General features: G+C 42.6%; 1 protein-coding gene across 1 annotated transcript; it reads left to right on the top strand.

The window, feature by feature from the left end:
• The first annotated feature begins 33,517 nt into the window (after positions 1-33,517).
• Positions 33,518-141,527, top strand: HS3ST2 (heparan sulfate-glucosamine 3-sulfotransferase 2). The gene is made up of 2 exons (XM_003261440.3): positions 33,518-34,494; positions 140,134-141,527. Exons 1-2 carry the CDS (start codon positions 33,995-33,997, stop codon positions 140,750-140,752), a joined length of 1,119 nt encoding a protein of 372 aa, XP_003261488.1. The 5' UTR covers positions 33,518-33,994; the 3' UTR covers positions 140,753-141,527.
• The last annotated feature ends 2,652 nt before the right edge of the window (positions 141,528-144,179 follow it).

Genomic DNA, 144,179 nt, shown 5'->3' with positions numbered 1-144,179 from the left:
AAGTGTTCTTCCTCAGTGTGGAAACACCATCACCAGAGGAAGTGAAATGTAAAAGATGGCAGGGAAATGACAGGCAAGTAAATATAAAATTATAAAAGACACAAGCAGCAAAAACTCTCCTGTTCATTAATAAAATGCTTCATTATTTTCTTAGAAAAAAAGTAATGAAATGGGACCTACCATTAGGCACAATCTAAAAGTGTTTTTTTACATTTTGAAGATAAAAAATTATGCCACAGGCATTCAAGCAAGTAAACAGTTACCTTTGAAAACAAACACAAACACAAAAGGAAAACAACTGGCACAAGACAGGGATGCCCTCTCTCACCACTCCTGTTCAACAAAGTGCTGGAAGTTCTGGCCAGGGCAATCAGGCAGGAGAAGGAAATAAAGGGCATTCTATTAGGAAAAGAGGAAGTCAAATTGTCCCTGTTTGCAGATGATATGATTGTATATCTAGAAAACCCCATTGTCTCAGCCCAAAATCTCCTTAAGCTGATAAGCAACTTCAGCAAAGTCTCAGGATACAAAATCAATGTACAAAAATCACAAGCATTCTTGTACACCAATCACAGACAAACAGAGAGCCAAATCATGAGTGAACTCCCATTCACAATTGTTTCAAAGAGAATCAAATACCTAGGAATCCAACTTACAAGAGAACTGAAAGACCTCTTCAAGGAGAACTACAAACCACTGCTTAATGAAATAAAAGAGGATACAAACAAATGGAAGAACATTCCATGCTCATGGGTTGGAAGAATCAATATCGTGCAAATGGCCATACTGCCCAAGGTAATTTATAGATTCAATGCCATCCCCATCAATCTACCAATGACTTTCTTCACAGAATTGGAAAAAACTCCTTTAAAGTTCATATGGAACCAAAAAAGAGCCTGCATCGCCAAGTCAATCCTAAGCCAAAAGAACAAAGCTAGAGGCATCACACTACCTGACTTCAAACTATACTACAAGGCTACAGTAACCAAAACAGCATGGTACTGGTACCAAAACAGAGACATAGATCAATGGATCAGAACAGAGCCCTCAGAAATAATGCCACATATCTACAACTATCTGATCTTTGACAAACCTGACAAAAACAAGCAATGGGGAAAGGATTCCCTATTTAATAAATGGTGCTGGGAAAACTGGCTAGCCATATGTAGAAAGCTGAAACTGGATCCCTTCCTTACACCTTATACAAAAATTAATTCAAGATGGATTAAAGACTTACATGTTAGACCTAAAACCATAAAAACCCTAGAAGAAAGCCTAGGCAATACCATTCAGGACATAGGCATGGGCAAGGACTTCATGTCTAAAACACCAAAAGCAATGGCAACAAAAGCCAAAATTGACAAATGGGATCTAATTAAACTAAAGAGCTTCTGTACAGCAAAACAAACTACCATCAGAGTGAACAGGCAACCTACAAAATGAGAGAAAATTTTCACAACCTACTCATCTGACAAAGGGCTAATATCCAGAATCTACAATGAACTCAAACAAATTTACAAGAAAAAAACAAACAACCCCATCAAAAAGTGGGTGAAGGACATGAACAGACACTTCTCAAAAGAAGACATTTATGCAGCCAAAAAACACATGAAAAAATGCTCATCATCACTGGCCATCAGAGAAACGCAAATCAAAACCACAATGAGATACCATCTCACACCAGTTAGAATGGCCATCATTAAAAAGCCAGGAAACAACAGGTGCTGGAGAGGATGTGGAGAAATAGGAACATTTTTACACTGTTGGTGGGACTGTAAACTAGTTCAACCATTGTGGAAGTCAGTGTGGCGATTCCTCAGGGATCTAGAACTATAAATACCATTTGACCCAGCCATCCCATTACTGGGTATATACCCAAAGGACTATAAATCATGCTGCTATAAAGGCACATGCACATGTATGTTTATTGCAGCACTATTCACAAGAGCAAAGACTTGGAACCAACCCAAATGTCCAACAACGCTAGACTGGATTAAGAAAATGTGGCACATATACACCATGGAATACTATGCAGCCATAAAAATGATGAGTTCATGTCCTTTGTAGGGACATGGATGAAACTGGAAAACATCATTCTCAGTAAACTATCGCAAGGACAGAAAACCAAACACGCATGTTCTCATTCATAGGTGGGAATTGAACAATGAGAACACATGGATACAGGAAGGGGAACATCACACTCCGGGGACTGTTGTGGGGTGGGGGGAGGGGGGAGGGACAGCATTAGGAGATATACCTAATGCTGAATGACGAGTTAATGGGTGCAGCGCACTAACATGGCACATGGATACATATGTAACAAACCTGCACATTGTGCACATGTACCCTAAAACTTAAAGTATAATAATAATAATAATAATTAAAAAAAAGAATCTGGCAGGCTCAGACCTTTCTGCTTCAGAGACAAACACCATCACAGACTGAAGTGATGAAGTGATGCCTCTACAACTTTGAGAAAAGAAGATTATAACTTGATATGCATCCAAGTTGGTATTCAGGTATGAAGAAAACAGAAAAGCATTTCAGAGATCCTCTTGTCAGGAGAAACAGGATTGCAAAGATATCCAAGTGAAAAGACCTCAGCATGTAGGACTTTGAAGCCCGCAGTAAGCATCTGGAATTTTTTCTATGGATTTTAAGCAAAGGAGTGATGTGATTCAATGGATGTTTTAAAAATATTAATCTAGCTTGCTGGGTAAAGAACAGACTAGAAGGCTAAGTGTAGGAGTGGGCATAAGAATGAGGGGGTTTTGCACCCACCAGGTAAGAAATGATGAAGGCCTGGACTGGTGCAGTGATTGTCAAGAAAAAGAAGTAGTTGGATTTGAGATCTCTTTTCTAGGAAGGCCACATAATAGGAATTGTGGATAAGTTGCCTTGGAGGTGGTTTGGGGTAGTGAAGGACTCAGAGAAGGCTTCAGGTTTTAATTGTGAGTACTGGGAAGCTGGTGTTGCAACTTATGGAAGTGAGAAGGACTAGTGAAGGCATAAATTTAGGGTTGAAGATCAATGGACTGGTTCTGAACCAGTTTGAGAGACTAAAACTTCCAAACAGTGAGGCCAAAGAAGTAATTGGATATGCAAGTGTGGAATCATGAAAGATGTTCCCAGCTCCATACCTCTCTGTGCATCTGCTACTGACCCCTACTGATCCCTCACATTCTCCCAAACCTTCCCATTGACCCTCTAGGGCTCCTATACTGTGATCAATAAATGCACCATCCTTCAAATATTACCTCATCAGTGAAGCATGTCCTAATCCAATATAAAGCAACATATTTCCCCTCCTTGGCCATCACCGTCTGGCTTACTTTCTATGTTTATTTGTTTGTTTGGCCACACTAGAAGGCAAGTCCATGAGATCATTGACTTTGTTTTGTTCACCAGTGCATCCCTACAGTCTAGAACAGTGCCTTGCATGATTGGGTAGGTGCCTAATCAATATTGTTGCTGGTGACTAGAAGCCCAATAATCTGGATTTTAGCCTCCATTATAACGTCATGAAACCTCCCTGAGATTATTCTTAGTTGTAAGGTGGGGATCTTAGTATCTGCCCTGCTAGCTCATGGGGCTGCTGTGACCATCAGGTGAATTATTGGACCCCATGGCTTAACTGTTAGACAGAAAGATTTTGACATTTTCACAGGCCATCGCCTCATGCCAAAAATGCAAAGCAGACTGTGTGAAACTCAATAAGGGGATGTTTGACAATTTTCTATATGATTTCCATGGGGGAAAAATGGGGTGGGGGATGAGGGCCCTAAAGAAACGAGTGTGTTCTCATAGGGAGTTCTCTAGTGAGTTCTGATCTTAAAATGATCAGTACATAAAAGATGGAAAGGGGGCTTAAAACTAAAGGTGAATACAAAAGAGTGGTGAGCATGGACAAGAATGGTCTCAGGGAGGTTGTGGCAAACAAAAAGAGCTAAGACTTGCAAAAATGTTAAGGACGAGAAGAATTGATTTGGGGGCACATTTGAAGCAAGAAGATAAATTACAGGATCGTGCCAACACATGACAGATTAAAAGCAGAACTTGGGTTTTAGTTTGTTTCCAGCAAAGAAAATGGTCTTCAGATTTGAAATAAGAAATCCTTAAAAATGCAACTTAGAGAGCAAGGGAGGTATGAAAAGAGACAACATTTTGCTTCGTTAAATAATATTGAGCCCCCCCGAACCTGGCATAACTGTCAACTCGATCTCCTTCTCCATTTCTTGGGCCTTTTATTTTCTCCCCCAAGCTTGGCACTCAGGTTACCTATTGAGTTCTGGGTGTATTTCCAGCCAGTTCTTAGCTCAGTCTGATGAAAGAGAGATTAGGGAACCACATCAGGTGAAGACTTGTTAGACAGGATAACTCTGCTCTAGAGGGGCCTCTCCTAATCCTTATGATCAGGCTAGAAGAGGCATGACCAGCTGAGCATGTGCATGCTTGGTTGTGTGTGTGCACATGCACGAGGGGTATTTCTTTACAAGGGAGGTCAAGGAGGTGTCTTCTGATGATAGGAAACTAGACTTTATTGTCACCATCTCCTTTGCCAGAGATAGGAGAGTTTGGGGAACACAAGGGCTGTGGTTCCCCTGCTGCTAAGAAGTACAATATAGACATACTTTTGGACTTTCCAGCCTCTTACTAAATACTCCAACAAAAGTGGATAAGGCCTTGCCTTCTCTTCTGGGAGCCCCACAAAACATTTTTGAGATAGAGAAAACCCTGGGAAGGTTGTTGGAGTTAAACCCCGAATAACAATTGCTAATCTTATTCAACAAAGTAATGTTTCTGCATCATTGTTCTTGGATAGCAATATTGACCATCTCAGATCATAGTTCTGACCTAATACAATATAGCAAATTTAGCCTTTATCTTGGTTCTTAAAATGCTAATTCTGCATCAAGATCTCTCAATACCCTTTTTCCCCTGTGTTAGGTCGTTTTTGTGTTGCTATAAAGGAATACCTGAGACTTGGTAATTTATAAAGAAAAGAGGCTCAATTGGCTCACGGTTCCGCAGGCTGTACAGGAAGCATGGTGCTGGCATCTGTTTCTGGTGAGGCCTCAGGAAACTTACAATCATCGTGAAAGGTGATGGGGTGCCAAAGTGTCACATGGTGAAAGTGAGAGAGCAGGAGAAAGACAGGGAAGGTGCCAAACTCGTTTAAACAACCGGCTGTCACGTGATCTGAGCAAGAACTCACTCATCACCAATGGGAAGGCACTAAGCCATTCATGAGGGATCCACCCCCATAACCCAACAACTCCCACCAGGCCCCACCTCCAATACTGGGGATTATATTTCAACACAAGATTTGGAGAGGACACACATCGAAACTATATCACCCCCATTCTTTATAAGGCCATTGGTGGAAAACATCTTTCAAAATTTAACTATCGCTTGAAACTTGGGAATGACTCATACCCATGTTGATATGCTCTAATCCACTTATAAATGCTTTGTTCTAGAGCCCACTCCCCTTTCCCCTGCTGACCTGACCTTAGTATGTTCTTCTTGACCTCTCTTTTTCATAGTCCAAACTCATGATTTACCCATTATCTCCCTGGTGGAATGACCTTGGCTGTTGCACTCTGGACTGGACACTGGGTTTCCATGTGGTCATCTGACTATTGGGATCCAACTCTGCCCCCAAGGGGTTCCCATTTTCCCAGTTCATAAGAATGGGATTCCATTTTGATTTCCATTCTTTGCTCTTATTCTTACAAATTGTTTATGCTTTCCATGTCCCATCCCCATGGGGACCACTGTCCTCACTCTTGCTGGGGGCTGGGTCCTGCCACCCACAAGGAGGCTTCTCAGACACTGCCTTTCTGTCTTCCTGGGCTTCTGAGCACTGTTCCTCTGGGGGCTGTCCCCTGACACCCATATGCCATTACTCTTCACAGCAGCCAGGGCACCAGGCAACCACTTAGTTACACCATGACCACGGAAGATTGTACAGGCATACAAGCAGGAGACTACACCTTGCTAATTGAACCTGGGAAGTCAGCCCGTGCTACTTTCCATGTCTTTTCCTTACTAGAAAGAGAATCTAGTCTAGATTATGGTCTGTCTGCCCTACCTACTTGATCTTGCTGTGAATTCTCTATTCTTCCTGACTCCCTTTGAACGATAATAGTTCTAAAACTTATAAATATGGGATTCCCAAACAACTGCCAGTAACCATTTGACTTTTTGACAGGCAGATGCTGAGTCTCATTCATATCTCTAGCCTGGGGCAGCGAGCAGCTACGATGTTTATAGGAAGAAAAATCAGGAGACTAGAACAAGATGCTAATCTTTGTTTCCAAAAAATGGCAAATTCCAACAAGCGAAATAGAGTTAAGTGGTGAAACCCTAAATAAATCCTTGCAATTCTGGTTTGTGGTACTTGGGAAAGAATGACAGTCACCAAGTGAGTCATATGAAATTGACCTAATTCCCTGATTCTGAGGGGATAAGTCTCGGGGATATAATATAGAGGTTGTGTATCTCAATCTTTTTAAAACTATATATGTTTATATATACATATATATGTTATGTATGTATGTGGTAAATACAATTCTCCATTTTAACCATTTTTAGGTGTACATTTCAGTGGCATTAAGTATATTCACATTGTTGAATGACCATCACCATCATCCAGCTGCAGAACTTTTTCATCTTCCCAAATTGAAAAGCTACCCAGTAACTTCCCATTCTCTCTTCCCCCAGCTGCCGGCAGCCACTGTTCTACTTTGTCTCTATGCATTTAGTGAACCTAGGAACCTCGTATAAGAGGAATCTTACAATATTTATTCTTTTGCTACTGACTTATTTCACTTAGCATAAGGTCCTCAAGATTCATCCATGTGTAACATGTGTCAGAATTTCCCTTCTTTTTAAGGCTGAATAATAGTGTATCTCAGTTTTAAAAAGACAGAGTTTCTCTCACTATCCTATTGGAATTCAGGCAGAGGGATGAGATACAGAGACATCACAGAATCCATGCATCTGGAGGAAGCTGTCTTGGGAAGTTCCACAATACTCTTGTCCAGGCTCTGCCCTGACTTAAGTAAGGCCGCAGGAGGGCTGCCAAGCTAATAACTTGTGAATGACACAAAATTGGGCCAAATAGCTCTTCCGTTGAATGACGAATACAGATTCAAAATATGTAGTATACTAAAATGGTATACTGAAGTAAAGGAGATGAAATTTAACAGCAATACATGTAATTTACTAAAATTAGGCTAAGGTGCACATGCGCCTATGTGTGCACGCACGGAAGTGCGTGAACAAACACACACACACAACTGCAGAAGCACGGGATGCACTACAACTGCCTAAGAGCAGCACAACCAAGAGTTGTGGGTTTTAATTGACCACAGACTCAGTCTGAGTCAACAGTGGGATGTGGTTGCCAAAAAAACAACTAATGTGATCCAGAGGGGCATTAATAGAAGCACAACATTCGGAGCAAGGCAGGAAATAGCTCGTCTGCATGCCCTGATGGTTAGGCCGCCCCTGGAATGTTGTGCTCAACTGGGTACCGCAGTTTATGAGGGATATAAAAAAAAACTGGAGGGCATTTGGCAGAGGGTGAATGGTCTGGAAAACGTGCTGCATAAGAAGCAGGAAGCAAATCAGGAAATTTAGCAGATAGAAAAGAGAACTTTGCAGGGGCCACACAGAGGGTGGCTTTGCAATTTGGAAGTCCTGCTTCTGTGTAGCATTAGGAAATGGAACTGTTACTCATGGATGGAAGTTCTGGGCAGGGTAATTTCTACATAGAAAATAAACAACTTCCTTATAGTTGGACCTATCGAACAATAGAATGGGCTTTTTCAGGAGTGAGTTGCTCATCATTGGAGGCAGTTACTCAGTTGTTTTAGAACAGTGGTTCTCTTAACCACATGTGGTAGCTCCTGCCTATAATCCCAGCTACTTGGGAGGCTGAGGCAAGAGAATTGCTTGAGCCCAGGAGTTCGAGGCTGCAGTGAGCTATGATCACGCCACTGTACTCCAGCCTGAGTGACAGAGTGAGACCCTGTCTCTAAATTTAAAAAAAAATTATTTTAAAAAGAACAGTGGTTCTCAGGGGGCAATTTTGCCCCCCAGGGAATATTTGCCAATGTCTACAGACATCATTGATCTTCACAAATGGGGAATGGGAGGTGCTGCTGGCTTCTAGTGGGATGCTGCTACAATGCACAGGACAGTCCCCAGAGGTTGAATGATCCAGATCAAGATATTAATAGTGCTGACCTCTGGCTGTAATCCTAGCACTTAGGGAGGATGAGGCGAGTGGATCACCTACAGGAGTTTGAGACCAACCTGACCAACATGGTGAAACCTCGTCTCTCAAAAAATACAAAACAAAACAAAACAAAAAATAGCCAGGCATGGTGGCAGGAACCTGTAGTCCCAGCTATTTGGGAGGCTGAGGTTGGAGAATTGCTTGAACCCAGGAGGTGGAGGTTGCAGTGAGCTGAGATCACACCACTGCACTCCGGCCTGGGTGACAGATCGAGACCCCCATCTCAAAAAAAAAAAAAAAAAAAAAAGTGCTGAGCTCAAGAAACTTGCTTTTGCTTTAGAGGGAATCCTATACTAAAATATTTTAGACCAGAGGACCAAGGCTGCTGGATCTGGCCTGCAGATTATTTTTTATTTTTATGTCATTTGCCAGCATTTAAGAATCCTGAGATTTAACATAAATATTTGGACTTCCAGCCTTTTTTTTTTTAATTCCCATATTTGGCAATATCTGGCCCACCTGCCTGGAGGTGAGTAATTGCCTGGAGCTGAGTAGTTGGTGTCTCTTTTGAATGAATCAAGAGCTCTCTAGTTCATCACAGTCCTCATCTGATTACCTGTCTGACATTGCAGGCATTTGAGTTTGTGACCTCATGTGCCTTTCAGCCAGTGGATCTCAACTCTGCTGTGCATTTGATCATCTGGGGAGTTTTGAAAACCCCAGTGCTGAGGCTGCATCCTCAACCAATTATATCAGACTCTCTAGGGGTGAGACCCAGCCTTCGGTGTGTTTTATAGGTCTCCAAGATGGTTCCAAGGTGAAGGCAAGGGTAAGAACCACAACTGTATATAATGTAACACTATAACCTGCTAAGGCAAGCTGACTCATACCCAGCAGATAGAACTTTCTAATAGTTAAAGAATTTAAGGCCGGGCACGATGGCTCATGCCTGTAATCCCAGCACTTTGGGAGGCCAAGGCGGGCGGATCACAAGCTCAGGAGATTGAGACCATCCTGGCCAACATGGTGAAACCCCGTCTCTACTAAAATAGAAAAAATTAACCCGGGCGTGGTGGGGCGTGCCTGTAGTCTCAGCTACCTAGGCGGCTGAGGCAGAGGAATTGCTTGAACCCGGGAGGTGGAGGTTGGAGTGAGCCAAGGTCGCGCCACTGCACTCCAGCCTGGCGACAGAGCAAGACTCCGACAAGATAGATAAATAAATAAATAAATAAATAAATAAATAAATAAAATAAACAACTGATTGGGCTGCTTTGGAAGTGACCTCCAAAAGAAATCCTGACTTTGGGATGTCTGAAAGGGAGAGAGATGGAATGAAAGCAGTTTGTTACCCTGAATGTGGATGCTCTCGGCAGTATCCCCAAGTACCCAGGTCCAGGTACCATCCTGGAAGATTATAATCTAGTAAAGTCAGGTGGGCTGAGCAGGTATAAGTTGAAAAACCTCCCCAGATGATGAGCTTGCAAGAGCTCTTAAAAGAGAACACTAAGTCAGATGGATGACCTCTACAAACCCCCAACCTCAACCTTGGCAATGACTCAGGTCCTTAAGAAAAAGATCTACGTAAACCTTCAAATACACACTGAAATAGAAGCATAAGTAACATAACCATTATGGGTTGGGGAGTATTTTTACTGAGATTAAACTTGAAGCTGCAAGATTCTCTGATTTGATCTAACATTAAGGCCTAAAGGATGCCAGGAAATAACTGTTTTTTAGGTTCTAGCTCTTTTTCTGACACACTTGACATGTGATGCTTGCTTAAATAACCTCTCAGAAAGCAGCTTATGTACTTGTGTGAGAGTTCTTAGCTTCAAGCAACAGATATGATGCTTGATGCCGCCTGCTTTAAGCTAAAAGGAATTCTATTAAATGGATGACAGTGTAAGAAGGTTTTTGAATATGTTTGCTTTAATAAAGTATGATACATCTATGCAATGGCTCATTTTAAAGCCATTAGAAACTATTAAACAGATTTAAACTTTTTGGTATGTAAAGATGTTCACAATAGTGGTCTTTGTGAGAATATTAGGTTACACAACAGAATGTAAGCTATGATATGATTTATCTTTATAGTAGCATATTATATATATTGATAGTTATATACAAAACCTGGAAAAAAACTGAACCTCAACCTAAACCTCATAACTTATTTAAAAAATATCGCAAGGACAGAAAACGAAACACTGCGTGTTCTCACTCATAGGTGGGAATTGAACAATGAGAACACTTGGACACAGGAAGGGGAACATCACACACCGGGGCCTGTTGTGGGGTGGGGGGAGCGGGGAGGGATAGCATTAGGAGATATACCTAATGTAAATGACGAGTTAATGGGTGCAGCACACCAACATGGCACATGTATACATATGTAACAAACCTGCATGTTGTGCACATGTACCCTAGAACTTAAAGCATAATAAAAATATACATATAAAAATAAAAAATAAAAACAAAAATTAACTTAAAGTAGATCATAGTCTTAAATATTAAATATAAATCTATAAAATTTTAGAAAAAAAATCTTAAAGATCTTGGTTTTTAGACTTAACACCAAAGGCATAACCTGTAAGAGGAAAGATTGACAAATCTAACCTCATCAAAATTAAAAACTTTTGCTTTGCAAAAGACCTCATGAAAAGAATGAAAACAAAAGGTGCAAACTGAGAGAAAATACTTGTAAACCACATATCCAACAAAGGACTAGTAGCTAGAATATATAAATGATTCTCAATACTCAACAGTAACAAAAAATAAGATTAGAAAATTGGCAAGCACATGAAGAGACATTTCAGCAAAAAGGACATACATTTGAAAAATAAGCATAAAAAAAGATGTTCAGCATCATTAGCCATCAGGGAAACATGTTAAAACCACAATAAGGTATCACCACACATCTATTAGAATGGCTGAAATAAAAAACAGTGACAACATCAAATGCTGTCCAGGGTGTGGAGAAACTGGACCACTCACACACTGTACGATTGTATGGCTCCTCTGGAAAACAGTTTGGCTGGTTTTTTATAAGCTATTGGGTTGGTGCAAAAGCAATTGCACCATTGACTTTGCATTTTGGAAGGCCTGCTTCAGTGTAGCATTAGGAAATGGAACTGTCACTCATGGATGGAAGTTCTGGGCAGGGTAATTTCTACTTAGAAATTAGGTTGCTTTTGCACCAACCTAATAAACATGGAATTACTATTTTATCCAGCAGTTGAGCTCTTGGGCGTTCGTTTATCCATGGAAATGAAAACTTATGTCCACACAAAAACTTATACACAAATATACATATCAGCTTTATTTGTAGTAGGGAAAAACTGGGAACAACCCGAATGTCTTTCAGTGGGTGGATGATAAGAACCTGTGATACACCCATACCATGGAATACTACTCAGCAATAAATAAGAATGAACTACTGATATGTGTCACAATTTCGATGGATCTCCAGGGAATTATGCTAACTGAGAAAAAGGCCAGTTCCAAAAGATTACGTGCAATATGGTTTCATTTATGTAACACTGGTGAAAAGATGTAATTTTAGAAGTGGAGAACAGATTAGAAGTTAGGGATGGGGAGTGGGGCAGGAGAGAGGTGGGTGAGGTTATTAAAGGAAACATGAAAGATCCTTGTGATGATGGAACTGTTCTGTATCTTGACTGTGGTGGTGGATAAATGAACACAGTAATACCGTATTCAATTAAATACACACACAAATGAGCACAAGTAAAACAGGGGAAATCTGAATAATATCAGTGGATTAATGTCAGTATCTAAATTTAAAAATTAGCTGGGTGCATTTGCCTGCATCTGTAATCCCAGCTACTCAGGAGGCTAACGCAGGAGGATCGTTTGATCCCAGGAGTTTGAGGCTACAGGGAGCTATGATAGCACCACTGCACTCCAGACTGGGCAACAGAGCAAGACCCTGTCTCAAAAAAAAAAAAAAACGGTCAATATCCTGGTTGTGATACAATAGTTTTCCAAGATGTCACCACTGGGAGAAATTGGGTAAAGGATACATGGGCTCTCCTTGTATTATGTCGTACAATTGTATGTGAATCTACAAATTACTCAAAATAGCAAATTGAATTAACAAAAAGAAAAATGGGTCCAGTACAGTGGCTGACACCTGTAATCTCAGCACTTTGGGAGGCCGAGGTAGGCGGATCACTTGAGGTCAAGAGTTCGAGACCAGCTTGGCCAACATGGCAAAATCCCGTTGCCATCAAAAATACAAAAATTAGCTGGATGTGGTGGTGGGGACTGTAATCCCAGCTACTTGGGAGGTTGAGGCATGAGAATCGCTTGAACCCTGGGGGTAGAGGTTGCAATGAACCGGGATCACACCACTGCACTCCAGCCCAGATGACAGAGTGAGACTCTGTCTCAAAAAAATTCATAATAAAAATAAAAAAAGAAAAATGCATTGGCATGTAAAGATGTCCACAATATAGGGTTTTGTGAAAAAATCAGGTTGCAAGTCAGAACATACTCTATGAATTATTTTTGTAATTTTGTGTGTCTATATTAATGGTTAATATAAAATCTGGAAGGTTATGCTGAAATGATAACAGTCAATTCTTCAGGGTGGCAAGATTGTGGGTAACTTTAATTGTAACTTTCTTTTATTTCCTTGAGTGTTCTATTGTTTTTTCTACTGGACACATGGACTCAAGGGGTGGAAATAAGTAAACATTTTAAAAGAGAGAATAAAATGCTGTTGGGTAGTTCATAGAATTGCTGAGATGTCTGGAGAAAGGGAAAAGTGGAGACAAGCAAAAAAAGAGGCTGACCGGTAGAAATCTCTGGCCATATCCCCTTGAAAACAGTCTAGTTAGGGTACTGCTGCTGCTACACCAGCAGTAGATGCAGCTTGCCGTCAGCACCACCAGCAATGGACTCTGGAAGACCCCATTCTTCCTGCTACCACTTGCCTTTGGAATGTTAATCTTGCTGCAGCTGCCACTGCCACACAGACAAACACACACAGCCACAAAGACACACACACACTGCCACACAGACACACACAGGCACACACACACACTGCCCCCCCCCACACACACACACACAAACAGTGGTGGGTGGAGACTCTCTGTAGTCCTTGCTTCCTTGTGTCTTTTGCTCCTGATTCAAAGACCAGAGCAGGTGCACAGACAATTCCTAACATTTTCAGGGCTTAGAGCAAGAGCACAATTGAAGGCCAACCTACTGTATGCTTAAGCATTTAAAAGTTATAAACCAAACCTAGGAAACTATTACATAAAATATGTTCTATAATATGCCTTCAGAACATCCTGAAAGGCCCAGTTCAAATGAAGGTGATGGCAGAGGGAAAGCCAGCCTGGTAGGTGGCTCAACCCCTTTCTCTTTCCACCACTGACTCATTCTCCACTTTAGGTTGCCTTATACACAGGCATGTAAGCATCCAAGCACCATCCACACACTACCCCATCCTGTCCCTGCAAACAGTCACTTCATAGCCACCCTTTGAGTCTCAGGATATGCATGCAGTCCACCCTCTAAATAATGGATCTGGGGAGGAGACTGTACAGGCTTGGAAATGAATTGAAGCTGTTTGACCAGATATTCCAGGATCCAGGATACCTGGAATGTGGTCTATAAGGTGGGCAGGGGGGGTCATAGATGAACACATCTCCTTGGCTCTGTGGACTCCTCACCCCATGGGAAGGGACACAGCCAGAGTCTGGATTTCCCTAGCTGCAAGGGAGTCCAGGAAAGTGAAATCTGACACTTTTCAGCTTAAGGTTTTGCCTGCCACCAAGACTTAGTGTAGGGAATTCCATAAACATAGGAGAGGTGCTCAAAGCTGAGCAGCTTAAAAGAACAAATGTCCACTATGATATTATCCAATTGTTGGCTCAGAGATTCATAGATTGATGATGATGAAAATGCTATTGATCACAATAAAGGCTAACCTTTTTTGAACATTCACTTCTATCAGGCAGCATGCAAATCTCTTTACACTTTTTACTCTCATGACAACTCTAGATATAGTATAGTCCCTTTTGTTATTGCCACCCCCAACAGAGATAAGAAAACCAAGATGGTAAGAGGTTAGATCACTTAGTCAAGGTCACTTGGGTAGCAAGTAGCACAGACAGGCTTGAACACAAGTATGCCTGGTTCCAGGAACTCCAAGGTTTACCTCTACACTGGACATCCTCTAAAGAGTAGGCTGGTAGAGATCACCTCCAAATCAAGATATATGTTAGCAGCTATCTGCCTTAACTACAGAAAACCTGACCAATGCTCCCTACAAATGTTTGATTCTGAACCAGAAAACCCATTAGGATGAGTTCACTGGATGGTGAAAACATCCTAGGGTGCTCTGTAAGCTGAGTTCAATGATATTTTAACACTGTTGGCCTGCTACCCTCTCCTCTCACCAGCCTTCTTTAGGACCAGGATTCACAGAGGTTGAAGTTGTGGAGATAGGACTGAGGAATCCCAGTAGAAACTGAAAAAACATGGTGAGTGACTGGGAGGTGAACATATGTTACCCTCGTGGTGGAGAGAAGGCAGGCATTCTCTGGTCTCTTTCTTTTCTTCTCCCCCTCTCCACATCCCAAGTGTAGGATTAGGGTGGGATGATTTTAGGGATTATTAATAAAGAACAGATTTTTCAGTTTTGCAGGAAGATGATAAGAGACGAGAGAACCTTTCATAGCTGAGGCATTTTAGAGGAATTTAGTTTGGGAGCACTTGAGCTGAGTGGTTGAGGGGAGGGTGAAGTAATCCAGGTTCTACTGGGGATACTGGCGTTACCTTGCTGCTTAAGGATAGATCCTAGGCAAAAGTTTCCCAAAGCTGTCTTCCCATTGGAATCACCTGGTACACTTTTTAGAAATACAGCTTTTGAGCTGCGATTCAGACCTACCAAGTTGGAATCTCTCAGGGAGATTTATTGGTCAATAGATGGTTAGCCTGGTTTAAAGGAAAAAGGATCCAAAATCATATTCAAGCTTCCTTTTGGGTCCAGCTAAGATAGGAAAAGAGGCATATAAAGGCTCTCACTAGAAATAAAAGCAAACATTGGGCTAGAGCAATGTTTCTCCAAGTGTGGGGTGTTTATGAGTACCAAGATAATATTAGGTGTCACACAGCCATCAATTCACAAAGAAAGTTATTCTTTTACAAACCTCTTTCAGTCCTTCTGATTACATCAAGAACTATCAGTCTGGTGCTAAAATGTCTTTAACGCTTCTCTTGCTTATTCCTCTTCTAAACAAAGAGAAAGCAAATCTCAAATTCAGCTTCTAGCAGATAACAGGATCTAAAGAATGTTATAACATTGTGTTGTCCGTATTGAATGTGTGTGGTTTTTTTAAAATTATATTTTAAGTTCTGAGATACATGTGTGAAAGTGTTCTTAAAGATTTTATTTCGTGATTACTTTTTAATTGTCACATAATAATTGTACATATTTATGGGATACAATGTGATGTTTTGATACATGTGCACCTTGTGTAATAATCAAATCAGGGTGTTTAGCATGTCCATCACTTCATACATTCATCATTTCTTTGTGGTGAGAACATTCAAGTCTTCTCTTCTGGCTATTTTGAAATATGCAATACAATATTGTTAACCATGCTCATCCTACTGTGGAACAGAACATTAGAACTTATTTTTTCTATCTAATGTAACTTTGCATGCATTGAGCAATCCCTCTTTATCCCACTTCTTCCCTTCCCTTCCCTGGTGACCATTATTCTACTCCCTACATCTATGCGATCGATTTCTGTAGATTCTACCTGTGAGTGAGATCATGCTGCATTCGTCTTTCTGTGCTTGGATTATTTCACCTAACATGATGTCCTCCAGGTTTATCCATGTTGCTGCAAATGACAGGATTTCATTCCTTTTATGGATGAGTAGTATTCCATTATGCATATCTACCACATTTTCTTTATGCATGAATTCGTTGATGGACACTTAGGTTGATTCCACATCTTGACTATTATGAATAGTACCATGCTCCTAGTTACTGGGAGAATTGATATTGTAAGAATGTCTATACTACTGTAGTGATCTACAGATTTAGTGCAGTCCCTATCAAAATACCAATGACATTCTTCACAAAAATAAAAAAAACCTTAAAATTCATATGGAACAACAGAAGACCTCAAATAATCAAAGCATTATCGAGCAAAAAGATCAAAGCTGGCAGCCTCACACTACCTACCTTCAAATTATATTTCAAAGCTATGATAGCCAAAATAGCATGGTACTGACATAAAGATAGACACATCGACCAGTGGAGCAGAATAGAGAACACAGAAAAAAATCCGCCAACTTACAGCCAGCTGACTTTTGAGAAAGATACCAAAAATACAAAATGGAGAAAAGGCAGCCTCTTTAATAAATGGTTCTGGGAAAACTGTGTATTCACATTCAGAAGAATGAGGCTAGACCACTATCTCTCAACATATACAAAAATCAACTCAACATGAATTAAAGACTTAAATGTAAGACCTGAAACAATAAAACTCCTGGAAGAAAATAGAAGAGAAATGCTTCATGGCTGGTCTGGGCAAAGATTTTTTAGTAAGACCTCAAAAGCACAGTTATGAAAGCAAAAATAGAAAAATGAGGTAACCCCAGCCAAAAAGCTTCTTCACAGCAAAGGAAATAATCAACAGAGTGAAGAGGCAACTTAGATAATGGTAGAAAATATTTGCAAACTATGGATCTGACAAGGGATTAATATCCAGAATATATAAGAAATTCAAATGACTCAATAGCAAAAGAAAATCTGATTAAAAATGGACAAAAGATCTGAATAGACATTTCCCAAAAGAATGCGTACAAATGGTCAACAGGTATTTGAAAAAAATGCTTAACATCTCTAATCATCAGGGGAATGCAAAGCAAAACCACAATGAGATATCATCTCACACCTGTTAGAATGACTATCATCAAAAAGATAATTAAAATGCTGGTATGGATGCGGAGAAAGAGGAGCTCTTATATACTCTGGGTGAGAGTGTAAATTGGTACAGCCATTATAGAAAACAGTATAGAGGTTTCTCACAAAATTACAAAATAGCTGGATATGATGGCTCATGCCTGTAATCCCAGCACTTTGGGAGGCTGAGGTGAGCAGATCACATAAGGCCAGAAGTTTGAGACCAGCCTGGCCAACATGGTGAAATCCCATTTCTACTAAAAATACAAAAATTAGCCAGGCGTGGTGGCTTATGTTGTAATCCCAACTACTTGGGTGGCTGAGGCACAAGAATTGCTTGAACCAGGGAGGTGAAGGTTGCAGTGAGCTGAGGTTGCACCACTGCACTCCAGCCTGGTGGCAGAGTGAGACCCTGTCTCAAAAAAATAAAAATAAAAAATAGAACTACCATATGATCCAGCAATCCCACTATGGAACATATAGCCAAAGGAAATGTATCTGATATGTTTTAAAGGTTACCTTCAATTTTGGTAAATGAGACTGCTGTTTTATTTTGAGTAATGATAAGGTTCACTTTTGAAAAATCATACACATATGTATTTTAGAGTCATATAACATTAAAAAGTTACATAAATAATAATACTATTTGTACATTGGTGGGGGAGAAATCATGAAGGTGCAATGTGAATGACTGAAGTTTGGGAAACATTGGAATATTCCCTAGTCCCCGTTTTCTCTCTCTCGGGAATCAGAGTGTGGTGGAAAGAGTACAGAAAATTAGACTCCCAATAAACAGTAGCCACGTATTTTCTTCTTTTTTAAGTCTTTTATCTTATACTCAGAAAGAGGGACTCCAGATATTAACGCATCGCTTCCTTTAATACGTTAATACATTATCTGAGATGAACTATAGTCCTTGCAGCTCACAATGTCATTAGATAGGTTGAGGAGGTTGGGAGTCAGAGACAGAGCCATGGGGGGGATTAGGGAAGAGGCAGTTGCTGATGAAAATAAAAAAGCCTTTTCATGGTCTGCAGCTAAGCCTCAAGCCATCACTGTGTGAGCAAGGAAGTGCTAGAAAGTTGTTTGTGTGAAATGGAGTGTAAACTGCAAACGTGTTATTGAGGTGGAGGAGAGGGGAACAGAGACTGAAGGAGTAGAAATGGAAAGCATGGACAGAAGGAGGGACCCACTTAGGAAGCATTAGCACCCCCTGCAAGTGGGAGACTTTGTAGCAGTTTGGCTGTCCTTATTTATACAATACCAGATAAGGCTGCAGTTCACACTGTGTGTTTGCTGCCGCATCTCCATCAACAGATGGAGGTAATAAAGAGGCTAAAAATGGAAACGTGAACTGGTGTGTAGCTTTGTTGTGGCAGTTTGTCACAGAACAGTCAAGAATCCCTTGCTGGTAAGTGTGCTTGTCAAGGTCACCCATGCCCTCTTTGGTATTAAATCTAATAGACAGACACTTGTCTGGCTGGGCTGTAGCACAGCCAGGGAGGCCAGTCTCTTGGGGCATGAGGTTGGCCGCTGCCCATTTGTGATCAGTTGGACTCAAGCAATGGCGTGGCTTCCCTGGGGTTTCTTGAGGGCTGTTAGTTCCAGCTTTGGTCAATAGCCTATATAATTAATCAACTTAAAGGGAGTGCTGGTTAGCAATGGTTCTTGACCCTGGCTTCACATTAGAATCACCCAGGGAGCTTTAAAAATAATACCAATGCCTAGGCCTCACCCAGGACCAATTGAATCAAAATCTTGGGAGGAGGAGGGAGCCTCAGATATTAGCATTTTTTTAAAGCTCTCCAGGTGATTCTAATGTGCAGCCAGGGCTGAGAATCACTAGGTTAGATCATTAAGGGGCCAAGTTCAGACACACATGCCTAATACCAGTCATGTATTGGTTCTCTTCCCAGTCAACTCTGAATTGGGATAGGGGGTTGACATTGAGAGAGCAAGAGACCATAATTTATTTAAGCAATAACCAGTTAATGCAGCATTAAGATTGCTTCCAATTTTATTTGTATAATGTGGCAAACACTAACCTTATGCATAAACCTTACTTTGGGAGGCCAAGGCGGGTGGATCACGAGGTCAAGAGATTGAGACCATCATGGCCAACATGGTGAAACCGTGTCTCTACAAAAAATACAAAAATTAGCTAGGCATGGTGGTATGTGCCTGTAGCCCCACCTACTCAGGAGGCTGAGGCAGGATAATCACTTGAACCCGGGAGGTGGAGTTTGCAGTGAACTGAGATGGCGCCACTGCACTCCAGCCTGGTGACAGAGCAAGACTCCGTTTCAAACAACAACAACAACAACAACCACAACAACAAAACCTTTGTACGTATCTATAATCTATTTTCTTGGAGTACACTTCTACCCTGAGTGAAAAGGTATGAATACTTTCTAATGTGTGTTATACACACTGCTAAATTGTCTTCCAGAACGACTGCTCCAATGTAAACACTCAAGTATGTATGAGTGTGCCCTTTTTATATAGGTTTGATAGCCTGGAGCTTATCATTTAAAAAATATTGGCCAATTTGACACGTAAATTCTATTGAACATTAGTTTATCTTGTACTTCTTTAATGTTCAAGTTTCTCATTTGTATATTAGTCATTTCTTCTTTACTGAAATGGCTACTCATATGCTTTGACCATTTTCCCATTGTGGTGTTCATTTTTTCTTACTGATTAAGACTTTACATATTAAGGGTATTAAACTTTGTCATATGTTGCTGATATTTTTCTTGGTGTCATGAGTTTTTAATTTAATTTTATTATTATTATTTTTTTAATATACAGATGTAAAGTGTTTACATAGTCAAAATTTACCATCTTATCCTTTATGGTATCTTCCACTGCTTTTATGTTTAAAAAGTTCTTTATCTCAGAATGTTCTTATAATATTTTATGGGTTAATTTCTTTTTTGATTATTATACTTTAAGTTCTAGGGTACATGTGCACAACGTGCAGGTTTGTTATATATGTATACATGTACCATGTTGGTGTGCTGCACCCATTGACTCGTCATTTACAATAATATTAAATGTTTCAATTCATTTGGAATTTCTTTTGTTTTGGCAAACTAATTGCCTCAACTCCAACAACCAAATGCCTACCCCATCACATATTTAACAAATATCGAAGGTTTATTACTTGACTTTCTTTTTCGTCCTTTTGATCAATTTGTGTATTCTGTCTTAGGCTAATATGACACTGTTTAATTATCATGACTTTATAACTTATTTTAAGATCTGGGAAGTACAACATTCTTCTTTTTATTTTCAAAAGCATTTTTTCTATTCTTTATTATTCTTCTTACATAAATATTATTTCTAAAAAATCTTACAAAAACGTTATAAAATTAAAGCATGTTAAGACCATATTGTTTGTAAATATTGACAAATGGATCTATGGAATCAAAGAGAAGTCCAGAGATTAGAAACATAGCATTTTATATCAGTGAGAAAAGAGAAGATCATTCAGTAATTGATTTTGGACAATTACTTATCCAATTGGAAAAAAATTAGCACACTACTTCGGATTATAAACAAAAGTAACCTCCAGGAAAATTGGTAAAAATCTGTGAAGAGTCAGTTGACAAACCAGAAATCAAGTATGGTCATGAAACATATAAAAAGATTCTCACCCTTGGTGATAGGGAAATGCAAATAAAAACAACAATTTGATATCATTTTTTCTTCCATACTATTGGCAAAATTATTTTTAAGATATGATTTCTTAATATGTAGAATTGTTGAGGTTGGGGTGGTATTGCTGGGGTGGTGTGGATTAGCATAGCTATCTTAGAAGAAAATTTGGGAGAATCCATTAAAATTAAAAATAGGTATACCCTGTGACCCAGTGAATTTTCTTCAGAGACACACTGCCACGTGTGCACTGTAAGGAAAATATAAGCAGGCCTCTACCAGTTTCTAAAATATCGAAATGTTTCTCCTTTGGTTGGTAGATAGCCCCAACCTCAGGTCGTTTAAGTGCCCTTGATCCTCACTCCCTGGACCGCTTCAATCCCTTACCCTTAGCCCTGCACTTTTCTGTAATCCAGCAACTAGAGTTAATGACTGGCACAGAGGGACCCTCCTCTGACCATAGGGCCAGGGTCTGTTCTAATTGGCTGGGGATATTTTGACTGATCCTTGTTGTTAAAAGATGCTTATTGAAGCATTGTTGTTAGAATAACAGAGTATAAACAACTTGAAGCAGAAACTGCAGCTGTCTACTTCCTATCCACTTCTCTTTCAAAACAACAGGACCAATGAACACTACTGCCCATCAAAAGAGTACACACCCTAGCTTTCCTTGTGGCCAGATGTGGCCATGTGGTTAAATTCTAGCCAATGAAAGGGGATCAGACATTTGTGTAGACTTCTGGGAAATCCTCTTAAGTGGGAGGAAGAGTACCCTTCTCTGCTTCCTCCACACAGCCAACAGGATTGGGGATGTGATTGTGGGCATGTCAGGTGCCCATCCTCAACCATAAGGAAGTGGGATACATCCAAGGTTGCAGAGAGATGGAAGAAGCATGGGTGCCTGATAACTTCATACAGCTGCCATACAGACCCAGATTGCTTCCTTTTGTACTTCCATTAAATGACATAGAAATATTTACATCCTAGTCAAATTGCTATTGTTTTGGGGTTTTCCATTATACGCAACCAAATCTAATCCTAAAGGAAAAGGATAGAAAGTTAAATGCCCATGAACGCTGAAATGGATATATAAACCACAACACATAAATAAATATAAACTGGAAATAACTTGAGGTATCGTATATGTGATGGAAATACCCTGAAGAGCCTAAGTTAAATCTATAGGCATTAACATGTTCAGTGAAAAAAGCAAGTTGCAGAATACCCTCATCATGTCTGTACACTCCTAGCAAAACCCCCAACAAAATATGCTGAGTTTAAAATTTTTCTATTTTCTGTACATGAAGGCATAGGAAAGAGATTAAAAGTGTACTACCTAAACTGTAATAGTGTTAATAACTTTTGGGGAGAAGAAGAGAGCACAAAAATTGCTGGGGATGGTTGGTCAAAGGGCACCTTATCTTTGGCTGCACTATTCTACATTTTTACAAAAGGACTGAGTCATGTACTACTTGTATAGTACAAATTAATTAGGTTTCCCTCCTACCTACTGGCTGACCTTCTTAAACTGTTTACTTGCTCGCTGCTTGCCACCTGCAGGGTCCACATTTGAAAACGGCCAGAGCTGAAGACTCAAAATTGGAGGAGTTGCCTCTTTGGTACAGAGAGATTAACTCAAGAGCCACCACCTGAGTGCTTTTTGTTGGTGAAGTTCAAGGTTCTTTCAGAACACTTCTGTCACATAAATTGTATTTCTCACCATACCACCATGTCTAAAGGAATGAAATAAAGGTATTAATTTACAAGGACAAAGAAAGCGAGAGGATGCAATGAAAAATGTTAAGATTACCATAAAATGTTGGAAACATTACCCAGCATAGCAGACGAGTAGGTTCCAGCTGACTGCCTACAGTAGGAAATATTGCCTCAGAAACCCTCAAAAGTCTCAGCACTTGGAGACATCAGGTACTGTGGGAAGCAGGAAAGAGGCACAAGGTTGAGCAGTTGGACCCCACATGTATCCCTTGCCATACACACAACCAGAAAACAGTGCCACTCACTCTGAAGTCACTTATTCTACAGGAAAATTGATTAAGAGGAGCTTCAGACTGGGAGACTTCAAACGTAGTGGTGGGAAAAGTCACAGTGTTAGCATGAACCAAGAAGAATTAGGTTAAAATCATCCTCTTATGTAGTATTTATTCATGGATCCCATGCTGGATTCTTCTGATTATTTTTCATTTTCAAATGGGGTCAGTTCTTAGTCTGCATGTTGCTTAAGAATACTGTAGGGTCAGGGTGGAGGTGAGTGATCTGGGCAGTTGGCAGTATTATTTTGGCTTATTGTACTAAAAAACTTCTTACCAGGTTGACAAGTCTTTAGCTCCAGGAATAGAACTTCTATTTGAGTGATGTTAGAAGCCATAGAGGGCTTTAAATAGAAGGATTCCTCTTTTTGGTACTGGACTTTAGGAAGATCTGTTAGAGGACTATATCAGTCAGCATCTGCTCAGGAAAACAGAACAGCTCTAGGTATTTCAAACGGAAAGGATGTAATAGAGGGAATTGGTCCCAAAAGTGATGGAAGGTTTGGAAGAGCCAAAAGGGGAGAACGAAGTTACTTAAAAATTAATAACTGCAAAAACCACACCTAGACTGAAGGATCAAAGGGAAAGTGGTGTTAACAGAGCCCATGACTGCTACATCACTGTGATAGCTGGAGCATCTGCTGCTGTTAACCGCTGCCTTAGGAACCATGACCACATCCGCCTTGCAGGAAGCCAGAAGGTCACATTTCCACTAACATTGCAGGATCCTGGGGCACCCAAAATTGACTGAGAGGTAGAGGGTCCATTATACCTGTGGGAGCCAGGACCTATGAATTCTGTGCTGTTGAGGCTATAGGAATGCCCACTTCAACCACCATGCCACATGAGAAGGAAATTATAAGTCTGCACATAGCCCCCCCTGCTGTTGCTGCTAATGCTATATGAGATATCTCTAGAAGTAAAACATGATTTCTTCCTTCCGTCTATTTTTCAGTCTTCTGCCAGGACCTCCTGTGGGTGAATCTAACTGGAAAACCAGCTGGCCAAAGATTCTGGGAAATGTAGTTTTCAGACTGCCAGCATCTTGCAATTCAAAGGAAAATATGAAAGAGTGAGAATAGAACCCAGAGGAAAGAAACGACTGATAGTAGCTGTTGCAGGAATTTATAGAAAGGATAGTAACTTGGACCAGGCTATTGGCAATGGAGGCTGTGAGTCAGTCAAATTCAGAACAATAGTCCCACTTTATCCAAGAGGGATATGTTCCAAGACCCCCAGTGGATGCCTGAAACTGTGGATAGTGTTGAACTCTATATACTATGATTTTCCTATATATACATACCTATGATAAACTTTATAAATTAGACACAGTAAGAGATTAACTTATCTAAAAACACAAAAAATAACTAATAATAAAATAGAACGGTTACAACAATATGTCAACATCACTACTCTTGTGCTTTGGGGTCATTATTCGGTAAAATAAAGGTTACTTGAACACAAGCACTGTGATGCTGCAATAGTTGGTCTGTTAACCAAGAAGGCTATTAATGATGAATGGGTGGGGTAGCATCTACAGTGTGGCTATGCTGAACAAAGGCATGAATCACGTCCCAGGCAAGACAGAGCTGGATAGGTAGAGATTTCATTATGCTACTCAGAATGCTGTGCAATTTAAAACTTACAAATTGTTTATTTCTGGAATTGTTCACTTAATATTTTCGAACCATGGTTGACTGTGGGTAACTGAAAATGCAGAGAGCAAGATTGCAGATGGGGAGGGATGACTGTACAGACTTTGAGGGGAGAATCAACAGGATTTGCTCACAGATCAAGTGTGGAGTATGAGAAAGAAAGGAATCAGGACTAACTCTAGACTTTTCTTGGCCTGAGCAAATGAAGATTAGGATTATCATTTATTTACATGACTGAGATTGTGAACAAAGCAGGCTTTAGGTAACTCGTAAGAGTTCGGTTTGGGACATGTTTATTTGAGATGTCTATTAGGCATCCAAGTAGAGATGCTGAATAGACAGTTTAGGGAAAAGAAGATATGCATTTGAGACTCAGTAGCATGTAAGTGGTATATCAAGCCATGAGACTTGTAATATCACTATGAGAATGAATGTAAGTAGCAAAGAGATGACGTCTCAAGACTAATCCCTAGGATACTACAAGTTAGGGGTCGGGGAGGCAAAAAGAAATCATCAAAGGAGACTTGGAAGGAGAAGTAGAGAAGTGATAGAAACACTGGAGGAATGAGGCATCTTGAAATCCTGGTGAACAAAGCATTTCAAGAAGAAAAAAGTGTCACCTGTGTCAAATGCTGCTTTTAGGTAGGACCAACGAGGATTAAAAATTGACTTGAGTTCAACAACATGGTGTTCATTGGTGACCTTGAGCATCTCCAGTTGTAGAGGAGAGGGGAGAGGTGGGAGCAAAAGTTGATTGGAATGGGTTCAGGGCAATCGGGAGCACTAAAGATCATTCTTTTGAGGAGTGGAGCTGTAAAGGGAAGCATATTAATAGAGCACTAGAAAGGCAGAGGTGAGGTCAAGATAAGGTAGTTTCTTTTCTTTTTAAGATGTCACAAATAACAACATGTATGCTGATGAGAAGGACCCAGTGGAGAGGGGAAATTGATGATAAAGGAGGGAAAGTGAAGGATTTCTGGAGTCATGTCCTAGAGAAGACAAGAGTGAATTGGATGTGTGTACAAGTGGAAAGTTTGGCTTTATCTAAAAACACAGACAATAAAATCATATTAATAGGCACTTGCAACAACATGGGTGGAACTGGGGATGATTATGTTAAGTGATCTTCAGCCACAGAAAGAAAACGTCTCATGTTCTCACTGATTTGTGGGATCTAAAAATCAAAACAATTGAACTCATGCACACAGAGAGTAGAAGGATGGTTACCAGAGGCTGGGAAGTGTAGTGGGGTGTGCATGGAGCGGGGAAGGTAGGGATGGTTAATGGGTTCAAAAAAGTAGCTGGAAAGAATACATAAGACCTACTATTTGATAGCCCAAAGGGTGACTATACTCAATAATAACTTAATTGTACATTTAAAAATAACTAAAAGAGTGTAACTGGATTGTTTGCAATATGGAGGATAAATGCTTGAGGGGATGAATACCCCATTCTCCATGATGTGATTATTACATATTGCACACCTGTATCAAAACATCTCCTGCACCCCATAAATATATACACCTACTATGTACTCATAAAAATAAAAAATAAAAAAACAAACAGACCATAACAAAATCATACTAACAAGAGAGAAAATAAAGGATATGAACACAGATGCAGGTAGGTGAGTAGAGGTGGTTGTAAAAATTCTCTTCTGATTTCTTCTATTTTACCACTAAAGTAAAGGCAAGGCCATTGGCTGATGGGGATAGTGGAAAAAGCGTTAGAGATTTGCAAAGAGGAGGGAGGGTGCTAAGTAGCGATATAGAGCCTGAGAATGAATGGACTAGGAAACGTAGTATGATTGCTAGGAAGTGTTAAGGGCCCTCTTGAGAATAGAAATGATGAATTTTAAGTGAGACTAGTCGTCATGCTTGTACATTCGCTGTGTTCAGTTGTGCGGGTGCCGACATTGAGTGGGAAGAAAGTTGATCTTAACCCAAGAAATACAGCACAGTGAGAGAGGGTCAAGGAGTTGGTGGTTGTAAGTGAAAAGTTGATTATTGTGTTTATCCATGGAATCTTGACTGAATAAAGAGAGAAGAGAGGACATGAAGGAGGTGATCAATAAACAAAGAATTTGGTCCTTTAAGATAAGTTTACCATGTCCTCATGGCTAAAATTGTTGTCTTTCAGGCAAAGGGGTGTTTGAAGGTATTATCTGTCTATTTATCCAATAAGCACTTATTGAACACCTGCCATGAGCTATGTCCAGAGAGGATATTTGGTTTCTTCCCTAGAAACATTTAAAATACCAAGGAGATACATTGCACTCAAAGCAAGAGGGGTCTTAAGTGATTACTGAGAACAGAAAATGATTTTATTTTGTTTTTTATAAAATTTTCAAGTTGGTTGAAAGATGTATGTCTAGTTGAAAAGTACATACCTATATCAGTCGAAATGGCTTAAGCCAAAAAAAATTTACTGTTGGATGTAATTGAAAAATTTTCAGCATGATAATGGCTAATGTTTATTGAGGGCCTGTTGTTAGCCAGGCTGTGTTCTAAGTGAATGACATTTACTACCCTGTTAAATCCTAGCAGCAGAGCCAAGATTTGAACCCAGGCAGTCTGCTTCCAGAGACTGCACTCCTAACCACTATGCTTTACTGACTCTTAAAGAGAGAGCTTTAGGCAAAACTGGATCCAGGGATTCAAGCATTGTTTCAAGACAGCCTTTCACTGTCACTCTGCTTACTTCTGTACTGAGTTAATGCACATGCAGGTTAGATTTTCTCCATTCGTGGTAGCTGCAGACTCACACCATCCTTACATCTAGCATTTTCATTATAAAATTATTTTCTCTTTCTAAAAGTACTAGGCTCATTATGATATAAGTCTGTATTTAATGGCATAGAATAGAGTCACACTATTACAAAGCTGAAAAAATCAAAACTTTACAAAACAGTAGGTATGGGCTGAGCCATAAGCAAACAAATATACAAATACATTTATAATTGGAAGGATGTAAATAAAATATTAGCAATAGTTATTTCTGGGTGTTATGATTTAGAGGACCTTTTTTCTTTTTTCTTCTCAGTATTTTCATTGTTTCTACACTGAAGATATATTACCTATATAATAAAAATGTTAAAGGGAAACCAAAAAGTACAAAACAATAAAGATATCTCCCTATATCGTTCTCTGTAGCCAGATATTCTTCCGTTCATTCCATCCTATACCATTAAGGTCTGTATTTTAGGAAATTGATGACAATTGTGCTCACCCCTGTTTCAGTAGTGTCATTTTTATCTGCTTCCAGATAAAAGGAAAATTAGAGGAGAGGGTGCATTACTAGGTCAGCTCTACTATAATATTGTGCAAGTGAACAGGCTTAGTATCATCTTTCCCATTACAAATAACCCACGCTGGATATATTTGGAAATGAAATATTAGTTCTTCCTTGGCAGCCCCAACGTGGGTAATAGTGGTCCATCGAAGAAGGAGAAGGGGATAAAGAAGCCAAGGGAGGAGTCCCAACATGAATATGAAGCCCAAATTCCAAGAGCTAGACTGCGTTGGAACTTGTCATTTTGTCCCTGTCCCCAAGGAGTTCACAGTTGCATTAAGAAGACAAGATGGTAAGATTGGGTGAGATAAGATAGTGTGGTTTAAATAATGCAGGATAGGAGATGGAGGTGCTAAACAGTACTGACCCACGAGAAGATTATAAGATGAGTAAACCTGATCCTGGATCTCCCCATTAATGCTTTTTTTGAACTAATTTCCCCCTCCCTCAGCCTGTAACATCTGTAGAACATGGAAAATTCAACCCACTTGAGACTTTCCTTATTTATAAAATAGGAATAATAATAATAATGCCTATTTTATTGGTTTATTGAGAGTATTAAATTAGGTAATGCATCTAGCACCAGTCCATGCTGCAGAGTAAATGCTCAATAAATGGTACCTATTATTTTTGGCAAAAACAGAAGTCACCCACATGGAGAATAACAAAGGGTTTGGAATCTTACAGAGTTCTTAAAAATCAACCAGGTCTCTGGTCTTCTAGATTTGGATCATTTCTACAGGCAGTACCTGGAAGCCCCTTGAGCTTTTACCCTCTGATTTTATCCAAAGAATGAAGCACAACTGAAATTTTCTCTCATTCTCGCTCTCAACCTCTTTCCTAAATGTAGCAGATATATGCACATCCTCTGATTCAGATGCAACCTTTGTACCTCACAGACTCTGCAGACCATGTGGCTCCACTTCACTGTCCTTTGCCTCATAGGAGTCACCCTCTTTGGGACATTTTCTCACATTTTTGCAAAACTCTGCTTTAGGGAACAGATTTGAAGCTTACACACTGAAATAAAACTGAATAACAAGGCTTGATTAGTCCCGAAGACTGAAGGGGAAGAAAATTTCCTGTTTTATAATTTTAAATTCAAAGTCTTGAATGCAGGGCATTAGAGTGGGAAGGAAGATTCAAGAGAACGCTAATGCGAAAGATAAATGGACTCAGAAAAAGAAAAGAGAGTGTAATGTGCTCTGTGGTTGCTATTCTATTTGAGCCCAGTTCTCCAGCCTTCTTCTTAATTCTGTGAGCTACCCCAAAGTTCCTTTCCTGTGTAAGCTATCCCAAATCTCTTTTTTTCACTTCTAGTAACCCTTACTATTTCATAAATAAAGAGCAATGGCAGTTAAGAATGAGAAGCAAAATAAATAAGATACAAGAAAAGTAGAGAAGTTGAAGAAAGTAACTGGATCCTATGACTGTCTCGAATTTGGAAGGGTTGCAGTCCTGATACGTGCATATCCTTCAAAATAAGCCCCCCTCACCTCCACCACTTTTTATTAAAATGGTACCTATTCCTTGCAATTGAGGGAGCAACTTTTTTTGTTTGTTTTTTGTATTGGTCAGCACTCTTTCAGTTGCAAGTGCTAACAGAAAGATAGCTAATCACTGGAGCAATAAAGTCCAGGGTCCATGCATTCAGCATGGCTAGATTCAGAGGTTCAAGGGATATTATCGGGAATCTAATTCTCCCTCCATCAGTTCTGCTCTCCTCTTCATTGGCTTTATTGTCAGTTTCTCCTCTTGATGGCAGAGATGACCATTGAAAGCGTCAGGCTTATTTTAGATTAATTCATCATCTTAGAAAAAGAAGTTTCTCTTTTCCAATAGTTTTAACAAAAGTTGTGTGGTTAATTCTCACTAGAAATATTTGAGTTACTTTCAGTCCTTGAAACATAATTAGAAAGTGATGATGTCAGGCTTGGTCATAAACCTGTCTTTGAACTATGTTCAACCCATACAAACCACATGGGAATAAAAGAGGGAAAACTGTTTGTCCAAGGATAGTAAGGATTACTAGTTGTCCTCCATAACCATTCTTTAGTTCTTTCTTGATAACAAAATCTCAAAGTGTTAGCCAGGCATACAGCCATCCAGAATCAAGACTACATTTTGAAGCATCTCTTGAAGCTAGAGATGCTTCTAGTCAAGCATCTCTTGACTAGAAAGTCAAATGATAAAATGCTGTCAAATTGAATATGAGTTGAAATAATACAGGCAACTTCCAAGAAATGTCCTTAAAGAGATATGGCATGTCTTTACATATTTACTAATGACCAGAATGTGAACATTCTGGCTGTAGATGAATAAGTCTTTGTAGACTATGTGGTGACTTTAGAATGGAGGAAATCCATGGTAAAGTAACAAGACAGAGGCAGCCTGGGTTCCGAACACTTTGGAGCTTCCATACAAGCCCTGAAGTACCTTCATCTGGACTTTCATGTGATACAAAAATAAACATATACCTTGCTTAAGTGGGTGTTAATTGACAAACTACACCACCAACATAATCCTACCTGATACCCCCAAAGCAGAATCACGTTTGCTACTGTAAACAGATAAAGGTATAGGAGACGGGCAGGTATGTCCACTGTCTCACTTCCTAAAAAATTCTATCCAAGTCAGTCATTACTCTGATTGGAAATTTGAAGAGGAAAATCTTCCTGGCTTTGGTATATGTGAGTACCCAGGGATATCACAGTTTTCGAATTCAAAGATTAAAAATTATTTAAAAATTAAGCCAAGCACAGAATTATGAGAAATCATTATATTCATGTTTTGTTTTCTAAGGGAAATAGTACTCATCACAGCAGATGACTCCACATTTAACCTTGTAATTGTAACAATGGAATACAAAAATAGCAGGTTCATGATGTGAATAATTGTTCAAAGTATATATAAGAGCTCCTTTCAGGCCAGGCATTGTGGCTCATGTCTGTAATTCTACCACTTTGGGAAGCTGAGGCAGGAGGATCATTTGAGCTCAGGAGTTCAAGATCAGCTTGGGCAACACAGTAAGACTTCATCTCTACAAAAAATTAAAAAAATACCTAGGTGTGGTGGCACATGCCTGTAGTCCTAGCTACCCAAGAGGCTGAGGCAGAAGGATCCCTTGAGCCCAGGAAGTGGAGGCTGCAGCATGAGCTATAATTGCACTACTGCATGCCAGCATGGTCAACAGAGTGAGATAGTTCCCATCACCCAAAAGAAGAAGAAGAACTCCTTTAAGTATATTTGTTTTGACATTTTTATTAACAATTAGAATGAGGAATTAATTAAATTGTGATCAACTGTGGAAATTACATGATGCCAAGCGAGTGGTTCATGCTTTGGATAATGGAATCATAGAATTACACAACATCTAAACTTTGAGAGGCATTTAAGGTGAATCATAACTTCCCATTTTACAGCTGAGGAAGCTGAGGCTCAAAGGGGGTCCACTTGCCCAAAGTACACCTGGAATAAAGGGCAAAGCTGGGATACAATATTTCTACTTTTTATTTTTGAATAAATGAAAGCTACCTCGTGGTTTGACTTCAAATAGACATTTGAAAAAAACTGGAGCAGTGAACTGATGAGACAAAATGAAATGTAATCAAGTCAAATCTATAAGGACCTACATATTGGGTCCAAAAAGGCCCACTGTACAAGCACAGTATGGGGTAGCTGTGCCTTAATCAGCAGCACTTGTAAGAAACATTTAGAGATGTTACTTGGCTGCAAGTTTGAGATGTCAGCAGTATGATATAGCTACAAGAAAAAGATAATGGAGTCTTAGGTGGCATTACTAGAAATAGAACTTACAAAAGAGAGGTGAGAGTCCTGTTGAACTTTTCAATCCATATCTGAAATTCCTCATGCAGTCCCAGTTGTGAGATTTTAGAAGAGACATAGACAAATTAGCTTACATCCAGGAGAGGAGCCTAGGATGGAATTATATGAATAATGGTCAAAGGAAGTTAGGAAGCGGCAAAGTGCTGTAACTAAGAGCTTGAATCTTGGAGTCATGACTGCCTGGGTTTAATCCCAGCTCTGCCAGTTACTGTGTATATGTTTGTTAAATCTTCTTTTCACTGCCTGTAGATTAGGAATTACAATAATACCCATCTCCAAAGACAAATGAGGTAGTGCATGTCAAGTGATTAGCGCATAACTCGCACAAAACAAGCACTCAATAAATGCTAGCTACTATTAGAATTAAGACAGCAAAGTGATGCCAGGGTAATGGTAACAACTTCATAGGTTGTGGTGAATATTTAATCAGTTAACCCATGCCAGGTTCTTGATACGAAGTTGGCAGCTATTATTATTATCTGCTGTAGAATTGGTTTAAGGTTTCTAGGGATGGAACTAGTTTGGGGACAAAATATTTTCTGGTTTGGGCTAAGATCCACAGAACCTAATGATCAGTTTACAGCCTGAGGAAGGAAGTCAGTCATACCCTGATTAGGGTGGGGGTGATGGTGGTCATCTGGACATTCTATGGCGGGGTGGTGGTGGAGGGCACTCACTTTGTGGACACCCGGACATGGTGAATTGGCACTGGCATTGTTGTTGAAGGACAACTCAGCTGTGTTCTTAGCCATGGCCATTTAGGCCTGTTCTGATGCAGGGTTCTGATCCAAGGTACCAGTGTGGTCCCTCAGGGAAGTACTGGAGATCGTCACTTGTGCCTGTTCTGGACATGGTCACCGAGAACTGTCCTGTAGGCATTCACTTAGGAATCATTCGAAGTGGAATTGCTCCTGGATACGTTCTCCTTGTACTCTATTTCCTCCTCCTAGTGTCTCTGTGTGAAGAAGCCCTCTGCACTCAGCCCTCGGCGACCCTCTAGTACCCTGGACAGCTCCCCGGGAGCAGTCTACCGCTAGGCGGCGGCTGCTAAGAGAGGAACCCTCCTGACGCGGAGTCTGCCGCTCCGGGGCTCGCTCTCCGGCAGGCCCGGAGAGAGGTGGGGTGACAGTGGGTTGGGGTGCGCGCGTGCCTCATAGGTGCGAGACAGAGCGAGCCGCCGGGGTGTGAGTCAGCGCGCGGGGGGCTAAGAAGCTGGGTGAATAGTCACGGAATCTCACTCACGCTCGTCTCCTCCACCCATCCCGTCTACAGCGCGTGTCCCAGTCCTGGGCGTGCGTGCGCTCGGTGTCCGATTCCGGGCTGTGTGTCTCTATTTGGCGAGATGTCGAGAGCGGGGGGAGTGTCCCTGTCCGTGTATCTGGGCCCAGGTTAGGGGACTTCTCCTCCCCGCCCCCGCGTGGGTGTGGGGGTGTGTCCGGGCTAGGGCGCGTGTGCTTCTGTTCCTGTGCGTGCGTGTGCGGGTCAGGGTGGTGGGACCGCGCATCAGGGCAGGGTGCCCGCGTCTGCGTCTGGGTCTGTCTGGTCTGGATGTCGGCGCGATCTCGACCTAGGTTCTTGTCCCTGGGTGTCGAGAGGCCAGAGTGGTGGGGGTGTCCAGCCTCCCGGAGGAGTACTATGCCTTGACACCTTCGCTTCACCGCCCCAAAGCTGGCCTGGGGCTCCGTAGGGAGTGGCCTGCGTGGGGAGGGCCCGCGTGCTGTGTTTCTGGGAGGGTAAGACAGTGGGGGCGCAGGGGGCGGGCCAGGTCCCCGGGCGCGGCGCGGGCTCGGGGGACCCGCGCGGCTGACGTCAGGCGACTCCTTAAATAGAGCCGGCAGCGCGCTCCGCTCGGCATTTCCCGAAGAGCCAGATCGCGGCCGACGCCAGCGCCACCGTCCGGTCCACCCGCCAGCCCGCACAGCCGCTCCGCCGCCGAGCGTTTCGTGAGCCGCGCTCCGAGGATCAGGAATGGGGCTTCGGGCGCTGGGCGCGCTCCGAACCCGGCGCACGTAAGAGCCTGGGACGGCCCGAGCCGCCCGGCTGCCCGGAGCCCCATCGCCTAGGACCGGGAGATGCTGGAAATGCAACCGCCTGTTCCTCGAGGAGCCGCTGCCCCCGGGACCCCGGGGCACGGTGCGCACCCTGGTCAGCAGCGCCCGGAGAAGACGGCGCCCCCAACGCCCGACCCGCGCGGCCGTGGCAGCGCCACGCGAGCCCTCTAGGAGACCGCAGGGCCACAGCAGCTCAGCCGCCGGTGCCCCCTCGGAAACCATGACCCCCGGCGCGGGCCCATGGAGCCATGGCCTATAGGGTCCTGGGCCGCGCGGGGCCACCTCAGCCGCGGAGGGCGCGCAGGCTGCTCTTCGCCTTCACGCTCTCGCTCTCCTGCACTTACCTGTGTTACAGCTTCCTGTGCTGCTGCGACGACCTGGGTCGGAGCCGCCTCCTGGGCGCTCCTCGCTGCCTCCGCGGCCCCAGCGCGGGCGGCCAGAAACTTCTCCAGAAGTCCCGCCCCTGTGATCCCTCCGGGCCGACGCCCAGCGAGCCCAGCGCTCCCAGCGCGCCCGCGGCCGCCGTGCCCGCCCCTCGCCTCTCCGGTTCCAGCCTCTCCGGTTCCAACCACTCCGGCTCACCCAAGCTGGGTACCAAGCGGCTGCCCCAAGCCCTCATCGTGGGCGTGAAGAAGGGGGGTACCCGGGCCGTGCTAGAGTTTATCCGAGTGCACCCGGACGTGCGGGCCTTGGGCACGGAACCCCACTTCTTTGACAGGAACTACGGCCGCGGGCTGGATTGGTACAGGTAAGGACCAGGAGCTCCGCTCCGTGCGCCGGGTCTCTGATCGCTTCCATCGGGAGAGCCATCCGTCTCTTGTGTTTTCTCTTTCTTTTAACCCAACTCATTGTATGGGTTCAGGCTGACACGTGGGGCCATGGGGGGCTATAGCAGAATTTTACAGAACTTCCCACTGATAATCTAGACGGGCAGTTTCTGGAACTGAAAAGGGCGTTCCCTGTTGTCACTGGAGTCGTTGGAAAAGGATTATCTCCAGTCAAACCTAAGTGTCAGCTAAAGGGCTAACTCCCTCTGTGACCAGCCCTTAGGGTGCCCAAGGAAGGGACAGGCGAGGACCTGTGCTGCCTGAACACTGCCCCATCCTGACCCTCTGTAGGTCTTTGCTGGTACCCAGCACCTGAAGGACCCTGAGAAAGGGAAGGCAGTTCAGAGACCCCTTGCAGCAAGGCTCTGTTTGGGAAAGGTCCCCAGAGTTCAGGCCAAATGACAGTGCATCCCCAGAGGTCTCCAGTAAGAAAGATGCCTTAGGGAGTCTCAATCTCAAACCCAGGTATTTGCTACTGTACCGGGGCTGAGACCCCCAGTAGCTCTGGCCCTGGTAGGTGGTCTTTGAGTAGTGGAAAGAGCCTTGGATTCGAGTCTTGGGTCTGTCACTTAAGCTTGAGCAAGTTTCTTAAACTCTATCAGCCTCTATTTTCTCATCCATCCCAATGGGCAGGAAAGCAGTCCTTGCCTTGTATACCTTCCAAGGCTTTTCTAAAGTGCCTTAAAGGTGTAAAAAAGGCACTTCACCTTAAGTGATGCCTCTAAACCAGCAGCCAAAATGTGGAATTTGAAGGTGGCCACTGCGGGTGAAGGCTAGCAAGGGTCCTAGGGGCGGCTGGTCATGCATAGACTGTCTATGCTTCCCATGCATTCCAGGGAGGAGAATTATCCCCACTGGGGGTGTCAAGGCACAGACCAAAGCTTCTGTAAGGTGGCAGCGTCCACTCCTCAATGCCCATCTGCCTCCCCAGCCCTGCGTGGTGCTGAAGTATAGGATTGGCCCACATGTGGGTGGTGTAATGTCCGGGCTCCCTGTTAACACATAGGTCACAGAATTCTCACCATTCACCTGACCCTTTGAAGACTTTCTAGAAACATCTGCACGGTAATGACGTTGGGGAGGGGTAACATGGTAGCTGACACAGTAGCTGACGCTAAATCTGTTGTTTTTATCTACAGCTTTAGGCAGTAGAGGTCATATGCATATTGGACAAGGGACAACTTCATTAGAAAGAGGACCCCACTGGTCTTATAATAGAGGGCCCTGGATTTACCAAAAGTAGGGGGACCACAGGCCTGATTTAGCACCTTTGCAAGTTACTCCTGGCTCACAATGGTTGTAGTTGTGAGGACGAGTGGGTCATGCATCATCCTTAGCAGGCAGACACATAGTCTGTCCCCATTGCAGCCAACCAGGGGCTAGCTAGCCTGTGGGTGGCCCCAGCACCATGATGTCTGGTTAATAGGGTAGGGTGGCACAGAGTGGAAGATATGGCTTCATGCCAATGCCAATAGCCCACTGTGCTTTCCAAGCTGTGACTCATGGGCATCCCGTCTAGATGCACGTGGACACTGTCTGAGCCAGACCCCGGGATGTAGGAGGCAAACACATTGAACAGCAGAGCCTGGAGTGGGTCAGCCATGACCACATTCGAATGCAGGCCAGCATTTCCTCGATGGAAAATCTGAAGATCATTATGAAACCTTTTGCCAATGCGAAGTGCCTTTTCAGTGCAAAACAGCAAATTCTGAGCATCTGGCTTTCAGATAGTGTGCCCTCCAATAAATACCTGTGCCCTGCACCCAGACTCTCCTCCCTCCCCTCTCTTCCTTCCACCACTAAACAGCATACCTCAGGCTTCCATCCTGGAGCCCATGTCATTCAGGGATGGCTGCTTTTTATTTTTAACCTTGGCATGTGTGATTCTAAGCAAGCTTAGCTGTGAACCTTAGAGATGGGAGCCATGCCTTTTTTTTGCCTTTTTTTTTTTTTTTTTTTTTTTTTAGCACATTTGGATTCTGCTAAAATTCTCAGCTGAGTCTTGGTAGGTTTTATTTAACATCAAGCATGCTGACAGCTCTGCTTCTCTCTTCTCTCCCCCTCTACCACCTTTCCTCACTTTATATTTCTAAAAGACTATCCTAGAGGTCTGGTCGTAATTGCCCTCTCCCCATTGCTTGACCAGGAAGGCTGGGAGGCTCCAGTGCCAGGAAAGTGCTGTGTGGTTTGTGCTTTTTTCAGTTACAAATCCACACCCCTAGAGTCAAGTGTTTAGCTTGTGGATTGCCATTTCTGTGCAGGGTAATACTACCCCACTTAGATGCTGTTTCCATAACCTCCAGAACATCTTTCTGTATGTAAAGAACATTTATGTACGTTTCTCTTTATTATGGCCAAGTCATACGCACTAACTGCAGAAATCATGGGGATTTCTGGAATCTTTTAAAACCCATGTTCTCACTTTCTTCCTGAATTCCATGAGCTATGTACAGTGGGTGACAGGATGTTCCGCTCTCTGTCCACTGCCTTGTCAGTTCACAGCTTGCCATCATAAAGCCAGGGTCCACTGGGCAGACATGGCCGAAGAACCCTTGCACCCATTGGAGTGGACTGTGCTTTCCAAACGGGGAGGTGCAGAGTTGCAGGCAGTGTGGATCTTAGTATGTTCTGCCCACATCAAAGCCCCTGGTGATAACTTCCTGGTCAGGAGGCTGAAATCCAGATAGTGGAAAAATCAAAAGCTTTACCCTTAACCCAAAGGAGGGGCTTCTTTCTGTGGTAAATGGAGATAAAGCTAAAGGCCGAGTGATATAGCCAGAAAGACACCATCATTTGGAGAGACCAGGAGACAGAGTCTGCACCTTCTTGTCCTTAGCCTGATCCCCCTCTTGGGAACCAGTCCAGTTCAGGCCACCACCAGAGAGCCCAGCCTTCTGCAGTGGGTTCTCTCCAATTTGTTGTCTTTCTGCAATGCCATCTCTGATGCTTACCTCAACTATGTATCTGGCCTGGGTTGTCCCCCACCCACATTTCCTCCCCAGGGTAAGAGCTGCAGGATGGGATCTCCTAGCTGCTTGGACAGGTGGGCAAAGCAACACCAGGCTAATGAGGGAACCAGGACAGGACCCACAGTCAGAAGACCAGAGGTGGTCACCTAGGTGCTGTATGATTTGAAGAAAGGTGATTCTCCCAAGTCTCAGCTTCCTCATCATGGAATGGGACCTGTAGTAACTATCCTAGAAATTGTTGTGAAAAATAAATGCAAAACTGTACATGAAATTGCCCTGGAAAATTCTATGATATGTAAATATAAGGCAGTAATGTTACTACTGTTATTGCTACGAATTACTACAACACTCCTGTTATCACTATTAGTTCTGTTAGTATTAAAAATATTAGTTTCTGATGCTGCTGCTGTTACTAAATCAGGCTGAGGAATTAATCAATTGCTATAAAGATAGTTCCATACTTTCCTCTTTATTCCTTCCTTTCCCTTCCTCCTTCCCTCCCTCCCCTTTCCCTTCTCATTTTCCTTCCTTCCTTCCTTCCTTCCTTCCTTCCTTCCTTCCTTCCTTCCTTCCTCCCTCCCTCCCTCCCTCCTGCTTGCCTGCCTGCCTGCCTGCCTGCCTGCCTGCCTGCCTTCCTTCCTTCCTTCCTTCCTTCCTTCCTTCCTTCCTTCCTCCCTCCCTCCCTCCCTTCCTTCCTCCCTCCTCCTTGCCTGCCTGCCTCTTCCTTCCTTCCTTCCTTCCTTCCCTCCTTCCTCCTTCCTTCCTCCTTCCTTCCTTTCTTCCTTCCTCCCTTCCTTCCTTTCTCCCTTCCTCTCTTCCTTTTCTCTTTCCTTCCCTCCTTCCATGTTAACAGAAAGTCAGTTCACGTATCTGGGTGTCAGTCTGCTCACCTGTGAGATGGCAATGATGCCTGAACTGCTTTGCAACCTTATAAAAATCAAGTAAGACTATCTACATGAAAATGCTTTTCCAAATCTAAGGTTATCTTTAGGATGCCCTCCATTCTAAGAAAGTTTGGATGTGAAATAGACTCCTCAGGGTCATCTTTTATAAACAGATATAAGCTTTGCTGTGTGTAGTAGTTTTTAGAGTCACAGGGAAAGCTGAGATATGTCTGAAGTGTTTTCAATTTTGCCAGTGTTTCAGTATGACAGGGGAATGTGTGTGTGGAGGAAGTGTATCTTTTCTAAATGCATTGAAATGCCAACAAGAGCAAGTTAATACGTGATAATTGACTCTGTGTTCTGGTGTCCAAATTTTGATAGATGAGCCTGTTCTGTAAATTTCAGACTTCACTTCACAACTCTGGTTATTTATTTGTTCAGCATCGATGATGTTCTTGGAATGGTGCAAAGCAAAGAAGACAGAATATTTGCCCCAGAGGCAACAGTCTAAGTAAGAAAGAGAATAAAAAGCACAGAATAAGATCTATCGTATTATCAAGTTAATTTTCTTCAAGAAATCATATTCTAATTGCAAAGCCCAATTCTGGAAATGCAAACCTTAGAAAAAAATAAAATCAAAGGCAGAAGGTAAGGGGCCTCCTGCCATGAAGTAGTTAATGCAGACAGATTTATCATCTTTCAACAAATTGATCAACACATGAAACAGACTGATCTGTGCTCATTGGGTGTGCACATAGATGAATGTATGTGCACACCCACATATGTGCATCTGTATGCACAATTGCAGCACCTATGCAGACTTAGGCCTTTATATGGAAATTTCCTGTCTTGGTCCAGGCGAACATCACACACTATGATTAAATGAAACCACTGAGTCCATAAACCACCCCCATTTGTCTTGCAGCACTCTGTCAGCCTTGCAGCATGCTGTAGATATAATACTTAGTGCCAGCAAATGTACAGTTCTTGTCAGGCACAGTGGAACATTCAGAATGGGCAACGAGAACTGTCATTGCTCAAGGAAGTTTTTTGAAGAGCTGGTTTCCCTTCCCGTTGGAGCTGAGAAGGACTGGCAAGAGTTTGCAATGAAGAACAGGCTTACCCCAAAGCCTTGGTCTATTAATCCATTTTCACACTGCTGATAAAGACTTACCCAACACTGGGTAATTTAAAAAGAAAAAGAGTTTTAATGGACTCACAGTTCCATGTGGCTGAGGAGGCCTCACAATCGTGACAGAAGGAGAAAGGCATGTTTTACATGGCAGCGGCAAAAGAGAAATGAGAGCCAAGCAAAAGGGGAAACTCCATAAAAAACCATCAGATTTTGTGAGACTTATTCACCATCACGAGAACAGTATGCGGGAAACTGCCATGATTCAATTATCTCCCACCTAGTCCCTCCGACAACATATGGGAATTATGGGAGCTACAGTTCAAGATGAGATTTGGGTGGGGACACAGCCAAACCCTATCACTTGTTACAGGAGCATTTTAGGTGGAGAAGATGCCGACAGCCCCAGTACTTTCCAGCTACACACATTGTTAAGCCTGTTTTGGATGTTAACATGTGAAAATACCACTGAGAGATTCTAAGAAGCGTCTTTAACATCTCCAAAAGTAGCATGTATCTTATGATTGATGGTGTCTTAGATTGAAGATACAGGATGTTTCCATACTGATTCCCAAAATGCCCTCTGCCTGGGAGACCTGGCTTCCCCAGCCTAACCTGGACTCTCTGGACCTTCCAAAGAGCCAGTGACTAGACCCTGCTTCATCTCTGTAGCCAGCAGGGCTCTCTTCAGATTGGTCCAGGAGCTGAATTCATTTTATATTTTTGAATGTTACCCATGCCATCTCCCTGAAAGCAACTATCCTGAAATTAGGGAAGGTGTGGGACTGGTACTCATAGGAGATAAGATGCGAGGGTGGGCATGTCCTTCATGGCCTGCTGTACAGAGGCACTTGCCGTACCTTGCACATATCTGGAGACACATCCAAAGGGCCCTAACGGATTTGAAGCAGCGTCAATGCCCAACAGGTGCTATTACCTGCATGCTTTGGTAATGCTTTGGTAACATTCTGTGTATCTGGTGTGCAGGGCTGTAGAATAACTTTGGTTAGACCTCTATGAATCATTCCTGTATGATTGAGTGACAGGGTGGGTGTGGAGGGGGTGGGAGCACACAGCTCCCTATTGATCAGATCCCCTGGAGGACTTGAGGAGAGGTCATCTCTACCTGTGAGGGCTCAGGGCAGGTGATAGGGAGATGGGGCTTTGGGGGATAGTGACTCAGAAATAATAAGTCACACAGATTACCTAAACCTGTGGGACTCACTGTCTCTGCTGGAGCTAACTCCAGTGCAGGTTTATCCATTCATTTGTCAAATGCTTTCCATTGGCCAGGCTTGGTGCCAGGCTGCTGTAGGCCAGTTCAGCTGCCACTTTGTTCTCCTAATGGGCTGCATGGCTGGGCTGAAGCACTGTGAGGTTCACAAGCAGCTTGACGAGGTGGGTAAAAGCCACCCGGGAGGGGAAATGACCTTGTGCTTCTGAGGTAATTGCTGCCTGTCAAGCTACACTGCTGGGCTGTTAGTTCAATGCTATGCTCCCAACGGCTTTCTCAGTGGGATAAGGGGACCGGGTGAAGACAGGGGACAGGGGAGTTATTATTAAGTATGTTTTTCCAGGGCACATGAGACACAGGTTTGGGCTCGGGTGATCTGGAGCCTGAGCATCACATGGATTTCCTGGGCATGGGTCCACTGGGTGTCTTCCTAAGCTTTTCAAATCAGAGGAGCTGACAATGGCTCCACCTCAGTGCCCATGGCCACCAGCCACCATGAACACTCCCCAAGTGAGAAAGCCAGAAGTGTCTGCTCTAGGTGGAAGCTAAAGGACCTCTCACACTGCCTTCCAAATGGTGGCATGGTTATTTGGGAGGGAGAATTTTTTCAGATTTCAGACATTCTTGTGCCACCTTCATGGCATTTGCCAAGGCCCAGCATGACCTCTACTATTATTTTCTTAATTTTTTTTTGAGAATCATGCAGTGGCACAATCAAGGCTCACTGCAGCCTCAACCTCCCAGGCTCAAGTGATCCTCCTACCTCAGCCTCCCAAGTAGCTAGGACTACAGGTGTGCACCAACACATCTGGTTAATTTTTAAAATCCTTTGTTAGAGACAAGGTCTTGTTTTGTTGCCCAGGCTGGTCTTCAATTCCTGGGCTCAAGCAATCCTTCTGCCTCCACCTCCTAGAGTGCTGGGATTACAGGTGTGAGCCATCTCGTCTGACCTTCTTAATTTTTTTGCTTAAGTTAGCCCATTTAAAAATTATAATTTATCACAAAGAACAAGTTTTCCCCTTCAGTTTATATATTTTAGAATAGACAAGATATTCATCTGGGTGCAGCGGCTCACACCTGTAATCCCAGCACTTTGGGAGGCCAAAGTGGGTGGATCACCTGAGGTCAGGAGTTTGAGACCAGCCTGGCCAGCATGGTGAAACCCCATCTCTACTAAAAATACAAAAATTAGCTGGGCGTGGTGGCCTGTGCCTGTAGTTCCAGCTACTTGGGAGGCTGAGGAAGGAAAATTGCTTGAACCTGGGAGGCAGGGGTTGCAGTGAGTCAAGATAGCGCCACTGCATTCCAGCCTGGGCAACAGAGCAAGACTCCATCTCAGGAAAAAAAAAAAAAAAAAAGAAAAGAAAGATATTTGTATTGTGCAATTCAAAAGTGACAAAGGGTATTCAGAGAAAATTAATCCCTTCCTTTCTACCTAGTCTTTCAGCCAAGAAGTTCCTCTTCCCAGAAGCAACCATAGGTACCTGTTTTTGTGTATCTTTCTAAATATATGCTATGGATTTGCAAATCTATCACATACTGTGCAAGTATAGTTAAAATAAATATTGTTTAAAAGCAACTTTATTTTAAAGCCACCCTAAATGGAAAACTGGCAACACTTGCCATAATTAGAAAGCGATCATAAAAATAAGTTAGATTGAAGACAAACACTGCAATTGAATTTTTGCTCTCTAGTGTGGCTGGAATGTTCCAAGCCTGCAGTGTTTTCCCAAGACACATAATTGTCAGATTCACCAAAGTTGAAATGGAGGAAAAAATGTTAAGAGCAGCCAGAGAGAAAGGTCGGGTTACCCACAAAGGGAAGCCCATCAGACTAACAGCGGATCTCTCGGCAGAAACTCTACAAGCCAGAAGAGAGTGGGTGCCAATATTCAACATTCTTAAAGAAAAGAATTTTCAACCTAGAATTTCATATCCAGTCAAACTAAGCTTCATAAGTGAAGGAGAAATAAAATACTTTACAGACAAGCAAATGCTGAGAGATTTTATCACCACCAGGCCTGCCCTAAAAGAACTCCTGAAGGAAGCACTAAACATGGAAAGAAACAACTGGTACCAGCCACTGCAAAATCATGCCAAATTGTAAAGACCATCGAGGCTAGGAAGAAACTGCATCAACTAATGAGCAAAATAACCAGCTAACATCATAATGACAGGATCAAATTCACACATAACAATATTAACTTTAAATGTAAATGGACTAAATGCTCCAATTAAAAGACACAGACTAGCAAATTGGATAAGGAGTCAAGACCCATCAGTGTGCTGTATTCAGGAAACCCATCTCACGTGCAGAGACACACATAGGCTCAAAATAAAAGGATGGAGGAAGATCTACCAAGCAAATGGAAAACAAAAAAAGGCAGGGGTTGCAATCCTAGTCTCTGATAAAACAGACTTTAAACCAACAAAGATCAAAAGAGACAAAGAACGCCATTACATAATGGTAAAGGGATCAATTCAACAAGAAGAGCTAACTATCCTAAATATATATGCACCCAATACAGGAGCACCCAGATTCATAAAGCAAGTCCTGAGTGACCTATAAAGAGACTTAGACTCCCACACAATAATAATGGGAGACTTTAACACCCCACTGTCAACATTAGACAGATCAACGAGACAGAAAGTTAACAAGGATATCCAGGAATTGAACTCAGCTCTGCACCAAGCGGACCTAATAGACATCTACAGAACTCTCCACCCCAAATCAACAGAATATACATTTTTTTCAGCACCACACCACACCTATTCCAAAATTGACCACATAGTTGGAAGTAAAGCTCTCCTCAGCAAATGTAAAAGAACAGAAATTATAACAAACTGTCTCTCAGACCACAGTGCAATCAAACTAGAACTCAGGATTAAGAAACTCACTCAAAACTGCTCAACTACGTGGAAACTGAACAATGTGCTCCTGAATGACTACTGGATACATAACGAAATGAAGGCGGAAATAAAGATGTTCTTTGAAACCAACGAGAACAAAGACACAACATACCAGAATCTCTGGGACACATTCAAAGCAGTGTGTACAGGGAAATTTATAGCACTAAATGCCCACAAGAGAAAGCAGGAAAGATCCAAAATTGACACCCTAACATCACAATTAAAAGAACTAGAAAAGCAAGCGCAAACACATTCAAAATCTAGCAGAAGGCAAGAAATAACTAAAATCAGAGCAAAACTGAAGGAAATAGAGACACAAAAAAACCTTCAAAAAATTAATGAATCCAGGAGCTGGTTTTTTGAAAAGATCAACAAAATTGATAGACCGCTAGCAAGACTAATAAAGAAGAAAAGAGAGAAGAATCAAATAGATGCAATAAAAAATGATAAAGGGGATATCACCACCAATCCCACAGAAATACAAACTACCATCAGAGAATACTGCAAACACCCCTATGCAAATAAACTAGAAAATCTAGAAGAAATGGATAAATTCCTCGACACATACACCCTCCCAAGACTAAACCAGGAAGAAGTTGAATCTCTGAATAGACCAATAACAGGTTCTGAAATTGTGGCAATAATCAATAGCTTACCAACCAAAAAGAGTCCAGGACCAGATGGATTCACAGCCGAATTCTACCAGAGGTACAAGGAGGAACTGGTACCATTCCTTCTGAAACTATTTCAATCAATAGAAAAAGAGGGAATCCTCCCTAACTCATTTTATGAAGCCAGCATCATCCTGATACCAAAGCAGGGCAGAGACACAACCACAAAAGAGAATTTTAGACCAATATCCTTGATGAGCACTGATGCAAAAATCCTCAATAAAATACTGGCAAACCGAATGCAGCAGCGCATCAAAAAGCTTATCCACCATGATCAAGTGGGCTTCATCCCTGGGATGCAAGGCTGGTTCAACATACGCAAATCAATAAATGTAATCCACCATATAAACAGAACCAAAGACAAAAACCACATGATTATCTCAATAGATGCAGAAAAGGCCTTTGACAAAATTCAACAACCCTTAATGCTAAAAACTCTCAATAAATTAGGTATTGATGGGACATATCTCAAAATAATAAGAGCTATCTATGACAAACCCACAGCCAATATCATACTGAATGGGCAAAAACTGGAAGCATTCCCTTTGAAAACTGGCACAAGACAGGGATGCCCTCTCTCACCACTCCTATTCAACATAGTGTTGGAAGTTCTGGCCAGGGCAATTAGGCAGGAGAAGGAAATAAAGGGCATTCTATTAGGAAAAGAGGAAGTCAAATTGTCCCTGTTTGCAGATGACATGATTGTATATCTAGAAAACCCCATCGTCTCAGCCCAAAATCTCCTTAAGCTGATAAGCAACTTCAGCAAAGTCTCAGGATACAGAATCAATGTACAAAAATCACAAGCATTCTTATCCACCAATAACAGACAAACAGAGAGCCAAATCATGAGTGAACTACCATTCACAATTTCTTCAAAGAGAATAAAATACCTAGGAATCCAACTTACAAGGGATGTGAAGGACCTCTTCAAGGAGAACTACAAACCACTGCTCAATGAAATAAAAGAGGATACAAACAAATGGAAGAACGTTCCATGCTCATGGGTTGGAAGAATCAATATTGTGAAAATGGCCATACTGCCCAAGGTAATTTATAGATTCCATGCCATCCCCATCAAGCTACCAATGACTTTCTTCACAGAATTGGAAAAACTACTTTAAAGTTCATATGGAACCAAAAAAGAGCCCGCATCGCCAAGTCAATCCTAACTCAAAAGAACAAAGCTGGAGGCATCACGCTGCCTGACTTCAAACTCTACTACAAGGCTACAGTAACCAAAACAGCATGGTACTGGTACCAAAACAGAGATATAGATCAATGGAACAGAACAGAGCCCTCAGAAATAACGCCACATATCTACAACTATCTGATCTTTGACAAACCTGACAAAAAACAAGAAATGGGGAAAGGATTCCCTATTTAATAAATGGTGCTGGGAAAACTGGCTAGCCATATGTAGAAAGCTGAAACTGGATCCCTTCCTTACACCTTATACAAAAATTAATTCAAGATGGATTAAAGACTTACATGTTAGACCTAAAACCATAAAAACCCTAGAAGAAAACCTAGGCATTACCATTCAGGACATAGGCATGGGCAAGGACTTCATGTCTAAGACACCAAAAGCAATGGCAACAAAAGCCAAAATTGACAAATGGGATCTAATTAAACTAAAGAGCTTCTGCACAGCAAAAGAAACTACCATCAGAGTGAACAGGCAACCTACAAAATGAGAGAAAATTTTCACAACCTACTCATCTGCCAAAGGGCTAATATCCAGAATCTACAATGAACTCAAACAAATTTACAAGAAAAAAACAAACAACCCCATCAAAAAGTGGGCAAAGGACATGAACAGACACTTCTCAAAAGAAGACATTTATGCAGCCAAAAAACACATGAAAAAATGCCCATCATCACTGGCCATCAGAGAAATGCAATTCAAAACCACAATGAGATACCATCTCACACCAGTTAGAATGGCCATCATTCAAAAGTCAGGAAACAACAGGTGCTGGAGAGGATGTGGAGAAATAGGAATACTTTTACACTGTTGGTGGGACTGTAAACTAGTTCAACCATTGTGGAAGTCAGTGTGGCGATTCCTCAGGGATCTAGAACTATAAATACCATTTGACCCAGCCATCCCATTACTGGATATATACCCAAAGGATTATAAATCATCCTGCTATAAAGACACATGCACACGTATGTTTATTGTGGCACTATTCACAATAGCAAAGACTTGGAACCAACCCAAATGTCCAACAATGCTAGACTGGATTAAGAAAATGTGGCACATATACACCATGGAATACTATGCAGCCATAAAAAATGATGAGTTCATGTCCTTTGTAGGGACATGGATGAAACTGGAAACCGTCATTCTCAGCAAACTATCACAAGGGCAAAAAAGCAAACACCGCATGTTCTCACTCATAGGTGGGAATTGAACAATGAGAACACCTGGACACAGGAAGGGGAACATCACACTCTGGGGACTGTTGTGGGTTGGGGGGAGGGCGGGAGGGATAGCATTAGGAGATACACCTAATGCTAAATGACGAGTTAATGAGTGCAGCACACCAACATGGCACATGGATACATATGTAACAAACCTGCACATTATGCAGATATACCCTAAAACTTAAAGTACAATAATAAAAAAATAAAAAAAAAAAAAAAAAAAAAAAAACCATGTTTATAAATAAAATGAGAATAACAAGAAGGGAAATAACTGGGGGGGGGGGGGGGGGGGGGGACACATTAAGATACATAAAAAAAAGTAGGAAATCAAAAATAAAAAAAAAGCAATTAAAAAAAAAAAAAAAAAAAAAAAAAAAAAAAAAAAAAAAAAAAAAAAAGAGGATACTAGGGGACACTACTAAGAGCAGTTAAAGAAATATCAATATCAATGTGAGATGTTTCTCCTTGATGTAATCAGAAGGAATGAAGGTGAAGAAGGAGAGATAATACATCTCACTGTGTGATTTGGTGGTATTTAGTAAGTCTGTGTAGTACCTAAAATTACCAAGATGAGGCACACAACTGACGTTATGGGAAATATTGTTGGAGTTTGTTGAAAACTCAGCTTAAGTAAATCCAATGATGGGGCTGGCTGCAGTGGTAATGCCAGCACTTTTGGAGGCCGAGGCTGGGTAATCTCTTCAGCCCAGGAGTTGGAGACCAGCCTGGGCAACATAGGGAGACCTCTTCTCAAAAACAAACAAACAAACAAACAAACAAAAATTAGCCAGGCATGGTGGCATGCACCTGTAGTCCCAACTACTTGGGAGGCTGACATGGGAGGATCACTTGAGCCCAGGAGTTCGAGGCTGCAATGAGCTATAATTGCACCACTGAACTCCAGCCTGGGTGACAGAGTGAGACTGTTTCTAGCTTTTCAGGTTTCTTTTTTTTTTTTTCTTTTTTTTTTATTATTATACTTTAGGTTTTAGGGTACATGTGCACAATGTGCAGGTTTGTTACATATGTATCCATGTGCCATGTTGTTTTGCTGCACCCATTAACTCGTCATTTAGCATTAGGTATATCTCCTAATGCTGTCCCTCCCCCCACAACCCACAACAGTCCCCGGAGTGTGATGTTCCCCTTCCTGTGTCCATGTGTTCTCATTGTTCAATTCCCACCTATGAGTGAGAACATGTGGTGTTTGGTTTTTTGTCCCTGCAATAGTTTACTGAGAATGATGTTTTCCAGCTTCGTCCATGTCCCTAGAAAGGACATGAACTCATCATTTTTTATGGCTGCATAGTATTCCATGGTGTATATGTGCCACATTTTCTTAATCCAGTCTAGCGTTGTTGGACATTTGGGTTGGTTCCAAGTCTTTGCTATTGTGAATAGTGCCGCAATAAACATACGTGTCATGCTGCTTTTCAGGTTTCTTTAATGTGTTAGTGATTGGGAGAGATGAGCCAAAAGAAAACTCAAAACAAATATGAGCACTAAGAGGAGAGTTTGACCTGCAATATTTGCAAGGGAGTGTAGCCTTCCCAAGAACCAGGTTCCCTGAATAAAGGGTGTGGTGGGCATTTAAAAGACAATGTCAACTCACAGGGTTACAATGGATTTCTTCATTATTCTTACTGGTGGAAAGTCAGCAGTATTCTCCACAATTATCACATCTACATAGATTGTTACGTATCTGTAGGCGTCAGTGTCACAAAAGTCAGAGATAAAGTTGTTTTCACTAGGGAATCAGCAATTTATGAGACAGTGGCACAAGGCTCTTCTTTATTTTAATTTCGAGGCTCACGTGAGACAGGATGTCCCTTTTGTAAAATCTCAGGATGCAAAACACCTTTTCTTCCATTCTGGAAAACATGACGTGAGGCTTAAAAACATGACATGGGCCGGGCGCGGTGGCTCACGCCTGTAATCCCAGCACTTTGGGAGGCCGAGGCAGGTGGATCACGAGGTCAGGAGATTGAGACCATCCTGGCTAACATGGTGAAACCCTGTCTCTACTAAGAATACAAAAAATTAGCCGGGCGTGGTGGCAGGCACCTGTAGTCCCAGCTACTCAGGAGGCTGAGGCAAGAGAATGGCGTGAACCCGGGAGGCAGAGCTTGCAGTGAGCCGAGATAGTGCCACTGCACTCCAGCCTGGGCGACAGAGCGAGACTCCACCAAAAAACAAACAAACAAACAAACCATGAAACTTACACACAAGGCAGGGTAGAATGTCAATTTTGCTTTCTCAGGCCGTTTAATTTCACCGGATCAAGAGCGGAAGACAATGCAACTTCTTTGTGTGCTTTTAACTGTGTAAAAGAAAACCCTGGAAAAATGGTCCCTGGAAATTCCCTTATATTGTTAACAGAGGCAATGCAGAGGGTGTCTATGATGACAGGGCTTCCCAAGCTTGCCTTTAATAGGGCTGATGGCCAATTAAAGGGAGATGGCTTTCTTCCAGCTCAGGGTGCTCCCTAGCCTCAGTGCTTGCTGCTGGGTGAAGGAACCCCAGATCAACCCTGAGGCTGATGGAGAGATGAGTGGGCATTGAAGCAAGGCCTCACAGTGGCACAAGGGCTTTTTAGGAAGCAATACAAAGACAGATCTTATTGGAGAGAGAGAGAGAAGCCCAGATTCCAAGCATGAACTCAAAATGGAGATAAAGTTGCAGAAACAACTACGGAAGGCAGTTTCAGCATAGCTATGAAAAATTCGAACTCTGAGATCAGAAGGAATATGTTGGAATCTCAGCTCCACCACATGCAAGGTGTGTGTGTGCCAACCAGTGGCTTCTCTGTCTCGGTTTCTCCATCTGCACACTGGGACTAATCATATTGACTACCACATAGGGTTGCTGTGAGGATTCAATAAACAATTACACATAAAAGTGCTCGAAACATCTGTGGCACAGGAGAGGTATTAAAAGCCTGTTAGTTGTCATTATTGGCCATTGATTTCTTCATCATACCTTTATTGAGCAGCATGCTGAGGACACAGAGATGAATATAACATAGAGCCTCTGGGCTCTTCACTGTTTGGTGAGGCTATTAGATGTTCATGGAAAGTTTGCACACAAGTCAGATGAGAATAGTTACCATATTAGAGATACAAGGGGAGCTACAGTAAGTAGCATGGAAAGGAGAGAAAATTCATTTAGGGGAAGTTGGGAAAGCTTCCTGGAGGAGGTGGTATGTTATTTGGACCTCAATGGCCAGAGAGGATTTCCTTGGATAGAGATGTTTTTGGTCGGGGGCTAATGAGGAGGGGGACCCTATAGGGATGCTGTTTCTAAATACATTCACTTCATGATTTTACCTCTGTTTACAGTCGAATCACAAAATAAAGTGGTTGCTGGGAGTGGGGGCTCACACCTGTAATCCCAGCACTTTGGGAGGCCAAGGTGGCAGATCACCTCAGGTCAGGAGTTCGAGACCAGCCTGGCCAACATGGTGAAACCCCGTCTCTACTAAAAATACAAAATTAGCCAGGTGTGGTGGCAGGCGTCTCTAATCCCAGCTACTCGGGAGGCTGAGGCAGGAGAATCACTTGAACCTTGGAGGCAGAGGTTGCAGTGAGCTGAAATCATGCTGCTGCACTTCAGCCTGGATAAAAAGAGCAAAACTTCATCTCAGGAAAAAAAAAAAAGTTGTTTCAGATCACTTTAGTTCCGCATGAATTTATTGGCCACCTGCTATGTGCCAGGCAATGTGCTAAGCCCTGGAGAAATGAAGATGAGAAAGAGAATTAATCTCTCTTTCAAAGAGAAGAAGGTACAGAGAAATTCAGTAGTCAGACTTACTGAGAGAGAGAGAAAGCTCCCAGCATTTGTGGGGTCGTAGAGGAGGGGCCCCCACCCAGGGTGGGCCAAAGAGGCTTTCAAGAGAGCTGGTGCCTATGTTTTGGGGTGTTTGCATCTGCTGTTCCTCTACAGGGATCATTCTTCCCCCAGAGCATCTCAGGTCTGGCTACTTCTCATCATGCTGGTCCCAGGTCCAATGTTACCTCCTCAAAGAGACCATTCTCAGCCACCTAGTGTAGGCTGGCTCACCTCCTCACCACTCTCTATCTTTCCTCACCACCTTGCTTTGTTTACTTCTTACTTCTCACTGACATCTGAAATTATTGTGTTCATTTTCTCTTTTATTTACTCTTTCGCCCCTAGCCTGAAAACTCCCCTAGAGACCAGGAACCTTGTCTGTCTTATTCATGGCTGTATCCCTGAGGCTCAGAAAGGTGCCTGGCACACAGTGGGTGCTCAATAAATATGCGTTGAGCGAATACTCTTAGCTATGAGGGATGATTAGGAATTGATGAGTCTGTTCGGGGCTACAAACTTGTCCACCCCTTTACTAAGCTTGCCACACCTGGTTCTGAAAGAATATGGAATGTAGATGCTGGTGACTCAGTCATCAGTAGGTACTTATTGAGCACCTACTGTGTGTCAGCCACATAGTCACTGGGGAGAGAGGAACGAAAAAAACAGACAATAATTTGTGCCTTCATGCTGCTTACTTTTCTACACGGTAGGAAGGAGATAGTCAATAAATAAGTAAGTCAAACATATCTATGTCAGATGGTGGTAAGTGCCATGGAGAAAATACAGGGAGGAGGAGAAAGAATACTTGGTCTGGGGAGGGTGTTGCAGTTTTAAACAGGGTGGTTAGGGAAGGCCTAGCAGAGAAGGCAATATTTGAGTGATGATCTGAAGGAAGTGAGGAGGCAAAACATGCTGTGATCTGGGAGAAGAATGTTCTAGCAGAGGCAGCACACGTGCAAAGGCCCTGAGGACAGAGGGTGGCTGGCATGTTTGAGGAAAACCCAGGGGCCAGTGTGTCCCGGGTGGAGTGCCCAAGAAGTGCACAAGGGATAGGAAATAAACTTGGAGAGGTAACAGGGGCCACATGGTGCAGGACCTCGTAGGCCTTTGCAAGGATTTTGTCTTCTACTCTGAGCAAATGTGGGACTATTGGCTAGTGTTCAGTTAAGGCATTATATGATCTGACTTACACTCTACAAGGATTTCTTGGGCTGTTATGTAAGGCAGTAAGGATGGAAGGAGGAAAACTGGTTAGGCGGCTGTTGCAAAAGTGGTTGCAGCAGTAGTGGTGGAGAGAGATGGGAGAGGGGACAGATGCTGGATACACTTTGAAGGGACAGTGGCAGGATTTGCTGATGATTGCATGGGCAAGTTGTGAGAGAGAGGACTCAAGAAAGACAGCATTGGTGATGATGATGATGATGGTAGCAGTGTTGCTGCTGAGGTTGATGATGTGATAGTATTTCTTTCTTCTTCTTTTTTTTTTTTTTTGAGACAAGGTCTTGCTCTGTTGCCCATGCTGGAGTGCAGTGGCACAATCATGACTCACAGCAGTCTTGACCCTCCAGGCTCAAGCGATCCTCCCACTTCAGCCTCCCTAATATGAAACTACAGGCACGAGGCACCATGCCCAGCTAATTTTTGTATTTTTTTAGGGACAGGGTGTCACCATGTTGCCCAGTCTGGTCTCCAATTCCTGGGCTCAAGCAATCCTCCTGCCTTGGCTTCCCTAAGTGCTAGGATTACAGGCCTGAGCCACTGTGCCCAGCCCAAGTTCCTATTAAGGACTTGCTGTCTTTCAGGCTCTTCCTTACAAGTGACAGGCTGGAGTCTGAACCAAATATACTTCCCAATACCTGCCCCTGGCTTGACTGGTCCTGTCTATCTATAGATGTCCCTAAACTAACCAAAGAAAAGAACATTATGTTCTACTGTAGCTTGGAGTCTTCACTCCCAAATAGGTGGGAGATGGCAGATTCCTCATTTCTAGAGATCTTTGAGGCCCTTTTTATAAATACAGAGTTCTTAGATAACCTCTTGAGATCTGTTAAAGGTGAAATTAGCCCTCTTCCAACCCAGAAAAGGGATGTGTCACTCAATGGGAGCCACCCTGCTTCTCATTCTTGTTCCAGCCTCATCAACATGTGTGGGGAGGTGGCTGCCTTGATGACACTGCCAAAATTAAGGGCCTTGTGAGTGTGGCTTCCCTTAAGCAGAATTGAACATGATAACACCTTCCTGCGAGATAGTCAGAATCTGAATCTCTCTGACTTTCCCAAAGCTGCTGAAGCATGGGGAAATGTTCTCTGCCTTGGCAGCCTCTTTGCAGTGTGTTTCTGCTTTGATGGTTTTAATGAAGATATGAAATCATCTAACAGCTTTCATTTTGCTGAGGCGAGATGGCTTAAAGTGGAGGTAGCATTTCCTAGGATCAATCCCCATTTTCAGAAGTGGTTGGTTAAACTCTCTGAAGTTTATGGCCACTTCTAGCTGAAACACTGTAGGATCTGAATTATTAATTCTGTGAAAAATGAGTTAAGTCATTGCAAAGCTCTGTGGTGGTGCAATCCCTACTTTAGGCCCCCTTTCCTGTATTTTCTCTAGCATAAACATCTCCATTAACAAGAAATCCTTGGATAACTTGGCCACATCTTTGTCTGTCACTCATTTCATGGAGCGGGAAAGAACTTGACTTAATTCAATTGTTCTTTCCTACCTAGGATAAAGAAGAGAAATAACCAGAAGTGACTCTGGAAAGTACTCAGGTCAGAGCCACTTACATGTTCTCAAATTTGGGCACCATTCAAATGGCAATTGTGCAAGCAAGGTAGTCTCTAAAACAAGAACCTCTGAGCACCTCCTTGTATCCAGGTGGCTGGTGCCAAGGGAGGTGTGTAGAAGGATGGGGAAGTTCTGAGCTGTTCTGAATATGTCATTTTCACCTGGGGACAGTGGCCAAGCTGCAGAGAGCTCCTATCCCATGGAGAAGCAGTTGGAAGTAGTGATGGCATCACAATCCTTAGGGATTCTCTGGGCACATAAATGAATGAATGAAATTGGCTGTGGGTTATGCAGAATAGGTGGGGACTTGTCCCATTTATACAAGTCTTATTTAAATAGGGTATTTTGTCCCACTTAGATAGGGTATTGATTGTCCCATTTAGAAAGGACAATCAGTAGTCAGTCCTAAACAATATTTTTGACATCTCTGCATGGCCAGATCTCCCAGTTATAGCTTTTTTTTAAAAAAGAAAAAGTTGAATATGGCATTTTAAAGAAAGTGAACTCTCAATTTATAATCACATCTTACTGATTCATAACTGTTATAGAACACTTGTGGGTCAAACAGGACAAGTGTGTGGGCTGGATGTGACCTACAATGTTCCCTCTTATGACTCTGGGAAGGTGGGTCTTAGAAATAGGTACTAGTGGCTTCTAATCCTGCTTCTGCCATGGCTGTGGGGTAAGTTGCTTCATCTTTCCAAGCTTTGGCTTCTCCTATATAAGATAAGGATATGATGAAGGGTTCCTGCCTTATAGGTTGTTGTAGTGATTCAATGTGATAAGAAAGTGTTTGATTTTATTATTCCTGTCTTGGGTCTTGCTTCCCTGATTGTGTTTGAAGGAGGTGTAATAATCACTAAGCTGATGGCTGTGCTTGGAAGACAAGAGGCACTCACTGTCATCACACGGACCTTGGTCAATATGAGGGAAGCTGGGGTCTTAATAATTGGGCCAATAAGGAGGAGAAGAATCTCAAGCCAAGATGACCCATGCTTGGAGAAACCTGTTTGGTTATAGAACTGGGACCCAGACAGACAGACAGCAATCTCCACCCCTCTTTATTGTCATTCATGTACATGCCTACAGACTCCCTGTAGGATGTTGAGTTTGTGATGCTGTCACTGCTTCTCCGTGGGATAGAAGCTTTCTGCAACTTGGTCATTGCCTCCAGCTCCCAATGACATATTTGGAACACGAAGAGAAGAGCCCATACACTTCTCTTGGCATCAGCTACCTGAATTGGGTAGAGGTGCTCACAGGTTCTTGTTTTAGAGATCAGCTTGCTTGCACAGAATGCGAGTGCCTCTCTCATTCTAGTGGTGTAGATGAAGTCTAACCTGGAGCATGTGGTATTGCTAACAGGAGGAGGCTAAGAGATGAGCAGGGGTGCACCATAAAGATCAGCCGGGAAGAATTTCTGTTCACCCTTGATCAGCACTTTGCACCTGCAGAATGACAGAGGCACATTGGGATGGTGGGACAGAGTGCTGGAGAATGAATACCTGCCAAGTTGGCCTCAGAGATTACACAATTCCCTTTAAAGCCAAGCAAAGCTTTGATGCAAATGAAGGTTTGTTGGGATTGGTTCTAAGTTCAATATTGAGAGCCTGGATGCATGAATCCTTGGTGCAAGAGCTGGGAGACCATCCAAACTTTGCCTTGCCTCTGGGGCAACCTGTCTACAGGTTGATGACCCCATTCATGGGGTCATCAATGTCCTTTACAAAATCTAACACATTGCCTCACATCCTTCAGTCATTTGTGTGCCATCTTCATGATTTGTTTCTTTGGACATATCTACAAATAGTTCCATTTACTTTACATTATATTGAGGCCAACTCATAACTTTTACTCAAATGCATTTACCTAAAATTGAAACTTTATATCACCGTCCTAAATGAGGCTCCTCATCTCTTGCCAGAAATAGAATGTAGTCATAAAATGAATGCAGTGAAAACCAAACAATGCAGTTCAATTCCAGCCCGATACAATTGCCTGTGCTTTGTTCTACATGAGGCAGCCTATTTCTCTGTTCCAGAGAGAGATCAAAAACTATTAGAAAGGTGTTAACGACATTCTAGCACCCAACGAAGACTTTCTCCATGATGGAATAAGAAGACTTGAATAGAATGGAAAAGGAAAGATAATTATCTTCTAATGATGTGATTAGATGACGTTTAAAGCCATATCATTTGCCACCTAAATTTGTTTTTAGCCACTAGTGGTACATATCCCACATCTTGGGAAATGCCCACTAAGATTCTCCCTGCTTTGATGGCACTATACTATTTTATCATGTTTGGTTGTCATTGTCTATCAATAGCCTGGGAGGGTCTGGCTGACATTACAAAGTCTGGGTGGTTTAAAAAGCTGTGATTCCAATTTCAATTGCAAATGGATGGGGCATCATGGGAAAGCAAGCGCAGACATGAAGAGCTGGAGGAAAAGATTCAGCTCCGCAGTATTTTTAGGTCTCCTACCCTGGATCGGTTTTACATAATTTGTATCTGGATTGTAGGTTTGATAAGTTCTGATATCTGCTCTCTAATATGTTACCTGAGGGCTAACCCATTTTTTTTTTACAATCTCAGTTTAAATCACCGATGAGAAGTCTTTGTTTATTGTTCCTTAAAAACTGTAACTTGGATGAATCTCAAAGGCATTATGCCTAGTGAAGAAAGGTTATGCACTGTATGTTTCCATTTCTATAACACTCTCAGGCACAATGAAAATGACAGAGAACAAATCAGTAGTTCCAAGGGCTTAGGGCAGCGGGGAGGGGTGGCCACAAGAGGCAGACAAGCGAGTTTTCTGGGTGCTCTGTAGGGACACCCAAAAGGAACTCTGTACCTGATTGTGGTGGTGGTCACATGTATCTATACATGTGTTAAAATTCATAAAGTGAATACCAATAAAAAGATGATTTTACTGTAAGATAATTTTAAAAGATAACATTTTTTATTTTATTTTTATTTTTTAGACAGGATCTCATTCTGTTGCCCAGGCTGGAGTGCAGTGGCGCTATCTCAGCTCACTGTAGCCTTGGGCTCCCAGGCTCAAGTGATCCTCCCACTTCAGCTTCCCAAGTAGCTGGGACCACAGGCATGTGCTACCATCCCCAGCTAATCTTTTTTTTTTTTTTTTAATTTTTAGTGGAGATAGGATCTTTCTGTGTTGCCCAAGCCAGTTTCAAACTCTTGGGATCAAGCAGTCCTCCCACTTCAGCCTCTCAAAGTGCTAGGATCACAGGCATGAGCCACTGTCCCTGATCTGAAGATAAAATTAAAAAATAAAACTTTATTCAAGAAACATCCCTGATTATAGAACTCAGCAGCTGGTGAGCATCCTACACCCCTCAACAGAGTGTGGTTCCTAACAATCAAAGAGACCCAGCCCTCACATTTTGGGGGTTCACAAGCTTCCCTAAACTTTCATCCTTATTATGAGTTAGAATGTGGATGTGGGTGGTATTCAAGTCTTCCCCATCCCACACCCACATTCCTGAATGATGTTAGGGTCTGAAGTAAAGGCTGGGAAGACTCCACTGTGGTCTGAGGCCGGGGTGGCCAGCATAGATGTCCAACCAGGCTTCTACTGAAAGGCATCAGATCGGGATACTGGAAGGCAGCTATGGGAAATGCATCTCATAAAAGGAGTGAATGCTGGTGCATAAAAAGATCCAACTGAAGGTCCTGGGGAGAGTTGAAGGGGATATGAGATGAGGAAAGATGGGCCATGAGCCACAGTGGAAGGGATATCCGAGGGTTTTCCCCAAACAAAACAGTTCACAATCTACTGACAGCACCGATGACCTCCTGCCCACCAGACAGCCTCAGGACTGAGCAAGAAGCATCCCCATTGCTCACTCCACCCACCCTACATCTGGAGCCAACTCAGCAAGGACGAAAACCTTCCTGATGCACCCTGCCCAGTCAGAACACCCCCAGAGCTGGGGGAGAACATCTACCCTGGACTGTTGATACCCTCAGTTCCTTCTTCTCAGTACTGTGTAGAGAACCCATGCTTCCCAGAGGCTCGTGTGCTACGAGACCTCACTCCCCAGCCTCTGCTAAAGATGGGCCATCAATGGTGTCCATCTGAAATTGGACACAGAGACTATGCATATGACAGAGAGAGTAGCCATTAAAATCTGGCTGTATTGCTTGCACTTTGTGTCCACAAGGCACCCCTGCATTCTTCCATAACCCCCATTTTTCACTTGGGTGAGGTTGAGTGGGTTTCTTTCCTTAGGTGACTCAGACACTACCTGTGTGGTTCTCGGTGCACACACTTGGGTGATTGTGCTGAAGCCACCTGGACTGGAGACAAGAATGTGTGTCTTGCTAACCCATGGATGATAATTAAATTCATGGAAGCAGCAGCAATGACCCAGGAGCACGTATAGCTGGAGAAGAAGATCAGAGGTAGGGTGTGACCAAAAAATAGATTAACAAAATGGGGAGGAGGGGCAGAGGATGGTGTCACTTCATAAACCGTGGTGTGGTAGAGGGGAGGCACACCGGGCCTGTTTGGGGAGCCTACTACTCTAAAGGCTCTTCCTCTGAGCCAGCCCATGAGAGAAAGATATTTGTTATTTCCTACCATTTTTCCATGGTTATTGGTCTATGTGGACTCTTGCAGGGTCAGTTTTAGTTATTTATGTTTGCCTATTTCCAAAATAGTGACAATCACACTACATATTGAGAAGTGTGGGATCTGCTACTGTCATCATTGTCTCCAACATATACTTTTATCTTTTCTGATTATAAGAATAATTAATTTACAAATAATTATTTAAATAAGCAAACAAAAAATAAAGAGACATTCACGTGGCAGAATCCAGCATAGCAGATAAAAGAAAATATATACTCCTATGGGAAGTTCTCAAGATATATTGTTCAGCTAAAAGAACAAAACAAAACAAAAAAAAGCAAAGTAAAAAACATATTATCTTTTGTATAAAGGGAGAAATAGATAATGTATATTTAACTCATCTTATTTATGCATAAATAAATTTTGAAAGCTTTCACAGGAAACTAATAACAGTTTTCTAGGTGTGAAATTGGGTGCATGGAAAAGCAGGGATAGGAGAGAGACTTTTCTGTATATTTTTCATTTTTTGTGCTGTGTGAATATATTCCTTGAAAAATTAAAATGGAAATTGTGCATTGTTGAAAAATTAGGAAACTGATTAAAAAATTTTAAAATTACCCAAAGTGTACCCACAGTTGTAATCAATGTTAGGATTTTGCTTTTTACCATTTTAGACAAATCATGTGTATACTTAATATACCATTTTATACTGCTATTTATATCAGTATATATAGTAGATATCATATGCTTTATATTCCATTTTATAACTTGCAATTTTACTTAACAATGTGATGCAGATATCTCTCCATGCCAATAAGTATATCTAGAGAATCATTTTAAATGCTCAGAATTATTTTAAATAGCATCTAGTTGGATAGATATACTATTATTTATACAATCATTAACCAAATCACCTACTGATAGACATTTAGATTGCTCCCACTTTTTGCTCTTTAACAATGAAAGGACAGCAGCAAGTATCGTACCCAATGATTTTCCTCAGAATAAATTTATTTCAGAGGAATTTTGGGGTTTGAGGGTAACCATGCTTTAAAAAGTATCCATTTTTTGATACAAATTACCAAGTTTTCCCCACCCCTATGGCAATATAGCTGAAGCATTTATACTTCCCTAGCACAGTCTGAAAGGACTTTTTTCCACATCCTCGTCAACATTGACTATTAGCAACCTATTCATTTGCTCTTTGTCAATCTAATGCATGAAAACTGTCTCCTTTTAATTTGAATTTTGGGGTATTTAAAAATATTTATTAGCCATTTGCATTCATTTTCTGAAATTTTTGCTTAATTTTTTCCCTGTTGGAGGTATTTCTTTCCATTTTTAAAAGAGGATGTTTAATGATTAATGATGCTTATACTGGATTATCTTTATCTTTTAGTGTTTTATTACTTCAGATGTTTCTAGTGAGCTGAATTTGGCTTGGTTCTACATTTTCATCCAGCATGACCATCTTCATCTTTCAGTAAGAAAGTCTTAATTTTTTATGTGCTCGATTATCAACGTATTTGAACTTTTCAAATATTCATTTTGTTCACTTTTTTTGTTTATTTTTTCCTCTTCTCCTTACTCTTCAATATTGGATTGGTGGAGCCTTCTTTATTCCCCTCTTTCTTCCCTCTAAGGTGGAAGTTATATAGGCTATTTCTGTACTTTTTGTTTGTTTGTTTTCTTTGTTTTTGTATTTTTAATAGTACTTGTTTATCTGATCACACTAAGACTTAACAAAGAGTAACTTAGAGAACGACTCCAAACCTCCCTATTCCCCAATTCTATCCATGTTATGGCTGCCAAGTATTTTACTCCACTTTGTTTTTGTGATTTTAATGCTTATCAAAACAACAATAACATGTCTACATAGTTTAAACAGGTAAATAATATTATAAGGCTTATCACAAAACAGCAGCCTACTGTCTGACTACCCTGTCTTCTGATTCTTGCTTCACTGAAGCAAGATTTTCAATTCTTTGGGCTCTCTCTCCGCTTCTGTGTTCCTCCATATTACTAAGTAACCTGTTTATATTGAGAAGTCTTACAAATCACAAAAAAGGATAGCCTTGGGAGTTAAAATTGCAGCTGTCTGTTACTCAGGTAAAAGATAAATTTCAAAACGGCAGTTGTACAACATATTGAAAATAATGATGTGTACTGAATGGTGTTACTGAAACAAGTCAGATGTAGCCAAAGCTACACTCAGCAGCAACTTAGCTTCTTTATTAAATGAAGAAAATGAATTGGCTAAGGATTCAACCACAAAAGTGAGTGGAATGTTAAAGATAAGGAAACAAGGAAGTATTTTTGAAAGATGAAAACAGAAATTAATGAATAGAGGGAAACAGAAACATTGATTCTTAAAAAATCAAATCCAAGACTTATTCTTTGAAAAAAAATAGACAAACATTTATGGTATCTAATTAAGAATAAGAGATAACAAAAATAGACAAAATTAGAAATGAGAAAGAGGATATAACCACGATCTGTGAAGGGCTGAAGCATCTTTATGATACTGAAAAAAAGGATTAGATAAAATCTAACATTTAATCCTCATAAAACACTGGTTATGTGTTAGAGATATTTTCTTAGCATGATTTAAAAAAATAATTTTCAGCTAATAGAGACATGCCATCTGTATTAGTCTGTTCTCGCACTACTGATAAAGAAATACCTGAGACTGGGTAATTTCTAAAGAAAAGAGATTTAATTGACTCATAGTTCTGCAGACTGTACAGGAAGCATAGTGGCTTCTGCTTCTGGGAGGCCTCAGGAAACTTACAACCATGGCAGAAGATGAAGAGGAAGCAGGCATGTCTTACATGGCTGGAGGAAGCAGGAGGATGTTACCTTTGATGCTGCACTTAAGTCTTATAACTGTATCAACCATTATGTCCTTGTTTACTGGCTCTGGTTCTCTCCTTCCTGTCTCCATTAATTTATACCTTTCTTTAGCTGCATGTTTTTATTTATCTCTTAATCAGTTGATGGATTTTTATGAGTAACTATTTTTTTTCAGTTAGCGCTTTAACCTGACTGCTGTGCAAGTTTAAGAATATCTTTCTGCTTTTGTCACACATGAGCAATAATTCAACTGAATTGAAATGTTTAGGATGGCTCACTGCAACCTCTGCCTCCCAGTTTCAAGTGATTCTCCTGCCTCAGCCTCCTGGGTAGCTGGGATCACTGGCATGCATCACCACACCTGGCTAAAATTTTTTTGTTATTTATTTATTCACTAGTAGAGATGGGGTTTCACCATGTTGGCCAGGCTGGTCTCAAACTCCTGGTCTCAAGTGATTCGCCCACCTCAGCCTCCCAAAGTGATGGGATTATAGGTGCGAGCCATCATGCCCAGCCAGGACAAAATCTTTTTAAAAGCACCTCTGAAATCATGGATCTGTTGTCTTAGGTCATCTATGTGTGTGTGGCAGAGGAGAAGACTGATGTCAGCTAGTTTCATTTTTTTTCCCCTTTGTTGGCAAACTGTTTTGCTTTGTTTTCCCTTCCTGGATGCCTATACAGTTTTTTTTCCATTATTTAAGTAAAAATGGAGCCTCTAAAGTCAGACTGTCCTGAGTTCAACTCTCTGCTCCTTTGCTTAGTAACCTGTGTCCTCTTGGGCAACTTATTTACATGCTCTACATGTCATTCTCCCATGTGTGAAGTAGGGGTAATAATCATACTGGGATGATATGAAAAATGAGGAATTAACTGTGCAAAGTGCTTAAAGGAAGGCTGAGCCCATAGCAAGTACTATATAGGAGTTTTCCACCTTGATATTGCAGTAGTCATCCCTTATCCAGGGGGATATGTCCCTAGATCCCCAGTGGATGCCTGAAACTGCCGATAATACCAAACCCTATATATATAATGTTTTTTTTTCCTATGTGTGTGTGTGTGTGTGTATACACATATGGACATATATATATAGACATAGATGTATATGTGTGTATATATAGACATATATGTATATGTGTGTATATATAGACGTATATGTATATGTGTATATATATATATACATACATATATATATATGCACACACACATATCTATGATAAAGTTTAAGGTCCAAATTAGGGATAGAAGAGTTAATGCAGAATTAGGCACAGTATTGTTGTTAAGGGATTAATAACAACTAATAATAAAATAGAACAATTATAACCATACTATAATAAAGTTATGTACATGTGATCACTCTCAAAATATCTTATTTTACTATATTCGTTCTTCTTGTGATGACGTGAGATGATCTCTAACACACTAGTCACAATTTAATGTTTTCAGAAAAAAAGAATTTCATCTTTTCAATTCTCTGCATATGCTTTTACATTTGTTTACTGTTTGTGGCAAGAGGTACCAGTTTTCCACTTATGTGCCTAACAAAATTGTAGGTAAAAAATTGTTCTATGTAAGTGAAAAAAAAGTGAGTGGAATTCAAAGAAAAATATAAAGTAAACAATAGTGCAAGGATATGGCAGGAATTGTGGGAGTTGCATGCGAATGACTGAATTTGGAGAAAATAGACTTAAAGATCCTTTGTTCAGCTCTAGAATCTGTGCAAAAATCCCTCTGTGTGGTACTCACAGGGATTTTTGCACAGAGATTCTAGAGCTAGACAAAGGATCTAGCTCCTGAGCATAAAGGGGGCTCAGGATGCACTATTCCACAGCCCAGGATTTTGAAGGCTCCCTTTTGGATTCCTCTGGAATATGTTCGAAGCTGACCCGCTGAGTATGCCTGGAGTTGCACCTTTCAGATGCAAGCATGCCTGCCACGCTGGATCAAAGAGGCTTTTTTTGACAATTGGTGGAGGCCTGTTTCCTCCAGTAGCCGCAGAATGAGTCCTTAAAAATCACAGACCACAAACGGCCTCTTTGGCTGATTTGACATTCTTATTTAGTTCAATCCAGGTGTATGGTAGCTGAATAGTTTGGACCAGAGTCCTGGCTGGGGAAAAAATCGTTATGAAAAGCTATCGATTAGGTGTCCACAGCTGCTGAAACTCAACCGCGGAAGCTCCTGGAGCTGCATTTATGAAAGGGCAGGGGGCATGGAGAAGGGCAAGAATGTGATGGGGCGAGGAGGCAATCTGTTTAAAGGACAATGGCGTGTGAAGGCAGGCAGCCAATGAAAAGTCAGTTCTTCCTCGTACTAGGTAGCTGGGTGGATCATCCAGTGTCTGCCAAGTTGTGCCTTACGACCTCTTGAAGCCTGGGAGAGAGTTCAGGGGATGCTGCTTCTTCCTGGGAAGGCCTGCCTTGGATCTCATTACCTTCCTTTTTCACCAGTCCAGGCCATTGCTGCCCTTCACTGCCCAGCAGCAAACACTCAACCCCACACTTCCCTGCAGAGTCCAGCCTGCACAGCACAAGCCAACACTGTTTCCCCAATCTGTGAATGGCACTGGGCTGTGATTAACATGGTGCATATCCCTGCATTGCCTCTGACAACCCTGTAAATTTGCTCCTTCACTGTACTGAACATCCTCAAACACCTGAGCATTACTGCAAAATAAAGCATATCCCTGCTTATGCCTCCAGTTTCTGTGCCTAGAAAAGTGCTTGGCACATAAAAAGATTGATACATATTTGTCGAATGAATGAATGAGGGTTTGCACCAGATGGATGGGGCAGGACTCAGCAAGGCTCACAGGCACCCACTGAAAACACATCAGACTGTTGACTTACAGTGGCAAATGCATGAAAGACTGAAAAGGGCTCAGAAAACCTGGAAGGAGCTCCTGACAAGAACAAAAGTATAAGTAGCAAAGGAGGAGTAGAACAATGCTCCTTCCTGCCTGGAGCTTCAGAATAGTTGTAATTTTGAATGGTCTGTCAATCACACTTGATAAATTAAATCATACCTTACAGCAGCATTTCACAACACTGTTTTCTTCTTGGCTCAAAAGCTGCTGCACAGGTAACTCTGAGAGTTATGTGAAATTTTCTTTCCTGGGTAGCAGTAACTTCAGTCTTTTTCTTCAATTCAAGTCAGGATATTGTATGCTTTCTTTTTTTTGAGGTAACATACAGTTTTTTCCCCTTTTACCTAAAGATTCTGATATCAGCCACCCACCTGCTACTCTTGCTAGTTAGAATTAATGTCTTGGACGCGTCTTGCCCTCGTTTTGTTCATAAATTTCTCCATTAATATGATGAAAATTACATTGCCATCTCTTTCCCCCAAATTTGTAAATACATATATGCAACATTTTGCAGAGAATGCGTCCTATTTCCTTGGAAGACGATTGCCTTCAAAACCATGCAATATGAATCTGATCTTTACAAAGAGCCTTTTCACCTCAGCTTTTTAATGTAAAAATAAATGATCACATTATGGAAAATAATATAAACTCAAAGTTGTGCAAAATAAGACCAAAAGTAGCCTTTAACCTTATCCAAAAGGAAATTTCAGTGATAATGTGGCTGATGTTTAGCTTGCACAAGGAGCTGGAATTGTGGTGCAAAGCACATGCCATCTTTGACATCAAATCAATTCTGACTTTTGGTTTTGATGGTGACAGGCACCTGACTTACAAAGGTAAGTAGATGCAAATGCAACCAGAGGATTCCATGGGCACTTTTGCCTGATAAGGGTGGCCATAGGTCAAAGGGCACAAGATTTCTCCAAGACTTCTTAAGATGAATTCGTGCCACATCATTTCCTTCATACTTGTGTCAGGGAGGTCGCTTCTAGCCCAGTCTGCATATTCTTTGCTGGGTAAAGGAACCTTTGCAATTTACCAACAGGAGTTCACAAAATAGGAATCTTTTTTTTTTTTTTTCTTGAGACAGAGTCTCATTCTGTCACCCAGGCTGAAGTTAAGTGGCACAATCTCGGCTCACTGCAACCTCCGCCTCCCGGGTTCAAGCGATTCTCCTGCCTCAGCCTCCCCAGTAGTTGGGATTACAGGCATGTGCCACCATGCCTGGCTAATTTTTTGTACTTTTAATAGAGACAGGGTTTTGCCATGTTTCCCAGGCTGGCAAAATAGGAATTCTTTGATGGTGTCAGGGTGCATACAAGAGGTGAGTACAGGCTCTGGCTGCACTGGGAGGTAGCAGCAATTTATACAGCTACATGCTAGAAAGAATGGGGGACTTATAATTTTCTCCGTGACCATCCTCATACTATTAGGAGAAATGCCAGTGGTTCTGGAGTAGGTGATGACAGTCTATGGAGGCAGTCCCTAAATTTCTTTTCTTTTTTTTTTATTGTACTTTAAGTTTTAGGGTACATGTGCACAATGTGCAGGTTTGTTACATATGTATACATGTGCCATGTTGGTGTGCTGCACCCATTAGCTCGTCATTTAACATTAGGTATATCTCCTAATGCTATCCCTCCCCCCTCCCCCCACCCCACAACAGGCCCCAGTGTGTGATGTTCCCCTTCCTGTGTCCATGTGTTCTCATTGTTCAATTCCCACCTATGAGTGAGAAAACCAGTGTTTCGTTTTTTGTCCTTGTGAGGGTCTCACATTGTCACCCGGGCTAGAGTGCAATGGCGCGATCTCAGCTCACTGCAACCTCTGCCTCCTGGGTTCAAGAGATTCTCCTGCCTCAGCCTCCCGAGTAGCTGGGATTACAGGCACCCACCACCATGCCCAGCTAATTTTTTGTATTTTTAGTAGAGACAGGGTTTCACTATGTTGCCCAGGCGGTCTCGAACTCCTGACCTCATGATCTGCCTGCCTTGGCCTCCCAAAGTACTGGGATTACTGGCATGCGCCACTGTGCCTGGCCTCACTCCCTGAATTTCTTTTGGCACTACCTGCATTTCTTCCTCTGCTCCTAATCACAAACCAGCTTGACAGCCTCACTGACTTCTCTCCTTCAGCTACTTGGGAAATTGTCTCTTTTACTTATATTCTTTAGTGGTTATTCTTACAATGTTTACTTGACTTAATAGTTCAGAATTCATCAATATTTTACCTTCTTCCCAAATAATACAAGAACTTTAGCACACTAATTCCTATCACCACCCTCACTTACCATGCAATTGTCTAGTATTTTAATTACACTGTGTTTGTATCAACCAAAACCATATCATCATTATTGCTTCCTTTTTAAAAAACAAGACTGTAGATTTATCCAGAAGTTTTCCTAATTCCCCTGCTTACTATTGCTTCTTTCATCTACTTCATCTTCTGTCAGTTTTTTTTTAATGAAAATGTCTCTGTTTTGCCTTCTCTTTCAATTAATCATTTAGCTCAGTATGGAATTCTAGGTTGGTGATTATTCTCTTATAGACCCTGGAAGACATAATTCCAGAATCTTCTGAACTTTCCTATCGTTGTTGAGAAAACTTCTCTGAATCTAGACAATCTGTCTTTTTTTTCTCTGGTTGCTTTTTGCTGTATCTTTGGTGTTCTGTAATTTCTTTTTTTTTTTCTTTTTTTGAGACAGCATCTTGCTGTTACCCAGGCTGGAGTGCAGTGGTGCAATCCTGGCTCACTGCAAGCTCCACCTCCTGGGTCCAAGTGATTCTCCTGCCTCAGCCTTCGGAGTAGCTGGGACTAAAGGCATGTGCCACCACACCCAGCTAATTTTTATATTTTTAGCAGAGATAGGGTTTTGCCATTGTTGGTCAAGCTCGTCTCGAACTCCCGACCTCAGGTAATTCACCCGCCTCAGCCTCCCAAAGTGCTGGGATTTGCAGGTGTGGGCCACTGTGTCCAGCTGCAGTACTGTAATTTTATTGCAATGTGTCTAAACATGGATTGGTTTATTTATTTATCATTTTTCAAGAATATAATGTATTGTTATTAACTAGTTGCCATGTTGTACAATAGATCTCAAACGTATTCCTCTTATCTAACTGAAATTTTGTATCCTTTGACCAACATCTCCCCACCCACCCCCAGCTTCTGGTAACCACCCTTCTACTTATTTATATTTTTATCAGAATACATTTTGCTTCCACATTCTGAGGATTCATGCCTTTTATCAATCCCGGAAAATTCTCATCCATCATCTTTTTGCTTATTTTCTTTTCCATTCTCTCTACTTCCTCCTCCCAGAGCCTCCTGTTAGACACGTTACACCTTTGGATGCATTCTTCCCATCTCTTAACCTTCTCCCCAGCTTTCTTTCCTTCAGTCTCTCTGTGTTGAGCTATAGAAAACTTCCTCTATGATTTTTCATTTGTTTAGAGCATGTATTTTTAACAAGAAAAAGGCTCGATTTGGAAAAGCTAGAGCTTTTGCCAAAACTGGGATTTGTCTGTCCCATCGTGCCATGTAATGTGCTCTTCTTTCATTAGTGTTTCTGGTTTTTTAATCTCTTCAATTATGTTAAATACACTTATTTTATAGTTTGTTTTAAATTGCTCTAGTAGCTCAAGTTTTAAGGAAGATGCCGTTCTCTTTTTGACATGTTGTGTAGGGAAAAACTTTCTCAAACAATGTTTTTCTTCTACTCTCACACTACAAAAATCATAATCACAGAATAAGATCTCTGTGACTAAATGTATGTGTGTGTGTGTGTGTGTGAACACATTGCCATGTGAGTGCCATATATCCCAAGTGTGGAAGCCACTGAGTGGCTCTACGTTTTGCTTCTGCTGTACTAGGACAAACTTTTGGGTTAATTTCCCACTACCAAGCAGCAGACACCAGCTGGGTGTCCTCTAATTCAATTCTGACATTATCTACCCAGAAAGAGCATCAGATCCCACGGGTTGAGGACTCAGTCCCCAAGACTGCTCCCTCCTGCCCGCTAGTTGCAAATTTGGGCCTCCAGAACTTCTGACTGATTGGCTTCAAGTTTGACTGGCTTCAAGTTGGGGTTCCCATGACCTCCTATTTGAGATTGATTAATTTGCTAGAGTGGCTCACAGAATTCAGGGAAACACATCTGCCAGTTCATGAAGAAGGATCTTTTAAATGATGCAAATAAATAGCCAGATGAAGATATACACAGGGTGAGGTCTGGAAGGGTCCCGAGTGGGTGAGCTCTGTCTGCATGGAGGCGGGGTGCATCACCCCCACCCCAGCTCGTGGATGAGCTCTTCTTCACCTTCCTGTCTGCCTCCGTGTGTTTAGCTGTCTGGAAACTCCCTGAATCCTGTTCTGTTGGGTTTTTATGGAAGCTTCAAGATGTCAGCATTCCTTTCTCCAGCGTATAGGGTGGAGACCCTCTCTGGGGAGGGTCTGAAGACCCACAGTCAGAAAGGTGGGGAAGATTAGAGTCCTGCCTTGGGGCAGGCAAGAAAGGAGGGCAAAAAACAGACACTGTTTCCTAAGGCCTAAGGCACCCAACATTGTAACAAAAGACTGTAACAAGGGATATGGGAGTTATGAACTGGGAATCGTGGATGAAAACTTACACACACACACGCACACACACACCTATCATAACACCACACATGTCTTCCTACTTTCCATTATGATGAATTATGTCCTGGCATGTTTCATAATTTTTGAATTTTGAGCTCATTTTAGCTGAGTTTCATTTTTTATTTTTTTGCCATGTGAGTGCCATGTGTCCCAGGTGTGGAAGCCTTTGAGTGGCTTTACATTTTGCTTCTGCTGCACTGTAACAAACTTTTTGGTTTATTTCTCACTTTGGGATTCCTGCATCACACTAGACACAAGCTCAGGGTTTCAATTTCTCAAGACTTAGTTTTTCCTTCCAGAGCCCTCAGTAGAGACAAAGCTCCTTACAGTTCCCAGGGGCTAGTGGGAAGAGCTTCCCTAGTATTCCTTCCCCGAGGTGGCAACCTTTATAAGATTCCCAACTCTATGCAGAGTCACAGTTCCAGGTAACCTTCATATAAACTGAGGGTGGCACCTTCAGTCCTTCTGGGAGGGATATGGTTTGGATCTGTGTCCCCACCCAAATCTCATGTTGAATTGTAATCCTCAGTGTAGGAGGAGGGGCCTGGTGGGAGGTGATTGGATCATGGGGATGGACTTCCTCCTGGCTGTTCTTGTGATGGTGAATGAGTTCTCATGAGATCTGGTTAAGTGTGTGTAGCACCTTGCTCTTCTCTCTCTCTTCCTCCTGCTCCCACCATGTAAGACATGCTTGCTTCACCTTCACCTTTACCTTCACCTTCCACCATGATTGTAAAGCTTCCTGAGGCCTCCCCAGCCATGCTTCCTGTACAGCTTGCAGAACTGTGAGACAGTTAAACCTCTTTTCTTTTCTTTTTTTTTTTTTTTCTTTTTTTTTTTTGAGATGGAGTCTCGCTCTGTTGCCCAGGCTGGAGTGCAGTGGCGCAATCTCAGCTCACTGCAAGCTTCACCTCCCAGGTTCACGCCATTCTCCTGCCTCAGCCTCCCAAGTAGCTGGGATTACAGGTGCCTGCCACCATGCCTGGCTAATTTTTTGTATTGTTAGTATAGACAGGATTTCACTGTGTTAGTCAGGATGGTCTGGATCTCCTGACCTCGTGATCCACCTGCCTCGGCCTCCCAAAGTGTTGGGATTACAGGTGTGAGCCACTGCGCCTGGCCTAAATCTCTTTTCTTTGTAAGTAACCCAATCTCAGGTAGTTCTTTATAGCAATGGGAGAACAGACTAATATAGGGGGCAGTACAACTTCATCCACTAAGGCTCTGTAGACTACTGTAGCATCATTCCAGCTGCCAATGCTCTCATCACTTCTGCCATTCAGGAATTTCCTTTTTTGTGTGAACTCATGTCTTTATTGTGATTTTTTTTTTTGAGATGGGGTCTCACACTGTCGCCCAGGCTGGAGTGCAATGGTGTGATCTCGGCTCACTGTAACCTCCGCCTCCTGGGTTCAAGCAATTCTCCTGCCTCAGCCTCCTGAGTAGCTGGGATTACAGGCACCTGCGACCATGCCTGGCTAATTTTTTGTATTTTTAATAGAGATGAGGTTTCACTATGTTGGCCAGGCTGGTCTCGAACTCCTGACCTCTTGATCTGCCTGACTCGGCCTCCCAAAGTTCTGGGATTACAAGCGTGAGTCATGCACCTGGCCTATTTGTGCTATTTTATCAATCGTTTCTATTGATACAAAAATCCATGTTAGGTCAGGCTACTTTGCTGTCAGGCCTCATAATGTCTCTTTCATCATGGCAACATTTGTTTAGCAACATAAGAAGCAACTTAGTAGGATGCTGAAGATAAGGCTTTTGTGTTAAAGCAAATGCAACTTCTGGTAAAGTTCCAATCTTTTCAGATTGAGTTTTCTTCTCATGACAAAAGGCCCTTATTGTCTGATGTCATTACAAGATGGTAAGACAGGAGTTGACACTTCAGATTGGTTGCCGCATTAAGCCAAGAGGCCCAGTCAACACTTGTTAATATATTATTGTTGGTTATGAGTCTGGGCGCTGTGGCTTACGCCTGTAATCCCAACACTTTGGGAGGCCAAGGCAGGTGGATCACCTGAGGTCAGGAGTTTGAGACCAGCCTGACCAACACTGTGAAACCCCATCTCCACTAAAAATACAAAATTAGCCAGGCATAGTGGCGAATGCCTGTAGTCCCAGCTACTCGGGAGGCTGAGGCAGGAAAATTGTTTGAACCCGGGAGGCAGAGGTTGCAGTGAGCCGAGATCATGCCACTGCTCTCCAGCCTGGGCAGCAGAGTGAGGCTCGATTTCAAAAAAAAAAAAGTATACGTGTACGTGTGTGTGTGTATATATATGTATATGTGTGTATATATATGTATATATGTATATATTATTGTTGGCTGTGGTCAGTGGTATGCCCAATAATCTCATTACAGGCGTAAGCCACAGCGCCCAGACTCATAACCAACAATAATATATTAACAAGTGTTGACTGGGCCTCTTGGCTTAATGCAGCAACCAATCTGAAGTGTCAACTCCTGTCTTCCCATCTTGTAATGACATCAGACAATAAGGGCCTTTTGTCATGAGAAGAAAACTCAATCTGAAAAGATTGGAACTTTACCAGAAGTAAAGTAAACCCTCTCTTTGCTCTCACCTCTAATGCCTCCCTTGTTATTTTCCTGGTCTTATTTTGTACCTTCATGTAAGCTTAGTGAGAGTCTGGGCCAAGTCATATGTGTGTTTCACATCACCTATGGTGTCAAGCACACAGTGAGATGTTTAAAACTCTGGATGTTTATGTGAACTCCTCTATAATCAGAGATATTAAAATTACCACCATTTGAGTTGTCATTTCACACCGATTAGACTGGCAAAAATCAGAAAAATGCCGCATGTTGGAGTCATGAGAGGTTCGAGGAACTGCCATATACTGTTGATGAGAAGGTGGACTAGGGCAATTCCAAAGAGCAATCTGACATTGCTGTCAAATTAAACATATCAAACCCCAGAGATCCACTCTTAGGCATGTAACTCAAAGACAGTCTCATAAACCTTAATTTAAAAAAAAAACGTGCCAGGAAAGTAACTGTAGGGTGGTTATGAGGGTGGGGAGCTGGAGACAGTCTGGATGTCCATCTCTGGCAGAGTCGGGATACAAAAGTGGGGATACACAGTGTGGAGTTCCTCTACAGTGCTGAGAATCAGTAAATGTGATGAATACAAAGCAACACGGATAGATTTTTTTAAACTTTTATTTTAGGTCAGGGGTACATGTGCACGTTTGTTATGTAGGTAAACTCATGCCACGGCAGGAGTTGTTGTACAGATTATTTCATCACCCAGGTACTAAGCCTAGTACCCAATAGTTATTTCTTTCTGATCCTCGCCCTCTTCCCACCCTCCACCATCAAGTGTGCCCCAGTGTCTGCTGTTCCCCACTTTCAGTCCGTGTGTTCTCATCTTTTAGTTACCACTTATAAGTGAGAACATATGGTATTTGGGTTTCTATTCCTGCATAGTTTGCTAAGAATGATGGCCATTAGCTCCATCCATGTTCCCACAAAGGACATGATGTCATTTTTGTGGCTGCACAGAATTCCATGGTATATATGTATACCACACCTTCTTTACACAGATAGATTTTAAAAGCATAGTGCCTAGTGAAAAATGCAAGAAAGGAAGTGAGACATTTAGATGAATATCATTTATGTAAATTTTTAAAAACCCATTTGCAAATTTATTAAAGCCCATATGTAAGTTTTTAAAAACTCAGTGTATATTGCAAAACAATATATGTGTTGCAAGATCGTACTGAAGCCAAACAATATCCATTAGATATATGTTTCCTCATGGATTGCCTATAGAGGACGGGAATGGAAGAGAAGAATGAGGATAAAACTGAAAACATGAATTAATAAATATATTTTTTAAAGGAGCTGTGCAAAGGGCATACATGATAAGCTATTAAGCCATAGAGTCAGGAGTATGATTAACTCTGAACACCTGATGTTAAAAAGAAGAGGGAGAGAAAGAGAAAGAGGAAGAAGAATAAGAAAGGGGAGAAGGAGGAGGAGGAGAAGAAACAAAAAAAAAAGAAAGAAAAGAAGGAAGGAAGGAGAAAGAAAGAAAAACAAAGAAAGAAGGAAAGAGAAAGAAAGAAGAGAGAAAGACAAAGCAAGAAGAAAGGAAGGAAGAAAGGAAGGAAGGAAGGAAGGAGGGAGGGAGGGAGGGAGGGAAGAAAAGAAAGAGTGAGAAAGAAAGAAAAAATTTGTTCAATTAATAGTCTCATTTTCTTCTTCAATTCTTGCCTGATCAGGTCAGCCTCATGTGTTTTCTGAAATCCTGTAATTCTTATTTTAATGTGTCCTTTTCCTTCAACTGGCCGGTAAGCCCCTTAATGGCTGGTGTTATGTTTCATTTGTTGTTTATTGTTACATGGCTGCAGCGAAATGTAGCTGGAAGAGCCTGGATTTTGGGGTCAGAGGAGCCTCTACCACTTATTGCCTGTTTCACCTTAGGCAGGTCACTTCATCTTCTGAGCCTCAGTTTCCTCACTTGGAAAACAAGGACAAGAAGACCTCTGATGGCTGTCACAAGGACTAAATGAAATTTGGACTATTGCCAATACAGTGCCTACAGGAGGCACTCAGAAAATGCTAGCTTCCTCTCCTTGATTTTATTTCCTATAATCCCCAACACATTATAGGTGTTCTGTCAAGATTTTTTGAACAGACATTAACTGATGTTCGCCAGAGACTGGAGCAGAAGATGATGGCTTTAGCTCAAGCTGAAAAAGAACTTCCATACAGCATTTTTTAAAAAGCCTCAGGATTGCTTCTGAGTGCAGTTGTGAAATATGCTCCTTTGAATACCTTTAGAAAGGAATTCTCTACCTTCACATACGCCTCCACCACTGCAGTCCCTGGCTCTGTTTCTCTGCATTCAGTCTTGAGCATCCTGTGACTTCTCACTCACCTTCCTCCCTGCTGGTCTCTTGGAAAAGTGCTCTACATATTCAAGTTGATTTCTCTCTCCCTTTTGTTCTCTGCTGTCTGTTACAGAGACCATAACTTAACACGAGGCTCTATGATTATCCCCATGCTGGCTGCCAAGGGAAGGAACCCTGACACCGTACCATGCATGGTGGTGATTTTCTGAGGCCCTTAGATTGTTTGCATTCATCTTACCAGCAGGTTATACCCGCCTTACAATTATCCAGCTGCTTTTATAAAATCTTGCATTCAATGTGAGAGTCTTTAAAAGCTTTCGCATTTAGAACATTTAAAAATCCAGCAGGTTTGGACAATGAAACTGACTCACTGTGCTTTGGGTGGATATTTTTACATCTGTATGCCTTGTTTTTCTCATCTAGGAAATGGGAACGATCTTCCATGTGGCATGTACACCCAGAGGGACATGAAGCATGTAATGTGCCCTAAATAGCAGGTTTCACGAATGTAGACCCACCCTCTGGCAGTTATGGCTCCCTGACCCTCTACAGGAACACACTCGTGCTGTCTCACTGTTTCCAGCCAACAGGATCTCACAGATGTATGCACTTACTTCTTTAAAGTAACCCAATACTCTCTTTAAAATAAGCCAGCCCACCCAGAGACTAACAGTATAAATCAAGGGCAAACAAACCTCTTACTAAAATGTCTGCAATACAGAAATGTTACAGCTCATCTTCTATATATGGAAATACTATCTTTTTTTGAGGGGGGTCTAGTTCTTATTCTAAATCTATTTAGGTGGACAGAATAGGCTAAGTTGTGCTGCAGTAACAACCACAGCATATCAATGGCTTAACACAGCAAAAATGTGTTTCTTGCTCATGCTACATGTCCTACAAGTATCAGTGTGCTCACTGTGGCCCCTCAGGGACCCAGTTGAGAGACACTTCATCTAAACATAGGCTTCTAAGGTCATCACAGAAAAGGAAAAAGAATGGAGTAAATTGTGCACTTGTTCTCAACATGTTTGCCTGGAGGCAGCTTCAGGCAAGGCTTGATTCAGGACACAAACTATACCATTATGCTCCATCTTTCAGATCTGCTTCCTCTGGCTAATCTCTATTCTTGGCTTCTACTCAATAACCTCACAGCACCTAATTCAGCCAAAGGGACAGGATGATTTTGAATAGTTCTCACACCAGTCCTGGGATTCCCTCTCGCATTACCCTGGACGGGGTAATATAGCCATCCTGAAGGGATAACTGTAGCTAGAGGAATACAGTGCATTACTGGCTAAGTGTAAGGTCCTCCTCGCTCCTGGGGCTGGGTATGGGAGTACAGTTGCTCCCATCCAATAAAATACACGATTCTCAGCTAAATTTGAATTTCAGATGAACCACAATTTTTTTTTCGTATAAGTAAGTCCCAAATATTGAATGGGACACATTTATACTAAAAACATTCATTGTTTATCTGACATTTAAATCTTACTGGGCATCCTGTATTTGTATTTGCTATTAATAAAATGTGTAACCCTTAATGGGACCCCCTTTCCAAAACACATGTAGGGAAAGGGTGGTTCCCTCCAATGCAATGGTATGTAGCATTATCAGAATGAAGGACAGTGGCAGCAACTGTAACTGTTCACTCTAGTAACTGTGTCAGGGCTTGAATGGGTGTAATACTCTCTGTAGGTATATATGTGTGATATCACCCTAAAAAATAAAACCTTATAATGGCATGCCATTGTTCCAGTTATCTATTGGTATGTAACAAACAACCCTAGAATTTAGTTGCTTGAACCATAATTTACTATTTCTCATGGTTCCATGTGATGACTGGGCTGAGCTGTTCTTATTCAGAATCTCTCATATAGGCTGGGAACCGTGGCTCACGCCTGTAATCTCAACACTTTGCGAGGCCAAGGCAGGCAGATCACTTGAGATCAGGAGTTCAAGATCAGCCTGGCCAACATGGTGAAACCCTGTCTCTACTAAAAATACAAAAATTAGCCAGGTGTGGTGGAGCTCACCTGTAATCCCAGCTACTTGGGAGGCTGAGGCAGGAGAATCCCTTGAACCCGGGAGGCAGAGGTTGCAGTGAGCTAAGATTGTGCCACTGCACTCCAGCCTGGGCAACAGAACGAGACTCCATCTCAAAAAACAACAACAACAACAACAACAAAACAAAACACCAAAAACACAACAAAAACAACAAAAACAGAATCTCTCATACAGCTGCAGTTCTGCAGTTAAATATCAGCTGGGCTCTAACCATCTGAGCGTTCTACTGGGATGAATGTCAAGGATGACTTACCCACATGGCTGGGAGCTGCTTCTGGCTGTCACCTGTGAGCTCAGCTTGGGCTGTCAACCAGAATAACTACCCATGGTAGGGCCTGGGCTTCCTGCACATGGCAGCTGGGTTCTGGGAAGGAGCATCTCAAGGGCAAGCATTTCCAGAGGTCCAGGCAGAAGCTTCAGGATATCTTATTACTTGGTCTCAGAAGTCCTAGAGCATCATTTTTGCCTTACTAGTTAAGCAAGTCATTGAGGCCAGTCTAGATTCAAGGGAAGGGGAATGAGACCCCATCTCTTATGTGAAGAGCATCCTGTGTGTACAGGGAGGGGAGGAACTGATGGGGCACATATTACATCATGTATATAAACCACCTGCATTTTATGTGCATGATGTAATTTAATGCTCACATCAACTCTGTTGGGTAGAAACTGATTTTGTCTCATTTTATACGTGAGGAAACCAAGTCTTATTGGAGTCAAGGGGCTTGCTCAGAATCAAAGAGCCAATAATTGGCAAAACAAGAATTAGAACTTAGTCTTCTGATTCTAAGTTGATGCTATTTTTTTTTCTCCATTGCAGCCCAGCTGTCTCCTCATTGGAGTGGTATAGCCATAAAATATGGGTTTAAGAATAAAGCTGAAAAATCTATCCTCCTGAAGGAGGGAATCTCAGATATAATCCATACTTTCCTTACTCCTGGGAGTTTCCCATCCCCTAGTTGTTTATCATATGTCCTGGGTCTCCTCTAGGATAATTTAAGATAAAAGGTGAAGGACGCCTTAGACTAATATAATTTCAAGCCAATTGTGGTGTTGATGGCTGTGATAGTTTAGATTATCATTCCATAAATATTCACTCCCATCTCCCCTCCACTGGGGCAAGGTGTGCTTCCTCACTCCATCAATGTTGGGCTTGACTGCGTGCCCTAGGGATGTTAGTTGATGTAACATGACCAGATGTTTGAAATGTGCTTGTGGGGTTGTCCTTCTGCAGTCACCTATGAGAATACCCTGAGCCATCTGTTTCCTAAAAGATAAGAGACACGTGGAGCAGGCTTGGACCCAAACTGAAGCTTAGACCCAAGCCCAGGTGAGCCCAGCCTAGACCAGTGGTTCTCAGCCTAGACCAGTGGTTTTCAACTGAAAGTGATTTTTGCCTATCAGGAAACATTTGGCAATGTCTAGAGACATTTTTGATTGTCACAACTAGGAGAAGGATGCTATGGGCATCTAGTGGATAGAGGTTACTTCTAAACAATATAGTGAGCAGGACAGCCCCCATCATAAGGACTTATCTGGCCCCAAATGTCAATAGTGCTGAGGTTCAGAAACCCTGGTCTAAATGAGCTCCCAGTGTAGACACAGGAGCAAAAATAAGTGATTTCTCTTTGAAAGCTCTGAGTTTTGTGGGAGGCTTAAAAATGCAGCATGATTATGGTAGTAAATAGCTGATATAATGGCAAATGTGAGAACCATGTTTTATGAGGCAAGCTCAGTAAATGGTTCCTTCTAGTGAAACTTTGCAGTCTCCCTGCTGGCTCTGGTCCCCAGTCATTCCTTCTGGCTCAGGGTGGTCCTGCAGGTGAGCTCAGATGTGTACTAGTTCTTAGACACCCTGGGAGAAGAAGGCACCACCTTGGACCCCAAAGATTCCTCCCTGAAGCTTTGTGTCATCCTCTTTCTTGCCTTTTGAAGCCCTTAATGACTCTCTGCCTCACAAGGCCTGCCCCTTCCCCTCTCTGTCACATTCAATTTGTCTGAAGAATTTTCTCCAGCTGGTTATTAATGCGTGTTTCTCCTGCAGAAAAGCTCAGCCATTTCTCTCATCATTCCAGGCTTGACTCTCCAGCCCTGAGGACCACATACCCTTGATGGTGACTCGCGTTCACCAAGGAACCAAATTCATTCTGTACTTTTCCAGAGAAGATGAAAAATGTTCCATTTGGTCCTTCATAAAATCCCCATATCCCTTAGGATATTTTTACGTAGTCTCAGTTTCCAAACTGAGAAAGGAATCAGGTTCTGACTAATCTACATGAAAGAAATTATAGAAACATTTTTTTCTCTACTGAACATGCCATCCCATTTTATATCAGCTTACCTTTTTCACCCACTTTGAAGAGTTTTTAAGAATTGAGGTTTAACTTTGCATATAGCAGCATGCACAGATTGGAAGGGTACAGCTTGATAAATTTTTACATCTGCACATACCTGTGTGACCAGTACCCAGATCAAGGTCTGGGACATGCCATCACCTCAGAAAGCCCCCCATACACCTTTCTAAACAGTCACTACCCCCACAAATCTACCCTATTCTGTCTCCTATCACCAAAGATTAATTTTGCCTGTTTTCAAACTTTTTACAGGTGGACTCATACAGTGCATCTTACAAGATATGCACATTGGTGTCGGGGTTCTTTTGGTCAACCTAAAGTTTTGAAATTCATCTATGTTGTTGGGTATAACAGTTAGAAGATTCTAAATGGCATCTTCCACAGAAAACAGGAAGGATTTCCTAACAGTTTCTACCACTGCTATTTCAGGAATCCGTGAATGGGTAAAAGAGAGAATTTTGGCCTCCTAGGGAAGATGGGAACTTGAACATAGGCATCTGCATCTTCCTCTCTTCCTCCCCTCACTCCCACAATAATGATAAGCGCTAATAGGAGGATGATCGGCATTGGTTTTCAGATGCTAAGATAGCTTCACCTGTATGGTAGAGACTTCAAGATGAGATGGGTCTGAAGGTGCCACGGAAGTCAGCTTCCCTCTTTCCATCCTAAGAAGAGGAGAGAGCATTGTGGGACAGGCAGAGGTCCCTACAGCAGAAGTGGCTGGTCCTCCTCCAAGACTGGAAGACTGCCATGATCACAAAAATTCCAAGGAAGGCATCTCCCCAGCGTCCGCAGCCAAAACAAATAAAAATCCACCAAGACAGGGCATCCTCTGAGGCTGTCTGGTCAAGCAAGAATCCTGGCACACTTATTGGCCTCAACAGGTTGACTCTTCTTGAGTCAATTTTGGTGATTTATCCTTTCCTAGAAGAGCATCTACTTCCTCCATATTTTCAGTTTCTAAGCATGGACCTACGTGGTCTCAGGATTGTATTTTTAATCAGCTGATGATTGGCTGGAACATGATTTCAGTCATGTAGAATGTGGGTATTGAACTTCCTGAGCCCTTAAACGTCTGAGAATATCTTCCCATTGTTGTGCACAGGGGAATGGCAACTTGGTTGTGTGTGTAGACTTCTGGGGTTGCAGGCTTCCAGAACCCCATAACTCAACATCATCTTTGATGTCTACTGTTATGGAGGTAAAGTCTGAGGCCAGGCTAACTTTATCCTTTATAAGTAGGCTTTTCCCTGAGTATTTATAGAGTTCTTTTCCTTGAAGTTAGAACTTTGCCAGGGTACGCATCTAGGTTTTAGTCTCTTTTTTATGAAATTTTTTCTGATGTGATTTATATTCTTTTGAAACACAGGTTCAGGTTTTTCTTTGATTCAGGAACTTTTCCCTCATATTGAATATTACTTCTATTGTACTTGTTTTGGTATCTTGTTCACAGGTATACATTTTCTATGTGTTATATCACATTATCTGTCTTGATTATCACCACTTCCCTCTGTCCTTTTCCTCTGAATCCTAAGGAACTTTCTCAAGCTTCTTATTATCACTGAGTTGCTTTTCTGCATTGTTAATTTGTCTGTTACTGTATTAAATGCTTTTTTTTTTTTTGAGACAGGGTCTCACTCTGTCATTCAAGCTGGGGTGCAGTGGAATGATCATAGCTCACTTCAACCTCAAACTCCTGGGCTCAAGCAGTCCTCCCACCTCAGCTTCCCAAGGAGCTGGCACTACAGGTATGTGCCACCATGCCCAGCTAATTTTTAAAAATTTTTGTAGGGACAGGGTCTCGCTTGGTTGCTCAAGCTGCTATCAAACTACTGGGCTCAAGTGATCATCCCACCTTGGCCTCCCAAAGTGCTGGGATTATAGGTGTGAGCCACCACACTCAGCCTCAAATGCATTTTTAAATGGTTTAATTTCTTTCTGGCTTTAAACTACAATCACTTTAATCTCTTTTCTTCTCAACTCGTCTATGTTTTTGTGTCATGGAGTCTGCACTGAAAAAGAAATTTATGAAAAGTAGAAAGCAAACGCTATTGGAATTTACTCTATTTCCTGCAGTAAATCATTTTCCAAACCACATTTTTCCTCTGCCAATTTTATGACATAGGCATTTTTCACAGTCCTCACATTTCTCCCCTGGTTTATGGCTTTTAATTGATGAGAGTTCTATTTGGGTCTGGCATGTCCTCCCAAGCAGAGGGCAGTGGATTCTTCTAGTAGTTTCCCCCAATGTGGGCCTTGAGCTGGGGGGTTTTGCAAGTTGAGGGGTTGAGCATCCTTGGGGACACAGAAGAAAGGTGAGGCCACAGAAAATCCCAGCCCTGGCTTGTGACTTCTCCACATTTGACAACATCACTATAGCAGGTTTCAAATACCTTCAGCTTCCAGGCCCTGGCTGGCTGGCTGCTTCCACCATGCCTGCAAGAATTCCTGCTGCCTTGGGAAATTTCCCCTGTCCAGCTGCAACTGCCATGCCCCTGCTGCTCTCTAAAAATCTGGAAGGCTCTCCTGCCACCCTGCTCTTGAACTCGGAAAGCATTCCATTTCAATCTCTGATCTCCCACCTCCAAGCCATCTGGCTTCTGGGGTATCAGGAACAATGCATCAGTTCTTTCTGTCTGTCTGTGTCTCTCTCTCTCTCTCTCTCTCTCTCTCTCTCTCTCTCCTCTCCACTTCATATGCTGACTTCATTCTCAGACCCCTTATGTTGCCATGATGCTTCAACCTTTATATCCTCACAATTCCAAGTGCAACAGAATTTTCTTTTCTCCCAGCATTCCCGGAAAAAATCTAGTTGTGACTCATTGGCTCTGACTGGGTCACCTGCTCATCTTTGGACCACTCATCAAAACTAGCGAGTGGGATGTTCTGCCTGGTTTGGCATGGGTCATATACTCACTTCTTGAGCAGGGATTTGGATCTGCCCCACTCAAACTCTAAAAAGAAATGTTGGGGTATCATTACTATAAGAAGGATGAATAGTTGGTAGATGGCACAAATAATAGACATACATTACAGAAGAATTCTCCACTTAATTCTGCAAAAGCACTCTGCTTCCTAAGTATGGTAGATTGTGAACTGGCTCAGCAGGGATTCCATGTGAGACTGGGCAGGTTGTGCACTGCACAACCATGCATATCTAAGGGGCCCAAGTTACATCATAAACACTACAGATTTGCATAACTTTTACCGTTTTCCAGCAGATAGAAGAAGGGTTTTGAGGAAGGGACACATTTTGCTAATCATATAAAGGTGCCATGTAGACTGGTGACAAGTGACAGTCCTGTCAAGATATCTTTACTCAGTATTCATTTCCATGACCTGCAATTCCTTTCCCTGAGCTGCCAGTCCTGATGCAGTTTCTTCAGATTATTTTTGCATCTTTAAGTCTGTAAGTCCTCAGTCTCCTGTCTTTTCCTAGAAATAGAAATCCTATTGCTAATGTAGGATTGTTCTTCATTGCTTATCCCCAAAACACATAACCTCCACTAAGAAACCCAGCTCTCCCCTCCTTTATCTTTTGGGTTTTGAGCATTTCTGATGGGAAAGAGTGTTGGGAGGTCCCTCCTGGGGTAGCTGGATTTGACTCTGGAGGAGCAGGAGAGGCTGTGTCTGCTTCCATTCAGTAGCTGATATGTCCAGTTGGCCGTGACCTCAGAGGGCCCTGAGGAGCTGTACTTTGCAACCAGGAGTCTAGGCAAGGAATCGCCTGGATTTTAATCCTGACTTTTCTTGGCCTTGCACATGTCACATCACTTCTCTGGGCCTTTCCATGAGACTGCAGAGCTGAGTCATTTCTGAAGGCTTTTCCACGCTCAGATCTGATGCCTGCAGGTGTCATTCAATGGTAAAAATACAAACATTTTCAACAGATGCTACATAATCTCAATGGCAATCCTTAATACAATGTACATATAATATATACGAGGCACTATCCTAGGTGTTTTGTATGTACCATGCTGTTTCATCTTTCCAGCAACCCCACAGATACTTGTTACCATCACGATCATTTCATAAACGAGAAAAGCGAGGTTCAGAGAGGCTAAATGACACCTCGTTAAAAAAAAAATCAGTTAGGTTTCAATCCCATGGCTTTGTTTATGATTTCCTGGTGCTGAGTATAGTGATGAAAGTAATGTTATTAATTTCCATAGTTATAATTTTAAACACAAGTCAGTATGAATGCAAATTGTTTCACAAGACGCTTCTTGCATCTTTCTACACGTATGTTACCCAACCACCGTCTTCTTTCTTCAAGCTAGTGGCCTTTTGATTATTTTCTTTTAAGAAAGCACCTCTTTGTGATTTTCACTGTAGCCTCTTGATGAGTATTTGAGATGATTTTAAAGTGTAAACAGTGGAAAACGCGTTAATATCATTTCCTTTCCAGCCTCATTTCAAAATGAAAGGGAAATGTGTTTGGGGAAAAATTCACTTACAAGTTTGGCCAAATGCCTAAACTATGCAAAGAGCCTGACAAATGGAACAAAGTTTAACTTGCTCTAAATAAAATCTCCGTGCCTCTGATTCTGCACTGGGGAAAGCTCTTACACTGACCCGTTTGCTAATGATAGCCCGGACATCAATAATGGAATGTGAAAGACAATCTTCTAATCAATTTTTTTTTTCCTGCTGGTTTAGATTAAAGCACAGAAAAAGCCCAAATGCTCCATCTGCTTCCTCTAAGATTTCTGGTAGGCTGGAGCCCAATTATGGCTGCCTTATCCATTTTTAATAATCTACTTATGATCGTGCAAACACAGGGTGTGATTATACCCACATCGGCTTCTGTTTCAGAGCTTCCATTTCCATCCATAATTAATAAGCCACTCAGTATATTGGAGGGGAGCTGAAGGAGAGATGTGAGAGATTCTTAAGTAGGATAGCTTTTGTGGTGGTTTTTCTTTGATTCATTTTACAAACCTTCACTGATGTCTACAATGTGCCAGGTGCCGTGCTAGACCCCAAAGGTAAAAAAATAACACACACTTTTGCCCTCTTTAAGGGCTCTTAGGCATTTAGAAAGAATGAATAAGACCTAGTATTTGCTAGCATAACAGGGTGACTATAGTCAAAGACAATTTAATTGTACATTAAAAAATAACGAAAATTGTATAATTGGATTTTTGTAACACAAAGGCTAAGTGCTTGAGGGAATGGATACCCCATTTACCTTGATGTGATTATTATGCATTGCATGTCTGTATCAAAATATCTCATATAACCCATAAATATATGCATCTAGTATGTGCCCACAATTTTTTTCAAAAAAATTTTAAAGAAGAGCTCTTGGACTATCAAAAAAGATGTATAAGCATGCATGTTTTGTTTGTGATGTGAATTGGGCTTTTTAACCAGAAAATTCAGCTGCTAAGACAATCAAGATGTTTTATGTTCCCAAACAATGAAGTATAGGATAATTAGATCACTATATTATTACAAATATAATTCTAAGAGGGCTTATTTTGGAATCCTTTTTTTTGTTTGTTTGTTTGTTTGTTTGAAAGGAAGTGAGCTATTCTCAGGAAGTAGTCATTTTTATAAGGATGTGAGAGTAGAAAAAGACAAACTTGCAGGTAGACAGCCTGGGTTCAAGTCCCAGCTTTGTACTGTGTGACCTCAGACATGTCTCTTGATCTCTCTGAGTTTGTTTCTGTATTGTAAAATGAGGAAAATGGTTTCTTCACTGGGCTTGTCTGAGACAATGTGCATGAATTCAAGGTATGGATTGCAAAGTACTATATCAGTGTAATAAAGAAAGCTCAAAGTCTTACTGATCAGAAATATGATAAAACCACTCTGGGCCAGGTGCAGTGGCTTACACCTATAATACCTGCACTTTGGGAGGCTGAAGTGGGAGGATCACTTGAGCCGGGAGTTTGAGACTAGCCTGGACAACAGAGCATGACCCTGTCTCTACAAAAAATTAAGAAATCAGATGGGTGTGGTGTTGTATGCCTGTAGTCCCAGCTACTTGAGGGGCTGAGATGGGAGGATCCCTTAAGTCCAGGATTTAGAGGCTGCAGTGAGCTATGATGGTGCCATTGTACTCCAGCCTAGGTGACAGGGCAAGATCCTGCCTACAAACAAACAAACAAACAAACAAACACTTTATCCTTATTTTTCTGATTATATTTCCCTGCCCAGTTCTCCCAGCCAAATGTTACCCATGCTCCAAGAAGACCAAAACCTTCACCTTAGCAACTAGTATGAAGTATTTTTCAGTACTCAAAGTACAAGTTATTTTTCTTATTTGCAAACTATGCAAACTTCCTCTAATAATTTTTAACACAAAGGGGATACTTTAGAAAAGATATTGGGGCCTCACACATTTGCAGAAAGCTAGATAACTGAATTTAGTCCATGTTCTGTTGTTATTTGCTGAAAACGTAATTGAATCAGTGATTTATTACTTATTCTCATTTTCAGTGTTATAGCTGTCAGATTCCTTACATCTTTTATGGGTGTGTGTTAAGAATCCACTGTGCCCACTATCCTATCTCAAAGTCTTCCTTATTGGGCCAAAGGGGTTCTTTCTTGACAGAGTTTCTTTCTTAGCCCATCTTAGAAGAATTCTCTACCTCTGATTTCAAAATTCCCACTGCTAGGCTTGATGGAAAATTCCAGCAATCTATAATCTATGATTTATAGCTGAGTGAAACCTACAAACATTAATCTCCAGCAGTAACCGAGCAGTATTAAGTGAGAGTGCAGGCAACAAATGCCTATTTCCGAGGCATGAGAGTTACTCTGATCTGGTTTGGACCTGGTCCGAGGGGATTTCTGACTTGGGCATGTAGGGGTGATTGGCAGTGGGGTGGATACAGAATGGGAGGGGTCTGAGCGTGTGCACCCCAGCTCCCTGACATCCTCCTCAATGTGAAGTCCTGCCACATTGCTCTTCCTCAAACATGTCAAGATCACTCTGCCTCAGAGCCTTTGTACTCACCCCTCTTACTGGAATTCTCTTTCCCCAGAAGGCCACTCTCTCCCTAACAATTCTATTTAAAATGACAATTGCGCTCTCCCCGTGTATTAGTCTGTTCTCGTGCTGCTAATAAAGACCTAGCCAAAAGTGGGTAATTTATAAAGGGAAGAGGTTTAATGGACTCACAGTTCCACATGGCTGGGGAGGCCTCACAATCATGGTGGAAGACAAAGAGCAAAGGGACGTCTAACATGGCGTCAGGCAAGAGAGAGAGCTTGTGTAGGAGAACTCCCCTTTATAAAACCATCAGGCCGGGCACGGTGGCTCACGCTTGTAATCCCAGCACTTTGGGAGGCTGAGGCGGGCGGATCACGAGGTCAGGAGATCGAGACTACAGTGAAACCCCGTCTCTACTAAAAATACAAAAAATTAGCCGGGCGTGGTGGCGGGCGCCTGTAGTCCCAGGTACTCCGAGAGGCTGAGGCAGGAGAATGGCGTGAACCCGGGAGGCAGAGCTTGCAGTGAGCCGAGATCGCGGCCACTGCACTCCAGCCTGGGTGACAGAGCGAGACTCCGCCTCAAAAAAAAAAAAAAAAAAAAACCAAAACAAAAAAAACCCATCAGATCTCGTGAGTCTTATTCACTATCACGAGCACAGCATGGGAAAGACTTGCCCTCATGATTTAACTACCTCCCACTGGGTCCCTCCCATGACACATGGGAATTATGTGAGCTACAACTCAAGATTTGGGTGGGGACACACCTAAAGCATATCACCCGCATGCACATCAGAACTCCCCATCTGACTTCTGCACTTTATTTATTTATTTATTTTTGAGCAATGATCACTTTTTACTATATCACTTGCTTTTGGGGAAGGAGTCTGTCTCCCACCTCTCGGCAGGAATTGCCATCTATTTTGTTCACTGCTGCAATCCTCAACACTTACACCATTTTAGGCAATTGTTGGCTCCCAATAAATATTTCTGAAAGGAACCAATGAAAGCCATAGTCTTAGATATATAAATTGCCTTTATGTATCACAGTTATGAGTGTATAAAAGTATGAAATATAAAATATCATACATATTTAATAATTTAATACCCTTAAGGTATATTTAACGTCTTGCAATATATGGTTGAATATATAGTATATTTAATATAGTAATAGATAAATATATATTTAATATAATTATATATAGACAGACAGGGTCTTAGTTTGTCACCCAGGTTGGAGTGCAGTGGTGTGGTCGTAGCTCAATGCAGCCTCAAATTCCTGGGCTTAAGCAATCCTCCTGCCTCAGCCTCCTAAGTAGCCGGGACTGCAGGCAAGCACCCACCACACCTAGATAATTTTTAAAAATTTTTTATAGATATAGGGCCTCATTATGTTGCCCAGGCTGATCTTGAACTCCTGAGCTTAGGCGATCTTCCTGCCTTGGCCTCCCAAAGCACTGGGATTACAGGCATGAGCCACTATACTTGGCCTATAAATATATTTTATATGTCATAGTTGTATATCATAGTTTTGATATATAATGTTCTTTTCTGGCCTCTAGAACCACAGCCCACTCTGGAGGGTCCATCAGAGACTCTACACTTGTGGGCTCATCTCTCTACTTTAGTTTCGGCTTGTGGCCTGGGGGCAGCTGCCCTGACTGCATCTGAACCAGAGTTGAACCCAGTTGGCTACCGGCATAGACAGCACCTATACTTGCTGGAGAGGAGTTTCTTGTTTCTGAGAGGCCTGGAGGACTGGGGGCCATGCCCTGGAATGGCAGTGGGTAGGTGAAGTGACCAGAAGCTGAAGGAGCCACTGTCCCCAGGACCAGCCTTGGCCCTCTCCTTTTCCACAGGCATCTGAGCTGTCATCTGAGTACTAAATGGTACATGGAGATATTGACAGTCAGAGACTTTTAGAGCACAGTAACTAAAAGAAACACAATTTTGAATCCAGAGCTGGGGACTTCCTTCTAGAAGTCATGGGTCAAGGGAACTTAAAATAATAAAATGCACATCTCTTATTGTGGCCTCCAGCATCTCATGTGATATGGCTGCTGCAATCCTCTGTGGACCTCCTACTTCCCCCTTGCTCACCACCCTCCAGCCACTGTGCCCTCTCTGGCTTTTGAACCTGCTGAGCCACTTCCCTGCCTCGGGACCTTTGCACTGGTCTCCTAAAGAGCTCTGCTCCCCAATCTCAGCCTCCTCTCATCATTCATACCTGAGCCCAGTATATCCCATTGGACAGACCTTTCCTGTCTAAAATAGCTGCCCCATCCTGTTTATGTTTTTCATAGAGAAAAGTAAATGTACTTATTAAATATTCACTGCTTGTCTGTCCACCCCAACTGTGGTAATGTGAGCTCTATGAGTAGGGGTTTTTCTCTGGTTCATTTACAGCTGTAGTCTTAATGCCAAGTATAGCACCTGGCACTTAACAGGTGCTCTGTAAGCATTTGTTGAATGAATAAATGAAGGAATGCACCAACAGACCAATTAGGCATTCCTGTTTTAGGATCTAAAGGCAACTGTGTGTGTGTGGGTGTGTGTCTCATTCATGAGGCAGGCTTCTCCTCAGCATTTTTTTTTTCTTTTGGTAGGGAATCAGAAGCAAAGGTTGCAAACTGGCAGACCATGGGCTAGATGGAGCCTGTGGATCTGTTGAAGTGGTTTGATTGGCCTCCCACCATGTTTTAAGGGCAAACTAACCAGGCACCTGTTATACTTGCAATCCCAGCTGTTCAATATAGTCATGTTATACCATTGCTATGTCACACATTTCTGTTATCTGCCTGGCTCCTGCAGCATGTAAGCTTCACCCACCCTGGACTATTGGATCATTTGGACTCAGATCATTTGATGTGTGGGTTCTGTAGCTTCTACTGCTGTCCCGTGGATCAGAGTTCATTTTCAGGAACCTGGGTGGCAAACCAGTCTTCTCACCTGGGACTCAGCCAGGTTGCCAGTCCAGGACATGTCTACCACATTCCTAGGCTCAAGGGGTATTCAAGGCATGGCTGATGGCTTTCTTCTTTCCAGAAAAGGCAAGCAATTTTGACAGCCAAGAGAGAAGCATGGAGTGGAGGATAAAGATTTGGAACATCTCCTACGGGTTTGCAGGGGGCAGCCCTCATGGGCAGGATCCAGGTCTGTTTTGTTCACTACTTGTGTCTTCAACATCCAGCATAGCTTGGAATGCAGTGAATACTAAGGAAATTCTCACCAGCTTAAGGTTCTTCACTTAATCACATCTGCAAAAACTGCTTTTCTTAATGAGGTCACATTTCCAGGTTCCAGGGCTTAGGACCTGCTGGGGACCATTCCTCAGCCAACTACAGAGTCTTCCCAGTTGTCCTGGGCCACCAATGAGGCACTAGAAATTGCAAATAAGCTTGTGTGGGATCTTCTGGATTTTCTGGTAGTCCCACTAGTGCCTCCAAATGAACAGAACTCATGATACATGTTTGAGAATGATGTACTTCCAGAATCTTGCCCTTTCGTATAGCACATCAGTAGACGTCGTTGCCGATTCGTTCCCGCCTTGGGGCCATCACGTTGGTCTTACTCTCATGAATGTGCTCATAAAAATGGTCCCCCATTCACTGCTGTTATTCCACACATGTGCATGTCCACTGATTCAATGACCCTCTTCCTCCAGGATGCCGTCAAAAACCTCCCTGGCCAGGGCCCTTCTGAAGGACCTTTTTTCTCTCTGTCTCTTTTAAAAAATAATTTTAACTTTTATTTTAGATTCAGGAGGTGCAAGTACAGGTTTGTTACCTGGGTATATTGTGTGATACTGAGGTTTGGGATACAAATGATTCCGTCCTCCAGAGAGTGAGCATAGTACACAACAGTTAGTTTTTCAACCCTTGCCCCCAGCCCCGCCCCGTATTAATCCCGTGTCTATTGTTACCATTCGTATGTCCTGGGATGTCCTGGGACCCATCTTCTGGCTGCCCCTAAAATCATCAGCTCCTGTGACAGTGCCTCTGACCCAGCGAGCTGTCTTTGCTCACAAGGCTCACACACAAGAGACTGCCTGGAAGTCCCATCGATGAGGGCCATTCTGGCTCTCTTAGCATAACCCATAGCTCTCGAGGCCGGCCGTGCAAGAAGCTCAATGGCAATTACTTGCCACCCTCTCCCTTCATCCTTTGTGGTTCCCAACACTCAGTGCTCCACAGTTCCTTCCCTTGTTGAGTTTGGCAGGTTCTCCACCCTATCTGAAAGCCCCTACCCTCAAGTTCGAGTGACCAGAAAACCTCAAATGTATAGGACGAACGTTCTCTTAGTAGAATGGGAATTGAAGTGTCAAAGTAACATATAAACTTAAAAACCAAAAATTCATGCCTGGCTCCTGCAGCATGTAAACTCACCTACCCTGGACAATTGGATCATTTGGATTCAGATCCTTTGATCTGTGGTTTGACCGACAGTCACCCAAACCACCCTGCCCTTTCAGTTGAGGCTGCACCCACATGCTCAGCATATAATTTCTTCTACTTCTGGAGGAGGTGTTATGATGGATGCCTGACCCTCAGTGACTGTCTTAATCAAGGATCCTCTGGCTGCAAAGAGTAGAAACATATTCAAATTAGATAAGGCAGAAAGAGAGTTGATTATCAAGTTACAAGGATATTTCATGGAACCAAACACAGGAAATATGTCAGGACCTCATGAAGAACTGTACCTGGGAACCAAGACAATAATTATTGGTTTGAACACATGGCAGACATTAACTAGCATCTCTAATTCTCAATTCTAAGTTCCCAGGAAAGATCGTTTGATGTAGCTTGAGCCAAGTGTGTGTAGCTGATCAAGAGGGCTGGGTTATTCAGTCCAAATGTGGCTGCAGGGGCCCCTCCTTGGGGTGAAGGGGCTGCTCACAGAAAGGGAGATGGAGATTGAGCAGAGCCCAGAGTATATCTATCCTAGTGACTGAGTGCATACAAATCACATGTTTACCACTCTCCTAGGAAGAGGGCCTCAAAACACTGTAATTAAAAAATACACCCAAGTGCTGCTGTTTTAAAAAGACAAAATAGACAGGCTTTGGCTATATAAATCAAGGATCATGCCTGTAATCTCAGCACTTTGGGAAGCTGAGGCAGGAAGATCACTTGAGCCCAGGAGTTTGAGACCAGCCTGGGCAACATAGGGAGACCCCATCTCTACAAAAAAAAAAAAAAAAATACCCGGGCATGGTGGTACACACCTGTAGTCCCAGCTACTCAGGAGGCTGAGGTGGGAGGATCACTTGATCCCAGGAAGTTGAGGCTGCAGTGAGCCATGACCCTGCCACTGCACTCCAGCCTGGGCGACTGAGTAAGACCCTATTTCAAAAAAAAAAAAAAAAAAGAGGAAAACAAAAAACCCTCATATGCACAATGTTAGAAAGACAAAATGCAGATTTTTTGAAATATTAAATTGCATTTATTAAAAGTTGAAACCTCATTTAAGAAGATAGTTTTCTAGAAAAAAAGTTGACTCAAGAAAAACTGAATATTCCAACAATCATTGGAGTATTTGTAAATAATGTCCAAAAAAAAGTGCTGCTAGGCCGGGCACGGTGGCTCATGCCTGTAATCCCAACACTTTGGGAGGCTGAGGCGGGCAGATCACAAGGTCAGGAGTTCGAGACCAGCCTGACCAACGTGGTGAAGCCCTGTCTCTACTAAAAATACACAAAAAAATTAGCCGGGCATGGTGACGCATGCCTGTAATCCCAGCTACTCAGGAGGCTGAGGCAGGAGAATTGCTTGAACCTGGGAGGCGGAGGTTGCAGTGAGGCGAGATCGCACCACTGCACTCCAGCCTGGGTGATAGAGTGAGACTCAGTCTAAAAAAAAAAGTGCTGCTAGACCCAAAGATTTTATATATGAGTTCATCAAGTCTTCAAGGAACCAGGCTATTTATGCTGTTTCAGAAATATAAAAAATATACTTCCTTGTTTATTTTCTACTGAGTAACTGGATTACTCTGACAACAAACTCTGAATACAGATGCATAAAATGTGAATAATATAGGAGGAAATAGGATTCAAGTAAATTAGCGAAGATAAATCTGCATTTAGAGAATTTAGGGAGGCAAGATGGGGGAAAATGTGTAGTAGCCAAGTAGGATTCCTTCTAAGGATGCCAAGAATGTCTTGTTATTAGGATGCCTAGTAATATAATTAAAGCACTATAGTGGGTCAAAAGAGGGGAAAATGCACAATCAAATGGATAGTTTGTAAATTAGGCATTGATGGAAGTCGATGATCATTTCTGAAAACAAAATCCTAAATTAGGACTAGAAGATGGTCTTTAATGTAATCAAGAACAATTACCTGACTGGCTCCTTACATTATGTTTAAGGCAGCATTTAAAGCCCAGAACAACATGACTGCAATTATTAAGTATTGTTCTGGAAGGTATAGCCAATGTGACAAGACAAGGAAAAAGAAAAAAATAGACTCAAATCTTGAAGAGAAGTCATTGTTTTTTGATTAGCAGATGATGGTATTGTCTGCCTATAAAACCAAAGAAAACCAACTGACAACCTGCTGGAACAAATAAAAGATTTTGGCAGAGGGGATAATTTTGCAACAAAAACCAAAATGTTAAATATTTGAATAAATATGCAGAACGAATTTGTATGAAGGCTGGGCACAGTAGCTCATGCCTATAATCCCAGTACATTGGGAGGCTAAGGCAGGCAGATCACTTGAGCCCAGGAGTTTGAGACCAGCCTGGGCAACATGGCAAGACCCCGTCTCTACAAAATACAGAAAAATTAGCCAGACATGGTGGCATGCAACTGTGGTCCCAGCTACCTGGGAGGCTAAGGTGGTAGTATCACTGTAGTGATTGTGAACATCGAGCGGGTGGTGAGCCCAAGATTATGCCACTGCACTGCAGCCTGGGTGACAGAGTGAGACCTTGTTTCAAAAAAAGAAAGATAAAAAATTTGCATGAGGAAAACTATAAAAGTTTGCTAGATAATATAAAAAAAAAGACCTGAGTAACTACAGGGCCTGGCATATACCTGGATGTTAATTCTCCTCAGATTAATCTATTCATTTTATTCAATTAAATGGAAACTCCTATAAAAAGAACACGTTGACTTTTAAAGTTCATATAGAGATTGGTGAGAACACTTGGAGAAAATCTGAACATGGAGAGTAAGATTATTATTTTAAAACATAAGTTTATAGTAATTAAAAGTATAGTACTGCTGTGGAAAGATCAGTGGGATAGAAGAGAAAATCCATTTTAAAAATAGAGTTTACTATATGGCAAGGTGGCATTTGAATCAGTGGGAAAGACTTATTTAACAAATAGTGTTGAGACAACTGGCTTGCCATTTGGAAACTAATTCTTCCCTCATATATACCAAAATAAGTCTCAAAATAATTGCAGACTTACACCTTAAAAATGGAACCACTTTTTAAGTTATGGAATGGTGAAAATTTTCTAAGCATGGCACCAAAGACAGAAAACACCAAGAACAAGACTAAGAAATGGGACTACATAAAAATGTAAAATATGTTTACATTAGAAAATCACAAAGGCAAAGCAGCCAGCAAAATGGGTAATGGGATATGCAACATATAAAGTCGAGGTGTAGATATCCTGAACTTGTAAAGATTTATGACATATAAACGAGAAAGAGATAAACAACTTAAGTTGTGCAATGAACATGAACAAGCAACGTGCAAAAGCAGAAATTCAAATGGACAATCAGCAAGTGAAAGAAAAAATGCTTGAGTCAGTAGGCATGAAAAAATGGAGCAAAATAATGATAGCATTTTTTGCAGTTGAGAAACATGGAAAGGATCCACTTTTAGTGCTATTATGAGCGTCAATTGGTACAACTGTTCTGGAAGGATATTTGGAAGGATATTTTGCAAAAGCTTTAGGCTCAGTTACATCCAGGGTATGTTTTTAGAAAACAATTTCAATGGAATAAAGAGTATGTGCATATCGAACCTGGAGGATGTTTAATATAGTTTTATTTGACTATTAAAAAATGTAAACAAGTGTCTGATATGGGAGATTGGTATGGAATACTATAAACTCTTTGAAAAGATTAAGTAAATGGATGTAAACAACTAATACAGAATATCATCCATTGTATATGATCAAGTTTTAAAAGGTTACAGAATGATGCACTCAATTTGTGTGATTCTTTTTTTTTTTTTAAATATTACACATGCGCAAAAATTACACAGACATACAAATAAGAACAATAAAAGTCTGGAAAGACAGGCTGGGCGTGGTGGCCCACACCTGTAATCCCAGCACTTTGGGAGGCTGAGGTGGGCAGATCACAAGGTCAAGAGATGGACACCATCCTGGTGGCCAACATGGTGAAACCCCGTCTCTACTAAAAATACAAAAATTAGCTGGGCATGGTGGTATGCACCCATAGTCCCAGCTACTTGGGAGGCTGACACAGGAGAATTGCTTGAACCCGGGAAGCAGAGGTTGCAGTGAGCCAAGATCAGGCCACTGCACTCCAGCCTGGCAACAGAGCAAGACTCCGTCAAAAAAAAAAAAAATGTCTAGAAGGATCTACAACACACTGTTAATAGTGTTTGTCCCTCCATGGTGGGATTGATTATACAAGATCTTCATTTTTTCCTTTACTTATTCAACGTGTTATTTCCATGTATATCAGCCAGAGAATGCAAAGTCAGGAAGTATTCTGAAGCCAACAGCAGTTAAGTTTCAGATCCATTTCTGAGCCTGGGCCCTACCCAGGACTGTTGTTAATTTAAAGATAAATTCATCCACGACCGTGCTCTATCTTACAATTCTGGGCATTGATTTGTTTCCTTTTGGTGTTAATTTTGCTGCTGCAGCTTTCTGAGATCCCTGAGCTGGGGGCGCCTGTTTAACTACTGGTCCTTTGTGTCTCTTGCCAGATTTATTCAGCAGTTTATCTGGTGCTTTTCCTAATTAAATAAAACCTATAATTTCATTTTTAAAATACATGGACCCATTAGTGTCAGTAATTAGATATTAACTAGTATGAAGATGGCCCATTAATGAAGCAGCAGTTTTAGGAGGCTCCACTGGTAGAGCCTACAGGGGAATCACGTGTAAATGCTGTCCCTTGCTGATTTATGATGGGCCTGTTTGTGATCCTCTGAACAGCAGTGGGACCTACAATGAAATTAGCATTTTTCTAACAGGTATTAAACAGCAAGAACTGCAAATGAGATTTATGTTGTTGTTGGAACAGCCCGGAAGCCTAGTGAAAAGGGGTGCTCTGTAAAACTAGCCCTCAGAGACAGAGCTGATCCTGACTCTCTTCCTGATAGAGACCTCCCTCATCTGGCCTGCTGGACAAATCATTGAGCAAAAGGTCTTCCAACACCCGTGGGAGGCAGCATGGTGTTGTAGTTAAAGGCATGGATTTAGCATCAGACAGCTGTGGGTTCAAATCCAGCTTTGACACTTTCTAGCTCTCTAATGTGGAGGCCTCACAATCATGGTGGAAGGCAAGAAGGAGCAAGTCATGTCTTACATGGATGGCAGCAGGCAAAAAGAGAGCTTGTGCAGAGAAACTCCCCCTTTTAAAACCATCAGATCTGTGAGACTCATTTACTAACATGAGTACAGCACAGGAAAGACCCGCCACCATAATTCAATCACCTCCTACTGGTGATTCTTCCCACCACATGTGGGAATTGTGGGAGTTACAATTCAAGATGAGATTTGGGTGGGGACACAGCAAAACCATATCAAAAACCTAAGATCTTCCACCTCCTGTTAATGTAGATCAGGGAAGCAAAAGGAGCCCTCTTTCAGCACCTATGGTCTAGCTCAGGTTGAAGGCAAAGCCTCAGAGCTCAATCTTAATTTGGGTCACAGATTCCTTGAGAAAATTGGATGGAAATAGCTCATGTAGATTGAACACTTCCTATGAAGTGTTATGCAAACATAGTCTTAAATTCTCACATTGAATTTAAAATGTAGGTATAATTATTAATATCTCTAAGCCTACAGGTAAGGAAACTGAGACTTAGAGAGAGATTTATACCCCCTTCTAGGGTTACAGAAAGTGGCTGATGTGGAATTTGAACTTGGGCCACTTGACTGTGGCACTCTGGGATACACTGCCCTCCTCTGACTCGCTCATGCATATATCATACACAAAACAGCATTCCATGGTGTTCTGGACCCCCTCAAGCCCACCCAGGAATGCCTAACAACCTGGGAGGGGGGCAGGAATAATTCTAGGATTAAAATGTATCCAGATATGACAACTGCTCACCCACTCTCAGCCAAGCCACCATCATCTCTTTCATGGATGACTGTGTGCAGCTTCTAATTGATTAGTGCTCTGCCCTTTCCTCTCTTCTGTCTGTCCCCAGCAGAGCAGCCCACAGGTCTACTAAAGCATAAGTCGAATCACGTCGCTCCTCTGCTTCTCATCTCATTCAGAGTAAACGTTGAAGTCCTATACAGCCTCCAAGCTCCTACACCCAATGCCTGTTCCTGTTTGTCTCTCTGATCTCCTCCCCCACTACTCTCTTTTGCCTGTTCTGTTCCAGCAACACTGGCTTCCTCCCTGTCCCCTGGAAACACCAGGTGCATTCTCACCTTGGGGACTGTGCACTTGTGTTTCTCCCACCTGAAATGTTTGCTCCTCTGAGAGCCTCATGCCCAGCTCCTTCACTCCTTGTAAGTCTTTACTCAAACTCCCCTTCTGAGGGAAGTTTTCCCCAGCCACCCTTTGCACAGTCTTAACCTCCCTGGCCCTCCATCACTCCCTTATTTTTGCTGCTCAGGACTTATAACCACCTAATGTGGTTTAACTGTTAGATATAGCTGATCCCTAACTTACAATGGTTCCACTTAAGATTTTTCGACTTTATGATGGTGGAAAAGCAATAAGCCTTCAGTAGAAACCATACTTCAACTAGTCATGCAGGCACCCTGTTGTTCACTTTCAGTATAGTATTCAATAGGTCACATGAGCTTTCAACACTTTTCTTATAAAATAGGCTTTGTGGGCCGGGAGTGGTGGCTCATGCCTGTAATCCCACCACTTTGGGAGACCGAGGCAGGCAGATCACGAGATCAGGAGATGGAGGCCATTCTGGCCAACATGGTGAAACCCCATCTCTACTAAAAATACAAAAATTGGCTGGGCGTGGTGGTGCGTGCCTGTAGTCCAAGCTACTTGGGAGGCTGAGGCAGGAGAATTGCTTGAACCCAGGAGATGGAGATTGCAGTGAGCCGAGATCGCGCCACTGTATTCTAGCCTGGCAACAGAGTGAGACTGTTTCAAAAAAAAAAAGGGGGGGTGGGTGCAGAGGCTTTGTGTTAGATGCTTTTGCCAAACCATAAGGTGATGTAAGTGTTCTGAGCATGTTTAAGGTCAGCTTGGCTAAGCTACAATGTTCACTAGGTTAGATGCATTAAACATATTTTTAACAAGATATTTTCAATGTGGATTTAGCAGGATGTAACCTCATTTTAAGTTGACAATCATCTGTACTTTGTTATGCATCTTACTGTCTGTATCCCCACTAAAACACAATCTCCATAGGTCAGAGATTTTGTTTCTTCTGTTCAGTCTATCTCTAGGCTCGGGAACAGTACCTAGCACATAGTAGATGCTCAATAAATGTTTGACACATGAATAAACCTGACCCAATGCCCTTCTATCCACAGGGGTCTGTGATTTGACATGGGCTAAGGACATGCACAGACAATTCTCAAAAAAAAAAAAAGATATACAAATGACCAAGAAATACATGAAAAAATTCTCATCATCACTAATGATCAGGGAAATGCAAATCAAAACTACAATACAATACCACATTACTTCTGTGATTTGAAAGGCAAAGTCTCAGGGAAGCCAGAAAGACTCCTACATTGAGGGCAACTGCTAGCAGTAACACCTTGTGGGTTAGAAAGCTGTGTGACTCCGACGCCAATATTGGCAGGGAAAGGATTCATTTCCAGGGCCAGGGTGGGCTCACCTGGGAGGTGCAAACAGACCTGGAATAGCCCTGCAGAGAAGTGACCCAGCGTACATGCATTTCTTTTGGTATCAGTGTAACGATTACAGATGGTGCCAGTGCTTCTCCAGACAGTCTGTTTATTGTTGATAGAAATGAGATCTGTATACTTTAGATACCCAACGAGCCAATAGTACAGCAGGCACTTTGAGATGAAAATTTCAGAACTTGGCTTATAAATCTGCTCTCTACACAGAAGTGGGACAATCTTGTGATTTGTCAACTGAGCATTAGGATTTCAAATGGCAGCCCTAGAGATAAACCCAAGTAAAAGACTATTTAATAATTTACCTTTCACTTCTCATATCCACCCTAAGGATGATTATTCCAGACTTATTTTCAAGGAGATAAGTTCCCTCCTTCAATGCATTCTGATTTTTATTGTCATTTACCCAGAGCTTTATCTCCTATACCAAATATAGCAAATGCTGTTCTTGGATAATATTTGATCTAGAGAAGTTTTGTCGGGCTCACAGGGTATTTTGAGAAAAAATTATTTTATTGGGTGCTGATTTAAAAATCAAAACATACCAAAAATTTATAGTTCTATCTTGAGAAATGGGAAATTGGGCAACACTGGACCTATATTCCTGCTTGTTAATGATCAGCTGGAAAGAAGTGGTTTCTTCTTTAGATGGGGCACACCCTCTAGGGTTCCCCACCAGCCCCACCCAGCCCACTGCACTCATCTGTTACCTGCCTGGCCCACGTAAGTACCTCAACCAGCAACTCTGATGTGGACCGCTGGGTGATGGACTACCTCATTGAGTATGGGGAGGGAGCAGCCCTGGACCTGAGAATACAAGATTCTCCCTAACATCATCCCAGAGAACCCAAAACATGGCCTTATTTGGCAATCGGTTTCCCCACCTAGAGCCCTCATGTTGGTTTATAAGAGTCACATTGTATAAAAGCTATTTATATAATGACTTCCAGACTTTCAACCACCAGTACTGAGATCTCTGGCTGGAAGTGTGGGCTCTGGAGCCACAAAGCCCTGTGTCAAATCGTGGCTCAACCTCTCACCAGACATGTGACCATGAACAAGTTTCTTAACCTTTCAATGCCTCAGTTTTCTTATCTGTAAAGTGATGATAACAATGCTTACTACTGTATTGGGCTAGAGTTGAGGATTAAATTATTCACGTAAAGCATCTAGAAAAGTATCTGGCATGTAAGTAGTGGTTAAAAAGAGAAATCCTGGGGTGTTAGCAAAACAGTTTAACTTCGGAGCTAGCAGAGTGGAATTCAAAGCCTGGCTCTATCACTCCAAGGGAAAACCAGCACCGCTTCTCTGAGCCTCACCTTCAGTATGTGTAGAAGCAGAATCTATTTCACAGGTTATTAAATGGGAGTGCTGGGGGCAAAGGAAACCGAGAATTCTTTAAACACCAAGCTCAAAGGCTGGAACAAGGCAGACATTTAAATGCTCACTAAATCTTATCTCACGTTAATTACAAGTTTCTTGGACCATTTTCTCTACCTCTAAACCCGCTGGGTAACAGATAAACTAGATTAGAAGAGTGAGAGCAATGAGAGATGGTTTTTTGGTTTTGGTGCAGGAATTTTTGAATATATAGTCACTGTCTTTGTTAAATTTTACAAATGACCATTCTGGGATGTTGTGGGAAGATATCCTAGTCCACCAGGATTAAGCCTAGTCTATCCCCGCAACCTCTGACAAAACAAAATCCATGTGTTTCAGTTTGCTTTTGTTGTGTAACAAACCACCCCAAAACTCAGTGGCTTAGCACAGCAGCCACTTATGGAGTCCAGCAACTCTACCAACTGGCCGTTTGGCTTGAGTTCACCTGGGTGGCTCTAGACTAAGCCTGGTCTAGCTGAGCTTCGCTGGGTTCACTCATGCATCTGGGATCAACTAGTGGGTCGACTGCGGCTGGCTGATGGATGGCAGCTTGGTCCAGAGTGCTTGAGATGGTGGAGGCCCCATCTTTGAGTGATCTCCCATTCTTCAGCAGGCTTGCCTGGGCTTACTCAGTGGAGATCACAGGGTTCCAGGAACAGCAGGAGGGCAAGCTTCAGTGCACAAAAGCTTTTCAAGTGTCTGTATGTGCCATGTTTGCGACTATCCTGTTGGCCAAAGCAAGTCTGGAGCCAAGTTTTGAGTCAAGCTGGGAGGGCACTACCAGGGGGGTTAATACAGGAAGGGGACTTCATGTAGCCATTTTCGCAAACAGTAGGCCCCTTCAGGACCATAAGCCAAGCTAGAAAACTGTTCCTTCAACTTCTAGTTGTCAACTGAGCATTAGGATTTCAAATGGCAGCCCTAGAGATAAACGCAAGTAAAAGACTATTTAATAATCTACCTTTTGCTTCTCATATCGACCCTAAAGATGATTATTCCAGGCTTATTTTACAGGAGATAAGTTCAGAAGGTGAGATTTCCTCCTCCACGTCCCATCTGCAAGTTCTCAGATTTGCGTGCAATTTATTCACTGGCAATTGCACTAACCAGGCTTCCAGCAAAGCCTAGATGCCACTGTCCTCAAGCCTGGTTTCCCGGAGATCCCATCTGAGTCTCCCAATCCATGCTTCCCTGTGTGGCCTGGCTTGACCATAGGCAGTGAGCCCATATGGCTGTGAGTCTGTCTCCTGGGTGCCAAACTCTGCCAGGGCCATATGCTGTCTGGAACGATGCATTATTCACTGTAAGTGTCACTGCTGAGAGCTGGCAGAGGCACCTGCTGGGGCTGGAACCTGTTACAGTCAAGACAGTACTGGGACCTGGCATACCTCCAGGCCCCAGGAAGCCAAACCACTTGACCCAATGACAAATCTCCTGGTTCTCCTCAGATTTCTGGATCCTACATTCCCAGACCATTAACCTTAAAGGGCTGCATCGCCCTGTGAGGCTCTCCCAGAGCTGAGTCGATACAGTGGTCAGGACTCCTCTGCAGCTGAGAGTCTTTGGAGCCTGAGGGTCAATCCCAAATCACATACAGGGAAGGGCACAGGGGCCAAGGCTGCACGAGCGCGTCCTAATGGGACAATCCTGATAGCGGCCAGCATTGACAGAACACTCACCTATACAGTCATGTATCATTTACTCATGGGGACGTGTGCTGTAAAATCCATTGCTAGGCAATTTCAGTGATATTGATGATACTGGGTCTGTGGAGGCCTAGGCTAATGTGTGTGTTTGTGTCTTAGTTTTTAACAAAAATGTTCAAAAAGTAAAAAAATTTTTAAAAAATTAAAAATAGAAAAATGGTTATAAACATATAAAGAAAGTATTTTGTACAGCTGTACAAAGATATTGAGCTAAGCGTTATGATGAAAAAGCCAAAATGTTAAAAATAAATTTAAAAGTGTATAAAGTAAAAATGTTATAGTGAGCTCAGATTCACTTATACACTTGTTATTGAAGACAGAAAAATACTTGTAATAAATTTATTTATTTATTTATTTATTTATTTAGAGATGGAGTCTGGCTCTGTTGCCCAGGCTGGAGTGCAGTGGCATGCTCTCGGCTCACTGCAACTTCCACCTCCCAGGTTCAAGTGATTCTCCTGCCTCAGTCTCCCAAGTAGCTGGGATTACAGGTGCCCGCCACCACACCCAGCTGATTTTTTTGTATTTTTAGTAGAGACTGGATTTCACTGTGTTAGCCAGGATGGTCTCAATCTCCTGACCTCATGATCTGCCTGCTCGGCCTCCCAAAGTACTGGGATTACAGGCATGAGCCACCACAGTGTAGCCTAAGTGTACAGCATTTATAAAACCTGCAGTTGTGTACAGGAATGTCCTAGGCCCTCACATTTATCTACCACTTACTGGTTCTCCCAGAGCAACTTCCAGTCCTGCAAGCTCCATTCATAGTAAGTGCCCTTATAGGTATACCATTTTTAACCTTTTATACCATACATTTACTGTTCTTTTCCTGTATTTAGATACACAAATATTTCCCAATGTGTTACAGTTGCCTACAGTATTCAGGACAGCAGCATGCTGTCTAGGTTCGTAGCCCAGGCACAAGACTATACCATATAATCTGGGTGTGTAGTAGGCTCTAACATCTAGGTTTGTGTAAGTACATTCTGTGACGTTCACACAACAAAGTTGCCTAATGTCACATTTCTCAGAACATATCTCTGTCTTGGAGTGACACATGTCTGTACATAATATTGCATTCCTTTCTTCCCTGCCAAGTTCAATACCAGTCGAGTCAAGAGTCAGAGAAATGGCCATCAAAATGTCAGCTATAGCAAACTGTGCATCTGACAAAGGACTAGTAACCAGAATCTATAAGGAACTCAAACAATCAGCAAGAATAAAACAAATAATCTCATCAAAAAATGGGCTAAGGACATGCACAGACAATTCTCAAAAAAAAAAAAGATATACAAATGGCCAAGAAATATATGAAAAAATTCTCATCATCACTAATGATCAGGGAAATGCAAATCAAAACTACAATACAATTCTACATTACTTCTGCAAGAATAGCCATCATTTTTTAAAAAAATAAAACAATAGATATTGGCATGGATATTTTAAAAAAAATTAAAACATAATAGTTGTTGGCATGGATATGGTGAAAAGGGAGCACTTTTACACTGCCATGTGGCAGCGACATCACTATGGAAAACAGTGTGGAGATTCCTTAAAGAACTAAAAGTAGATCTACCATTTGACCCAGCAATCCCACTCCTGGGTATCTATCCAGAGAAAAACAAGTCATCATATGAAAAAGACACTTGCACATGCATGTTGATAGCAGCACAATTTGCAATTGAAAAAATATGGATCCAGCCCAAATGCCCATCAATCAATGAGTGGATAAACAAAATATGGTATATATATGCCATGGAATACTACTCAGCCATAAAAAGGAACAAAACAATGGCAGTTGCAGCAACCTAGATGGAGTTGAAGGCCATTATTCCAAATGAAGTAACTCAGGAATGGAAAATCAAACATCGTATAGTCTCACTTATAAGTGGGAGCTAAGCTACGAGGACACAAAGGCATAAGAATGATACAATGGACTTTGGGAACTTGGGGGGAAGGATGGAAAGGGGATGAGGGATAAAAGACTACACACTGAGTACAGTGTACACTGCTTGGGTGACAGGTGCACCAAAATCTCAGAAATCACCACTAAAGTACTTATCCATGCAACCAAACACCAGCCATTCCCCAAAAGCTTATTGAAATACAAAAAAATGTCAGCTATATCATTGGTGAATATGGCTGGGAGATGTGACTTTAGTTCTGAAGTCACAAGAGCCTGCTGGGTTAGACTCACCCACCTGGTCACCTGAATAGCTGGGTGACTGCAGGCATTCCCCAAAGAGCCTTCTCTCTGCATGGATGGCACAGAGGAGCAGGAATACCTTTGTTTGAGGTTGGCTAGTCCTAGCAGGATTGACAGGGAGGATTGCTGACCATGGCATGCTTGGTGACTTCTAAATTTGCCAACTAGTTGACTCAACATGAGCAGACTGGTTATAAGTGGGCGGGGAAATGGAGCTTCCTTCTAACACACTGGTTGGCCTGGCGACTTACTGCAGAGTGGAGGATGCATGTCTTTCTTTATTGGTCCATGAGATTCTCACTTGGACAGAGGAGAGGATCTGAAAATCCAAGAGAGTTGTAGGACCATGACTTATGCTGAGAAGGGTGCAGGTTTGTATCAGCTTGGATTTCATCCCTGACCTACCCCTAACTGCAAAGTAGTAGGCAAGCAAATCATCCTACAGGATGTATGTAAGATGGTGTTTCACTCAACATTTATTAGCCCCTGATATGAGCCAGGCACTGTGCTAGGCATGGAAGTAATGAAGAGGAAGAAGGCAGTGTTTACTCTCAAGGTGTTGCTTGTCTGACCAAGTAAGACAGTGCCGTGTAATGAGTGCAACAATACAGGTATTACAAGGTATCCAGGAGGCAGAGAGAAGCAAAGGATGAATTCTTTCTTGCATAGAGGGGGATAATGAGGGCTTCTTGGAGGAAGTGATGCTGCTGCCGATACCTGAAGGACAAGCAGGAGCCCACCCACAAGACAATGCTGGGAAGCACGTTCTGGGCCAAGATGTGTAAAAGTGTGTTAAGTGCTGGAAGAAATCTTAAATATTCCTGTATTATCAGAGTCCAGGCTGCGCAAAGGAGAGTGTCTAAGATCGCAGCTAGTACCAGATCTGGAAAGGTCCAAGCGCACTGCTCAAATATATTTAGAATTTATTGTGTACATTATGATGTCTTAAACTTCTGTCTTTCATGTAGCCCCTTAGTGATTTTCTTCATATCAGCTACCTGAGTTTTTTGCTTCATTTTTTTTTAGAAGGCCAACTTTTTAACACTGCAGGAAATAGAAAACAGGGATCCTTTGTCAAAGAAATAAGTACAACAAAACCCAAATGATGTTACTCAATTCTGATTAGACACTGTTGCCTGCTGAAGGCTCGGAGCCTGAGACCTTCCCTGTCTTTGTTAAGAAGGGAGATTAGTACATGTTCAAGTCACACTAACACTAAACTGAGACTTTGTCCTCCACTAAGGGAGGAGTTGAAAGGGATTAACCATCTAGGTCTGTGATGCAGGGTTAGTTGGGCTCACTGACCACCCAAAAGCATCCTCCCTGTAAGCCAGGGGGAAACACTGAGGGACATGAAGCGGGGGCCTAACAGGGTCAAAACAAGAGAAATAAGTACATTATAGAGCATTTTAGAAGGTGGTAAGTGATGCAGAGGAAAACAAGAATTGAGGGTAAGGGGTACCGAGGGAAGGTGTTGCAATTTTAGACAGGTGGTCAGGGAAGTGCCCCCGAGAGAGCAACATTTGAGTGCAGGCCTGAAGAAGGTGAGGGAGAAGCCATGTGGATATCTGAGGGAAGCCCTTCCATGCAGGGTGGATGGCAGGTGCCAAGGCCCTGGGGTAGGCGGGTGTCTGGATGTTCAATTGCAAAATAATCACCGAGGCTGGAGTGGAGTAAGGGAGGGCGAGATGGCTGGAGATGAAGTCAGAGAAGTTAGGGGAACAGGGCAGAGGGTCTCCTGGCGTTTGCCCAAAGCCCTGTCTACATATTCCTGCAACCATCTTAGAGGGAGAAAAGTTAAAAGGTCAGCTGGCCGCTTTATGCTCTGTTTTCATGAGCTGAGCACCCATCTCCATAAATCAGTGCCAGGGCCATCTATGCAGACTGCCTGGGCTCTGGCTGCAAACTCAGCAACAGTGCTATGTCGTCACCAATACAGCATGTCTGTCTACACAACCCCAAACTCAGGCTCTGTTTTCTGAGCAAATAACCAGTCTCACTGATTATTTCTTTGGATTCCAACAGAATCCACCAGGTGTTTCAGTGTCTTGTAGATGGCCTCCAGAGCTTTCTAATAGCTAATGCCCCGCAGGCGGGACTGCTGGTATCATGAGCCCTCCTGCCTTCGGAACTGTTACTGGGCTGTCCAGGGGAAGGTAACTGAGCTCCTCTGAGGACTGTGTTCTTGCCAGGTGTTCTGCACCACGCCCTTGGAAAGATAAAGGCAGAGGGTGGGTGGGGTGGGGGTGATGAGCACACTCTGCTGGGGGGCATCCCAGTTGGAAATCCACCTCAGGGATCGGACACTGAGTGCACATGACCCGAGTGAGCTGGCCCTACTTTACATGAGATTAGCTGTGTCTGAGGTGTGGCAAAGGAAGGAAAGGTGCTCAGAGCTAATGAGCTGAGTTCCTGGCAGCATTAATGCGGCTGCACACCCAGCAGGCATTGCCATCCATCAGTCTGTCAGCCTCTCTGGGGGCTGCTGGAGTGTAAATTAATCCGGAGGTACCAACTCCACTGCTGAATTCTTCCTCCATTATGTTTGTGTCTGAAATTGTTCCCTGGGCCCCCAGAGAAGATGAGGCAGTCACTTCTGCCTTCTGCCATCAAAGCATGGGGATTTTTCATGACCATGAACCCCAGACTGGACTCAGGGGCTCAGAGACTCAGGAAACTATGATTTCCAACCATAGACTGGGTGAGTCATGGTGAGAAAGAACAAGGAGCCTCTGCAAATGCACAAAGCTCCATAAAGCACAGAGCTCAGCCTCTGGGACTATTGAAGAACATTCTGCTAACTTAGATATCGGAGAGTAATCAAACCACATGAGGACAGTCTCACAGCTGCTAACTCTCCTATCTTGATTTGTCTTCTTTCCAATAAAAGTGTGGGGGCCGGGGGTAGCTCATTCCTGTAATCTCAACACTTTGGGAGGCCAAGGTGGGAAGATCACTTGAGTCCAGGAGTTTAAGATGAGCATGGGCAAAATAGCAAGACCCTATCCCTAAAAAACATTAAAAAATTAGCTGGGTGTGGTGGCACACCTGTAGTCCCGGCTACGTGGAGGAGGCTGAAGTGGTAGGATCGCTTCAACCTGGGAAGTTGAGGCTGCAGTGAGCCATTATCATGCCACTGCACTCCAGCCTGGGTGACAGAGTGAGACCTTGTCTCTAAAAATAAAATAAAGTTAAATTAAAATTAAAAACTGGGGGGAAAAAACTAACAAAGTATAGACAACAAATGTATACACCTTGTCACCCAGATATATACATCTGTTGTCTATATTTTCTGTTTTACCTATTCAATCCCCTATTTGGCTGGTACCACTTTGATTTTTCTCTAGGGAGCCTTTTGTGCCATGTGGCCCAGGCCAAGGTGTGTATAGCACTGCCCTCCCCCCATGGAGATGGGCTCATGACCTGAGCTGGCTACTCAGGGAACTCCATGCCTCCTGCCTGCTGGGATTTCTTCAGGAATGGCATGTGACTCAAAATGGGTCAATCCAAACCTCCCTAAGATATGGTCTATGGACTCTGGTAGAAATAAGTGTCTTTTCCTCTGGGATCAAGCTGGGAGGATTATGTAACCCAGGTGCCAATAGACACCTTTGCCAGTCACCTGAAGGGAGCGATCTGCAAAATGAAATCAACGTACAGAGAACAGCAGAGTCGAATGGTGGATACGGAGAGCCCCAGGAATGCTATTAGATCTGGATGGGCTTGAGACTAGATGCATTGTTGGACTTTCAAACTATGTGTGGCAATACATTCCCTTATTGTTTGAGCAAGTTTAAACTGAGTTTCCATCATTTGCAACCAAAGGACAGATCTCCGTTCAAATTCTAGCCCTGCCAATTACTAGCTCTATGATTCCGGGAAATAACTTCGCTCGTCTAAAGTCACTTCCCTTGTCTGAAAAGTAGAAATAATCACAGCACATGTCTTGTAGGGCTGCTGAGAGAGTTAAAAGGAACACCTAGGGATGCCCCTGACCACTTCTTGACTTCAGCAGGTGATTTGTGAAATGCTGTTTCCCTTCCTTCTCCACCGCTGAGCATTGAGAGGACACTCTGCCTGCTGCTGTGTGGAGCAGACATTGGCGCTGTCAGGAGGAGACAGGGCTGAGTCCACGTGGTCACCGCAGGCTCCAAGGGCTCTCCTGGGTCCTGCTTCTTGCTCTGTCTCTACCCCTTCTCCTGTTTCTTCATCTCCTCTCAGTCTCCAGAGGGCTCCATGCTCTAAAGAGGGTCCCAAAATCCACATTCAGCCATATTGGAATGGAAAGAGCCAAAAGAAGCCAGTTGAGAGAAAGTAGAGCTTGCAGGAAGCTGACAGGAGTGGGAACAAAGAGGTCAACATAGGGGAAGATGACTCTCACAACAGAATCCTAACTTCTCAGCAAGGTGAGGACAGGAGGGTACTTGGGGGCCTTGGAAAGCTGGAGAAGACTCTTCACAGCATCTAAAAGACTTATGACAAAGGCTCGTAGGTTACTTTAATTTTGGGCAAGATTCACAAGGACAAGAACTGTGGGTCCTTTGCTCACTTCTCTTCTCCCGGCATCTTCTCAGGTGCCTGGAATTGAACAGGTCCTTTGTAAACATCAGCAAAAGAAAGAAGAATAGGCCAGTGGCTAAGGCATGCAGGCTGCAGACTGGCAGACAGTAGCCTGAAGAATCAGGAGACACAGTTTATTTGGCTCTTATCATGTTTGTTTGTTTGTAGCTGTTGATGTTGTTTAAAAATAATTTGCCAAAATTTTATAACTGAGAAATTTTGCATGAAATCCTTATTTCTTACATCACATTTAAAAAATGATCTACAAGGTCAGGTGTGGTGGCTCACTCCTGTAATCCCAGCACTTGGGGAGGCCGAGGTGGGAGGATCCATTGAGCCCAGGAATTTGAGAGCAGCCTGGACAACATGGTGAGACCTCATCTCTACAGAAAATGTTTAAAAATTAGCCAGGCATGGCAGTGCACACCTGTGGTCCCAGCTACTAGGGAGGCTAAGGTGGGAGGGTCAATTGAGCCTGGGATGTTGAGGCTGCAGTGAACTGCGATTACACTACTGCAGTCCAGTCTGGGCAACACAGCAAGACCCCATCTCAAAAAATTAAAAAATGATATACACAGGGTTTCCAAGAGAACCTTGGAGATCAGTGAGGGAGTGAACTTAGCTGCATTAAGATTCCCAGATCACTGGGTGCAGTGGCTTATGCCTGTAATCCCAGCAATTTGGGAGGCCGAGACAGGCAGATCACTTGAGGTCAGGAGTTTGACACCAGCCTGGCCAGCATGATGAAACCCTGTCTCCACTAAAAATAAAAAAAACTAGCCGGGCATGGTGGCACGCACCTATAGTCCCAGCTACTCAGGAGGCTGACCCAGACTTGCTTGAACCCAGGAGGCAGAGGTTTCAGTGAGCCAAGATTGTGCCACTGCACTCCAGCCTGGGTGACAGAGTGAGACTCCATCTTAAAAAAAAAAAAAAAGAGTCTGGGCAGGGTGGCTCATGCCTGTAATCCCAGCACTTTGGGAAGCTGAGGCAGGTGGATCACGAGGTCGAGAGATTGAGACCATCCTGGCCAACATGTTGAAACTCCGTCTCTACTAAAAACACAAAAGTTAGCCAGGCGTGGTGGTGCAAGCCTATAGTCCCAGCTACTTGAGAGGCTGAGGCAGGAAAATTGCTTGAACCCAGGAGGTGGAGGTTGCAATGAGCTGAGGTTGTGCCACTGCACTCCAGCCTGGCAACAGAGTGAGACTCCATCTCAGAAAAAAAAAAAAAAAAAAAAAAAGATTCCCAGACCATAGCAACATTCCTGCTATCTATATGCTCCATTTGGGGAAAATTCAGATCACTTTATAGTGCTTGCAGAATATTATAAAGTGCCAGCAGATGCCAATTCCCAAGCACATGAGCCATTCTTGCCTCTGAGAACCACAAGATGAAAGAAAATGATTGTAAAGAAGCTCAGGAAGTGTCCCACCAGCCCAGCTGTATCAGACAACTGTTGTCCATAACATCAGCCCCGCAACTCAATCTGAGGGTTTATACCCTTTCAGAGAGAGCCAGAAAAAATTGGAGAGGCCAGAATGGCAAGGAAACTAAAAAACAGGTCCAATGAGAAAGAGTTGGATGAATAGGAGCTATTTTTCTGGGACAAAAGAGTTATCTAAGATAGAAGTATTTGAAAAGCTGTTATGTGGAGGAGAAATTGGGTCTGTGCTATGTAGGGTGGGTAGGAAGTCCAGGGATCCACAATTAGCACAATCCAAAAAATAAAATGAGCTCTTTTAGAAAGTCACTCTAGTGGCTAGAATAACTATGTAACTGGTTTTTGTTTTTTGTGGTTTTTTTGGATTGAAGGTAAAATATTACACGATGGCTAAACTGCACACTTCCCTTCAGTTGAGGTTTGAAGTCAACAATGAATGCCTCTCTTCACTTTCTGGTTCTAAACTAAGTTAAAAAAATAGGTGCAGATGGAAATTAAAATATAATTTAACTTGCATCCCTGATCAAGCTAGATTGAAGAATGCATCTGGAACCCAAGGCCAAAATTAGGCATTCCATAGCTACTCATCACCTCTTAAACTTGACTTTGGGATCTGCCTGAAGGAAAAGTTGGGGAACCCACCCAGCCAGCCACAGAGGAAATCTAGACTTCCCTCACCCTCTCTGGGGCCTCATAGAGAAAAATCATAGATGTGGCTTCCAGACCCACCTCTAGAAATCAGAACAATTCGGTCCTGCCCCACTGAGGATAAAGGCTCTATCATTTTTCTGCAATGGGCAAGTCACAGAGACAGAGAAAAAGGGAAAGACCCAGGGTCAAGAAAGGCATTGAGCTATGCTTGACCCAGATTCCACTGGAATTCACTTGTAAATGTGAATTTTGACATCTAATACCTAAAGGGTGCTTGTTATATGTCAGGGACCATTCTTAGGGCTTCACATGATATCATGTATCTCATTTTATCTCATTGAATCCTTGCGACAACCCTATGAAGTATTACTACTACTGTCTCTGTTTTATAGACAGGAACCCAAGGAATAGAGAGGTTAAATAATTTGTGTAAGAACACACTAGTTAGAGGTTGGGCTGACTTTTAAACCCAGGTACTTCTGACTCCAAATTGGAGCTCCTGCCGAGGTAGAAGGAAAAGCGGAAACTTCATTTACAATAGTTTACGGAGAGGATGCGGGTGTTGGCGGGACTCTCTGTAGCTTCTCATCACAGGATTCTATCCATAATAGAAGGAGCTTCACATTCTGTCTTCTTCCTGAGCCCTGGGACTGGTCTTGTAGCTTCTGGGTTCAAACCTTTGCTTTGCCACCTTTGAACTGGATGGCCTTGGGTAACTTCCCTAATTTCAGTTTTCCCGTCTGCAAAATAGAGGGTATATATATATATATATATATATATATATATATATATATATACTCTCAGTTTTATCCCTTGTGCAAAGTTAGTCAGGCTCTGATCCCACCTAGACGTCTACCTTGACCATCACTCCTTTTGCCTTGTAGCCTTTCTGCCCTGAACCACTGCATTTTTCACTCTTTTTTCTTTCTCTCTCTTGCTCTCTCTTTTTTTTTTTTTTTAAACAGAGTCTCACTCTGTCACCCAGGCTGGAGTGCAGAGGCGTGATCTCAGCTCACTGCAACCTCCACCTCCCCAGTTCAATCGATTCTCATGCCTCTGCCTCCCAAGTAGCTAGGATCACAGACACGTGCCACCATGCCCAGCTAATTTTTTTATTTTTAGTAGAGATGGGGATTTGCCATGTTGGCCAGGCTGGTCTTGAACTCCTGACCTCAAGTGATCCACCCACCTTGGCCTCCCAACCTGCTTGGATTACAGGCGTAAGCCATCGCTCCCAGCCAACATTTTTCACTCTTATGTGACATATTGCCACCCCCTCCCCCCATCCCCCGTTTTTCCCTCTTTAAGGATCTGTGAGAGGTGGCTTAGAAGAAAAAGTCTTGCCCCAACTTTGTTTCTGTAAGCCTCCAATATAGAAAAATCTTCCAGATGTCAATGCAGTCCATAGACCCTAGAGATAAAATTGAGAGGAGGCGGGGGGGGGAAAATCTAGCAAGAACAGAACTTTGAACTTGGGGCTATTGCTCTTAAATCTCACTCTCTGCTAGAGGACCTCACTATATGTCATTGTGGATCTCATTTAGTCCTCAATTTTTTCTTTTTTTTTTTGAGACGGAATCTCACTCTGCCACCCAGGCTGGAGTGCAGTGGCGTGATCTCGGCTCACTGCAACCTCCACCTCCTGGGTTCAAGTGATTCTCCTGCCTCAGCCTCCCCAGTAGCTGGGATTACAGGCATGTGCCGCCATGCCTGACTAATTTTTATATTTTTAATAGAGATGGGCCTTCACTGTGTTGACCAGGCTGGTCTCGAACACCTGAACTCAAGTGATTCGCTTGCCTCAGCCTCCCAAAGTGCTGGAATTACAGGTTTGAGCCACTGCACAAAATGCTTACTGAAGATGCTCCTCTGCTGGGGATAAAGTGGGGAAGACTGAGCAGAAGTTTCTGCAGACAGTTACCCAGTCCACCCAGTGTGGTCACTGGTCGACAAAATGCCTGGAGTCAGAGATAGGGACAGACCATCTGGCCCAGTCCAGCTCTCTCAGCCTGTCCCCAAGGGTCAGGCCATCAGAAATCAGCCATTCTTTCCTGGCTAGCGTGTGGAAGACCAGGCTCCCTCATACCCTAAGACCGAGAGTTAAATGTACATGGCTTACATGGGATGCCGTTAACACACAGATTATCTTCTAAGCAAAGTAGCCCTGGAGGTTCATTTGCTTTTCTCTCAAAACCCTCTCCAGGCAGCTACGGATTCTGTTTTATAGCTCAAGTTAGCTGCACAATTAAACCCAAAGCAGCTCATTTATGAATATGAGATGCCAAGTTTCCCTGCAAAACATAGCAAAGTAACAGATGCTTTAGAGCAATAAACAAATTGAAATATAGCTTTTTGTTTCTTTCTCTAATACCAATGGGCAGAAAAACTTTCCTGGGAAATACGACTTGGGGAGGCGGTGATGTAAAATGCGGTGTTCACGTCTCTCCATTGGACACAGGGCCTGGATGACCCGTATTTGAAGATCTACATTGGCCCAAACCCCTGGGCTTCCTGTGTGAAGTGCAGGGACGCTGCCGGCCTTACGGAAAATAGACAACATGTAAGCCCAGCTATAGGGGAGACAGCTTGGTAAACTAAGTGAAGACTTGATTTCACCTCCATTTCTCCCTTGGCTGGGCACCCTTGGCCAGAAAACAACTTGGCACAACTCTAAGTAGCGGGCCTGACATAATTATTTTTCTACCACCTAGAGAGTGACCTCTGTTTCATAGATTTGAAGAAACAAAACAAATTCAAGAACCCAAAAAGGGAGACATTTACTCTGTTTTCCTTTGCTGGCTTATACTTCACATTTTTAGTATTACTGTGGCATCGATTCCACTTCTTTTTCATTTTTTTTTTAGACAGGATCTTGCTCTGTCGCCCAGGGTGAGAGCAGTGGTATGATCATGATTCACTGCAGCCTCGAGCTCCTGGGCTCAAACGATCCTCCCACCTCAGCATCCCAAGTAGCTGGGACTACAGGTGTATACCTAGCTAATTTTTAAAACTTTCTGTAGAGATGAGGTTTTGCTATGTTGCCCAGGCCAGTCTCAAACTTTTGACCTCAAGTGATCCTCCTGCCTCTGCCTTCCAAAGCACTGGATTACAGGCACAAGCCACCATGCCAGATCTAATTCCACTTTTAAATTATGAGTCACAATTCATCAGCGTCCCTAGCATTTCCAGTGATTTATCGTGTGCACCTGGGAACCTCCCACTCCATTTCCCCAGTGGCCATTTCAAACCTTTCAGTCCACTGTAAATCTTTGGCCCTGCTCTTCGGCACGTGACCTTGCTCCTGCAAGTCCTTCCATTTCCCACTGTCTTCGTTTGTTTGCGTGGCTTATAAATAACAGAAATCTATTTCTCACAGTTTTGGAGGCTGGGAAGTTCAAGATCAAGGTGCTGGCAGATTCAGTGTCCAGTGAGACCCCATTTCCTGGTTAATTAATAGCCATCTTCTTGCTGTGTCCTCACATGGCAGAAGAGATGCGGGAGCTCTCTGAGGTCTATTCTATAAAGGCACTAATCCCATTTGCTGGGCTCTGTCTCCATGATCTAATCACCTCCCAAAGACCTGACCTTCACATATCATCACCTTGGGGATTAGGTTTCAATATATAAATTTTGGGGCAACACAAACACTCAGTCTATAGCACCCTCCAAACTATTTACACAGCTGCATGCACCTGTAGCAGACACGACTGGTGCTTGGCTCAGATCCCTCTTAGTCTTCACCCTCACATGATGAAGGCTGTGACTCAGTAGGGGCATGCTTGGCCTATGAAGGTCAAGGTGGGAGGATTGCTTGAGGCCAGGAGTTTGAGACCAGCCTGGGCAACATAGCGACACCCCATCTCTATGGAAAAAAAAAAACTAGCCAGGCATGGTTGTATGTGCATACAGTCCCAGCTACTCAGGAGGCTAAGGTGGGAGGATCACTTAAGCTTCCAGGAGTTCAAGGCTGCAGTGAGCCATGATCATGTCACTGCAAGCCAAAATTCTGGAGACTTCATAAGCCTGGAGCCAGCCCTCAGTGAATAACAGACAAAGATGTGGAAGATAAATACAACAGCTTTCTTGTTCTTCAGTTGGGACAACTCTAGGTTGGATCCCACACTGCCTTCCAGAGCTCCCAGCAGGACCAAGCCTCAGTTTCCCACAGTGGTAACTGGCTTAACAGCACACCCTTTATTGGCTTCCTTTCTGTCCTACTCTCTGGTGTTTTCTTAGATCACCTTCCAAATACATTTCTTGTATTTAAATCCTTGTCTCTGTGTCTGCTTCTGGAGTGGGGACAGGAGAACCAAATCTGAACACTCCCTAAACCAGTTGCTATTCTTTCATTCATTCAAGGCTAACTGATCTGTGCTCTTACACCCACATCTTACTGAGGCTGTGTAATCTCACAGATACAAAGGCTACTTTTCAGGAATGTCTCTGGCTTTTCTTTTCTTTCTTTTTTTTTTTTTTTTTGAGGCAGTTTCGCTCTGTTGCCCAGGCTGGAGTGCAGTGGCACGATCTCGGCTCACTGCAACCTCCGCCTCCCGGGTTCAAGCAATTCTCCTGCCTCAGCCTCCTGAGTAGCTGAGACTACAGGCATGTGTCACCACACCTGGTTAATTTTTTTTATTTTTATTAGAGACGGGTTTCATGATGTTAGCCAGAATGGTCTCGATCTCCTGACCTTGTGATCCGCCTGCTTCGGCCTGGCAAAGTGCTGGGATTACAGGCGTGTGCCACCGTGCCTGGCTCTGTCTCTGGCTTTTCTTAGCATTAGACACCACTGACCATTGGCTCTTTCTGGAAAGTATATGGTCTGTTGTTGCCTGCCACTTCATCTGTTAGTTTGGATGTAGATTTAACCAAATTAATGTGGGCTTAACTGAGACACTCTTGCACTCTCTGGGACAGAGTGAGGTGCCACTGCCTCACAAGCTCTCATTGCACCTTGGGTGCATTTCCACCCTGAGCATTTCTCTTTGTTTTGTAGCCCTTTGTCTTCTTAGCTAAAACATGAATTCCTTAATTAAGGCAAAAATTTGCTATCAGCACCAGGGACAGTGCATAGCACAAACAAGTTCCCCTCTCTGTCAACGTTGAATGAACTGGTTGATGAAACTGTACAACAACCATGGCATCGTGACAGTCGAGGTCGGCCCATCTTCCTTTATGCTTTAGCCACACACGGAAGTGTCTACCTAAAAATTCACATGCAAAAACTTGGACATACACACACACACAAACACAGACACACATTTCCTAAAAATGGACAAAGGAGTAAGCAGAGAGAACAATGAAAGCTTCAGACTCACAGACTTTGGTGACAAATTTACAATCAAAATCGAACACATTTGCAATGATAATAAGTACGGAGGGAAGTTGCAAAGGGCATCCTATAACATGTGCCAACACTTCATATACAATTATTTAATCATATAAGTCATTCACTGAAGCCTCACAAAAGCCCTGTAAGAAATATACAGGTTGACCATCCCCAATCTGAAAATCCAAAATTTGGAATGCTCTAGAATCCAAAGCATTTTGAGCATCAATATGACAATTCAAGGAAATGCTCATTGGAGCATTTCGGATTTTGGATTTTCGGATTCGGGATGCTCAATCAGTAAGTATAATACAAATATTCCAAAATCTAGAAAAAACCCCCATCCTGAAACACGTCTAGTCTCAAGCATTTTGGATAAGGGATACTCAACCTGAATTGCTTTCTCCATTTTAGATGTGTGGAAACTGAGACTTGGGGAGCTTAAGGGACTTGCTCAGTGTCCCTCAATTTTTAGGTGATGGAAACAAGATTACAACTTAGATTTGTGTTTTTCACTAAAATAGCTTCCAGTGGGGACTATCCTTTACACATTCAACAGGTTTCTACCACAACCAGGACGTGAGATGAGATGGGAGAGTTTGGGAATTGCCTATACATTTCTGGGAAATAACAGACTTTTGACAAAAATATTTTTTAAAAAATAAAGTAAAATACAACTGACTAAATTATTGCCTTTTCATCAGTGACTATTCTTAGGATTGACTTCAAGATATAATAGTTAACCAGTGAATACTTTCCTCTATTTCAAGATTCTTGGCATGATAAGGAAAAACCCATATATCCTTCATGACAATCTTGTACAGTCAGAAAAGAAAAAAGCTTCGGATATCTCTCCTTTGACCTCCTTGCGAATCCGAAGATTACTTTTCACACAAGGACTTAGAGTTAACTAATAATTCGTTACATGTATATGACAACCTGCCCATTGAAAAATAGGGAGATATGAGAGATGCCATTTAATAATCACATTAATAATCAGACTTTGGGGGTTTCTACAAGGATTTTCTTTTTAAAGGAGCATTGCTTTATTTTTTTCTCTTTGAAACCATTGAAATGTTTTTGACCATAATAGAATGATACTTTTTCTCATATTTTACCTTTAGGGATATCTAATAAGCCAGTTATTTATAAGCTTATCACAGAGGACGATGTGAATGTTCTTTGTGATTGCTTTTATCTTGTTGTTAAAGCTTTCTTTAAAGAGATCCCAGTTATATACATTTTTGTGCAATAGGTGACCTTCTTGAGGAAGGCTCTTTTAATGCAAAAACACATACATCTTTGTTTTGTCAAACTTTTTAGGTCTTACCCAGTACCAGGCACTGTACAAAGTACATCACAAGTATTACAATAATCCCAGGAGGTTAAGCACCACAATTTGACCCATTTAACAGAGGAGAAAACTGAGGCTTAAAGAGGTTAAATAGCTTACCTGTGATTACTCAGGAGGTGGGCAAGTAGAATTAGAAACCACGTCAGGCAGATTCCAGAGTCTGTAGGTTTAACCACCAAACTCTTGGGCCTTCCTAACTTTAAAGAGCTGTCAAACTGACCTATTGGATGAGAAGTACCTTTCCATGGATTAAGTATAAGTTAGCCTTAACCATCCAATTCTCCAGGCATTCAGCAAATGACTGGAGGCACTAGTAGATAGAAGAAATCACCTGTGTTTAACAGAAAAGGGCCAGAGTTTGCTGACATATTTAGCTAATCCACATAGAGCTCGCTGATGAGGATTCTGCTTAATTAGTTGTGGAATTTTTAAAAACGAGCAGATGTGCTATGGTGAAATGCATTTTATTTCCTGAACCCTAGGGGAAAGCATTGGGTATGTTCTGAGGCTATGTACTTACCTATCTTGATTGAACATTCAGCTGCGTGTTTTGCAAGACTCAGGTATCCTGGCCTGGTTCCAACATGGATAATTACATTCTGCTTCAGTTCTCCCCACAGCTACAGGCAGGTACCAGGTTAATCATAACTACAGCTAACAAGCGCCTACTATGCATCAGAACATACCGAGAAATTTCCATGCATCATCTCGAAGCCTTTCCACAGTTCTGCAAATGAGTTTTATTTTATCCCCTTTAGTGGGGAAACTGAGGCTCAGACTGAGGTTAAGTGACTTGCCTGAGGCTGCACAGTAGTAAGTAGCGAAACAGAAATTCAGACTTTTCCCTTGTACCATCTTCATTTGAAAAAAAAAATGCACTTGACCCAAGAAGTCAAAGGGTGCAATGAGGATATAATTTGTATTTCAAAGGATTAACATTACAAAGGATTAATTTAAACATTAATTCATAATTACAATTAAAAGATCAATTTTAAAATTACAAAGGATTTAATTTTTTTTTCTTTGATGTCTAATGAGCGAATATTTTGCAATATTTCTATCTTCTTTCAGGAATTATGTCTCGCAATAAAAAATGAGTTTCCTTCCAGCCCTTAGCCCTTCAGTTCCCTCCTCAGAGACCCAACGTAATATGTTCTTATGTATCATGCAATACATTCTATGCATCTACACCTGATTTTCTCTTTGAAGTTGTTGTTAGAAGTTGTTTGGCTGAAATGGACTCAACCTCTGTACTGAAGCTTCCTATTTCGAATTTATAAGTGCACAGGGAGTAAAGCAGTGAAGGGTTTTGTATGAAAATCAAAGAATAGGCTGTTCTACACATCTTTCAGGAAAAGTCATCCAGAACTGCAAGTGGGCCAGGCACGGTGGCTCACGCCTGTAATCCCAGCACTTTGGGAGGCCGAGGCAGGCAGATCACGAGGTCAGGAGATCGAGATCATCCTGGCCAACACGGTGAAACCCCACCTCTACTAAAAAAAAAAAAAAATACAAAAAATTAGCTGGGCGTGGTGGCGGGCACCTGTAGGCCCAGCTACTCAGGAGGCTGAGGCAGGAGAACGTGGTGAACCCGGGAGGTGGAGCTTGCAGTGAGCCGAGATCGCACCACTGCACTCCAGCCTGGGTGACAGAGCAAGACTCTGTCTCGAAAAAAAAAAAAAAAAAAGAACTGCAAGTGCTGAAGTGGTATATTTTATATATAGTTGGGAGAAGTAGAGAATAGCAGAGTATCATGAAAAAATTTTGTCTTCCTTTTAATATCCAAGTACACAAATACACAGACCAGTTACTCTGCATATGAAGTATTTTCTGATTTTTTTAACCTACCAATTTACACTGGCATTTTCCCTATATCTCTAGCATTTTCTAAAATGTTATTATAATCACAGCATAGCATTTCATTAAATGAATGTGCTATCATTTAATAAATATTAGTATTGTGTTACACTTAGGTTGTTTCTATTATTTCACCACTTTAAATAAATAATACTAAGTTAAGCATCCTTATCCATCTTTTTGCAAATATCTTAATACTTTGACAGGATAAATTATAGAGAGTGCCTTCCATAAAATTTAAACTTATCTGCAATCCAAATAGTTTATAAGAGTGCATATTTCTATGTGGCATGGATTGCTAAATAATTTTTAACGCTGTGATGGGTCAAAATGCCATCTCAGATTTTGTCAATATTTTGCCAATTTTATATCTTCTTTCAGGAAGATATAAATATCTTCCTCAGTTTTCTAGTGGGGCGTTTTTCTTATTGATTTATAAAAGCTGTGTATTAAAACTATTTATTATATTTGGAACACAGCTTATCTTTTGCATTTTCTTTCTCTATATGGTGAGTGTTTTGTCTTCCAATACTTTAAAATTTTATATGGTCCATCTAAAGTCTTTTTCTTTTCTTTCTTCTAATGATACCATGGTTATAAAGCCTCCCCAGTTCTCAAGAATGTATACATATTTATTGATATTTTAATTCTTTGCATCATTGTTTTCTTTTTAACATTGAATTATTTCATTCATCTTGAATTAATAATGGGGTAGGGTATGCATGAGAAAACCTAATGCCATTTTTTTCCCCAAATGATTGACTAATTGCCCTACAAAGCCCTAATAATTAATAATTTCCCAACTCATTTGAAATGCCACCTTTATCATGTGTCTTTTTTCACGTAGCTCTGCTTATTTCTGATGTTGTATTCTCTCCTATTAATCCATTTGTCTATGCCTGAGCCAGAACCACACTGTTTTAATTACTACAGCTTTACAATATATATATTAATATGGACTATTACAATTCCATCTCCCATGGCTCTTCAAAATACATTGGATCTTTTCATTAATATGCTGATCCAATATAAACTTTATAATTATTATGTCAAATTCAATTTTTAAAATCCTTTTGGGATCTGGATTGGAATTACACTTGATTTATAGGTTCATTTGAGAAGAATTGACATCTTTCAAACATTATGATTTTCCATCTCTCCAGTTATTAAAGTTTTAATTGAGTTGTCCACACATTATAGAACAATATTAAATATTAATTGTGTTAGGGGACATCTTTGCCTTGCCTAACTTTAATGAGACTCGTAGCCTGGAGTTTACAGGGACAGGTACTAGAGTCAAAACACTTGAATTTGTATCTTAGCTTCACTACTCAGTACCTTGGGTCTTCAGGTGGGTTACTTCTCTGCCTAATTCCCTCAAGTGATAATAAGGTTAAAATAAAGCTATAAAGTTAATAGTAATAGCTCCTTGATGATATTCTGTAGTATTTATATGAGATAATACATGTAAAAGCTCATATAGCTATGCCTACCACAAGGCTCTCAGTAAATGTTAGCTATTGGTATCCTTTCATCCTTCAATATGCTAGTGCCTATGGAGTTGAGATGGATATTCTGTTTCACATTAAAGATGCAGCCTTCCTGCTTTCTTAAGATTATTAGTTTTTTTCCTTAATGAGTAATAGATGTAGAATTTACTAAGTGCTTTTTCAGAATGTGTTGAGATGATAATTTTTTCTTTTGACCTATTTCTGCACTGAATTATAACTGGATTAGATGCAATGGTATTGATCTTGATGGGATTTGGCAGCTTTTCTTTTTTCTTTTTTCCTTTTAAATTTTTTTTTTTAATTTTACTTTAAGTTCTGAAGCTCAAAGCCATCATTCTTAGCAAACTAACACAGGAACAGAAAACCAAACACCGCATGTTCTCACTCACAATTAGGAGTTAACAATGAGAACACACGGACACAGGGAAGGGAATGCTTTTTCCTTTTTTGAAGCAGGGTCCCACTGTCGCCCAGACTGGAGTGCAGACACACGATCATGGCTCACTGCAGCCTCAACCTCCCAGGCTCAAGCGATCCTCCACCTCAGCCTCCCAAGTAGCTGGGACCACAGGCCCCTGCCACCATGTCTGGCTAATTATTTTTATTATTTTTAATATTTTTATAATTTGTTTTTGTTTGTTTTTTAGAGACTTGGTCTCACTGTGTTGCCCAGGCTGATCTTGAACTCCTGGGCTCAAATGATCTGCTGGCCTTGGCCTCCCAGAGTGCTGGGGTTCCAGGCGTGAGCTACCACACCCATCCATGCTTTTCTTGCAATACATTGTGCTCTGGTAGATTGGACTCAACACTTTGACTGGTCAGTTTCTCTTGAGAGGGCTCCTCCACTTGTCAGCTGGGAGTAGCTACACTGCCTGCCGGCGTTCTGGCTTGGTGCCTCACCCCGTTCTTCTCTGTTCCCTGTGTCACTGACCCTGGGGGCTCCCTGGTTCAGTATCTCCAAGACATAATCTTCCCTCTGCTGCCCTAATAGGTGCAGGGCAGCAGCCTGGCTGTACGTAGACGGAAGGCTCTGTGGATGTAGCTCCTCTTCCTAGAGGCCTCTAACATTGATTGTGCCTTTTCCCGAAACTCTCACCGCCACTAGGGTCCCTGGTGCCTCCAGTTCCTGAGCTTTTGGAAGCTTCTGTGTCAAGAACTCACTTTCTCTTCCTTAGTAACACCTCCTCTCCCACAGCCACTTGAGTTTCAGCCTTCTCTTCTTTCCTAAGTCCAATGCCTCTCACAAATCAGCCTCAGGGCTGGGTGCAGTGACTCACACCTGCAATCCCAGCCACTTTGGGAGCCCAAGGTGGGCAGATCACTTGAGGCCAGATGTTCAAGACCAGCCTGGGCAACATGGTGAGACTCCGTCTCTTAAAAAAAAAAAAAAAAAAAAAAAGGGAGTTGGAGGCTGCCATGAGCCATGATTGTGCCACTGCACTCCAGCCTGGGAGACAGAGTGAGATCCTGTCTCAAAACAAATAGTTATATCAATAAAAACAAATTAGCTTCCCTTCTTCCAAAAATATGCCTGTATTTGTTGTCTGACACCAACCCTTCACCATTTCTCTTTGACTTTTGATATTTGTATTTTTTATCCACTTATTATCAATCTTGTGCTAATCAGAGAGGGAGTGGAAGTAAATGCTGGGTTTCATTCAGCGTGTTATGTACAAGTTCCAACTATGAATTGGTCCCTTCTTCTTTTCTTTCTTTCTCTCCTTTCTTTCTTTCTCTCCTTTCTTTCTCTCTTTCTTTCTTTCTTTCTTTCTTTCTTTCTTTCTTTCTTTTTCTTTCTTGTTGTTGTTTGTTTGTTTTTGTTTTTGAGACAGTCTTGCTCTGTTGCCCAGGCTGGAGTGCAGTGGCACGATCTCAGCTCACTGCAACCTCCACCTCCTGAGTTCAAGCTATTCTCCTGCCTCAGCCTCCTGAGTAGCTGGGATTACAGGCGCCTGCCACCATGCCCAGCTGATTTTTGTATTTTTAGTAGAGACAGGGTTTTGCCATGTTGGCTAGGCTGGTCTCGAACTCCTGACCTCAGGTGATCCGCCTGCCTCAGCTTCCCAAAGTGCTGAGATTACAGGCGCCTTTTTCAATATTGAATGATTCACTTCGTCTCATTTAATATCTTTTTTCCTTTCTTCAGAATTACATTTTCCTGATGTATCTTCATCTCTCCATTTTCATATAAAATGTTCCTGCCTCTGTATTCTGGGGTCTTGTGAACACAAATGTTCTTATTGTTGTCATTTTGAAAATTATGGTGTTTGGCCTATTTCCAACAATTTTTAATACTAATACAATCCGTCTTTTGTGCTTCTGTCAACTTGCTCTAAAAGTTTTGCTTTTTTTTTTTTTCACTTTCCTATCCCCTGTGTCTTTTGTTATATGGCCACACAATTTTCTTTTCTTTTCTATTTTCTAGTATTTTGGAAGGTATGTATCCTGTTTATAATAGTTCATTTTATAGTTTTCTAATAGAGTAAATGAGTAGACAGTATCTCTTAGTAAAGAGACTTGTGTAGTTTTTCTCTGTCCCCTCTCCTTTCCTTACTGTATTGCCAACTTTTCGGTCTTTGTTAATGTGGATTTGACTTATCAAATTATTAACTTTTTTCTTTTTTTTTTTTTTAAGAGAGAAAGGGTCTTACTATGTTGCCTAGGCTGTACTCAAAATCCTGGGCTCAAGCAATCCTCCCGCCTCAGCCTTCCAAGTAGCTGGGACAACAGGTGCACTCCACCATGCCTGTCTGTATCTTTTTTAAAAGCATAATGTTGACATTGGAAGGTACTTGTATTATTTATTTGGGGTTAGTGTTTGTTTAACCTCATCACTGTCCTTTTATATACGACTTTTCCATTCTTGAGCTTGTCCACACCATCACTCAGGATGTTGTTTTTCTTTTCAAGGGATTTTTTGAAGAGCAGGATCTAATGCTTTTCAAGATGTTGCATGCCATAAAACACTTTTCTTTTGCCTTCACAAGCACGTTAGCTCAAGGATGTGGGTTTTATTTCATTTGGACTAGGCTGACCTTTTAATGTACCCACATAGCCATCTTACATCTCTGGGAAGTTCTCTTTAATGAAATCTTTGCCTATAGCTCTGTCCAATTTGTTTTGGGTTTCTTCTTCAATAACATCAGCAAACTACAAGTTGCCTATAACCACTCCATCTTCCATCCCACTTTCTCTCTCATCAGTTCGATGTTGTGAATTTTATTTTAGAAGCGTATGATCAGGCTCCGGTTTGTTCTGATGTTTATTTTTGACATCACTAATTCTGCTCTTTACTGCTGTCAGTGTGGTTGTGTTTCTTTTTTATTCTTTTTGGTACTAGCTCACTTAATCCATACCTTGTTTTTTCTGATCTTAAGTGTGTTTTCCTGTCGTGTTACTGTCTTTTCTCTTTCTTTTGTTTTCTTTCTTTTCTCTTCTTTTTTTCTTTTGTTAATTGAGACAGAGTCTTGCTTTGTTGCCCAGGCACTGGAGTGCAATGGCACAATCTCATCTCACTGCAGCCTCGACATCCAGGGCTCAAGTGATCCTCCCACCTCAGCCCCATCAAGTAGCTGAGACTATAGGTATATACCACCATACCTGGCTAATTTTTGTATTTTTTTGTAGGGACACAGTTTCACCATGTTGCCCAGGCTGGTCTCAAACTCCTGAGCTCAAGCAATCCGGTCACCTAGCCCTCCCAAAGTTCTGGGATTACAGGCGTGTGCCACTATGCTAGCCTTGTCTTTTTGCCGAAGCCTATGCTCAACTCTTGTCCTTCTTCTCAAATGTCCCCCAGGGTTTCTCTGATCACTTAATTTCCTCATTACACTTGTCCTCTTTCTTTTCCTTTATCACAAGTTGTAATTTTTTTTTATTTTGCCCATTATCTCCTCCACTAAACCAGAGGCCCCATGAGGGCAGCAAGTACTACATCTGTGTTATTTATAGCCATGACCTCAGCACTTAGCAAGATGGCTGGCAAAGAGTGGGCGCTCAGTAAATATTTGCTAAGTGAGTACATGTCCGTATTACGCTGGTTTGGATTCCCTTTGGCTGCGCCAATATTGTTTTGAGTCAGAGGTTCCCAAACTTTAGTCATTGAAGGATCAACTTTTTACCATATTAAAGGACTTAGACTATTATTTACTTAATATTTGTGTTTAGATCAATTTACATTTTCTACCTTCACTATGTGTTTAAGCTTCATCCTAAACGATGAAGTTGGCTAAGTAAAAGTGATGACCTGGTTCCAATTTTCTAAAAAACATGAAAATAAACATATAACTGTAAAAAATGTAAATTTCATCCATGAATCACTTGTGAGCCACAAAGACGATAAGTAAACACACTTTGGGAAATTCTTTCTAAAGATCTCGGGCTGCTGCATTTCCTCCAGGAGCTCATGTCTTCTTGATTTAGGCTTTGATTCCTTCCCATCTTATTCACTTAATAAGCACAATATTTGGTGGGTATGATTCATTCTCTTTTGCCTGCCTATGGCACAGTGACAAGGACTGAAGATACCACAGCCAGCAAGCAAGACACTGTGCCTTCCTGATGGGGTTCACAGACTAACCAGGAGGAAGGCAATAAACAGATATGCAAGATAATTACAGATTGTGCTTAGAATGATGAGGAAATAAGCCAAATAAGCCACTTCAGAGAGTGACACCATGCCTTCCTGATGGGGTCCACAGTCTAACCTGAGGGGAAAGGCAATAGATAAACAGAGAGGCAAGATAATTACAGATGGTGCTTAGAGTGATGAGGACATAAGCCACTTCAGAGAGTGACATTTGAAAGTGGTGACATTCTAACTGAGACCTGAGCATGAGAAGGATTGAGCCACAGGAAGAGCCAGGGTAAAGTGATCCGGGCAGAAAGAACAGCACAGCCCTAGAGACAGAAAGGGAAAGGACTGGGGGATTCAAGAGTGTCTGCTAGTTCATCTTGCTGGGTTTTGCAAATGCCTTCCAGAACTGACATGCAGAGCTGGACCATTCTACACCAAAGCCTAGAAAAGAACTCACATGTGTATAGTTTAGGCAGGCTGTGAACCTGCAGGAGTATTAGTGACCCAACAACTACCCATGTGGTTTTAGGCACATCTGAGACACGAATTATATGTAGGCAGCTGACTTCCCAGTGCATGGCCCTTGCTACCTCTATGATGAGAAAGCCAACTCCTGCTCACCCCTTGCAATCATGGAGCTTAATGTATCCTGATACAACGACAATATTCGGGAGTCAGATGGAAAGCATTCCTATCATTGGTTAATTTCCTCCAGGGAGGCAACAGGTAGGTGTTGGCTCCAACTACTGCAATTGGATCACCTCCAACTACCCACTAGGGGGCGCTGCTATGCTGCAAGAAGTGGGGCAGGCTTGTGGAACTCATCCCTGCAAAACCATTAATACCCCCGGGGGACTCTGAAGTGTGAGGTTGTAAAGCTTGGTGTTAGCAAACAAAATAAACTCACTGACTCATGCAGTTGTTGGCTGAGGAGTTTGCCTGGGAAACATTCAGATCTGGTGGGAAAGGATGAGGGTGCAGATGGTGGAGGGTGGGGACTCCGTGGACAATTCAGGCAGGAAACTGGGAGGTGGAGGAGGTTTCAGAGGAGGGAAGCTGACATCAGGAGACGGCTGGGTTGACCTGCTCCATCCTAAGCCTTGTGCTGGGCAGAATAGAAAACGTTATGTGCTTGGTAGCAGGATATTGAGAGCACTACATTCTAATGGTTTCTATATTCTCTATGGAATGGGATGCAAGGTCACCTACTGAGAGTGGCAGGAAAGGGCAGGGTTTGGTCATTTGCAGAAAATGGGAACGGTCTGAAATAGTCACGCAGAGTTAGAAAGCCAGTTGTCCAGAGACACATGGCAGAATTTTGCTGTGTGCTAAAGGCCCCTGAATTAGTCTGTTCTCATGCTACTAATAAAGACATACCCAAGACTGGGTAATCTGTAAAGGAAAGAGGTTTAACAGACTCATGGCTGAGGAGGCCTCATAATCACAGCAAAAGGTGAGGGAAGAGCAAAAACACATCTTACGTGGCAACAGGCAAGAGAGAGAGCATGTGCAGGGGAATTCCCCTTTATGAAACCATCAGATCTCATGAGACTTATTCACTACCATGAGAACAGCATGGGAAAGACCCACCCTCATGATTTAATTACCTCCCACCAGGTCCCTCCCACGACACATAGGAATTATGGGAGCTACAATTCTATATTTGGGTGGGGACACAGCCAAACCATATCAGCCCCTTTTGTGTTGGCAATCAGGTATCTGGAGTGGAACCAGCCTTTGATTTCAGGTGTTCTCCAGCAGTGCTCTGCCCTGCTGAGTACAGAGAGAGGGCAGTCAGGTGCTCCTGGCTTCCAGTGTTGCCTCAGGAAGCTTCTTGTACAGGTTCCTGGCCCTTTTTGAGGGTCTCCTGCAGGTACTCAGGGATGATCTGTCATTCTCTCTGGAGGTGGTGGCTCCAAAATTTCTATATGGAGGAAGGGGTAGGAGTGGCCCCATCAGTGGAAGGATAGAAAGCTTGTCTGGGAGTTGCCATGCATGCTATTTCGTGGCATGCATTCACTCTGATTGACTAACGGAGACTAAGGGGGATAAAGATCCCTTTGGCCTCCACTTGGTACCATCACTGTCCCCATGTGCCATTTTGTTTCCTAGATGCTAATGTCACTGGGGAACATCTCATGAGAGCAAGCTGACTCAGGCTGGAAGCTAGAAAGTAGAGCCTAGCTAGAGATAGGCACTGAGCTGCTCCCCACAGTTCTGATCATGAGTGAAGAGAGCTGTGGTGGGTGCTGAGCTGGCTGGGACAGACGTCAGAAGGGAGTGAGTGAGGAGAGGTCACCAATTGAATTTGGTTATAGATGAGACGTGGGTGTTGCTTGGACAACTGGTGAATGGTGGGGCCATTAACTGAGACATGAGAAGTGGTAAGTTGAGGAGAAATAACTGAAATGTGTATGGAGAAAGAATGGTCAGTGGGGGGCAGGGGCGGGGAGGAAGAAAGAACGTGTTCCCAAAGGAAGAAAAACAAGTTTCAACAAGCAGGGAGTGGGCAAGTGCTTCAGAGGCCACAGAAAAGTGAAACAAGACCAAGATTCGAGGTGGAGTTGGCATTTAGGGTTGTGTTCAGAGAGTACCGCTTCAGAAGGTGATGGGGTGGGAGGAGATGGAGCAAGAGGAGGATGAATGTGAGGTGAGGAAATGAAGCCATGCAGCTTTATTTCAAGAACTCTGGCTGGGAAGAAAAGGAGATATACAGGACTGTCGCAGGAGCAGGTGAAGGGATAAATCGCTGGCTTTTTGAAAATGGAAAAGACTTGAACTAAAGGGAGAAATCACGTAGAAAAAGAGGAACCCGCTAATAGATGGTCATGGTGCATTACACTTTATACGGGACTCTCGCAGCTTAGACCTCACAACAGCCAGGTGAACTCGGCATTACCATGATCCACACGTTGCAGGTGAAGAAACTAACACGAAAGTCATATGGCCAGGAAAAGGAAAAGCTAGGACTCCAATGCAGGCTTTCTGAATTCAAGTCATCCGCAAATTTTCACCCAACATCAATTAGCCGATTCTGATTAATGCAATAAATATTCATTGGCTATGTCCTTTGTACCAGTATTGCCAGGGCTGCCTTAAGACCTTGCAATTCAACAGATGGCCCAAGGAGCAGCAAAGTCAGCCTCACCGTGGAGCCTGCTAGAAATGCATACTCTTAGCACCCTTCCCTAGACCTACTGAATCAGAATCTGCATTTCAACAAGACCCCCACATGTGATTCAAATGCACATTAAAGTGTGAGAGGCACAGGCTTATGGGGCCCACTTCCAGGGAGAAGGGAGGGCAGGGAGAGAAGTTAAGCCCAGACCACAGAAGAAGAGCTATCCTGGGAGTTACCTCCAGATAGTGTCCCACGGTCAGCTGCAGAGAGGACCAAAGAAATTGAAGTCCAATTGCCTGGAAACTTACCAGAGCTGTACATGCAGCAGCAAAAACATTCCTTCAACACCCACGATCACCGTTCCTCCTTTCCAAGCAAGCTTCTTGAGAAAGGAGCTATACATTTTCACCTTCCACATCCTTCCTTCCCGCCCACACCTCAGCCACTCCAGACATGTTTCCTCCCCCTCACTCCACAGTAGAGGCTTTCTTCATCCTAAATAATATCAATGGAGACTTTTAAAAATAGCTTTTCATTAGCTAGATTTTTTAAAAACGACAAAAAATACATGCTCATGGCAAAGAGAAAAATAAATCCTAATGCAAAAAGCTAAAGGTGAAAATAAAGTCCCATTCTACGCTACGGCCCAGCCCAGATCCCCCAAGGTTATTTTTCAAAGATAATAACTGTTAAATGTATTGTGTATCCTTTTAGAAGATGTCTATGCATATAGGCACTAGCACACATGTGTATATTTTGTATGTAAATAGGGACATATTAAACTTACTGTTCTGCAACCTGCTTTTTTCACTTAATAATATGTTGACCCCTTTAGATGTCAATATTTGTAGATCCACCTCATTTCTTGACAGTCAGATCATAATCTATCATATGGCCTCACTGTGGTTCTGATAGAAACATGGGTTGTTTCTGGTCTTTTTTTTATTACAATGTTGCAGTACTAAGTTAATGCTAGCTGCTATAACAAACAACCCCCTAGGAAAAGTTTATTTCCTGCTTAGACAATAGTCCAAGGGTGTGGTTTTCTAGTTGTAGGTGTCCTCCCATACCCTTTCTACCTTTTGGACCTGCCCTCCAGGAACAACCTATGCAGGTGTCCTTGGGAGATGCCTCCCCATGTCTACTGCAAATACTGCAATGAACACCTGGCACATGAGTCTATATGCACTTGTGCAAATACATTTCCAGGAATGGAATTGCTGGGTTAAAGGGTATGTGCATTTTACATTTTGATAGGTAATATACAATTGTCTTCCTAAAGACTGCATCAACGTATATGCCTACCAAAATTAGGAGAGTGTTAGTTCTTTACATTCTTGCCATCATAATTGTTAAAATTTTTTAAAAAAGAATTTTTCCAGCCTTACAGATGAATAATATTATCTCATCATGATTTTAGTTTGTGTTTCCTTAATTTTAGAGATTTATCTTTTCATATGTTTATTTTCTATTCATAGCTCTTTATTAACTCTTTTATCATGCCTATGATCCTTTCTTCCACTGGCTGGTTCTCCTTTACTTATTGATTTGCAATGTGTCTGGAAAAATATATAAAACATAAAAAGATATGAAAAATAGATATGAAATCAGCTCTTTGTGTTTATAGTGTAGGTGCTGCAGATATTTTTCCAATTAGTCATTTTCCTTTTATTTATGGCATTTTTCTATTCCAGGGACTTATTTTTTTTTAAGAGTCTAACTTTTCCATCTTTTCCTTCATGATTTTTGTCTCATGCCTAGAAAGGCTGTCCTCATGCCAAGATTCATTTTTATATTCTCACGTTTTCTTCTTGTGCGAGAGTCGCACTTGAATCTGGATTCTGCAAACTGGCTGTGTTGCTTTGCTGATTTACTTTAGTTCTCTGTGTCCTAGTTTCCTCAGTACAAAAACTGGAATAGCGTGAGTTCCTACTTTGTAGGGTTATTGTGAAGATCAAGTGAGATGATTTAGAGTTTAGAACAGCATGTGGCCCACAGTCACTGCACAGTAAGTGTCAACTATTGTCTTATTTATGTCCAAGGCACTGATAACCACGTGTATGGCTGATGACTGCTGCGTATCCATTTTTTATGGTTAGCAAGTGACAAGACTCAGGTCTCTGATTCCAAATTCTATACTCATAGCCAGCCATTAAAGTAGCCGGTAGCTGAAAGTAGCTGAAAGTGGGGATCATGACTGTCACATCTCTATATTGGCAATGATTAGTCCTGTGCCTGGCATGCAGTAGTGTATTCATTCCCTAGGCAAGTGTTTACTGGGCACCTACTATACACCAGGGATACAAAGATAAGCGAGGTGCAGTCTATTTGCTCAGTGGCCCTCTATGTGGACATACCATGTAAGAAGGATCCCTTTGTCGTCTCCACTTGTCACACAGCAGGACTAGGGATAAATTCCACAATACACAAGGGGTGGATAAAGGAATAGGCTTCACTGGGGAAACTTGCAAGCCGTGGGTCACAATAGAAGAGGCAGAAGGACAGCATTACCCTTTCTTCTCACCATCTCATTGAGAGAACTGCCAGGGCCTGGACCCAATGTGGTTTATGCCCCAAGGATGAAGGGACTCTGCCCCTTCAGCTTTATCAACTTCCCTCTTATAGTGCAGGGATTAGAGCAGCCTTGTCAGTCAGGGAATGATCAAACAACTGGCTGATTGGATTTAGATACCAGCTATTTACAGGAGTTATCTGGGACAACCAGCTGCCCAGCACCTGAATACCTGAGGACCTATGAGAAACTGGGTTCAGGGATAACCTTTCCTGCCAGAGGAAGAAAGCTACCACTTCTCATAGGAAGCCAAGTTTAGGTGCAGCCCATCACACTAGGAAAAGGGGACCCTGCCACCTCCTGTCCCAGTTGGTCCACAAAGTTGTTAACTCCTTGAGGAAAGAGACTGCAACTCACTTATCTCTGTATCCCCAGCATATAGTAGGTGCTCAATAAATGCTTGTCTCGTGAATAAATCCATGAGTGCATACCAGCAGAGGACTAGACACTGTCGATATAGAGATGCCACAGTCATGATCCCTGCCTTCAGGGACACTGAACTCTAGAGGGATGATAGACTCAGATAATGTATCAAAAATGGGTTATGTCTATAGTGGGTACCACGGAATCACAAGAGTAAAAAAACACTTAACTCCTCCAGGAAGGGAGAAATAATAAGGGCACAGTCAGGGAAGGATTTATGGTGGAGGTGATGATGAGCTGAGAGATGTTTTGCCAGGCAGGTTAAGGAGGGCTTCATGCAAAGGATACAACATGTCAAGGTTCCCTTAGCATGAAAAATACAGTTTTTGGAGGAGTACAGACTGGCTTCAAATAATCTAGTCTAGCCAGAGCCCAGGAGGGGCCATGGGCAGGATCAGGAAGAGCCACAGAAATCCTGGTAAAGACTATCTTGTGAGCAATGAGAATGGTCGCCGTAGTTTGAGGTGAGACTTAGTGGCCTGTTCCAGGGTCACATAAGTATAATGATTTGGGGCTGTGGACTTGGAAGGGAATGGTCCCACAATATGAGAGGGGGCTCATGACTATGCTCAACTAGACGAGGATAAACGGCCACAGGTGCTGTGCCTGCCACGTGGCTCAGTGTGTGGGGGTTCAGCAGGTTTAGTTTTAAGAACCAGTTTCTTGCAATAAGGCCTTTTCCCTCCTCTTCCGCTCTTAATTATCTCTCCGGAGACTGCAATGATTTTCAAGGAGCTTAGTTGCCCAGTTAGAAGCTAATAAATCACCACAGGCCTCCAGGCAGCCGGGTCTTCCAGAACACATACAAAGAGTGTACAAATTTAGCAGAAAATGAAATATTCCAGAGAATCCTATCAGTAATAATCAGTGGTGTGCCAGTTCTGTAAGTTTCCAATGATGGCCTGACATCAGGCAGGTTCCCACTTGCTCACATGTGCAAGGGATGCCCCTTGGGTGGACAGTGGGTTCCAAGGGAGCTGTTTTGTGTTCCACTGCGCAGCCCAGTGTGGGTCAAAAATATAATTTCCAGAAAGCCTCAGGATGACAAGAGAGTACTTGAGTGTTTTTTTGTGTTTTGTTTTTTTTTATTTTTTTGGAAGGGGCTACAGGAAGTCTGTGATGTTTCCCTTAGGGTGAAACAGTATAGACTTTTATAGCATAAGAAAGAGGGACACATCTTCACCAGTACAAACAATATGATTCTGCCTCATTGTTCCAAGATTAAAGCCTTGTCTTTATTATTTTTTCTCTCTGCAAGTATTTTCTGAATGCTTACAAAGTACCAGCCTTTGTCCAGGTATAGAGAATACAGCCGTGAATAATATAGACAACAATCTTCACTCTCAAAATTTATCATCTACTGTGGGATGGGATGGGTGTGGCCAGGGACAGTAAACATGCAAATCAACATCAAATATATTAGGTAGTAATGAGTGTGCCCATATTACCTATGAGAATACCTTTTGTTAAGGTTGTATGCTCCAAGCTTCTCTGATCGTAAGAATCACGGGGGAGTCTTGTTTAAAATGCATATTGTTGAACTGCACCCCAAACCCACTGAAACTGGAATGTACAGAAGAGGGACCTGGGAATTTCTTCTCCAAGATGCACCCAGTTAATTCTCATGAGCAACTGTATTAAGGGACACGTGTCTAAAGGAAGGTGCAGTCTGCCACAGTGGTTCTCAGCACTGGTGGCCCACTGGAATCATCTGGAGAGTTTTAAAACTGCAGGTACCGGCCAGGCGCGGTGGCTCATGCCTGTAATCCCAGCACTTTGGGAGGCTGAGGCGGGCGGATCAAGAGGTGAAGAGATCGAGACCATCCTGTCCAGCATGGTGAAGCCCATCTCTACTAAAAGTACAAATAATTAGCTGGGCATGGTGATGCACATCTGTAATCCCAGCTACTCGGGAGTCTGTAACAGGAGGATCGCTTGAACCTGGGAGGTAGAAGTGGCAGTGAGCCGAGATTGCGCCACTGCACTCCAGCCTGGCAACAGAGCGAGACTCCATCTAAATAAATAAATAAATAAATAAATAAATAAATAAATAAAATTGCAGGTCCCTGGGCCTCATGCCCAGAGTTTTTGATTTAATTAGTCTGATGTAGAACCCAGACATTTGCATTGCTCCAAAACCCCCTCAAGTGGTCCTGGCATGCAGCTTAACTTCACCACCCCCTCCGCACCAGCCACAGGGCAGAGCCTTGGGCTAGAGACGGTGTACAGGTGGCAAAACAGAAATGGCATGAGACGTTCCTTTAAATCTCATTCTACCTTCCTACATTTGGAAAGTTTGGTGGAAGCAGAGCTTGGACTCCCCCTCAGTCGTGAGCGAGAGCCCCTGTGGGCACAATGAAATCTTAAAAACAACAGAAAAGTTCCCTCCAGTACTAGCTGCCCAAGGCCAGAATGCTAAAGAAGGGCTGAGCTTTATAAATCAGCACTGACAACTTCCGAGGACTCAAGGGCCACTTCTCAATGGGCATCTACCTCTGACACTGGATCTTTGATCCATTTATTGAGCACCTATGGTATGCCAGGTATGATGTGAGGGAGGCAGAAATGAACAAGAAACGTGCAAGTTGCTGAGAATCTGTTGGTGTAAATGGATACATAACTAACAATTCCCACACACAAGGGCATGAGGGTGCCAGCAGGCGGTTATACAAAGTGCCATGAGGTTACACAAAGAAGGGTTTACAGAGGGTGTGTGTGACTTTTGGTTTGGATTTGGAAATGTGAGTAGGCATTCACCAGGGCAAAGGAGACAAGTAAGATGGACCAGAGTCTTAAAAAATAAAAATAAAACACTTGGCAAGTGCAAAACACACATGAAAGGGCAGGTTCATGTTTGGGGGGAGGATTTTATATTCGGCATGGCATAAACATCAGGCTACCAAGGAAGTGGCAAGAGATTAATTCTAGAAAGGTAGACAAGGGCCTCAAATGCCAAGCCAAGGAATACAGACCTTATTCAAAAGAATCATTGATGCCTGACTTAATTGGATTTGCTCCAGAAAGTTTAGAATCCATGATTGGATTCCCTAGTGGACATGAAATGCAGAATGAATTGAAACGGGAAAAAAGAATAGGAGCACGGAGGGCAGAGAGAAATCTGTGATCTGAGGAAGACTTGACAGGGGCCTGCGGCTGTGTTCATGGACTAAGGGAGGAGGCTGGAGACTTCAGAAGGTTGGGGAGGTAAAACTTACGAATGAAAGACACTGGATTTGAGGAAGAGTTAAGAATGATTCTGAAGTTTTCCTCCTTTCGTGATGATATTTGCAAATGCAGGCAAAAGAGAGAAAGAAATTTGGGGAGGAAAATGTTCAATTGTTGAAGTGAGGTATCCAGTCCATAGACAGGCATTCCAATTAAGAACATAGGAAAGCTTTAAGTTGGAGCTGCAGTTACAGATTTGTGTGTCAGCATCTCTCAGGTGACGGTTAAAGGCTGGGGAAGAAATGAGGTCATCCAGGAGGATCACATAGAATGACAGAAGTGGGCCCGGGTGCAGTGGCTCACACCTGTAATCCCAGCACTTTGGGAGGCTGAGGTGGATGGATTGCTTGAGCCCAAGAGTTCGAGACCAGCCCGGGCAACATGACGAAACTTTGTCTCTACTAAAAATACAAAAAATTAGCCAGGCACCTGTGGTCTCAGCTACTTGGGGAGCTGAGGCAGGAGGATTGCTTGAGCCTGGGAGGTCGAGGTTGCAGTGAGCTGAGACTGTGCCACTGTACTCCAGCCTGGGAGGCAGAGCGAGACCCTGTCTCAGACAAACAAACAAACACAAACCAGCATGAGAGAAGTGGAATGTAGGCCATTGAGAAGATCCAGAATGGTTTGGGGAGAGTCAGGAATTTGTAAAGGGGATGAGGGCTTCAATGTGTAAATGGATTAGATAGGTTGTTGGCTTCATTTAAACTTCAAAGATATTGATAAAGACCTTACATGTGCCATGGATTGTGGTAGACTCTGGAGATACAGCTGCAAATAAGATACACCCTGCCCTGCCCTCATGGAATTTATAATCAAGTGCAGTGGGCATAGCTTCAACAGAAAATAAGTGTCTTACTCCATTTTCTGTTGCTCATAACAGATTACCTGAAACTGGGTAATTTATAAAGAAAATGAATTTATTTCTTATAGTTATTGAGGTTGAGAAGCCCAAGGTCAAGGGGTTCCATCTGGTGAGGACCTTCTTGCTGTTGGGGGGCTCTCTGTAGAGTCCCAAGGCAGCACAGGGCATTACATGGCAAGGGGATTGACTGTGCTCACTTGCTAGCTCAGATCTCTCATCCTCTTCTTATAAAGACATCAGTTCCACTCCATGATAAACCACTGATTCATTAACACATTAATTCTTTAATTCATTAATCCATGAATAGATGAATCCATTCATGAAGGCAGAGCCCTCATGACCCCATCATGTCTTAAAGTCTCCACCTCCCAGTAGTACCACGTTGAGGATTAAATTTCAACATGAGTTTTGGAGGGGACAAATATTCAAACGATCGAAAGAGGCCAGACTGTAAAAGATAGGTTAAAATTCTTGGATTGCAAGCAACAAAAACCAACTCTAACTAATTTAAAATAGTAGAAGCTTACTGGAAGAATGTGTAGTAACTCACAGAATCCAGAAGAAAGGGGAAGAGCCAGGTCTCAGAAAGGGCAAGAACCTAGATAGCTGCAGGGATTTGGCAACAGAAACTAATGAGGAATCTCTTCCAGGGCTTTATATCTGATTGGAATTTCAATCTTTATGACAGCTTTTTAGTCTTTGTAACACAGTTGGTTCCTAATAGCCTAACTTTGGACATGCCCCTCCACCCTTGGCCCACCAAGACTTTGTCCAAAGCAGGAGTGGTAGTCCTCAAGGAAAAATCTGGGGCTGTTACCAGATGTAGGGAAAATAGTTCCTGAGCAAGTTAAAATAACAGATGGGAGGAAAGTCCAAACAATGAGCATTAGATTATTCTTTCAGTAACTTTTGCAGAGCTACATAGAAAACAAAGGAGGCAGAAGCTTAAAAGCGTTGCAGGGTGAGAGAAAAGTTCAGCTGTTTGCTAGCAGCTGGAAACAAGTAAGCAAAATTTAAACAGTGACATAAAGAAGAAAGATGAGCCCCAAGGAAAAGTCTAATCACGCCTTCCTCCAATGTGCACAGGTCATGGGAAGGTATACACAGTACCTTTGCACGTTATCATCACACAGGACTCCAACACTCTATTCCAATGACTCAAGGAGAAATAAATATTCAAGGGTGTTTTTTGGTGGGATAGAGAAAATTTGAAGTACCCAGGAGCCCTTTGACTTGTGGCATGACTACAGTGTGTTTGCAGCCTGATTCTTGTATCTTCCTTAGTATTTGCCATTTGGTTTTGCAACTGATAACACCAATTAGAAATTAGAAGGGTGGGCCGAGTGCGGTGGCTCATGCCTGTAATCCTAGCACTTTGAGAGGCCAAGGTGTGTGGATCACCTGAGGTCAGGAGTTCAAGACCAGCCTGGCCAACATGGTGAAACTCTGTCTCTGCTAAATACAAAAAATTAGCTGGGCGTGGTGGCACATGCCTGTAATCCCAGCTACTTGAGAGACTGAGACAGGAGAATTGCTTGAACCTGGGAGGCAGAGGTTGCAGTGAGCTGAGATTATGCCATTGCACTCCAACCTGGGCAACAAGAGCAAAACTCTGTCTCAAAAAGAAAAGAAGAAAGAAAGAAAGAAAGAGAGAGAGAGAGAGAAAGAAAGAAAGAAAGAAAGAAAGAAAGAAAGAAAGAAAGAAGAAAGAAAGGAAGGAAGGAAGGAAGGAAGGAAGGAATAAAGAAAGAAATGAAAGAAAGAAAGAGAAAGAAAGAAAGAAAAGAAAAGAAAAGGAAAAAAGAAATTAGAAGGGTGGAGCTTCACTTTAGTGCACAGATGGGGGAATAATGTGATACTTTGGAGATCACTGGATTTGGTCAGCATTTTCCAAACTGGTAACAAAAAGAGATGTTAATTGGTGCTTCACAGCTCTATAGTCAAGTAAGCTTAGAAAATCTGTCCTCAATTCCTTTCTTGGATATTCTTTAGTGTATTGAAGGATATTGCAAAGGAATCTGTTTAATGGCAAGTCAAGTCAATTTCCTTGTGCCAGGGAAGACCTTTATTTCAATAGCCCCTGTAGAGTTTGGGATTTAAATGCACTGTTACACTTAAGTAATTTCATCTATTCCTGTCATACAGGCCAACACCTAATTACCATATATGCCACAGTGACGATATAATATATCCAGATTTCTAAGAAAATCCAGCCAAAGAATTCTATTCAAGTGCAGTTGTGATTGTTTGCACATAATGCAAACAATCTACTCAATACTTTTTTTTAAATTAGTTCTCAATTTTTTAAAAATTTTAGCAAAGGTCAAAGAACTGTGAGGCCAGGGTATTGGGTGGAGATAGTGATAGGAGCCGGGAAGCAGAAAGCTAATACTACTCAATACTAATAAATACTATTTTTTTAATTGTCCTACTCAATACTAATAAATACGATTTCAACTTTCAACCAAAAAGGGTCCACATAGACTTTTGGCCTGGAAGAAAAAGATCAGTTGTATCAGTCTAGCAATGAATTAGAAGGTTCAAGGCGCCAATGGGTGGGTTTGCAGGAAAGGTAGAAGGGGAAGGGATCTTAAGCACAGGTGGATGGGTGAGCCCTTGCATACCTTGTTCTCGGAGACTAGCAGGAGGGGCTCAGCATGGTTGCCCATAAGGATCAGCTTTAAGATCAAGGAGAGGCAGGTTGAAGGAGTTGAGGTGTTAGGTTGAAAGCTTATGCCTTTCTAGTGTTATGGGTGACTAGCTGCATGTTAAGGGTGGATGACAGGATTCAGGCTGGGAGTGTTTGATGAGAATTTGAAACATTTACTACAAAAAATGATGGAAAGGGCCTGAAAAGACAAATATAAGATCACTGAACAGTACTGAGGATTCAATGGATGCTAGAATCCATGAACATATTAAGGATATATTTGTAAGTACCAGCAATTTTCTCCACTGCTGTTTGGCAACCCAGGGACAGAACTGGAAAGGATAAAAGGCTGGAAGGGTGCATTATTAGAGACTGGGAAGAGCAATTAGAACAGGAAAATTGATTAGGATGAAGATGATGCTATTGAAATGATTATTCATTGGGTCCAGGGACGGTATGGAATAAAGTGAAATCAAGAGAATCCCAGATGAAGTTGAAAATGGGTATAAGAAGTCTGAGACTTGGAAAAGGTAGAAAAGGACAAGGTTGTAATCTGTAGTTTCCTGTGGCTGCCATAACAAATTACTGCAAACTGGGTGGCTTAAAACAACAGAAATGCATTATTTCACAGTTCTAGAGGATAGAAGTCTGAGACCAAATTGTTAGCAGGGTTGGTTCCTTCTGAGTACTCTGAGAAGAATCTGCCCTGAGAAGAATCTGCCCTGTGCCTCTCTCCTAGCTTCCGGTGGCTGCTGGTGGCAATCCTAGGTGTTCATGGCTTGTAGTCATGTTACTTCACACTCTGCCTTCATCTTCAGGTCACTGTATTTCCTGTGTGACTCTTCTTCCCTTCTCTTACAAGGACACTCATCACTGGGCTTATGGCCCACTCTAATCCGAGATGATCTCATCTGCAAGTCCTTAACTTAATTACATCTACAAAGATCCTTTTGCCAAATAAGGTCACGTTCAAATTTTCTTGATGGGCTGGGTGTGGTTGCTCACACCCGTAATCCCAGCACTTTGGGAGGCCAAGGCAGGCAGATCTCTTGAGCCCAGGAGTTCAAGACCAGCCTAGGCAACATGGTGAAACCTTATCTCTACAAAAAATACAAAAAATAGCTAGGAGTGGTGGTGAGTGCCTGTAGTCCCAGCTACCTGGGAGTTCTGAGGTGGGAGGATCACCTAAGCAGGGGAGATTGAGGCTGCAGTGAGCCCTGATGGCACCACTGTACTCCAGCCTGGGCAACAGCATGAGACTCTGTCTCACACACACACACAAAAAACCCCAAAACAGAACAAAGGTTCTGGGTGGACACATCTTTTGGAGGGTCACCATTCAAACCTCTACGTAGTCTTACAGTGAAATTTCTGAGTTAACCATTTCAGAGTTAGGGAAATTTCAATGGCATGACCCAAGGTATGGCCATAAAAAAGAGTTGGTGAAGGGAAGAGAAAATGGAAATACTTGGAGTAGCAAAGGTCAAAGAACTGTGAGGCCAGGGTATTGGGTGGAGATAGTGATAGGAGCCGGGAAGCAGAAAGCTAAGAACCAGGAGTTGATATTCCAAAGGATGTGAGAATGAATGTTCTGGGGGTTGGTAAATCATAGTGTTAGTGATGCAGGGCAGGCGAGCCTTGGAGAGTTCTTGGCTTTGCCCAGGAAAGAATTCAAGGGCAAGCCGGTGTTGTTAGACAAGCAACTTTTATTGAAGCAGCAGTGTACAGAAGAAGCAGAGGCACTGCTCCTTGCAGAGAAGGGCTACCCTACAGGGGTATTGTACAGGCAGTGTATCCAGTGTAGCAGCTCGGAGGCAGTTCTGCAGTCATATTTATACCCACTTTTAATTACATGCAAATTAAGGGGCAGATTATGCAGAAATTTACCACCCTACGAAAAGGTTGGTAACTTCGAAGTCATCAGGTTGTTGCCATAGAAAGGGATGGTCACCTCCGGGCGTTGCCATGGCAATGGTAAGCTGACAGGGCACACAGGTGGGCATGTCTTGTGGAAATCTGCTTCTTCCCCGCCCTGTTTTAGCTAGTCCGCAATTTGGTCCCATGTCCAAGCCCTGCCTCCGGAGTCTAGACCCGCCTCCTACCTCATTAGGATTAGGAAAGGTGTTTCTCAACTCTGCCTTCCCATTAGAATGAGCTGAGGAACTTTATAGAAGTATATCCCCTCCCTGAATATTTTGAATCAGTTGTTCTAGGACAGAGCCCAGACATGTTTATTTAAAAAAGAAAGAAAGAAAGAAGGAAGGAAGGAAGGAAGGAAGGAAGGAAGGAAAGAAAGAAAGAAAAAGAAAGAAAGAAAGAAAGAAAGAGAGAGAGAGAGAGAGAGAGGGAGGGAGGGAGGAAGGAAGGAAGGACTTCTCGGGTAGTTCTAATGCTCAGCCAGGATTAAGAAAAATGCATGTAAGGGTCAACTGTGACCTTCACCAAGAAATAGTGGTTGGGAACCAGGGATGATCCCCTCCATTAAGGCCTGAATGAGATGCTCTCGGGAAAGAGACTTCAGTGCTTCCTCCCAAATCTCTTAGGGTCTCAAGCAGAGCCAGGAAATTAAAAAACAAGAGAAAGAGAGGTTACACAGCCTGGCTCCTGACTGAGGTCCCAAGCAGCCTGGAGTTCTGTGCTTGTTCAAGCCTACACAAAGGATGTATTTCAAATGTTTTTCAGCAGAAGAAGACGTCAGAACTCATATCTAAAACAGTTGCTATTCCTGCAAGACAAGACTTTTTCCCCAAAAAAAGATTTTCTTAATATATTTGGAGAAATATCTTTTGCCAGAACAATATTCAGTGGCTTACTTTGTAATTTTTGAATATGTAATAAATGCATTAAAATTTTCAAGCAGTTTAAAAGGTTATACAATAAAAAGTAATTCTTAGCCAGGTGCAGTGGCTTGTGCCTATGGTCCCAGCACTTTGAGAAACCAAGGCAGGAGGATCACTTGAAACTTGGAGTTTGAGACCAGCCAGGACAACATAGTGAGACTCTATCTCTACAAAAAATGCAAAAAATAAGCCAGGCATGGTGGCTTACACCTGTAATCCCATCTGCTCAGGAGGCTGAGGCAGGAGAATCACTTGAGCCCGGGAGTTCAAGACCACCCTGGGCAACACAGTGAGACCCCATCTCTACAAAAAATTGTTAAAAATCAGCCAGGAGTGGTGGCATGAGCCTGTAGTCCCAGCTTCTTGAGAGATTGAGGTGAGAGGATCAGTGGAGCCCCGGAGTTCAAGGCTTTAGTGAGCCATGATTGTAACTCTGCACTGCACCTTGGGAGATAGAGTGAGGTGAGACACTGTTTCTTAAAAAAAATAATAATTCTCATTTATCCCTCATCTTCTAATTCTGCACTCACCTCGAGTTTCCTCCCTAGAAGCAACTGCTTTTATTGGTTCCTTATTTATCCTTCATAAGATATACAAAATGTATCTTGCCTGTTTTCATTTAACACTGTATGTTGGAAATCTTTCCATATTAATGCATACGGATCTACCTAACCCTCTTAATTGGCTATTCCACAATTTATTTAGCTCACAGTGATGGATGTTTAGATTGTTTCCAGTCTTGAAGCAAACAGGTTAAAGATTAAATAAGAAAAAAAGGCTGTAATCCCAGCAATTTGAGAGGTTGAGGTGGGAGGATTGCTTGAGCCCAGGTGTTCGAGACTAGCCTGGCAACATAATGAGACCCTGCTCTACAAAAAATAGAAAAACTTAGCCAGGCACGGTGGTGCACACCTGTAGTCCCAGCTACTTGGGAGGCTGAGATGGGAAGATGGGAAGATAGCCTGATCCCAGGAGTTGGAAGCTGCAGTGAGCTGTGATTGTACCACTGCACTCCAGCCTGGGCGACAGACTGACAGCTTGTCTCAAAAAAAAAAAAAAAAAAAAAAAGAAAAGAAAAGAAAAGAAAATCAACAAGATTTAAAGTGAGTCCCTTACCAGGTGAGAGCTTTGAATGGAACAGAGGCCAGGAGGGGGATGCAACAGGCCCCTGGGTGGAAGGGCTGATGTAGCCGGGCCTGAGGCCTGGCCGCAGGGAAACCTATTTGATGATGTATTCCTTCTGCCCACACAGGAGCCTGATGCCCAGGACCCTCGAGAGCCAGATCACGCTCGAGAAGACGCCCAGCTACTTCGTCACTCAAGAGGCTCCTCGACGCATCTTCAACATGTCCCGAGACACCAAGCTGATCGTGGTTGTGCGGAACCCTGTGACCCGTGCCATCTCTGATTACACCCAGACACTCTCCAAGAAGCCCGACATCCCGACCTTTGAGGGCCTCTCCTTCCGCAACCGCACCCTGGGCCTGGTGGACGTGTCGTGGAACGCCATCCGCATCGGCATGTATGTGCTGCACCTGGAGAGCTGGCTGCAGTACTTCCCGCTAGCTCAGATTCACTTCGTCAGTGGCGAGCGACTCATCACTGACCCGGCCGGCGAGATGGGGCGAGTCCAGGACTTCCTGGGCATTAAGAGATTCATCACGGACAAGCACTTCTATTTCAACAAGACCAAAGGATTCCCTTGCTTGAAAAAAACAGAATCGAGCCTCCTGCCTCGATGCCTGGGCAAATCAAAAGGGAGAACTCATGTACAGATTGATCCTGAAGTGATAGACCAGCTCCGGGAATTTTATAGACCGTATAATATCAAATTTTATGAAACTGTGGGGCAGGATTTCAGGTGGGAATAAGCCCACGAGAGGAAAGGGCTCTCAAGGGCTCTTCTGCTCATCTCTTCCAGGAGATTTGCTCCCAGACCATCTGATCTCCCTCCAACAAACCTTGGCTCCAGCCCCCTTTCCCAACTTGAGTTGCATCACCTTGGAACCAGGAAGCCCAGCTAAAGCCAAGAGACCAGAGTCCCTGCCACTAGTTCTCATCAGTCTGTTCAAGCAAAGTTGATCTGCTCCTGGCATGTCCAGTAAATTCTAGAATAATTCTCCTTTCTGCCCATAAGGGGCCTTGGGGAATTGCTTTAAGAAGAGTGAATGTCCCAGTGATGATAGATATTATAAGCGATGATGGTTCTGTTGCTACGAACACAGGAGTCGGTCCCTGTCATTGTCCACGCAGGAGTGGCCTTGTTAATTCCAAGTGGCATGTTATCTTCCCTCTGAGCTTCATTTCTTCAAGATGCTCTGGGTGGTGGGATGGGAGACCATCCTCAGCCCTCCTCAGACCTTAGCAATTCATTGAGAGATTGCAAAGCTGAAAGCACCTCCGGCCACTCCTGGGAGACAGACCCTTTGGTGACGAAATAAGCCAGCGACTTCAGAGCCTGTGGTTTGAACTGTGCTTGAAAAACACTGTCTCTGAAAACAACTTTGTGACTCTCCCTGCTCCCTGTGGACAAAAGCACACAATTCTGCTGTTACGGGTACTTTGCTCATACGAGCTTTCATGTTCAGCATGCAATGGAATCATGCTTGTCCATGTGAAATAAATATGGCTCTCTCGTGTCCTTAACACTGGGCTTTTCTCTGTAAGCTGGTTCTGCAGCACAGTTCATTAATTAAACTTCTCCCAGTGCAAGAAGGCAGCTGGTGCTGGGGGTGGTCTGGGGAGTCAGGGAGGAGGGCAAGGACTACATGGGGCAGAGGCAATGCGGTGGAGATGAGGAAAGAAGTTCTTGGTGGCAGAAGCTGGGGCAGAAAGATCACATGAGATCTTTGGGGACACCCTCTATCTGAAACATAAGTCTGTGTTCATTCTCTGCTTAGAAATTTTAGATCAGAAGTGCCACACTGAAGGTCCGAAGGTTGATGGGGCATCAGATATCTTTTTGGTTGGCCAGCATGGTATTTTGAAATAACTGTCAACAGTTACAAACTGGGAGCATTTGTATGTAAAAAATGTGGACTTCCAGCTTCTTATTAAAAAAAAAAAAAGAGAGAGAGAGAGACTTGGCTACACTGAGCCTGTCCCCCAGGGTGGCAACAATTGGCTGCTGCCTTTGGATGGGGCCTGCACTCCCCAGTTTTACAACTCCCCATGTAGGCATCCTCCCTTGCTGATTTGTGTCATTTGCCAGGCTCCTGTAGGCATTTGAGTTCCCAGCCCTGCCTTGACTGTGTCTCATAACTCCAGTAAAGCCCAAATCCTCCCTCAGGGCACCCAAGATGACCCCAGCTTACAGTTTCTCCTTCATCTCTGCTCTAACCTTACAGAATGATGTGCCTTTTCTTGAGTTTTTCAAGTCTCCATAGCTATTCCCATGCCATTTCCTTCACCTGGAATGCTTTCTTCCCTGACACATCTCCAGCTAATGGAAACCCATGCTCCCAGTAAGACTTCACTCAAGTGTCATTTGCTTGATATTTGTGAAGCCTTCTCCAGCTAAGCTATCTGCTCACTCTTCTGTTCACTTGGGAGCTTGTACATGACTCAATGGCAGCTTTTATCACACTAGATTATAATTATTTGTGTAAATGTCTGCCTCCCTCATAGACCTTGAACTCCACGAGAGTCAAGACTGTATCTTGCTAAGATGTAGTAGGCACATAGCAGATGTCTGATGGTTGAATGTGTGAGAGGGTGGATGGAGGTTGGAAGTCTGGGGTCGTGGATGAGGGTGTCCCAAGGAAATGCATTTCTGGGGGATGCCTCCCAGATAGCTCCATGTATCCCTAGGAAGCAAGGAAGGATTGCTGAACATCTGGGGACCGCTTGGATTTTGTGTGCTCTGTCAGGCACAGTAGAAGCTCCCTGAAGATCAGATTTGACTTATAAGGGTGGAGGACATTAAAGTGTAACACAACAATTATGCATCTTGGCCCATCTTCCTTACCCAGGCATCTTACATGGAATCAAATGACTGGATTTATGGCATCAAGAAATCAATTCTGCAAGTCTGCCTCTGTGCTTCCCCTGCGGATCTGGAGAAGTGACAGGGTGGAAGCTGTTCCTGCTTCGAAGTTGGGGCCCTGACCCTCTGGTGATCAGAAGAAGGGCAGATTGTAGATGTGCATTAATTAATTACCCTTATACATTTCCCATCCAAAAGTATTTGGTGTTCTGTAACTCTGGGCCTTATAGGGGCCAAAGCCATATCCAATGGGAGACAGAAGTGCATTGAGACACAAAGGAATCACCTAAGAAAGAGTCAATGAAATTTGCTTGTTTATTCTGAAGAGATCAGTCAGAATTGATGAAAATTTTGAATTTTTGAATTTTTTGCGCATAAATGCAGCTTTATTCTTTTGCATGACAAGCACTCTCAGACTGCCCGGACTAAGTAAATTTCAAGTATTAATGAATAGGTATGAGTCTCTCGTAATTAGCATCTCAATCATTGTATGCAAATGAAAGATGCTTAAAAATCCTAGTTTAAATGAGTAAAATCTGGAGTACATGAATCTGCTCAGCAAACTGATTTTTTTAACCCAGTGCAAATGGACCCTTTTACCCAAGCTGCCCCAGGGCAAACTTGCACAAGTTCCAAATTAGTATGCTTTAAATAGATGAAGTTTGAGTGTTCAATCTGAACTAGAAAGGCTCCTCAGGGTGTGTGTGTGTGTGTGTGTGTGTGTGTATGTGTGTGTGTGTGTTTGGTTAGGTTGCTGAAACAGACACAAAATGGCAGTGTCTTAAAAGACTGAAATGTATTTCTCTCTTACTAACAGCCCAGAGTGGACAGCAGTTCCATGGCACCAGTGACTGGAGACCCTTGCATCCTACTACATCTGCATTCCACTCAGCAGGAAGAGGGTGTAGAAATAAATGAAGACTATCCAAAAGAGAGCAAGCAGAGGTCATTGATTCAGAGCTTGCTCTAGCAGGGAGTCTTGCATTTGGTAGAAACTCACAGGCTGGCAGAACAGTGAGAAAGTTTCACACTGGAAAAGAGAGAAGGCTTCAGGGGTGCCTGATTGAAGGTAGTTGGCATAGGAAAGCTGGAAGTGGGCTCATGAGAAGTGGGGCATCTGGCTGGGTGCAGCAGCTCACACCTATAATCCCAGCACTTTGGAAGGCTGAGGCTGGCAGATCCCTTGAGCCTAGGAGTGTGAGACCAGCCTGGGCAACATGGCGAAACCCTGTCTCTACGGGAAAAAAAAAAAAAAAGAAAAGAAAAAATAGCTGGGCATTGTGCTATGCTCCTGTAATCCCAGCTACTCCGGA

This window comes from Nomascus leucogenys, chromosome 2 (genome assembly GCF_006542625.1).
Source record: "Nomascus leucogenys isolate Asia chromosome 2, Asia_NLE_v1, whole genome shotgun sequence".
NCBI lineage: Eukaryota > Metazoa > Chordata > Mammalia > Primates > Hylobatidae > Nomascus > Nomascus leucogenys.
Note: the sequence above shows the minus strand (reverse complement) of the source record. Positions and strands in the feature narration are given on the sequence as shown.

Excerpts from the sequence above, each read along its gene's own strand:
- HS3ST2 (XM_003261440.3), top strand. The coding sequence starts at position 33,995 with ATGGCCTATAGGGTCCTGGGCCGCGCGGGGCCACCTCAGCCGCGGAGG. Across the intron at positions 34,495-140,133 it reads CGCGGGCTGGATTGGTACAG|GAGCCTGATGCCCAGGACCC; the intron begins GTAAGGACCAGG and ends CTGCCCACACAG.